Source organism: Lacerta agilis, chromosome 5 (assembly GCF_009819535.1).
Source record: "Lacerta agilis isolate rLacAgi1 chromosome 5, rLacAgi1.pri, whole genome shotgun sequence".
Taxonomy (NCBI): Eukaryota; Metazoa; Chordata; class Lepidosauria; order Squamata; family Lacertidae; genus Lacerta; species Lacerta agilis.
In genome coordinates this window covers 9,410,124-9,532,019 of record NC_046316.1, presented here as the reverse complement: position 1 = coordinate 9,532,019, position 121,896 = coordinate 9,410,124, and the positions used below count along the sequence as shown (strand labels likewise).

At 45.4% G+C, this 121,896-nt stretch overlaps 4 protein-coding genes across 13 annotated transcripts; 3 read left to right on the top strand and 1 right to left on the bottom strand.

The window, feature by feature from the left end:
• The first annotated feature begins 934 nt into the window (after nt 1-934).
• ARHGAP22 (Rho GTPase activating protein 22) lies at nt 935-40,193 on the top strand. 2 transcript variants are annotated; one of them, XM_033148449.1, is made up of 10 exons: nt 935-968; nt 7,485-7,684; nt 10,326-10,413; nt 19,389-19,517; nt 29,227-29,434; nt 32,475-32,607; nt 33,490-33,563; nt 36,401-36,522; nt 36,785-37,640; nt 39,468-40,193. In XM_033148449.1, the coding sequence occupies exons 1-10, from the start codon at nt 935-937 to the stop codon at nt 39,694-39,696; spliced, it is 2,073 nt and encodes a 690-aa protein (XP_033004340.1). In that variant the 3' UTR covers nt 39,697-40,193. The 2 variants fall into 2 exon arrangements, with proteins under 2 accessions (XP_033004340.1, XP_033004341.1); XM_033148450.1 differs by lacking the exons at nt 935-968; nt 7,485-7,684; nt 10,326-10,413; nt 19,389-19,517 and adding an exon at nt 21,867-22,185.
• A 2,758-nt stretch (nt 40,194-42,951) lies between these two features.
• Nucleotides 42,952-69,448, bottom strand: MAPK8 (mitogen-activated protein kinase 8). 5 transcript variants are annotated; one of them, XM_033148448.1, is made up of 13 exons: nt 69,380-69,448; nt 63,198-63,297; nt 60,852-61,013; nt 59,382-59,511; nt 58,634-58,692; nt 58,380-58,518; nt 57,732-57,897; nt 53,216-53,329; nt 50,216-50,398; nt 49,411-49,535; nt 48,807-48,870; nt 46,944-47,021; nt 42,952-44,405 (listed from the first exon to the last, which is right to left on the bottom strand). In XM_033148448.1, exons 3-13 carry the CDS (start codon nt 61,007-61,009, stop codon nt 44,389-44,391), a joined length of 1,233 nt encoding a protein of 410 aa, XP_033004339.1. In that variant the 5' UTR covers nt 61,010-61,013; nt 63,198-63,297; nt 69,380-69,448; the 3' UTR covers nt 42,952-44,388. The 5 variants fall into 5 exon arrangements, with proteins under 5 accessions (XP_033004339.1, XP_033004335.1, XP_033004338.1 ...); XM_033148444.1 differs by having other exon boundaries at nt 42,952-44,400; XM_033148447.1 differs by having other exon boundaries at nt 42,952-44,400; nt 53,216-53,287.
• A 6,401-nt stretch (nt 69,449-75,849) lies between these two features.
• PTPN20 (protein tyrosine phosphatase non-receptor type 20) lies at nt 75,850-94,862 on the top strand. Of its 5 annotated transcripts, XM_033148438.1 has the most exons (10): nt 75,850-75,915; nt 81,407-81,558; nt 83,357-83,466; nt 85,497-85,603; nt 86,687-86,835; nt 87,848-87,938; nt 89,081-89,418; nt 90,405-90,620; nt 91,675-91,737; nt 94,557-94,862. In XM_033148438.1, exons 2-10 carry the CDS (start codon nt 81,505-81,507, stop codon nt 94,635-94,637), a joined length of 1,209 nt encoding a protein of 402 aa, XP_033004329.1. In that variant the 5' UTR covers nt 75,850-75,915; nt 81,407-81,504; the 3' UTR covers nt 94,638-94,862. The 5 variants fall into 5 exon arrangements, with proteins under 5 accessions (XP_033004329.1, XP_033004331.1, XP_033004330.1 ...); XM_033148439.1 differs by lacking the exon at nt 75,850-75,915 and having other exon boundaries at nt 81,432-81,558; nt 83,357-83,427; nt 85,494-85,603; XM_033148440.1 differs by lacking the exons at nt 81,407-81,558; nt 83,357-83,466 and having other exon boundaries at nt 75,896-75,915.
• An 18,183-nt stretch (nt 94,863-113,045) lies between these two features.
• On the top strand, nt 113,046-117,963 carry GDF2 (growth differentiation factor 2). The gene is made up of 2 exons (XM_033148437.1): nt 113,046-113,404; nt 116,891-117,963. The coding sequence occupies exons 1-2, from the start codon at nt 113,065-113,067 to the stop codon at nt 117,793-117,795; spliced, it is 1,245 nt and encodes a 414-aa protein (XP_033004328.1). The 5' UTR covers nt 113,046-113,064; the 3' UTR covers nt 117,796-117,963.
• The last annotated feature ends 3,933 nt before the right edge of the window (nt 117,964-121,896 follow it).

Below are 121,896 nucleotides of genomic sequence, written 5' to 3'. Positions count from 1 at the left end.
TTATTAAACTTTAAAAATCCTGAAAATTAACCTTCGTTTTTGCATCTTCTATCTTTATTACCATAATTTTCCAATTTTACTATTTTCATTTTAAACATAAGCCACAACTTACTTCCAAAATCTTTCCAATTTTCAAATATTACAATATTTTTTAAAATATACTTTAAATTTACTCCAATCTTCCTCCACTGTCTCCTCCTTCTGTTCACAGACCCGTCCAGTCATCTCGGCCAGTTCCATATAGTCCAACATCTTCATTTGCCATTCATCTATCACCGGAATGTCCTGTGTTTTCCAATTTTCGGGAAGCAGTATTCTCGCAGTTGTCATAGCATACAAAAAGAATCTTCTATCTTTTGGGGGCAATTCTTCATCAAGAAGATGATGATGATAAAGTTTTCGATTGTTAAAGTCTAGAGATTGGTTTAATTTCCAAAGAAGGGTGTCTGTTTATTGCTTATTTCTGCCTCCATGCACAGCTAACCTAGGTCTACACTGCCTCGCTGCACATTATTTTTCCAGGCTTGGAGAAATTTGTTTCTGATGCTTGCCAGATTATAAACTGTGTGTTTGGTAGAAGCAAGGAAGAAGGTGGGGCCGGAGCTTTCAAGTCATTGCCCAGCCAATTAGACGAAGGACAGAGCCAGAGGAGGCCGGGCCTTTTGTATCTGTGCTCTGCGTGATTTATTGGCACTAATTACCAAGGCACTTAATGGCTGATTCTGGATGGGAATTAATTCTGGCCTGGTGGATAAATAATGCATGATGGTTTATTTAGCTAAATGCAAGGCAGCAGAGAAGAGGCTGGTGCTGCAGACAAACAGGACAAGAGATGCTGCAGATGAGGGGATTCAACTGAGTACCAGTAAGATGGGGAAGAGGAGGGCAGGATGATGAAGACGAGGAGTCAATTGTACTTGCAATCAGGAGGGTTATGTTGAGTCCCAAGATAAAGCAAGCCAGGAGAGGTGAGTAAGGTTCGGATCATCTCCGAAGGTAGACCATAACAATCTTGCTTTCAAGTGTCATGAGATCAAAACAGGAAAGTTTTATGGCTCCTCGTATTGTGATATTGAACGCTATCAAGGCGGCTGCGGTGTACTCTGCTACCCTAATTATCTTGCCGCTCCAAAATTGTTTCTTGAGTTCCGAGAGGCAGGTAGGGATGTATTCATCCGAGGTAGAGATGTATCTTGTTTTTCCTGATGCTTTAGAGAAGGAAACTCTCTCTCTCTCTCTCTCTCTCTCTCTCTCTCTCTCTCTCTCTCTGTGTGTGTGTGTGTGTGTGTGTTGCACAGCAGAAGAGGATCTTGTCCATGTTCAAGCGCAAGGCTTGCATTCTGCAACTGGGGGGAAGTGAGCTTTGCCTTGCTGGCTGCATTGTAACTTTTATCTACTCTGTTGGGCCTCTAAAGTTCCCTAGTAATATGTGCTGTGTTCTCTTTTCAACATAATAGCATTTAAAGTATGGGCAGCCATGTTGCAAAAAAAATGTTTGTAGAAATGTATGGATTGTGTCCCTTGTAAGGGGCATTCTGAAAAATTGGCGGTGAACAAGCGCCACAATTCTGCACATAGTGGTCTGGGCTCCCAATGTCTTTTGATTTTTCTCAAAGAGCTGTGAGAGGAGGGGAAACTTAGCTCAGGACCAAGGCGTGGACCCTCGCATCTCAATATCCCAGCATGGCCAATGGCCCCGGGATGATGGGAATTGTAGTTCGTCAACATTTGGACACCCACCCACCCCTGCCGCATCACTTATGAAACATTTGTCGTGATCTGGTTTAAACTAAACAAAACACAGGAAATAAAGTCAGCCTGCTCTGGAAGAAGCCCTTGACAGAACAGAAACAGAGATTTGCCAGCTACGTGAGTACAGGAATTCGGTCGGCTTGTTACCACAGAGCTCTTAGCTCTCCGCATCTTGATGAAACAGGCAGATTTAGAGGCTCCATTAGCGAAAGGTATTGCCAGGGGGATACATTCTGCAGCCTTGGACTGTTGCTGATTCAGTTCTGCACTCGGCATTGATTCTGCAGTTCATGCCTGAGTTATCTGTGCCATTTGCAGGCCAGCATTAATCCCCGCTGTGCCTCTTTTCACCTGTCAAAATAAGGTATCACAGGCAGTTTTCCATAGCCTGAGCAATGGAAAGTCAATCTATGTAGGGAAAAAAATTCAGGGTTACCTCTCCCCATACCTTCATATCTTGGCTTGGGCTGTTTAGTCATTCTATAAACTTACAGTCTACCCCTCAACATAAACTTCAGTTCACTTTTAATTTAGGAACGTGCTGCTGACAATGTGTTTTGACATGAACGGCTTAGGGATCTGGGTATGTTTAGCCTGGAGAAGAGAAGGTTAAGGGGTGATATGACAGCCATGTTCAAATATATAAAAGGATGTCATATAGAGGAGGGAGAAAGGTTGTTTTCTGTTGCTCCAGAGAAGCAGACACGGAGCAATGGATTCAAACTACAAGAAAGGAGATTCCACCTAAACATTAGGAAGAACTTCCTGACAGTGAGAGCTGTTCGGCAGTGGAATTTTCTACCAAGGAGTGTGGTGGAGTCTCCTTCTTTGGAGGTCTTTAAGCAGAGGCTTGACAGCCATCTGTCAGGAATGCTTTGATGGTGTTTCCTGCTTGGCAGGGGGTTGGACTGGATGGCCCTTGTGGTCTCTTCCAACTCTATGATTCTATGAGTAAAATGTTCCTTTTATTTAAAATGCATCTCTGGGTTATTTGTGGGGCATAGGAATTCGTTCATATTTTTTTTTCTCCAAAATATACTCCAGCCCCCCACAAGGTCTGAGGGACAGTGGACCGGCCCCCTGCTGGAAAAGTTTGCTGATCCCTGCGAGTCAAGGCCAATTGGCCCAATACTGAGTTCTTCTCAGAAGAGCAACCCACTTGGTTGGCTGGGCTATTTATTCTCTGGGATATTTATGGGTGCGTCATTGCTAGCCCCAAATATTGCAGAGTGTGTACACATTTAATATCTCAGCCAGGCCTGAACTAGATGTGGCATGAAGCCATGTGCATATTCAACCCCTGACTTCTTTTAAAAAAAACAAAACCAAAAGCTGCAGCAGGAGACTTGGAAGCTATGAATGGTATCTGTTCCATTTCCCTCTACTCTGCACAGAAGCCCAGGAAGAAAAACTGTCTGTTCTTGTATCTCTTTCCTGCTTCTTACACCCTCGTAACACCACACTAAACAGCCCCTGCTAGCCAGAGAACTTTAATGCCTTGCGCGTAAACTTTGTGGGGAAAGCTGATACACTAACATCCAGCTTCCCCAATGCATGTGGTAAGAATTATTTATGCTTCTGTAAGACGGCTGCTGTTGAACATTTCTTCCCTGAATGAGAACGGCCTTGGACCTGAATGGTCTGGCCACAGGAAGCATTTGCGCGTCGAGGTCCTCAAGCCACCCCCCAAGAATTAAACACAGAGACATAATTTTTGTTTGGGTTTTTGGCAAATAATTTAGGGCCACAACTTTATTAAAATACAAATTTGGTGAGTGGTTGCGTAGGCATTGGTTCAGACTATCTGTCCAAACGGGACAGCTGCTGACTTCAGTCAGCGTCGGGAGAATGCAGCTGGGGAGAGTTAAGGAGGCTGGGGACGAAACCTCCCCCTCACCAGCGGTCCCGGGGGCTCTGCCTATGGCCCTAGCCCCAGACCTGGGGTTCGGACAAAGCAAAAGAGCCGCCGGATTCCTTTAACGGAATTCCCTGTACCAACATAAACATGATTGTGGAGGTGGGGCCTCACCATCCGAGCAATCCAAAACATAACCAATGCCTAACCGCCAACCTTACAAGTTGTGACAAGTTGCTACTGCAGTAGGCAAAAACCATAAGGCAACCACTAATCAGCCAGATGGAAAAATTCCTACTGGGCCCCTGCTACAAAGCAGACGACCCCATGACAGGCAGTTGCAAGGTCAAAGCAGAGGCCTAAGAAAACAATGGGGGGGCGGGTGGGTGATCCGAAGCTCGAAGCCAAGAGAGGGATCACCCTGCGTGCAGAGGATTATAAAGGACGCTGACCTGTCCATCACAAATTGCTACATCTCACTTTGCCCAGTAACTCTGCCTGACCAATCCTGACTAAGGCCAGCGTCCAGCCACTCCCTACAGGTCAATTTAGTGTCTTGCCAGGCCCCGACCGCAACACGTGCTCTTACTCAGGGTAGAACCCGATTTGTAGCCTGAAATCACTAGGGCCTTCAAGGCTTCAGCAACCCCCGACTTCAAACAACATCCTTTTGTGGCCAGGAAAAGGCCCAAGTGGTCATGCAGGGCTGTCAAAAACAGCCTGGGGTTGTGGAAGCACGAGACCTTCCATGATCTCTGGCTGCCTTCAAATGCTGTGAAAACCAGTGTGGTGTAGTGGTTAAGAGCGGTAGACCTGTAATCTGGTGAACCGGGTTCGCGTCCCCGCTCCTCCACATGCAGCTGCTGGGTGACCTTGGGCTAGCCACACTTCTCTGAAGTCTCTCAGCCCCACTCACCTCACAGAGTGTTTGTTGTAGGGGAGGAAGGGAAAGGAGAATGTTAGCCGTTTTGAGGCTCCTTTGGGTAGTGATAAAGCGGGATATCAAATCCAAACTCTCCTCCCCTTCTTCTTCTTCTTCTTCTTCTTCTTCTTCTGCTGCTGCTGCTGTTACTGTGCTGGGACAAGGGGCAAATCTCTCCCCTACCTGGGAGTGCTGCCAACCCCACCACCACCAGTCGGGGCACTGCCTTGGGGATTTCTGATGCCCAGGGCAGCTGCTTCACCTCACCTCATGGGCTGGGCCTGTCTGGGACCCTCTTGCCCCAAGGTATCCCTGCAATATGGGGTTCCCTCTCCCCAACAGCAGGCTTCCCTAGATGCCTACTTTCAAAGTCACTATGCAAACCTTTGGGAATTATGTTCACATGTGGTAGGGGTGTAAATATGTACATATTTTTTCTGGCGAAGGGTGTTAACAGAAATCACCGGGTTACAGCTGACCCAAAGTCCAGAAGTAGCATTATTTTTTTTTATAAGATTTTTATTATTTTCCAGTAAAACAAGAGAAAAACATAACATAACATAAACACCAACATTAACACAATAAAAAACACATTACATAAACACAATCAACAAAGAGAACAATTAAAACAAAACCAAAACCAATACATACCTAAACTGGAACACCAATCTATCTCTTACTACTTAACGAAATCTAGTTTCTGATCTTCTAAAGGGACCTCCCCCGCTTTCCCTCCTCTGCCTTCAATACTAATATACTTTGGTAACATCCATTTTTAACATTACAATTCATTATCCAACCTTTTATACTATCATAAAAACTTAACATCTTATAGTATCATGAAATAATTCTTAAATCAATCTTATACTTCTTTTCACTTAAACTGCTGCTATTAGTCAGTTACATATCTCTTCACTAATTCAAAATTCCCAAAATCGTAACATCAAAGTCTTAAAACTTAACATCAAAATCCTAAAGTCTTAACACGCTATCTTCAGGGTACCATAAATCCGTCCTAATTCAATTTTTATCATTTTCACCCTATTCCCCTTCTTACCATTTTTCTGCTCTCTCCCATGCCCCCCCACCATTCATCTTTACATTCCCCTCTGTTGTCCTTGTTCAGTGTCATCTTATAGTTTATAAGTCTCCTCCTTGGGAGCCTCAAGAGGCACCAACTCTCCTCTCCCAGCAACTCCATTTCGCAATTTTGATTTTCTTCCACTTGTGTCTTCAGAAATCTTCTCACCTTCATCTCTGGACTCCCACTCCAGAGACAGGATCTTGTAGCTCCAGTCAAAACCTCAGCCCTGTGTCTCTCACTACGCCAGGGCCGTCCATTTACCTGGGGTTGCTGAATCAATTCGTCCCATTTCTCCAGCACCTCCCCCAGCTCCCTGGAGAAGTCTGCTTCCAAGTTATCAAAATTCTCCCAAATCTGGCTGGTTTCTCTTGCTCCATAACAAATTTCTTTGAAATTACGCCCTATCCAGGCCATTTTCCGATTCACAAGCTCCAATTGCAGAAGGATTGTTCTTTGTTCCTGGGTAATACCCGGATCTAGAATCAGTTTAAAAGCGAAAGCAAGCATGGTTGGAGAAGACAAAGGGTGTCAAATGTCAGTAATTTTCCATCTTGCGTACTAGTTTTCCAGCGCCATTTTCCCTGAGACAGGGTGCCAAAAACAATTCCAAAAGCCACAGAAGAGATATTTCCAAGATCTTCAATCCCCTCACAGGGATTTAATCCATCTTCTCTGTCAAAGTGCTTCGTAACAACATTGTATCTAGTGATGCAGCTGCAGCCACTTGAAACTTAATTACCTCCTCTGCACAACAAAGGAGAGGGACGGGCTTCCTTTTAACATCCCTCCCGGTTGCCAATTATTCAAATGTAAATCCAATTAGTCCCGTACTTACAGCAGCCGGGGTTCTTCTTTTTTCTTTGAAGTTAGCAGGAAAAGCTTGGTGCTCAGGTCTGGCAGAATCGCTGCTTTGATCTCCTGGGGGGGTGCATCCGCCTCTTCAGTCCCGTGTCGGAGCTCCGCTCGCTTGATTTCCCCCCCTTACGAGGGTCAATCAAGAGCAGAGACGGCACGTCTGGGACCCACGAGGCCGCGGTCCACGGGACGCTCTTCCCGTGGCTTTAAGGGGCCCTTGGCGCAGACAAGGAGACCCCTAAAACCCCCCGGGAGCCGGAGCTCTTCAGCTCCGCTCCGCCATTATCCGGCACCGAACCGGAAGCCAGAAGTAGCATTATTATCAATTTACGATAGGGCGGAAGGTTCGCAGGCTATGAAATTTATTGACGGCTGCACGAATTATGATAGCTAGGAAGTGGAAGGGGCAGGCAGAATATAAAATGGAAGAATGGTATAAAGAGGTGTGGGGTATAGCTATCAATGATAAGTTAATATGTGCCATTAAGGGAATACAGAGAAGAAATGATTTTGAGGAGATATGGATGGTGTTAGTAGAATTTGTACTGGAAAGGGGTCCAGCCATCGCAAGAAGTGTTGACATGTTGGGAGGTTGGACAGTTACAATGGAATGGTCTCGGTGGTGGGGCACACATTTTTATTCTTATTTATTTGTGATTATTACTTTGTCAAAATATAATAATAATAATAATAATAATAATAATAATAATAATAATGAAAATTAATCCGAATTTTTAAAAATTGTCTGTCAAAAAAAGGAGGGGTTATATAGCCATGAGGAATCCAGGAGGCTTGGGGGGGGACCCTGTGTCAGATAAGGGGGGGGGTGCCCTATCATTATTTATTTATTTATTTATTTATTTATGTATTTATTATTTAGAGAGATTGCTGACGTTGAAGTGTTTAGAGCACGCTCTTGTAGATACAGATCAATATTCTGCCTTTGTCCTCCCTTTGTGAATGATTTAAAAAGAAAAAAGGGAAAAAAGTGGACCCCCCCTCTCTCTTTTACTTAGACCGCTCCAAGAGCCTGGTGATGGGAGACCCCCCCGGGCTGCCCTGCCGGCCTTGCTCCCCTTGCCGACAAGAGCCGGCGCTGAAACGTGGCTGGCTGAAGAAGCAGAGAAGCATCATGAAGAACTGGCAGCAGCGCTGGTTCGTCCTTCGTGACGACCAGCTCCTCTACTATAAGAACGAGGATGAGGTCAAGCCACAGGTAAGGCGCCTCTGGGCTGGAACTGAGGAAAAAAGTAGCCAGCGATCTGTGCAGACGCCTGGTGGGACTCCTGTCTGTGGTTGTGTGTCTGTGTGCTGCTTTCACTGTCTACGTAAAGAAAGAAAAAAACAAAATAAAATAAAATACATTCCTTCCAGTAGCACCTTAGAGACCAACTAAGTTAGTTTTTGGTATGAGCTTTCGTGTGCATGCACACTTCTTCAGATGCACTGAAGCGGAAGTCACCAGACCCTTAAATATAGTGAGGGAGTGGGGAGGGGTATTACTCAGAAGGGTGGTGGGAATGGGTGATCAGCTGATAGGTGTGGAAAACATGTAGACGGCTGTTAACGACTGCAATTATTACAGGGTCTTACAGGGGAGAAGGGGATGACAGAGGATGAGATGGTTGGACAGTGTTCTCGAAGCTACTAACATGAGTTTGGCCAAACTGCGGGAGGCAGTGAAGGATAGGCATGCCTGGCGTGCTCTGGTCCATGGGGTCACGAAGAGTCGGACACGACTGAACGACTGAACAACAACAACTTACAGGGAAAAGCAAGGGATGAGATGGCTAAAGATAGCTTTGTCATGTATAATGAGATAAGAATCCAATGTCTTGGTTCAAGACCAGGTTTCTCCATGGTTTTAAGTTTGGTGATTAGTTGCAATTCAGCCACTTCTGTTTTCCACACCTATCAGCTGATCACCCATTCCCACCACCCTTCTGAGTAATACCCCTCCCCACTCCCTCACTATATTTAAGGGTCTGGTGGCTTCCGTTTCAGTGTATCTGAAGAAGTGTGCATGCACATGAAAGCTCATACCAAGAACTAACTTAGTTGGTCTCTAAGGTGCTACTGGGAGGAATTTTTTATTTTATTTTGTTTTGACTATGGCAGACCAACACGGCTACCTACCTGTAACTGTCTACATAAAGGATATTCTCTTGCATACCTGGCTGTGTCTGTTCTGTCCAAAGGCTTCTTTCGCGATCACTTGTAGCCAAGTAAGATTGTCCTTCAAAACAGGATTTTAGCAGTGTGTCCATAAGTGGAGGCCGATTCTGGATCCACACGTCCATCCACAGTGGGGAGATAGTTCAAGCATCTTCAAAGCCCATGACACCTTTGGTGAAGGCTGCTCACCAACTGGAGTGCTTGCAGGCCAGTGTTTCCCAGTTGTCGGCGTTTATACTACATTTTTTTTATAGATTTGCCTTCAGAGAGTCTTTAAACTTCTTTTGTTGACCACCAGCATTACGCTTTCCATTTCCATGTTTGGAATGGAGTAGTTGCTTTGGAAGGCGATAATCGGGCATCCGCACAACATGACCAGCCCAACGAAGTTGATGTTGAAGAATCATTGCTTCGACAGAGGCGTAACGTTGGCAGCACACATGTTGTGGACAAAGGGGCACCATTGGGCACCAGGGCTGGGCAATATATTGATGTATCGTGCAAAACCAGTTTGAAGTCCAAGTCATGGTATCGGTTTCATAATTTTTGACCTGGCAATATACTGTATTGTGAAGCATGACGTATGTGTGTGCCATGCAAAAATCACGATGCAGGGAAAATCGTGAAGCTAGCCGATGCCTCTACATATCTCCATCCTTATTTCAGACACCGTGATATATGGGTACATTGCGATGTTTAGCTGGCGATATATCACAATGCTGAAAAACCAGATATCGCCCAGCCCCAATGCACAAACCATGACCTCTTTACACTTTAACAGCCTGGTTGTCACCAGTTTCAGCGCTCAGGGATGAAAGATAGTTACCTAACTATGCAGGGTGAAATCTCAACCTGTATGGCCAGCTCACTGTGAAAGAGGTGAAAATGCTGGTTAGGTGTGAGGGAAGGATTGTGGTTTAAGGAGTGAGCTGGAAGCTAGATTTAGAGACCCGGTGGCTCTTGACACTTGGCATCAGCTCACCAAATAAGTGTTATTATCTTCAAGCAGATACATCCTATATTGGGAGCAGGAGGGGAGAGAGAGGGCCGGCCCATCCATGAGGCAAGATAGGGCAGTTGCCTCAGGGTGACAGGCCTTGGGTAGCTGGGAGACGCAGTAGATCTGCCATCAGGGCTTGTCGGCCACCACCTTCTCCTCTGCTGTATGCATACCCTCCTACATTTAGCCAATGAAAATAGGGATGTCAATAATAATAATAATAATAATAATAATAATAATAATAATAATGTTTATATCCCACCCATCTGACTGGGTTGCCCCAGCCACTCTGGGTGGCTTCCAACATATATAAAAACATAATAAAACATTAAACATTTTCTAAAAAAACCTTTCCTGCGCTTTGCTGCCTTCATTTAGTTAGTTATCTCCTTGGCTCGGGGATTTCACAACTCCATGCCCTCCAACATTTCTCTGATGGAAATGGGGACACCCTAAGGAAAAGCGGGACATTCCGGGATCAAATCAGAAACCGGGGTGGCTTCTGTAAATCCAGGACCGACCCTGGAAAATAGGGACACTTGGAGGGGTGCACTTGGAGGGCAGCTTTTGGATAGATGGGGAGCTGAACGACCCTCTTTCTTTATGCTGTTTACATTTCAAATGTCTACTTCCCTTCTGTTCCCTGACTTTGTGTGTGTGTGTGTGTGTGTGTCAATTTCAGGGGTTCGTCCCTTTGCAAGGCAACCAGGTGAATGAAGTGGCCGCCAATCCTGAGGAGCCAGGGAAGTACCTCTTTGAAATTTCTGCAGGTAGGCCTGCCTTTCGGTCTCCTTTGTCTTGTTTGTATGGTTCCGATTTGATTAGTGGAGCAGGGAACTGGTGTAACTCCATGGCGGGGCATTTAAATTTTTAATTCTGATAGGAAATGCTCTGCTAGGATCGAGGGGACAAAAAAGAAAGAAAGAGGGAGGGCTGAGGAAGGTCAGTTGCGAGGGAGTGAGAAATGCCCCTCTTCTCATCTGAGAAATGTTAAGAGGGTATGAGATGCTTTAGAGGGACGCGGGTGGCGCTGTGGTCTAAACCACAGAGCCTCTTGGGCTTGCCGATCAGAAGGTTGGCAGTTCGAATCCCCGCGACGGGGTGAGCTCCCATTTCTCTGTCCCAGCTCCTGCCAACCTAGCAGTTCGAAAGCACGCCAGTGCAAGTAGATAAATAGGTACCGCTCCAGCGGGAAGGTAAACTGTGTTTCCGTGCGCTCTGGTTTCTGTCACAGTGTCCCGTTGCACCAGAAGCGGTTTAGTCATGCTGGCCACATGACCCGGAAAAGCTGCCTGTGGACAAACGCCGGCTCCCTCAGCCTGAAAGCGACATGAGCACTGCAACCCAATAGTCGCCTTTGACTGGACTTAACTGTCCAGGGGTCCTTTACCTTTACCTTTAGCTATGAGATGTTTTAGACTACAACTTCCATCAGCCTGAGCCTGTTGTAATTGAAAACACGCAGGAGACACCAAATTGACAATGGCTGTCTTAAACATTGTTCCTTTTTTTTGGCTTGGATTCCTCTTGCCGTGATTGTCTTAGGCCTACACTCTGGAGGAACTTGCTGTTTTGCAACTACTCTTTAGCTGTCAGCAGGTTTTGAACAGCAAACTGTTGTGTTTGTTTTGATGCTGAACACCAGCATGCTCTCTGCAAGAAGAGTCCGAGGACTCAGCCACCTTAGTCAAAATGCAGCGTTATACAGAACCAGACGACTGAACTCGCAACTCAATGATATTTTCAATTGGGAGCTTTACAACGTTTTTTTTTTTTTTTTGCAGAGCGTTTTTTAATAGCTGTGTAGATCTAGCCACACATGCACATCCATACAGGTTAGTGCGAGAGTCAGTATGACTATGCTTAAGCTAAGTACAGGATGCAGGTGACGCTGTGGGTTAATTAGAAAATTGGAGTCCTTGGAGAATACAGGAAATAAAGTAGAAAGGTTGCAAGGGCTCAGGCCAGGATGGCAATAAACATTGTTTTTCTCTATTTTTGTTGTTGAAAGTATAAAACAAATTCCAGTTACAACGATTGTTAACTCCAGGACAAGACCCTGTTTCGTTTATTCTTCATCAGCTATCGTTTCTTAGTTTTATGGTCAAAGTGTACCAAGTGTGTTAAGCCTAGGGCTTGCCGATCAGAAGGTCAGCCATTCGAATCCCCATGACGGGGTGAGCTTCCGTTGCTCGGTCCCTGCTCCTGCCAACCTAGCAGTTCGAAAGCACGAAGTGCAAGTAGATAAATAGGTACCACTCTGGCGGGAAGGTGAACGGTGTTTCCATGCAGTACTCTGGTTCGGCAAAAGCAGCTTAGTCAAGCTGTATGCCAGTTCCCTCGGCCAGTAAAGCGAGATGAGGACCGCAACCCCACAGTCGTCCGCAATTGGACCTAACGGTCAGGGGTCCCTTTACCTTTACATAAGAGCTAAGCACCAATATATAAAAGCAAGGACCAGAAACCAAAATTGTGACAGCGGGGACAACAAGCAAGCTAACAAACCATGCAGGCACAAGCCAGAGCTTAGGGAGACCGTGGGGCTCAATCAAGGATCAGCTGGAAGTCAAATCCCTTTGTACTCCTGTCTGCCCCAAAGGCTCCAGTAACCAGTCAGTTCATGCAGTTACCGGTACTTCACTGAGAAAGCCACTGCCTGAAAATTGGTGGTTCACCACAAGGGGAAACTGAGCACATACCTATAGTCCAAGACAGAGCTTTGATACCGGAATGTCCTCCATTTTGAAAATGTTACATGCTCCTATATAGTGGTACCTTGCTTCTCAAACTTAATCCATTCCGGAAGTCCGTTCCAAAACCAAAGCGTTCCAAAACCGAGGTGCGCTTTCCCATAGAAAGTAATACAAAATGGATTAATCCGTTCCAGACTTTTAAAAACAACCCCTAAAACAGCAATTTAACATGGATTTTACTCTCTAACGAGACCACTGATCCATAAAATGAAAGCAATAAACAATGTACTGCAGTCACACAATCAATCAATCAATCAGCAGCTGAACTGGGTTCAACACAGTCACAAAAAAACAAAACAAAAAGAGCCGCAAAAACGAAAACGCAAGACAAATAGCAAAAACAGACAGACCTCAGCGTAACACACAAAATAGAAGTGTGGCACTCAAAACGGAGCACATTTGGTTTCCAAAAAAAGTTCACAACCGGAACACTTACTTCTGGGTTTGCAGTTTTTGGGTTCCAAGTTGTTTGAGTATTGAGGCGTTTGAGAACCAAGGTGCCACTGTAGTTCTCTCATAGCTGACCACAGAACTGCAGGGTTTTCTATTCTTATTACAAAAAGGAACTCGTGTTTAGAGGCTTGCCTCCACACCTGGGTGCCCCCAAATGTAATTTTTTATCACCCTGGTAGGTAGGTTTTTTTTTTTTTTTAGTGTTTCTTTTTCAGGAATATAGTGAGTCGCCTAGCATTTTGCAGCTGTGGCCCTCCTCAAGGTTAAAGGTGTTGCAGCGCTCATCTCGCTCTATAGGCCGTGGGAGCCAGCATTTGTCCACAGACAGCTTCCAGGTCATGTGGCCAGCACGATTAAGCCGCTTCTAGCGAACCAGAGCACTGCACGGAAAAGCTGTTTACCTTCCCGCCAGAGCGGTACCTATTTATCTACTTGCACTTTGACGTGCTTTCGAACTGCTAGGTGGGCAGGAGCTGGAACTGAATCTCACTGGGGCAAATGGATTTACTTGGAAGCAAACTTTGAGCTGAGTTCAACCTTAATAAGTACAGTAAGATAACCACCACCAATTAGCCCTTACTACTTTTCTGGGACCCAGGTGGCGCTGTGGGTTAAACCACAGAGTCTAGGGCTTGCTGATCAGAAGGTCGGCGGTTCGAATCCCTGCCACGGGGTGAGCTCCCGTTGCTTGGTCCCAGCTCCTGCCCACCTAGCAGTTCGAAAGCACGTCAAAGTGCAGGTAGATAAATAGGGACCGCTCCAGCGGGAAGCTAAACGGCGTTTCCATGTGCTGCTCTGGTTTGCCAGAAGTGGCTTTGTCATGCTGGCCACATGACCCAGAAGCTGTCTGCGGACAAACGCCGGCTCCCTCGGCCTATAGAGTGAGATGAGCACTGCAACCCCAGAGTCGGACACGACTGGACCTGATGGTCAGGGGTCCCTTTACCTTTACCTTTACTTTTCTGGGTGGCGAAGGGACGCAGGTGATTGCCGATTGGAAGGTTGCCGATTGGAAGGTCGGCGGTTCGAATCCCCGCTCCCTCGGCCAATAAAGCGAGGTGAGCACCGCAACCCCAGAGTCATCCGCGACTGGACCTAATGGTCAGGTGTCCCTTTACCTTTACTTTTCCGTGAGCATAAAGTTGGACCACCCACCACCCCCCCTTGTCCCATTCGTCCCAGGCCTGTTTGCAGAGTGTGCAAGAGAACCAGACCATAATTTCAAGGGATTTTTTTTTTTTAAAGAGATGTGCTGAGCTCTGTTAGAGCATTCTCATGCCGCTCCCATTACTGAACAGGCTCCGTGATCACATTTGCATTGCACAGTAATTTGCTTCCATCATTCTTCTGCTTGAGCTCCCGAGAGTTTAATTGACTCAAGTGAGCTGTGGCTTACTTGACAGCCCGGGGGCATCATCGGGGATAATTGGGGGGGGTGTAACTTCCGGGGTACTTACTTGTGCACATGATAAAGTGTTCCACTCACGGTGGCAGCAACCAAATGATTATCGTGGAGCTGCCATTAAATGCTTCAATTAGTAGCTAACATTTGCACCTAGGTTTAATTAACTGCACTGGCGAATAAGCTTGACTCGGCTTCCTGAATTAGGTTACAACCACCAATGTTTGCTGCAGTCCAAGTATTAATATAGAGTGCTTCTGAATGGGTGCGGGTTTTTGATTTTATGGCATCAGTGCTCAGCATACATCCAAGTTTTTTTGGCAGTGCCCGTGCAACCTCATCGTTGGCATCAAAACGCCAGCTCATTCCCCCACACAAACACCCTTTAATCCAGATTTTTCTTCTTTGGCGAAATTTTTAAAAAACCAACCTATTGCCAGAAACCTTTTGACAGCATTACGCTTCCCACCAAAAGCACCTCAACTCTACTCCCATTTGCCACTGCTGTCATTTAAATGCGATAAGGAGGGCTTGGGGGCGTAAGAGGAGAAGGCAGTTGGCGTCATAGAATCGTAGAGCTGGAAGGGACACCAAGGGTCATCTAGTCCAACCCTCCGCATTGCAGGAATCTTTTGCCCAATGTGGGGCTCGAACCATAGCTGTCAACTTTTCCCTTTACTTGTGAGGAATCCTATTCAGAATAAAGGGAATTTCCCTTTAAAAAAAAAGAGAAAAGGTGATAGCTGTGGCTCGAACCCATGACCCTGAGATCCAGAGTCCCGTGCTCTACCGACTGAGCTACCTCAAACTCCTTTGCAGTTTCTCTTGATACTATGTCAAGACAAGGGATGGGCTTGGCCCCATGTCTGCAAATTCTGAGGCTTAGTGCTAATCCCAGATTTCGGATGAGGTGAAGCCAGAGGTTGACTCAGTCACTGTTGAATGGAAGTCTTTCTGCACATGCCCAGATACACACATACCATCATACATGCAAAGCAAGATGGATTGCAATGAATGGATGGTTAAATACCTGGTGGAGCACTCATTGTTCTCCTCCTGAATTTCACCTTCCATGGATCAGTCTACTCTAGATACAAGTTCCCCGCTAGAAGAAGAGAGGGCAATTCCAAAATAGGATAGATTGAGCTCAGCTTTTCTGCCAACTGCTCTCAATTGCCGCTACTGGCCTTACAGGTGAGTAAGCAAGAAAACAAAAGGAAAGGCAGAGAAAGTTTATGGAGCAGGGCATATGAGAATGAGCCCAATCAGTAAGGGGTTAACAGGAGAAGTGGTTTTTCTGTTTCCCTATCTCTTTAGGAGGGACGCGGGTGGCGCTGTGGGTTAAACCACAGAGCCTAGGGCTTGCCGATCAGAAGGTTGGCAGTTCGAATCCCCACGGCAGGGTGAGCTCTCGTTGCTCGGTCCCTGCTCCTGCCAACCTAGCAGTTTGAAAGCACGTCAAAGTGCAAGTAGATAAATAGGTACCACTCCGGCGGGAAGGTAAACGGCGTTTCCGTGCGCTGCTCTGGTTCGCTTAGTCATGCTGGCCACATGACTTGGAAGCTGTACGCCGGCTCCCTCGGCCAGTAAAGCGAGATGAGCGCCACAACCCCAAAGTTGTCCACGACTGAACCTAATGGTGAGGGGTCCCTTTACCCTTTATCTCTTTAGGGGCAATGAGAAAGCATTGTTCTGCTTGCACTTCCCCCCTCACCTCCCTGAAAGGAAAAGAGCTCCACATTTTATCTTTTTTTTTAAAAGCGAGAACTGGAATTTCCAGAAGAGCTCCCATGGGAGTCAGGTCCCCTGTAGCTACAAGCCTGATGAAAATTGGCAGGCACGCAAAATGTCCCTGCCTCCTGCAGAACCGAAACGCATCTGTCCTCAAGCTTGGAATATACAAAACTAGTGACATCCCAGGGTGAACACAGTCAACAGCAGATTGCAGGCGAAATGTGTGGGAACAAATTTACATCTTCACACCTTCCTATCAAATTCTTGTCTGGCTAAGGAGAGAAAGCCTTTTTTTTTTTTTTACAATGTCTTATAAAGGTATCTGAAGAAGTGTGCATGCACACAAAAGCTCGTACCAAGAACAAACTTAGTTGGTCTCTAAGGTGCTACTGGAAGGAATTTTTTATTTTTTTATTTTGTTATAAAGGTGTGTCTGTCTGCAAGCACGCCATATAAGTGCCCTACATTTATCTTCAAAGAGATTTGCATGTTGTTTTTGTTATAAATTTAGTGGGTTGCCAGGATCCGCCTGGTTAAAATGCTATTTCAGCATCGGTTAAAACAGGCAGCCCTAAGCGGTAAGTGCAATCAGGTGTTGCTCATAGACATTCTATCTTTTTAATCCTGGCTAATCAATCCATTTCAGCATGGGAAGACTAGGAAGGACTTTGTCAGCTGTGCAGAGTAGAATAACAATACAAGTTTGGGGTTTGTTTTGTTGCCTTGTTCAAAGCTGGCTCAACATTTCGCACAGGGGGGCAACTGTCTCTCTGGCAGCAGATGCTGAGGAACAGAAGTGGCAGGTCCCTGCCCCCCCCCCATTTTCCCCAAGTGCCCCGACCATTCCCCTCTGTTGGAGATCAGAGCTATGAGTGCATGCATAGGTCATTTACCCCCTAAACTAGCCTGCCCTCGGAGGCACGGGAAGAAGCCATCCTATTGCCAGTGTTCAGTAAAATTCGACATTCCCCCCTCCCAACTGTCCCAAACCCCTGGCTTACCTGTCAGCAAATGAGTGTGCCAAGTTCAAAATCCGAGGGTCGATCCATGGAAGCAAAGTCCAAAGGCCAGGAAACGATGTTCGGGGTCAATCCAAGTAGCCAAGTCTGAAGTCCAGCAGTCAGGATACAGTCCAGAGCCAACTCCAAAGCACAATCCCGTGGAGGTCGAGGAGCGTCCAAGACAAGGTCTGTCTACATGGGCAGTTGAGGAGGCATACTGAGCATGCTCATTGCAGCATCTTGGCTTGATGAGGCAGGCGACCCTCACCTGTTCTGAGCCTACTCCAGCTGAGGAATCACAAACCCTCCTCCCAGAGCTAGCGAGCCCCACCTGGCCGGCTTTCTCTCTGGCAACACAATAAATGGAACCAGCCCTGGCCTTTCTAAAGCTTACTTCCTGAAGTATATTGGGGCAGCGGGGGTTTGGGGGGGGGGAATGCAGAGATCATGTGACCACCAGCCCTTAGAACACAAATGTCTCCTGTCAGGAATTAGCTGGAGCCTGTTTTCCACTGTGAATTCAGATGGATATTTCCAAACATAGACGTGTGCATGCACACGAAAGCTCATACCAAGAACAAACTTAGTTGGTCTCTAAGGTGCTACTGGAATGATTTATTTTTTTATTTTTTTATTTTGTCCAAACATATGACGAGCAGCCATGCTTTTTTTTTTTATTAAAGTTTTTATTGATCATTTATACAGTATTTTACAAATATATACGGTAAGTATTCCAAATACAAATAAAAATTTTAAACATGAAACTATTATCCCATTTTGTTGTCATTCTGCTCAATTATTTGTTCAAATTCTCCTTACACTTTGACTTTATCTCTAAACACAGATCCGTATTATCCATGCTTCTGGGATTAAGGGAGGATATTAGGGCAGTCTATTATTCATTTATTTATTTTGATATCTTCACTGAAAGTTCAAAAAATACATAATTATATGTGCACTAAACGTGGTGAGGCATCAATAAAAGAGAAAAAAAGCAGGGGGGGAGAAACAGCCCCCGTTTATAAGGGAAAATAAAGGGGGGGGACATAACCAAAACTGTATACTTTACGAAGCTGTTTTTGTACTTCGCCAGATCTTAACCTATCACAGTATTCATAATAATTTACAGTATTGCAGTGTTTGTAAAAATGGATTCCAGATATCATTCATAGCTGTCAACCTTTCCCATTTTTTTGCGGGAAATTCCCTTATTATAGCATTGGGAAACCGCAGGAAGGGTTGACAGCTATGCATTTATATGCAAGTTGTTCATACGTTGCGAGTTTGTATAAATCTTCAATCCAATCGTAGAAGGGAGCCGCGTTTTTATGTTTCCAATTCATCAGTATCACTCTTTTTGCTATGGTAAGGGCGCAGAGAGTCCATTCATACTTTCCTTTTGTAAGGTTCCATGTGCTGGGTATATAATTCAAGAGTTTTGAGCTTGACACTATATGTCAAATGAAGCACTATGTATTTATACCAGGGAAGAGTAGAGGTTGCGTGGCCAGGCGAAGTCCCCCCGCACCCCGGGGCAGCCCCTGAGGGAAATAACGACTCATGACAACGTTCCATGGGATTAAATTGGCCACAACTTTATTAATATTCAGATGTAGGAAGACCTTTGCTCAGGCATTGGGCGTTTATCCTTCCCAGCCCCCCAGCCGGGGATCTGGGTACCTTCAGGGTTATCCAGCATGAGTGGGGAGTGGGCTAGTCTGGAGAACATATGTTCAAGCAGATAGCCCACCCCCCTATGTTCGCTGCCTCTGGAAGGGGAGGGCAGTGACGACCCTGGGCGTATGGTCAATGCCTCCCCCTGAGACCCCTTTAACGGGAACCCTGTTATCGCCACCACAATGGGGGCGGGGGTCACCACCCCAGGCCCCCCCAATCCTGTAAATGACTAAAGGATTCTGCCCAAGGCCTGCAATCGCCAAAGTTGTGACGAATTGCTACGGGAAAGGCGAAACCTGCCAATGCAGGGAAATTCCTTTCCGGCCCTTCAACAGTGACCTTGTCATAGCAGCGCCTGCGTGCCTGTGTGGCTGCGGTAAGCAAAGTAAGCGTCAATTGAGGGAGTGGAGGGTGGGGAAGCTCTGAATCCAATGGCCGCTTCCCAGGAATGACTCAAGCTCTATTGTGTGTACTGTATAATCCCTCCTTCTACCTGGCCAATCCCCCTGGCAACACCTCCCCAGCCAGGATTGGGCGGCTGCTAGAGTAGGTGGAGTCCACAGGTATCCCAACCTGGGAAGGCGAAGCCAGACCAACTGCCAGGAGCTGCCACCGTGATCCAATGGGTCTACTCGCGACCTCGCAACATGCGCACCCCATTTGATGTGGGGAACGCTCATTACGTTCTGTATGCAGATGGTAACGGAAGTGTGCCTTCTTTCCAGGTGGCACAGCAGGTCGGGATAAGGTGCCCATCCACCACGAAGCCTTCTTGTTCATGGCTAGCTCCCAGAATGATATGGAAGATTGGGTGAAAGCTATACGGCGGGTAATATGGACACCTTTCACTGGAGGTATGATTCACAGCTGTCATTCACATAACCTAATTCCCTTTCCTCTCAAGGTAATGTAGCAAATAGGTCTGAAGCTCAACATCAAAAAAAAAAAACTAAGATTATGGCCACTGGTCCCATCACCTCCTGGCAAACAGAAGGGGAAGGAATGGAGGCAGTGAGAGTTTTTAATTTCTTGGGCTCCATGACCACTGCAGATGGTGACAGCAGTCATGAAATTAAAAGACGCCTGCATCTTGGGAAAAAGCAATGACAAAGCTAGAAAGCATCTTAAAAAGCAGAGACATCACCTTGCCGACAAAGGTCTGTATAGTTAAAGCTAGGGTTTTCTCAGTAGTAATGTATGGAAGTGAGAGCCATAAAGAAGGCTGATCGCCGAAGAATTGATGCTTTTGAATTATGGTGCTGGAGGAGACTCTTGAGAATCCTATGGACTGCAAGAAGATCAAACCTATCCATTCTTAAAGAAATCAGCCCTGAGTGCTCACTGGAAGGACAGATCCTGAAGTTGAGGCTCCAATACTTTGGCCATCTCATGAGAAGAGAAGACTCCCTAGAAAAGACCCTGATGTTGGGAAAGATTGAGGGCAGAAGGAGAAGGGGACGGCAAAGGATGAGATGGTTGGACAGTGTTCTTGAAGCTACTAACATGAGTCTGACCAAACTGTGGGAGGCAGTGGAAGACAGGAGTGCCTGGCATACTCTGGTCCATGGGGTCATGAAGAGTCGGACACAACTAAACGACTAAACAGCAACAAAATGTAGCAAGTGGTTATGCAGGGAACACCTCCAACCAAAACATGGCCTCCAAACAAGTCCAAAGGTTCTGTGTTTTGTTGTTTTCATTCTTGGGAAAGTTCATGAAAAGAGCAGGTCTATCGTGGAGGCCTGTGCTCTTAGTTTGGCTTTCAGAGCTCTCCTAAAGCTCATTTCTCTAAGCAGTTGATACACTTGGTGTTGGCAGCTTTGAGGTGGCAAAAACCTTGTCACCCGCTTTATTCCGACCACACCTGGAGTCCTGCGTCCATTTCCGGCCGCCACAATTTAAGAAGGATATTGACAAGCTGGAAGGTGTGCCCAGGGGTGACCAAGATGATAAATGGTCAGGAAACCAAGCCTTATGAGGAATAGTTGAGGGAGTTGGGTATGTTTAGCCTTAAAAAGGAGGACACGGAAGGGAGATATGATTGTTGTTGTTCAGTCTTTCAGTCATGTCCAACTCTTCGTGACCCCATGGACCAGAGCACATCAGGCACGCCTATCTTTCACTGCCTCCTGCAGTTTGGCCAAACTCATGCCAGTCGCTTCAAGAACACTGTCCCACCATTTCATCCTCTGCCGTCCCCTTCTCCTTGTGCCCTCCATCTTTCCCAACACCAGGGGTTTTTCTAGGGAGTCTTCTCTTCTCATGAGGTGGCCAAAGGAGATACGATAGCCATCTTCAAATATCTAAAGGGTTGTCACATGGAGGATGGAGAAAACTTGTGATCTCCTGGGAGGGTAGAACCTGGACCAGTGGCTTCAAGTTACAAGAAAGGAGATTTCAACTAAACACCAGGAAGAACTTTCTGATAGTAAGATTTGTCTGACAGTGGAATGAACTTGGAAGGTGGTGGACTCTCCTTCCTTGGGGGATTTTAAGCAGAGGTTGGATGGCCATCTGTCAGGGATGCTTCAGATTATATTCCTGCGTTGCAGGGGATTGGATGTGATGACCCTCAGGGTCCCTTTGAATCCTGGGTGCTCTCCAAATGTTTTGAACTACAGATCCCCTTATCCCTGCCCACTGGCCAGGTTAGTTGGAGCTGATGGTAGTTGCGGTCCAAAATATCTGGAGGGCACCAGTTCGGGAAAGGCCGGATTCGGAAATCTAGGTGCTTACAGTAACTTGCGTGGTGAACAAACTAGCCTTTTCAATCCAGTGGAGTTCTACCCGGCCAAACCTTTGATACTTTCAGCAACCAGGTCATTTGTGCCTACTTATGCTTGGTATTTCTGAGCCTCTGAACCCGTGAAGAAACTTTGGGTCAATTTGCGCTTCTCTTCATGCCCGAGAAGCACCTTCTGTTGACGGAAGGCATTAAGCTGATGCCTGGCAGGCGGCAGTGCTCAAGCAGCCCAGGAATGTTTCACTGGACGGGACAGACAGCATGGCATGATGCCGACTGACTGCACGCTTCTGGAAGCCATCAAGGAGATCTCTGATAAGACCCTGAATTTCATACTCAGCCCACGGGGGAGACGTTTGTTAAAACCTGTGACCCAGACTGAGTTGCTGTTTACCTTGGCTGCAACCGGGAGGAGTGCGGAGAGTGGGCAAGACCCTACCTGCCTTGCCGCTGCATTGGAAGCTAGCGAGCTCCCCGTTTTCATGGGATATTTCAAATGCTTTAGCAACAAGTCATAATTAATGCCGAGCGAGTCGTGGCGCGGAGGCCAGATGTGCTGCCGTGATTTAATCCTCTGCAGCCGGAGGGGAGCCGCGAGGCTGCTCTCCGTGTCGCAGCAGAGGCCTTGTGGGCAACAGGGGCTGCACTGGGACTCAGAATGTGTCTGATGCCTGGAGTCAAGGCCTTCCTCCTCTGCCGCTCCTGTTCCATCACATTGCCAGACTTCTGCTGGATGCTGGGAGGCTGCCATGCGCCCCAGTGCTGCGCCACAACCAGAGGTAAGGTGCAGGGGGGGGGAAGCCGCAGTCGTTTCTCGGGTGACTAGAGCTTGCAAGGTCAGGCGGGGGCTCGGAGCTTCTGCTGAAGGCTTGCCTTCACTTTTCAGGCTCCCTTAAACGGAGAATTGAGGGCCAGCATTTTGTACGTGCAGCTCAAACTCACGAGTTAAAGATGGCTGCGGGTCAGAGGCGATGTAGGAATCTCCAGCTCTGCCACGGCCTCGGCCATCAAACCATGGGTCTTTCTGGGCCTTATTTATCAAACTATATTTACTCCTGCACTGCAAGGAGGTTGGGCTAGATGATCCTAAGGGTCCCTTCCAACTCCGCAATTTTATGATTCTAAGGCATTGATCATCAGGCCACCAATATAGGGTTTTTTGTTGTATTTCCCACCGGACTGTAAGGTTTGGAGGCTGAAAGTGCTGGTTCTGCCTGTATGCACATGTTGCGCTGGCTGGTTTTGCGGTCAGGATGCCGATACGATTGTGTTGACGTGTGACCTGTATTCAGCAGCGCAGCTTAGCCTTAAAGCTGACCATTCATCCTGCCACACACACACACACACACACACACAAGAAAGTGTCCCAGTGTTACCAACACACACCAAGCAATATAGAAAGCGAAGAAGTGAGAGCTTGCTGAAATTGTCCGTTTGATAAGATATTGAGCAGCTTTACACACACACGAGCCAACACAGGATTAACTATTTACATTTGTATCAATTGAAAACGTGCTTTCTTTCATGAAAGTGCAAATGTGTTGCTTTTTGCTCTTTTGAGGGCTTGCCTATGTGCAACTGGCAAACCAGAAAGTGCGTGGTGACTTTTGTCTCCCTGAACATGTGTGAACCAGAAGCTCTCGCAAGGAATGCAACCCTACCATCTGGGCAGACGGATGAAACCAACCAACGAATGCATTTTTACGTTTTCAGAATTTCAACTCTTGTCTTTGAAGCTGGTGTTGAATTAGGGATTTGTGACGCACTCCAAATATCCCCCCACCCCCACCCCCGTCCTCAACATGTCCAGACTTTGTTCTGCTAAGCATTTATTGAGTAACTTATCCCAGCTGGAGAGAGAACATTTCTCCCACTCCTACAGTTACAGAATAATTTTGTTTTCTCCACTCAGAGTTATGTCTGCAAGGGCTGTTTAAGAAACAGGCAGCTTGCTTATAGGTATCTCTTCCACCTGCGCCAGGTGTGCTGACTTGAGAGCCTGCTTGTCTGCTGGACCTTAGGATACAGGGATGGCAACCTAGCAAGCCATTTTTATTGCTCTTAAACCAAGCCAAACACCTGGCTTCGTAAGGAGGGAAGAAGCTCTAGAAAATAAGTTAACTGTTTCGTTCCCATCATCAACATTGCCTTTCCTCGAGCTTTTCTATGACTGACAAGCAAACTCTTGGATGTACGGTCTTGTCTTTTTTTCAACTGGTTTAGGTGTGGCAGCTATTCTGCGCTACGCCAAGCTCCCAACGGGTGCCCATTTGTGACTGGCATCCACCACCCCAGAAGTTTGGTGACCACTAGGCTACTCTACCCATTCTCTGCCGGCTAGTTCCCTGTTCAGAATCCTCTCCGCACAACTTTTCTCCCATGGGGTGTTAAGTGCATTCTGCATTTAAGCCACCATGAGGGGAATAGCTACGGGGAGGAAGATTTGGAGCACAGAAGCAGTGGGTGAAGCAAACTACCGTTTCCCTCGCTGCTTCTCCAATCCCAATGGCTTTTCCAGTTCCAGGTGTGGCGTCGAGAAGCTTGGACACGCCTCTGCAAATAGGACATTTAGTTTAGCCCTTACATTCAGTGCTGTGCCTGCATTAGCTGATTATCGAAGTGGAACGTCATGAGACCAGAAGAGGCCATTTCAAGCTAGCTAGTTCAGTTGGTTAGAGGCCGTGGTGCTGATAACACCAAGGTTGCAAGTTCAATCTCCTTATGGAACAGCTGCATATCATAGCTGTCAAGTTTCAGATTTGAAAATAAGGGATCAGCAGTCTCACCTATCCTGGGGACAGTCACATTTCAGTGGTGGGCGGAGCCAGAAGCAAAAGTGGGCGGAGCAGCAATGTAAACTCCAAGCGGGCTTGAGCTCGGAGCGGAGCAAAGAGGAGGGCAGCCAGCAAAGAGGAGGGCAGCCATGTGCTCCGCGCGATGGAGCCCCGTTGTCTTCTTGTCTGATCCCATCAATACAGGACAGGAAGCAGTAGCTGCTCAAAGGCAGCCAGGCTCCGCCCACCAGCTAACCATATTGGCCGGCTGAGGGGCTCGGCGGCAACGGATAGGGGCTGATGCAGGGGGAGGAATACACCCCCCTGTAAGCACGGGAAACGGCTCCTACTTGCTTTGAGGGCTGAGGCTTTTCTCTCCAAGTAGGCGAGGTCTTCCCACCCAGTGCCTGGCCAGCAGGGGAGGAGCTGCTTCCATTAAAAACGAGAAATTTAAGGGAAATAAAAAATAAGGGAGAGCAGTGGGAAACTGCTTGAAATAAGGGAGAATCCCAGGGGAAACGGGATACTTGACAGCACTGCTGCATATTCCTGCATTGCAGGGGGTTGGAGTAGACCAGGCTTCCTCAACCTCGACCCTCCAGATGTTTTTGGCCTACCTAGCTAGCAGGACCAGTGGTCAGGGACGATGGGAATTGTAGTCCCAAAGCATCTGGAAGGCGGAGGTTGAGGAAGCCTGGACAAGATGATCCCTGTGGTTCCAAGACCATTGATCCATCTAGCTTGTCCACACTGACTGACAACAGCTCTTCAGGTTTCGGACACCCCCAACCATACCTGGAGAGGCTTGGGATAGGACCTGTGGCTTTCCGCTAGCAGGACCAGTTAGCTGAATCTGGCCCCAAGTCTATGAGTGGTAGTTGAAGTCCTACTCAGAGTAGACCTATTGAAATGAATGGGCCTCACTCAGTCATCATGTTCATTCATTTCAGTGGGTAAAACTTGGTTGAATGCCATCCTTTGCGATTATTTCAGCATAGGTACTTCCAGTTCCTTTGCAGCTTACTTCTCTTTGCAGTGCTACAGTATGTGAGTCTATGGAACGGGGCCAGAAGCTTCTCGATCAAATGCTTGAGGAACTCTGGTGTGTCTGTTTCGGTGGAATCATTTTGCTCTAGAGCAGGGGTGGCCAACTCCCAAGAGACTGCGATCTACTCACAGATTTAAAAACTGGCAGTGATCTAACCCCTTTTGGGGGGTTCAGGTCAAAGTTGTTGAGTTTTTTCAGGGGGGAGGTAAAATGTTGAGCTTTTTTTTTTAGGGGAGCCACACTTGTTCAGCTTCTTTGGGGGGAGCCAATGATCTACCAGTGATCTACCGCAGACGTCCAGCGATCTACGGGTAGATCACGATCTACCTGTTGGACATGGCTGCTCTAGAGGGACGGATACTCTGAAATGAGAGTCCTAAAGTGCATCTGATTCTAGGGATGGAATTCAGTAGAGAGATCAGAGTACAAACGCTATTCCTACACTGTACATGAAGGTGCTTGGTGGTAGGAGAGGAACATTTGCTTGGAATTTTCTCCACATTTTGTGTCATCCTAATCTGGCAAAATAGCCTGCTCCATCAGGTGATGTGAAAGGGGGCAAGCTCATAAATTATGACAGCATAGATTATAACATTTACAGTGTTTACATGCATTATCTTAATTTAACCTTAACCACAACCTCCTAAAGTTAGGTCGCTATTAATATCTTAATGCTGTAAGGGGTGGGGTTGTGGGCTGAGATAGAATAGTTTGCCTGGAGGCACCTAGTGAGTTCAAAGCAGAGGCAACATGGGGCTACCTTTGAAGGTGACCCGGAAACTGCAATTAATCCAGAATGCGGCAGCTAGACTGGTGACTGGGAGTGGCCGCCGGGACCACATAACACCGGTCCTGAGAGATCTGCATTGGCTCCCAGTACGTTTCCGAGCACAATTCAAAGTGTTGGTGTTGACCTTTAAAGCCCTAAACGGCCTCGGTCCTGTATACCTGAAGGAGCGTCTCCACCCCCATCATTCAGCCTGGACATTGAGATCCAGCGCCGAGGGCCTTCTGGCGGTTCCCTCACTGCGAGAGGCAAAACTGCAGGGAACCAGGCAGAGGGCCTTCTCGGTGGTGGCGCCCGCCCTGTGGAACGCCCTCCCGTCAGAAGTCAAGGGAATAAACAACTACCTGACATTCAGAAAACACCTAAAGGCAGCCCTGTTTAGGGAAGTTTTTAATATGTGACTCTGTACTGTATTTTGGTATTTGTTGGAGGCCGCCCAGAGTGGCTGGGGAGACCCGGCCAGATGGGCGGGGTATAAATAATAAATTATTATTATTATTATTATAACATTCAGTCAGGACTTCCTGGTTCGTAGTTATCCTGTTATACCAGCTTTCTCTCTCATGCACTGAGGCTACAGCGCCAAAGAATTTCCTTACCTCGGTTAAGACCTGTTTGCTTCTGTTTCATTTGAAGACATATACTAGTCTTTGGAGAATTTTGCCGGGGTGGAGGATCACAAATGCCTTAGGTGCAATTGTTCCATGGAAGTAGCCAGTATGCTTCATTCCTTCCAAGTTATGGGAGATGTTGCAGAAACAAGGCTTTGTCATTCTCTCTGATGTGTGTAAAGCATGGGCAGGCAAACTAAGGCCCGGGGGCCAGATCCGGCCCAATTGCCTTCTAAATCCGTCCCGCGGACAGTCCAGGAATCAGCGTGTTTTTACATGAGTAGAATGTGTCCTTTTATTTAAAATGCATCTCTGGGTTATTTGTGGGGCATAGGAATTTGTTCATATATTATTTTTTTTCCAAAATATAGTCCGCTCCCCCCCCCCCACAAGGCCTGAGGGACAGTGGACCGGCCCCCCGCTGAAAACGTTTGCTGACCTCTGGTGTGAAGCTAGAATTCAGCTTTTGCACCAAAGGAATTTCTCTTCCACTAGCTGTATTTTATGGAATAGGTTTGATAACATGCCACAAACAGCTGTTGTGGCCTTTATAACAGTGTCCCTCAGCCTTGGGTCCCCAGATGTTTTTGGCCTACAACTCCCATCATCCATGACCACTGGTCCTGCTAGCTATGGATGATGGGAGTTGTAGGCCAAAAACATCTGGGGACCCGAGGCTGAGGAACACTGCTTTATAAGGTAGCCTACATGGTCCTCAACTGAATAGGGCAAATTAGTAATCTCTCTCTAGGCAATATTTCTTAATAATATCATTTATAGCAGTTAACACAAACAAGAAAACTGCTGTAACTGGTGAGGAATCACATATATGAATGAACCTAATCCTTTCAGGACTTGTCAATTATCTACAGTGGTGCCTCGCAAGACGAAATTAATTCGTTCCGCGAGTCGTTTCGTATTGCGAAAAATTCGTCTTGCGAAGCACGACCATAGGAATGCATAGGAATTTAATTCCCATAGGAATGCATTGAAATTTTCATCTTGCAAAGCACGACCATAGAAAAATTCGTCTTGCGAGTCACCTAAAAATCGCAAAACCCTTACGTCTAGCGAGTTTTTCATTGTGCGAGGCATTCGTCTTGCGAGGTACCACTGTACCTTTATTTAGAAAGTGATTCAGCAATTCCCCCCCCCCTTAGTTGGTCCTCTCTCCCTTTCTTCTCTCCTTTCAGTTCCTTCTCCCCATGGCTGTTAGCCAGCTGACTTGGTCTCCATTTGTCCTTTCTCTCACATTTTATGCCCCTCATAAAACGCCACACATCCCATAACCACGCAGTAGCGTCGCTCCCTGATTAGGGCTTCTCCTCGTTCCTCATTAAGGAGGAACTACAATTCTTGCAGCGGCCCTTTGCAATGTATGGTTGGTTACGTGTTCCGAGGCAGGGCGCTGCTGATGGGCTGCACTTTGACACCACACCTGTGTGTAGATTGCATTTGTGGGGGGGGACACTAACATCTGGGGAACGGTTCCTGCAACCTGCGACTTTGCAGCGATTCCTCTCAAGCCATAGGTACCCGAGCAAAGCGGTGCTGGTGCCTCAAACAGCATCTAAGAACAGTTACAGGTAGGTAGCCGTGTTGGTCTGCCATAGTCAAAACAAAATAAAAAATAAAATTCCTTCCAGTAGCACCTTAGAGACCAACTAAGTTTGTTCTTGGTATGAGATTTTGTGTGCATGCACACTTTTTCAGATACACTGAAACAGAAGTCACCAGACCCTTATATATAGTGAGAGAGTGGGGGGGGGTATTACTCAGAAGGGTGGTGGGAATGGGTGATTGGCTGATGGGTGTGGTAAACCTGTTGACGACTGTTAACGACTGCAATTGGTCTTACAGGAAAAAGCAATGGGTGAGAAGGGTTAAAAATAGCTTTGTCGTGTATAATGAGATAAGAATCCAATGTCTCTATCCAGACCAGGTCTCTCCGTGGTTTTAAGTTTGGTAATGAGTTCCAATTCAGCAACTTCTCTTTCCAGTCTATTTCTGAAATTCCTTTTTAATAAGACAGCTACTTTGAGATCTTGTATAGAATGTCAATAGAAGTGCAAGCATCTAAGAGTGTTTCAGGTCCCAAATGGATTTGCCCATCAACTTCTCCCTTCACTTCATGTAACCTGACAGACTCAGTCCACCTTGCTTGCCCTCACAACTGCTCCCACACCAAAATTGCATACCCTCCAACATTTCTCCAGTGAAAACAGAAACGTCCAATGCCATCATCATCATTATTATTATTAATTTTATACCCTGGGCTGCACCAGCTATTCTGCATGGCTTCCAACATAGAGAAAAACATAATGAAACATGAAACATTAAAAAACTTCCCTAGACAGGGCTGCCTTCAGGTGTCTTTTAAAGGTTGTATAGTTACTTATCTCCTTGGCTCGGGGGGTTTCGTAACTCCATACCTTCCAACATTCCTCCAATAAAAATAGGGGGACGCCCTAAGGAAAAGCGAGACATTCCAGGATCAATTCAGAAACCAGGGTGGCTTCTGTAAGTCCGGGACTGTCCCTGGAAAATAGGTTTTTGATTGTGGACCACCAGAGATAATGCTTGGCTTCTCCCATTGGCAGGGATCTTTGGTCAACGCTTGGAAGACACAGTGCAGTACGAAAAGAAATACGGGAAGCACCTGGCTCCGCTTCTGGTGGAGCAATGTGTGGATTTTATCCGGGAGCATGGCCTCGCTGAGGAAGGACTCTTTCGCATGCCTGGGCAAGCCAATTTGGTGAAAGAGCTGCAGGACTCCTTTGACTGTGGGGAGAAGCCTCTGTTTGACAGGTGAACTGGCACTTTTTAAAGGGAACACTAGGAGAGCTGCAAGCCCCCCACGTGTCTGCATTGGGAGATTTCCTGCCGTCGTTGTCCCCTCCTCCTGCGGAAGGGGGATCGCCGCCGTATTTAGCTTAGAAAATATCTGAGTTCAGCTGGACCTCCCAGGGCAGTGTACAATTACAAAAAATAAATAAAACCATACTATAAACACTTAACGCAACCCCAGAGTCGTCCGCGAATGCACCTAATGGTCAGGGGTCCCTTTACCTTTATAGGGAAGTGGGTGGCGCTGTGGGTTAAACAACAGAGTCTCAGGCTTGCCGATCAGAAGGTCAGCAGTTCGAATCCCCGCGACAGGGTAAGCTCCCGTTGTTTGTTTTGGAACGATGTTTTGGAACGACTTGTTTTGGAACAATGTTTTGTCATATATTCTTCCAAACGGACCTATTCCTTCTTGAATTTCTGATTCGATTGAAGTCCAATGGTTGCTGTCATTTTGGCCAGCTCTATAAATTCACATAGGGGATGCGGGTGGCGCTGTGGGTTAAACCACAGAGCCCAGGGCTTGCTGATCAGAAGGTCGGCGGTTCGATACCCCGCGACAGGGTGAGCTCCCATTGCTCGGTCCCTGCTCCTGCCAACCCAGCAGTTTGAAAGCACGTCAAGTGCAAGTAGATAAATACGTACCGCTCTGGCGGGAAAGTAAACGGCGTTTCTGTGCGCTGTTCTGCTTCGCGAGAAGCGGCTTAGTCATGCTAGCCACATGACCCACTGTACGCCGGCTCCCTCAGCCAGTAAAGCGAGATGAGCACCGCAACCCAAGTCGTCCGCGACTGGACCTAATGGTCAGGGGTCCCTTTACCTTATAAACACTTAACGATTAACCAATACAGAAGTAGCAGTGTCTGTTTCTTACCCTAGACCCCAGGTATGTATCACTGGTAACACAGACACCATCTCGGGGGGGGGCAGGGCAGGGCTGAGGCACCCTCAATTTTTTTTACTATGGGCCAGCCGACCTAACAGGTTGTGCGCTGCATTTGCCATTCAAATGAGGGGGGCATCTTGTGATTATGTGGGGTGGGGCTTACCTGGCTCCCTTGGGCATACCCAGGATTTATGTTGGGGGGCAAACTTTATGTTAGTGGTGGGCAGAACCTCAGTTATTTAACTATTTTTTATCTACTTGATTTAGGAGGGCAGATGCCCCCTCTTGGCTACAGCCACTCTGCCTCCTATATTTTATTCAAGTTGGCACCCCTGTTGGGGGGCCCAGATCCCCTCAAATATTTTATTGGGGTGGGGGCAAAAGGACCTTGGTCCCTACGAGTTGGCTCCTATGATAGGAGGGAAGAACAGTGGCCACTTTTCCTTCCACAGTGGTTAGGAGGATTAAACATTACCAGGTAAGTAGTGGTGATGCTTGTGCATGGCAAGCGGCCTACACATCACCTGCCATTGTACCCGATGTGTTTTGACTATACATGATTTTGGCTTTAGGCGCAATCCCTGGAACGTACCCCCCCCCCATAAGTAGAGGGTTTACTGTACCCCGCCCTGTGGAACGCCCTCCCACTAGACATCAAGGAAATAAACAACTATCGGATTTTTAGAAGACATCTGAAGGCAGCCCTGTTTAGGGAAGCTTTTAATGGTTGATGTTTTATCGTGTATTTAATATCCTGTTGGGAGCCGCCCAGAGTGGTAATAAGTAATAAATTATTTTGTTTGTTTGTTTGTTTGTTTGTTATCAAGCATCTGAAGTCCTCCTCCATGTGCCTCCTCGATCAGAGGTCAGAAGAGAGGCAACACAGGAACGGGCCTTTTCTGTGGTGGCTCCGTGTTTGTGAAACACTCTCCCCAGGGAGACTCGCCTGACGCCTTCATTTTACATATTTAGGTGCCAGACGAAAACTTTCCTCTCTGACCAAGACTTTGGCTTTCAACCATCTGTGGCCTTTAGGATAAGGTTACCAGATTTTTTCCCCAATGAATCCGGGGACACTTTTCAACTTCCTGTTAAATAGATGGATTTTGTGAGGGGACTGGTTTGTAAATCCGGGGACTGTCCCCGGGAAACGGGGACGTCTGGTAACCTTACTTTAGGAAGTGAATGGGATGTTTTTTAATGTATTTCTCTTCCCTCTTTGTTTTTGTGCATCTATATGGGGTTTATTGTCTGTTTGGTTTATAAGTCACTTTGCTCTCGACATGAAAAAGGAACTGACCACTTACCGTATTTTTTGGCTCCATAAGACACACTTTTTTCCTCCTAAAAAGTAAGGGGGAATATCTGTGCGTCTTATGGAGCAAATGGTGGTCCCTGGAGCTGAATTGCCCAGGGGCCAAAAGAGGATCATGCTTTTTATTTTACAAAGAGAAAAGGGGGTGTTGAAAGGACCCCGCTCAGCAGCTGATCAGCAAGTGATTGGGAGAGAGATAAGGCTCCCTTTCCAGCCCCGCCCCCTTGCCCAGGCCTCCGTTGTTGAATGTGCTGCAGAGGGAGGTTGTTTGTTTCCCCAGCGACATGTCTGGAAACTGTAGAAAAGGCTCCCTTTCCTTTAGAAGCTGCAGAAATGTGAGTTGAACCCCATAAAAATGGGGCTTTTCCTCTTTGCTTTTCCCCCTTTGCAAAAAAAGCTGCAAAACTTTTAGCTGATCCTCAAAAAAACAGTGCTTTTACCTTTGCAAAAAAAGCTGTAAAACTTTTAGCTGATCCTCAAAAAAAAACAGTGCTTTTCCCTTTGCAAAAAAAGCTGTAAAACCTTTAGCTGATCTTCAAAAAAACAGGGCTTTTAGAGGAAAACCAGAAAAAAAATTCTTGTTTCCTCCTCTAAAAACGAGGTGTGCCCTATGATCCGGTGCGCCCCATGGAGTGAAAAATACGGTAGATAGATAAATAAATGTGTGTTTCAAAGTATCTTCCCAAGTTTTCTTTTAGGTGATTTCCGAAGCCTGCCCATCTTTGCCAAGGGCAACTGCAGAGTTTCTGACTCGGCTGCTTTGCATCTTGCTAAAACATCCTTTTTACCTTCCTTTGTTGCAGCAACACTGATGTCCACACAGTAGCCTCTCTCCTGAAACTTTACCTCAGAGAGCTTCCAGAGCCTGTCATTCCGTTTGCCAGATATGAAGACTTCCTCTCCTGTGGGCAGCTGCTTTCCAAGGACAAAGGAGAGGTTGGTAAACGCATCGCAAACTCACAAAAAAAACCCCTTTGTGCAAAGATTGATCAAACGGGGTATTTTTAGAGGGTGATGAATTCTAAACAATATTATTATTATTATTATTATTATTATTATTATTATTAAACTTCTTTACCTGCCCTTCAACACGAGGTCCTAGACATGTGACAGCAATATAAAAACCACAGTATTGAAATCAGTTAAAACAAATTGCCATCACAGGAATAGGTACCATAGGTGGGGAGGGAATGCGACAGTTTAGGGACTGCCACAGAAAATGCCCCTCCTCCCAGCCCCATAACTTCTGAGGTGGAACTATCCAGAGGAACCCCTTCCGCTGATATTCATTCCCAAGAAGGGGTGTAGGAAAGGAAGGGCTCTTTCAAATATTTAGGGTTTTTGAACCCTAATGTGAGCACCTCGAATTGGGCCCAGAAATGAACTGGCAGCAAGGCGCAGCTGTTTTAAAATGAGGGCGGTGTGAGATTACCCCTGCTGGTAATCCGGCTGCTGAAGTTTCTGAGTTGACCTCTTGGAGTTTCTGAGTCGATAATCCCGTCTGGAAGTTGCTAGATCATGGAAGGCAGTGGCGAAGTCATCTCTGTCCAAATGGGGCCATAACTGGTGAACCAGCCATAGCTGAAAAGGCACTCTCCTAGCCACTGAGGTCAATCGAGCCTTCAAGTGGTAAGGCTGGATCCAGCAGTATCAGCAGGTTAGGAGCTGCCTCGTTCCAGGGGAGGACAACTCTGTCCAGAACTACAGACTAATCGATCTCCCCAGATCGCCACTGAATATGGGGGCTCATTGTGTGTTTGGCCCTAGTTATGGAGCTATGGAGCTTAGTGTTCCTTCTGCTTTTGTCCCATCCCTCAGGGTACTCAGGAACTGGCGAGGCATGTGAGGAGTCTTCCGCAGGCCAACTACAATCTCCTCAAATACATCTGCAAGTAAGTCATGCTTATGAGAGGAGGGTGGTAGTATTGGCCCAACCAATCTTTCCTTTGGTTTTGACAACAAAGACCAGACAGAAACCTTAGCACTGAAGCACTGGGAGCGCTATCACCAGAGGGGGTTAAGAAAGTCACTGCTGCCCAACCAGTATTGGCATGGAACCTTCTTTTTCTGGATGATGGAACTGACGGTCTAACAGAGAGATAATCATCAGCAAGAGCATAACTGCATGAATGTCCCGTGCACCAGCACCTTTGCACTTTTTCTGCTCTCCCATATGATGGACAGGTCCATAATTGTACTACTCAGTTCCATAATTGTACTCTGCCTATGCGATCTTGACAATTGCTTGTGTATATGTCTATTCAGGAGGACAAGCATGGAGGCATCCCAATTTTCTACTCACAATGGCTTTGATGCCTAGAGATAATGACTTGCTAAAGCTAAAGCAACTCACTCTCCTCTGCTGGAGGTTGAGGACCACAGCGCAAGTGATAATGAACACCAGGGCCTCATCTAGGTCAGGATGAGTATCCAAGGTGAAGCAAATTTGGACTATGGGTGTGGCCCTCAGTGGGTCCTGCTTGCTGAGTTTGGGAAGATGTTGTCTCAGCAAAGGCTCGGAGTCAACTGAAGCTTTGGAAAGGCCATCAGGGCTTGCCCTTCCAACAGCTCCACCTCACTGGAAGACTTGTTGGGAAATTTTAAAAGCTTTAGCCTATTGTGGAAGTCACACACAACTGGGTGGTGGTAGAATTTGAGAAGCTACAGGGGAATCATCCTCAGATTCTGGAGATGATGGAAAAGGCACATACTCAAGCTGGAGCAATGTAGAGAGATGAGCTAGAAAGAGTGTTGCTAACTCCTGTCTTGGGGTGACTTGCACTGTTCTCCTAAACGTTAATCGTAGCAGTGCCTTCATTCATTGGTTAACAGCACTGAAAGGTGGTAGTAGACTAGTTTCTAAAAAACAGCAACAGTTGGTCAGAATAGCATCTGCACTTTTTGCGTCACAACTCTAGTTCCATATGGGCTAGAGCTGGCTTCCTCAACCTCGGCCCTCCAGATATTTTTGGCTTACAACTCCCATGATCCCTAGCTAGCAGGACCAGTGGTCAGGGATGATGGGAATTGTAGTCTCAAAACATCCAGAGGGCCAAGGTTGAGGAAGCCTGGGCTAGAGACTTGCTTTATAAAAATTAATACAAGGTGTGACCGAAAAGTTTGGTGAGTGGTCACAGAAATCGGACAGTGAGAAATATTTGAACATACATACCTTACAGGCCTTCAAAGTAGGCCCCCTCTGATACAATGCACCATTGACAACATTCATAGAACTGTTGGAAACTTCTAGAGAAGTCCTCTTTTCATACTGCTTTCAGTTCCCTCGTCAGAGCAGCTTGGACGTGTGGAATGTTGGAAAATCTGTGCCCTTTCAATGAAGATTTCAGTTTTGGAAAAGGAAAGAAATCTGGTGGGGTCAGATGGGGAGAATATGGAGAGCCAGTGTGGTGTAGTGGTTAAGAGCGGTAGACTCGTAATCTGGGGAACCGGGTTCGTGTCTCCACTCCTCCACATGCAGCTGCTGGGTGACCTTGGGCTAGTCACACTTCTTTGAAGTCTCTCAGCCCCACTCACCTCACAGAGTGTTTGTTGTGGGGGAAGAAGGGAAAGGAGAATGTTAGCCGCTTTGAGACTCCTTCGGGTAGTGATAAAGCGGGATATCAAATCCAATATGGAGGGTGGGATGACTCAGTAACCTCAGTAATGATTTCACATGGAATATGCAATTCTTCCACCATCATTTGGACGGACAAACGCCGATCCCGCATCAATAACTCACGAACTCTGTTGACATGTGCTGCCGTTCTGTTCGTCGGCGAATTGCCAGACCAAGGGTTATCTTCAGTGGTTTGCCAACCTTCATGGAAATGCTTAAACCACTCATACACTCTCTTTCGAGTTACAGCTTCACCTCCATACACAATTGTGAGCATTTTGTGGGTTTCCGATGCCGATTGTATGTTCGAGTGTTTCTCGCTGTCTGATTTCTGTGACCATTCGCTGAACTTTCCGGTCACACCTTGTAGGTCAAAAGGGCGTGTGTGCCATGGCTAGAATCTGCAGCTAGGTGAGGAGGGGCAGTGCCACACACCTGGCCTCCTGGCAGCAGCGTTGGTGCCACTTATTGGGAGGGGGAGAAGTGAGGTAGTGAGGGGTTGGGCACTGTGTGCACCCATCAGCAAGAGTGCCAGATTCATTCTGTCAATGTGCCCTCCCTGTACCAACCTCCCTGCTGCCTCTCCCTTCCTGGCAAGTGGCAGAAAGCACAGCACCACCTCCCCTCACCAACAGCTCTCTGGGTCAAACATGGCAACCTTGTGCTGTGAGAAACACATGGTACTCCTTCACAGGTGTGGTGGTAGTGGTGGTTTCACTGGAAAGCAGCTGCAAGAGACTGGAAGCTTCCTCAGAGGAATGGCAGATGGAAGGGGGCTGCTTAATTTTTTTCTCTTCCCACTATCAAATCACCTGAAATTTTGCCGTTTGCAGGGCAAAGATCTCTTTTCCCTGATAGGTGTGTGGATTTTGAGTTAAATGGGTAATCTCTTGGTCTTTCACTGCCTACCATTGCCCCTGGTGTTGCTTTTCTGCAAAGTAAAAACGTCAGGAGACTCATCTTGTATCTCCCACATATTCTAACTTGACCCGTAGGAAAGAGAGCCATGGCAGTGACACTAGTGGTAATTCCTCGCTCTGTCTTCTTCCTCCACTGAGAAGAGTTGGTGGTGAATGTAACTATCACTTCTCTCTTGGGTGGGCTCTTTTCAAGATTTCTCGATGAAGTTCAGTCCCACTCGAGCCATAACAAGATGAGTGTCCAGAATCTTGCCACTGTATTTGGACCAAATATCCTCCGACCGCAAGTAGAAGACCCGTTAGCTATAATGGAAGGTATGTACTTTATATTCCTAAGGTTCTGATGCATATTTCAGGGGTGTGTGGACAATTTCAGGAGCTATAGAACCTGTGACTATTCAGTTGTTGAATGCATAAGAATTCTAGACAAAATACCAAGTCAAAGCAGACCCATTGAACTCAGTGGTCCAAGTGTATTGGTTTTAGTGAGTCTACTCTGAGTATGGATATCATTGCAAATGCTTGCAAAGGATTAAGCTGGCTGTCTCCACCTAACTTTCTTAACCTTACCGCACAGGTACTTCCCTCGTCCAGCACTTAATGACTGCTTTGATAAGCGAGCATGGTCAGCTCTTTGGTGCTTCTCTGACAGAGGGCCCTGGCCAGCACCCACATGGCACTATAGACCATCTCTCCAAGGATGGCAGGGTGGACCGCGAGTTAGAAAGCCCCACGGTCAATCCTGTGAGCCAACTCTTCAAGGCAGCATCTTCTGCAGCTAAGGGAGCTGTTCAGGAGCAGAACAGCAAAGCAGACTGCAGCCTTCCTGCAACGAGCCCCGGCAAGAGAAGGCAAACGTTGCCCACCTGGAAATACTCCTTTCGGCAGCAGGGGTCTGGGTCGCTCAGTCACAAACTGGGAAGCTCTTTGCTGGATAGCCCTGGTTTCCCTTCTGGTGGGAACTGGCTCATGAATGGACTGTATTCCCTTCAAGGACACTGCAGGCCATCCTCAGGAGGGCGGGCCACAGGTTCGCCTCAGAGACTCTCCACCTACGACAATGTCCCCACCTCCGGCCTCCCTCTCAGCACCCACAGCAGCACCAGTGCCACTTGGTCGAGCTCATCCTGCGAACTCTCTCTCGCGGTGGATTCCGTCAGCAGCTGCCCTGCCTGTCGGGCGAGCGACTCCTCGGCCTTGAGCTCTCTTCAGGTGGAGTGGGCCACGGCTAGTTCCTTCCCGCAAAGCGAAGCCTGCTTGGATAACAGCGCGGAGAGGTCAGGGGCGTCCTGCAGCGGAGACAGTGATCAAAACAATGGGGCGTCTGCTTCCAAAGACTCCGCCCACTGCTCTGGAGCCCTGCAGAGTCTTGTCGCTGAGCTGAAGGCAGAGCTGAGCAAACAAAGGATTGCGTATGACTCCAGTATCAAAAGGTAAGCGTTCCAGAAGGCAGGCAAATAAATGCCTGAGTCAAGACAAAAGGCTCTGAATGGCTCTTTCCAGGGTTGTTTTTCCCCCAGCTGGAACTCACCGGAACTGAGTTCCGGCACCACTCAGGTGGGCGCCATTGCCATTATACTGAGAACAAAGGTGGTGTTCGTGGTGAGTTCCGGCACCTCTTTTTCTAGAAAAACATCACTTTCTTTCCCTTCCATGTTGACTTCAGATTACTCACTCAGTTATCTGAGAGATCAGAGGTTTACCAGGGCTTTTTCAGCCAGAACTCACTGGAACTGAATTCCAGCACCTCTTAAGTGGGCTCCATTGCCATTGTAATAAGGAAGGTGTTCATGGTGAGTTTCAACACCTCTTTTTCTAGAAAAATAGCACTGGTTTGGGCCATTTAGAGATAGTGTTTTAGGAAGACTATTTAACATGCTCATGCCAGGGATAAAGACAAAGGACAAGAGGGCAGCGTCTGATTTTTGCCAAGATTTACTTGGATCTGGGGTTTCCCCTCCTGCCTTGGAGATGTTGCCTTTTTGGAAGGCTCTGATGTGCTGACAATTGCTCACATGCCCCCCCCCAAAAAAACCAGGGGAGCCAGGGAGCTTAAGCCGCAATGTCCATGCTGATGTGGGAATATGTTTGACGTCAGCTTGCAATCAGGGTGCTTCATAATGAAGTAATTTCACTTCCTCTATATCTTGTAGTGCATGGTTTCACAGAGAAATACAGAAAAAGTATTGGTGCCATGTAGATTTGATTTAACATTTTTGAGATAAAAGGTTGATGTTTCTGCACAGGAATGGGTGTGGGTACCCTGAGGATCTTCCCAAAGGTATTTTGTTTTCCCACCACTTCAGTAGGCAAATACTACATTTTTAGAGTTACAAAATAGGTAAGGTGAGCAGCCTGCATCTATAGATTTATGTGCAACTGAAAAGTTTGCATACACAAACTGAGGGCTGGTCCTGCTGTACATCAAGGGCTGGATCTATAGAGATATTTAAAAACGCTATAAAAATACAGCTCCCAATGGAAATTTTCATTGACTTGGGACTGCTGCTCTACAGCACCATCTGGTGTCACATTTTTATAATGTATTTATGTTGTTGTTTAGTCAGTCATGTCCAACTCTTCGTGACCCCATGGACCTGAGCACGCCAGGCACTCCTGTCTTCCACTGCCTCCCGCTGTTTGGTCACTCATGTTGGTAGCTTCGAGAACACTGTCCAACCATCTTGTCCTCTGCCTTCCCCTTCTCTTTGTGCCTTCCATCTTTCCCAACATCAGGGTCTTTCCCAGGGAGTCTTCTCTTCTCATGAGGTGGCCAAAGTATTGGAGCCTCAGCTTCAGGATCTGTCCTTCCAGTGAGCACTTAGGGCTGATTTCCTTCAGAATGGATAGGTTTGGTAGGTTTGATCTTCTTGCAGTCCATGGGACTCTCAAGAGTCTCCTCCAGCACCATATGTGACGTATTTATAATGTCACATAAATTGACCTGTGTAGCTGAGTCCATAGTGATATGACTTGCTTCCGATGGCACCATGTGAGGGAGATAGATGAAGGCTGGAATTGGTGTCTGAATGGTTCAGACTTTTTAAAACTGTTGTCCCTGTGTGCTGTATTTGGGCTCTACTTCAGGCAGAAAAATGTCCTGCGCTAGTACAGTACAGTACAAAACAAAGTTGGTTGGCTGTGTCGCTATGGGGACATGGCTTTCCCAGGCTTTCTATGGCAGATTGTCACATCACAGATAAACACGTGGCAGCATTTGCTGCAAGTTTAACTTGTTCATGCTCTCTCCTGGCTTTAAGGATTGAAGAAGCAAACACGGAACTGAGGAAGAGGGTGGCAAGATTAGAAGAAGAGCTCAATCAAGAAAAGAATAAATACACGATGCTGGCGATCAAGTTGCGGAACTCTGAGAGGGCTCGGAATGATGCAGACAAGAGAAACCACCTCCTGCAAGAAGAGATGGAAGTTTTCTTCAAAACTTTGGGGGATTTGACTGCAGAAAGCCAGATGGCCAGCACCCCAAAATAAAGAGAAGCCACCAGCCACATTCCTCCTGCCCTGCTCCCCACTTCAAAATGGCATCCATCCATTTTGCCCAAGTTTGCTTGCAGTGGTATGGAAAAACTTTTGCTAAATTACTGGCTTACAAACATTATAGTATTGAACCGCCAGAGAAGTTGTTAGCATCTGAAGACAAATGATAGGTTGGCGAGGAAGAAGTTGAACCTCTCATCTGGAAAGCAAAGCGGGGTTGTTATCATTTCTGGCTGTTTCTTTTTGATGGCCCAGGGCAAGTGTGATACTGTGCATGGTTGCAAAGTGCTTGAACTCTGCTGAAGAAATGCACTGTCTTCTCCTACTCGGGAGCACAAAGTTCAGTTTGCAACATTTAACTGATCTGCTAAATTAAAACGAACCTGCATAGTCAACATTTCTATCCTATGCATAACTGCTTGCTTGCATAATCAATACTGCCATCTTACGGTGTCAACAGCAACTGATTATTATGAATTAAATTTGCCTGCCGCCCTCCCTTTGAAGCTCTCGGGGCGGTTCACAGAATAAAAACACAAAATACCAACACAAAATGCACAATAAAAGCAAGATCAAACGCAAACCAAATCAATACACCCCCCCCCCCGAAAAAACCCCCACATTTTAAAAGCCATAGAAATGTTAAACCAGCTAATGGCCTGGTTGAAAAGGAACGTTTTTGCCTGGTACCTAAAGATGTACAATGAAGGCTCCAGGTGAGTCTCCTCGAGAGCATACCACAAGCAGGATGTGAGCAAGGAATCCCCTAGGACTCTGGCATCTCTCAGACTGCATTATTTTATAGAGCTCCATTCACCAGAAGGGACAACCCTACTACTGGTTCACTTTCTATCAATTCTCTTCAACCTCCAACACATGTCTAGGATGTGTTCTATGATGCCCTTTCCGAAACAAGCTACGTTTTAAGAGAACCTGTTGAAAGGTGTTTTGGAATTTGACCCACAATACCCAGCTGCCCAAAAGCCACACTAATCTGATGTGGTTTTGCACAACATGTGGCCTATGGTAATTTTTATAAGTAGCCCTACTTTCTGCCTCTACTACTAGTGGGGAAGGGCTGTGGTTGTGTTCTCAGATGAGATAGGGTAGGCAACAAGGAGAATGCTGGAGGCCCCGGACAAATGTAAAGTGCCTTCAACCAAACGATGGAATTTGAGGGACCCGGTAGGCAAAAGAGTTATTTAAACAGTTCAGGAACCTTCACAGGATTTGCACAAATGGCATTAAGTTCATTTCAGGGAAACCAGGCAGGTGAGACGCTGGATAATGTATGCGCACAATAAATGTATAAGGAGAAATTGCTTTTCTGGGATCGGGGGGGGGGGGAAAGAAAGATAAGAGTGATTGTAATCCACTCCCCAATTTCCAGACGTGGTTAAGCCTCTTGAGAATCTCACAAGCAAGACAGAGCCCATGCATAGTGTTTAGCATCTGAGTGTTGTTGTTTTTAACTCGTGGAACTAGTTTGCTGCACTCCAACTAAATCCATACATGTCCCATTGGAAATGGAAGGGGTTGAACAAGTGAGTTGGGGGGGGGGGTTTCCCCTCTACGTTGCAAAAGGAACTTTTCTGGCATGCTGGGGGGGGGGAGTGTAGCTTAGTGGCACCCTCTTTCCATTGTTTTGGCCTTTTGTCTGGGCACCTCTGGCTTCTTGTTCTTCCATCTACATGGGTGTTTCTTTCTAGGCAGCTGGGCTGATACCATAGGACAGTTTCGTAGGTACCTGTAATCCTCAATGAAGGTGTTATTTTTTCCAGCTATAGAAAAAGGAAATATTCATTCATGACACCACTCTGGCCCTCATTCTATGCTGTGGGCTTCAGGGTAAAAAACTGGCTTGGGAATTTTCAAGAGTTGTCAAGTGGGCTCCCAAAAATTAACTAAGAGCACCATTTGCATCATTTTTCAGACCAGCTCTAAGAACTATAACCAAACTAGATATGATGACTGCTGTAAACTTTGGTTTCAAGATTTGGGGGCACCAGAATCTCTAATCTGGGCCCATAACCCTATCACTGGTTCCAACATCAAAGCACACCCATTCCTCAAGGACCATAAACAAGATGGCACACTTTTACTCACTTCCAGGATGCCACGGTTCAAAATTAAAGTAAACAAACAAACAAAAATAAGAGCCTTGTAAATCCCACTACAACTAGAGGGAGAGGGTGCCAGTTCTGACCACTTCCCCCCAGCCCTTTAAAGTGTGGTAGCATTTCAGCTTAAGCTGGTAAATAATAATAATAATAATAATAATAATAATAATAATAATAATAATAATAATAATAATAATTTATACCTCGCCCATGTGGCTGGGTTTCCCCAGCCACTCTGGGCGGCTTCCAACAAAATATTAAAATACAATGGTTTGTTAAACATTAAAAGCATCCCTAAACAGGGCTGCCTTCAGATGTCTTCTAAAAGTCTGGTAGTTGTTTTTCTCTTTGACATCTGGTGGGAGGGCAGGTGCCACTACCGAGAAGGCCCTCTGCCTGGTTCCCTGTAACTTGGGTTTCTCGCAGCGAGGGAACTGCCAGAAGGCTCTCAGCGCTGGACCTCAGTGTCCAGCCAGAATGAAAAGCACTGCTATTGTTGCCTGTGGTTTATACTTTTATTGCTTTTTCCTGCTAGTCTCTCTAGATTTGCAGTTTCTGACCCCAGGAAGTGGGGAAGGTAAAACGAGAATGCCCTATATGAATCAATAGCTCTATTTGAATCTCTTGGAATTCACTGGCAGAGTCGGGGGGGGGGGGTAATATAGCTGGTTGAAAGAGTATTGAAAGAGAAGAAAGCCAGGGTCTACAAAGGCACCATTATATTCTGGGATGGAAAGAGGTATGGAATTGCCCTACCTAGGGTAGTAAGGGGCAGGGTTAGGGGAAAAAAACTGCAAGTACATCATCAAAATCTGGACCACATGGCAAAGTTTCCCCACCTCCCCCTACCCACCCACCAAATCTACTGCCTGCCGTTCTGCCACTTTCCAGAATGGCAAACAATGTGAAATCACCCAATCCTGTTTTCTCCCATGCTGCCTGAAAACATACGCTTTTCTTGCAGCCACTGAAAACAAACACAGACAAAACAAAAATTTGAAAAGAAGTAGCCTCTCTTTAAAAACAAGCAAGCAAGCAAGCAAGCAAAGAAACAGACTTTCACTTCCAAAGAACTGGATGGATAGAACCAAACAGTTTCAGGCAGATTCAATTCTCTCAGCCTTCATGGTTGTGTCCAACAAGATACTTGTGCTATCGTTTAATATTTGCTTCTGTAGGCAGCACTGATGTACAGTTTTGTTCACATTTAAATCCACTACACAAAATACTTCTATCTACGCAAGGCAGTCAGCACAGCCTAAATTCACAAACATTGCAATTCCTAAGGACAAATTCCCAATGATTGTTTTACTCACATAGAACTTAATCGGTTGCACAAAAAAATATCATTCAATAATGTACACTGTAAACAGTTAACATACTTCAGTGAAGAGCAGCACCATTTTACATTATATTTAACATTTCTACATAGTTCATTGTTGATGGTTGGGTTTGGTTTTTTTAAGGGAGCGCGTCCAAAGTTGGGATCTCTGTGCTGAAATGCTACCCGATTCTCATGGCTTCAGAATGACCCACTGTCAGTTTTGGGGGGTTTTCTATGCCACTCCAATGACACGGTGAGGCAAAAGAGGAACGCTGTCAGTGCAGCACAATGGACGTCCCTGCAGCATCATCTTATGCATTGCATTCACTGCAGATCCTGAAGCGACAGGATGCTGTGTAAGGGGAAAGTGCTAAATTTGGGGGAAAGAGCGCTTTATAAACTAAGAGATGCACTAGCCTGAATATGCAAGGAAGGTAGAGAAATGAGCACCACAGAACCATATTCAGTGTGGGAAACATGAATTTGCATTGTTAATCTATTTAACTATGGGGCAAGTTAAATTTGCATGGCAAAGGCGGCGTGCTCTATCACGCTTCTTCATCTTGTTTTGTGTGATTCCTTTGGGCACAAGAAAATGTGACATTGTCAGAGCTTATATAATGTTCCCTACATACCGCAGGAGATGTCTCTGTTCAGAACTGCTATCTCCATGGCTATACCTTAGCCTATAATTAGATAGTTTAACCACTCAAATGGCTAAAAATAAAACATTTAGCTTATGGACTGAGAAAAAGGGTGTGCAACACACAAAGATACCCTAATAAAATGATTCCGAAACTCAAGTAAACCTTAAATAAAGCTGTCATGTAACAAACGGGACAGCAATGTTACATTTAATAATGTAATTTTTAAAAACGAGGTCCACATCACAGTAGTAAAACATATGCAAATTTAAAAACTCATGATAAAAATTATTAATACTGTACAATTTATTACAGGAAAGTATTGTGGCTTACTTTTAAAACACAACTTAAATTAAAATTAGCACTCTGAAATGAATCCCACAATTACTTTTGAAAACACTCCCCAAATAATACCACCAATTTTTGTAACTAAGAGAACCCCTGTCCCCCAGTACGTCAAGTAGTCATCTACAGCAACCCAGGGGGCCTGCGGAGGCTTCTAGGCTGCTGTCTGTATCGGAGGCCAATGTTGGGTCAGTAGACATTGAAGAGACGTCATTGGCAGATGACGATGAAGAGGGATGCCGAGAACCATTGATCACTGCTGCACCTGTGCTATGAGAAACAGAACATCAATTCGGTTACAGAGAGACTGGCCTCCTTCACTGGCTTGTTTTCACTCTGACTGGCCATTAATGCACTTTGCTCATAACAGGCTGGTTAAACTTAAGTCTTGTAGGATTCAGTTTTAGGTTACACAGGACAGCACACCAGCTAAGGGTAAGCTCAGATCTTATTCCAGGTTAAACGTTTCAGCTTTCAGCTCCATTTAAAACCAGTTAAAAAATAGGATCAACTTTAAAACAACCTCTTGAGTGTCCGCTTTCAGTGCCGTTTTAAAAAACCAGACAGTCTAAGTTACAACTTAAAACTAGAGGGCAATTTACGTTCTAAAACAAAAACCAACCAACCACCCTCGGTTGAAGCTCAAGATTAAGCCTATCGCAAAGTTATTAAGTGCTGTATATGAGCTAAGTGGAAGGGTGAGACTCAATCCAAGTTAAAAGCTCAGCTTTTGGTTAAGTTTTAAAATAAGTTAAAAATCAGCTCAATTTTAAAAAGTCCCACAGGGAGTCAACTTCTTGCTTTCCCAGAGGTTCTTCACTGCCCATATCTTCACCTTAACCCACCTTTGTCAACCACCCTGACAAAAAAAAAAAATCAATGGGGGGGGGGGGAGGCGCTAAGATGACCCCCAAATCCCATTTCAGATTTCTACTCACTGGAACTGGGTGCAGCCCAATAATTGAGCCACTCCTCCTTGCATTTTTCTAACATGGCGCTCCTGACCTAACTGCCTGCAGCAACAGCTGGGGGAAGCTAGTCAGGGCTACAAATCAGGGCAACCAAGCAAGGGATTCCACTTTGTGAGCAAAGAAAAAGGGGGGGGGCAGTCGGAAAAGCATCTCAACCTGTGGCAAAGAGTCATGTTAGCTGGTGAGTTTGGCAGTAGGAGTGAGGCAGTCAGGAGGCCCAGAGCAGATTACTCCCCTACAAAGCTATTGATGTAAGAAATTCCAAGCGCCACAGTGAATCTACCCAACAAACAGGCACTATAGGTAGAAAGTCAGGAGGGGTCTAGGGGCTATCAATCATACTGTGCAGAATGTTACATGCCTGTCTGATGGACAGAGGTTGTGGGTGGGTGCTTGGTGCCATGAGCTCCTGGCCCTCAAGGATCAAGCTCGTCCCCGTGAGGCCAAGGCAGCTGACCTCAAGAAGCTGAGAGTCAGAAAGGTTGGGGGACAAGGCCTTCAGGGATATGGTAACAGCATCCCAATCCCAGGGTTGCAGGCCTTCCACAGTCACAGAGAATGAAGGCCCCGGGAGGTAGGAGTTGTTCTGAAGAGAAAAAAGGACCCTTTGGTAGGATGAACAAATATGCCCAAAGAGGATATGCCTCTGGAAGTTGGGGGATTACATCATTAGGGACGCAGGTGAGCTTATGACACGTGTGCAGAGCGGAGGGTGACTTGCCTGCCTGGTGCAAAGGTTGCAGTTGCCATGTGTTGTCTACGTCAGAAATGGGCTCCAGTAGATCTCTGAGTGGTCTGAAGCAGATCAGCAAGGGTGTCTAACTCTCAGTTATTTAAAATGGAAACAAAAAACAAAAAAACCTCCCCCAATTATAGGGCTCCAACAAAGAAAGACCAAGTAACCAACAGGGGTCTCCTTTCTGAATTACAAGGCAAACAAGGGTGATTCAGGTGAGGTTTGCATATGCCCAAGTCAGATTACACTGTTAGCTAGGCAATGCAAGTCCGATCAGGGATTGCCTGAAGTCCTCAGTCTCACTGCCCCCCCCCCAAAAGCTGCCTTTTCAAAGTGACAGACAGAAAGCGGACTAGCAAAACTCTCTGAGCACAAGTGGAAAAGCAGCCTTTAATTCAGTGAGTTATTTCTCCAGAGTACTGCAGTCACAAAGATTTGAGAAAGGACTGATGGAGTTAAGTACTGAAAACTTGATGGGATTCACCAAATGTATCCTGCCAGCAGAAGGCCAGCACAAGCAAGGGTTTCCACTCGCATAACAGGGATTCCCCCTCCCCAACTGGCTTTGTGGGGGTTGGATAATCCCATCTGCCAAGCTGATACGCTTGCACTGATGGGATGTTTTAAAGACAAAAATGTTGAATTCCCCCTCACATTCTTAAGGTAAGATCTAGCAACAGAGAATTGGGATTAGTGTTTGTATCCCTCAAATACTTTTTTGAGGTCGGATAGACCCAAACAGGCCCCGCAGACCTGAGACAACTGCACATGGCTATTCACAGTGAAGGAGGCAGGTGTTATTTACTGCATGCAGATATTAACAGGTCCATTAGTTGAAGTGGTACCTTAGGTTAAGAACGGACCTCCGGAACGAATTAAGTTCATAACCAGAGGTACCACTGTAATGGGTAACTGGGTATTTGCGTAAAATGCACATGAGTAGAGCAAGTTGCCTGGTACAGACAGCTCTTCTCCAAGTAGAGAAGGTGGATGGGAATGCAGAAGGGCGGTCCTCACTTCCTTCTCCATGCTCCAGCACAAACGCCCGAAGAGTGCCAAGTGGCAGAAACTAGAGCAACAGCACTTTTATTGTAAACCAACCTAAAGGAGGCGGTTGTCCACATATAACTCCATTCTTGGTTCTCTCCTCCAGGTCCATAACTTCCTTGTAAATCAACTCTGAAAATCACCAGGTGTAGTGTTATCCATACAGTATTTCAAACAAGCCAGAGAAACAAGACTCCTATATAACAAGTATCACATGTTCTATTGAACATAACTCTGTTGATCAAGCAGAAAAGCAGAGAATGTAGTACATTAGGCAAGTCAAACAATGCACCTGTGAAATACCGCCATTCTGCTCCACTTTGCAAAACTGAGCAACTCACTGAGCAAACAGCTTCAGGGTTTTCTTGAGGATGAGCACATAAAAAAGCATTTTGAAAAGGCCACACACCCACCCAGACTCCTCGATATCTGCAGGCAATGTTTGCTTCCTTAAATGCTTCTGGGTCAAATGATTCTTCAACCACAAAACTAGCAAAACTTCAGAACACTATCAGAAACAGAAAATCTACCCAAGCAAGAGGCTTCAAATACACAATGGGTGCCTCTTCCAAGAGTTGCGCTGCTAGTATTCTAGAAAGAAAAATATAGAGGCATGGATATTAGTCCTGAAGAGAGGTGGCCATTATAGTGCCTTTACAGATCCCATTTGGATATATCAAAAACTAGTTAATGGATACTGTAACACCCAATTCTTAAAATGTGCAAGGGATTTTAAAAGTGCAGTGGTACCTCAGGTTACATACACTTCAGGTTACATACGATTCAGGTTAAGAACTCCACTGACCCAGAAATAAGGCTTCAGGTTAAGAACTTTGCTTCAGGATAAGAACAGAAATCATGCTCTGTCGGCACAGCGGCAGCGGGAGGCCCCATTAGCTAAAGTGGTGCTTCAGGTTAAGAACAGTTTCAGGTTAAGAACAGACCTCCGGAATGAATTGAGTTCTTAACCCGAGGTACCACTGTAATGCCTTTATCAAAGTTCAAGGAGAAGCCCCTTTTATAACTCTTAATTCCCACACATATTGTTCCAAGTTTCTCTCTGACCTTTGTTCTCTCCCTTTCTGCATGACTCTGAGCCATACAACTAACTGCCTCCCTGACCATTCAGAGATGATGATACTTAATTAACTTATTCATGATACCCACACTTCATTGTTCTTTTCCAGTTACAAGCAGATTAGATTCTGTACTTCCTTCATAAGAAGGCACTGAAATAACGGATACCAATCTCCTACTTTACCTAGCTGTGAGCACAAAATGGTAACTGAGCATTAAGTACTCCTGCCATTCACTGCCCTATTTGTGGGCTTCCCACAGGCATCTGGTTGGCCAGTGGGAAACAGGATGTTGAACTAAATGGACCTTTGGTCTGATCCAGCAGATATCAATAAGCTATATATTAATAAGCTCACAAAACTTCTACCTTCTTGGTAGTGGTGCCCTCCCTGTGGAACACTCTCCCATCAGATGTCAAGGAAATAAACAACTATCTGACTTTTAGAAGACATCTGAAGGCATCCCTGTTTAGGGAAGTTTTTAATGTTTGAAGTTTTATTCTGTTTTTAGTCATCTGTTGGGAGCCACCAGAGTGTCTTGGGAAACACAGCCAGATGGGCGGGGTATAAATAATAAAATAATAATAATGAGTATTATTATTATTATTATTATTATTATTATTAGTATTATTATTATTATTATTACAGTAGAGGCTGAGAAAAAGAACCACCAACCAGCCCAAGTCTTCAGGAACCTGCTGATTTAGAAAATTGTTGGGGGCTGTTATTCACAACACAGTTTGTGGTGGCAAATGCAGTTCCCACCACACTTTAGCATCTTAAAACAGTGCAGCAAAAGCTTCATTGGTAATAATATTAATACGGAAATTATTAACCTCACCTTTCCATTCTTCTATTGTGTGCTCTCTTTCATCCAGCTGCTTGTCTGGTATCTTTGGAGGAGGCTGAAAACAAAAAATGTAGCAGAAAACTGAATAAAAGGTAGCAAATATAAATTTACACTCTCATTTTCAGAATAATCATGTATTGATCCCAGGATATTAATACCAGACAGGCCCTCAATTTATTAATTATTTTGCATTACCCACCAGCCATTTAATTCTCCAAGGACCTATCATTATGTAGAATTTTGACTTTTTATTTAAAAAAAGGGTTTAGCTATGTGCCAGGGCAAACAGAGCCTAGGGATCATCCCAGAATAAAGTAGTGTTAGGACCACTTTCCTTCAAAAGGGGGTTGATTTCTATTCTGGCAAAGCTATTTGCAATGCCTCCTATTTTGGCTCAGCATTTGAAAAAGCCTCCAAAAAACTCATACAATAGATTACGCTTATCCTGAACCTTCTGAAACTCCAATTCAATAATGCAGAGTAAGCTATTAGCAGACAATCAGCCTTTTTGGGCTACTTTCTGGCACGAGATACCATGATCAGTGGTGTCCCTGTCAGCAAAGAATCCAGATTCTAAATAATAAATAAAACTTACTGCTTCTGCTTCTGAAGGGTCATACCAGACATTGATGTATGGATGCTGTAGAGCTTCATCTACCGAGATTCTTTTTGATGCGTCGATCACCAGCATTTTGGATAACAAATCTCTTGCCTGACTGGCTGCAGGAGTAACATTTAACATAGGATGTAATATTTAAACATTTCGGGCAGCATGGAAAAGGGTGGGGTGAGAGTCCTAAGCAAAATAAGGAACGAACTTGTTATTATACAGCTTATTTGGCAATACAACCAAGCTAGCTGCTTCAATAGCAATGCAGACTAGTTTATGAGTAAGGCTCCACAGTCTTGCTCACTACTTTCATCATGGTGATGTGTCAGACAGCCCCTAGAGAGCAAGACAAATGAACGGCATCTTCCCAACCCTGGAGCCGAGGATGATGCCAACCCCCTTCTCAAAGATGGAAAGAAGGCTGGGCTTTGTTTTGGTTCTGCATTTGCTGGATGGAAGCACAGAACCAAACTAGCCTCTGACTCCTCAATCTGAGCTGAAAATTCTTTCTAGTAGCACCTTAGAGACCAACTGAGTTTGTTCCTGGTATGAGCTTTCGTGTGCATGCACACTTCTTTCGTGCACTGCATGCACACGAAAGCTCATACCAGGAACAAACTCAGTTGGTCTCTAAGGTGCTACTAGAAAGAATTTTCGATTTTGTTTTGACTATGGCAGACCAACACGGCTACCCACCTGTAACTCAATCTGAGCTGGAAAGGGAAGGAGACACGTGGGCTTGTGTCTGCCACAGTGGAAATCAAAGTGCAGCACTGCACAAAACTCTTACCTTTCAGTTTGTTATGTTCAGAATCAACTGGAAACAGGACATCTGGGAAGAGCTTTTCAAAACTATAACCAGCATATTTAGGCCTATTCTCCACGTATGTCCTCACTGTTGGCTGCAGCTTCTTCATGAATTCTGAGCATGGCGTTCCTAGTTGTTCAATAACTTTATTCCATTGATCAATATCTGAGGTGAAGCAGCTAAGGAAAATTGTTTATGTAGCATTCAGGACAAAGGCCATGTTAAAATTACACCAACAATCAATGGGAGAGCTATGGCCAACAATAATTTGTTAGAGAACCAATGATGACTAAATCAAGTAACTGCTCTTTTCGCTATGATCTCCACAAGGGCTAGTCTCACCTGGCACACAGGATCTCATGCATTTCAAAATGCTACTTAGAGGCTTTCAGAACAGTATAGAAAACAGAAAGAATTTGAATCCACTGAAAGTCTGAGTTTCCATTGTTAGGACTGCCACGTTCAAGACTGTTCTGGAGTGTTTAGAAAACTTAGCAGGAAAACTATACGGGAAAATACCTGAATATTACTTCTTTCTAATCAATTCGGCAACAGGTTTAACTGAAACTATTTTCTTTCACCATACTAACAATTTTTAAACCTTGAGAATAAAAATATGAAAGCTCACATATAATTGATCCAGTGGAACTAATCTGAGTTCTCCAATCAGTAGCCTAATCAACAGAATAAGACATCACAACCTAAGATTCAATATCAAATTTCAAAATCATCTACCACACCATACAAACCCAGAAGCAATCCATTTAACATATAGGGAACACCTATGTGAACATAGCTTTTTAACTTCACCCTCTGTGTAGGTATATGTATGTCTGCTGATCTTCTGGTCCTGAGCCAAGAAGTACTCTTAGGAAATCAGTATTTCACAGAATCATAGAATTGTAGAGTTGGAAGGGATTCTGAGGGTCATCTAGTCCAACCCCCTTCTATGCAGGAATCTCATTTAAAGCATCCATGACAGGTGGCCATCCAACTTTTACTTAGAAACCTCAAATGAAGGAGAGGCCACCACCGCCTAAGCGAGACTGTTCCACTATCAAACAGCTCTTACTGTCAGAAAGTTCTTCCTGTTTAGTCATAATCTCCTTTCTTGTAACTAAAATCCATTGGTTTGGGTCCTGCTCTCTAGAGCCGGAGAAATTCTTTCTTGTTGGAATCGTCTGCATTTGTGCCTTAAATATTTCACCTTTGAAAAACTCCCATCCATCTTGGACTCCCTTCTCTTTGACTATTTCTGACCATGGGATCTCACCCAGTAGTTCCTTAAGCTTTTCGAAATCAGCCTTCTTAAAGTCCAGAGTGCATGCTTGACCACCCTCAGCTTTACGTTGCCTCTGTATAATGAAACCCAAGAGGACGTGGTCACTTCCTCCCAAGGTTCCCAGTACTTCCACCACTTCATCCATCAGTTCACCTCCTCCCTATTGGTGAGGACCAGGACCAAGACAGATGATCCCCCTGTTGTGTCTTCAACCTTCTGGGAAATGAAATTGTCAGCGAGGCAACTGAGAAATTTGTTGGACCTTTACATTCCTGGCAGAGTTTGAGTTGCAACAGATATCAGGGTAGTTGAAGTCTCCCATGACTCTCTCCTTTTTGAATATCTGGTAATTTGGGGAAACCTGTGATCATCACTTGAGGAAGTGTCTTCCAAAACACCCTTTGCCCTATTAATCACACTGCAGGGAATATCAATAAGATTGAAAGTACAGGGTGTGGTGCTTTTGTCCCATCGAACCCAGTAAACCAATCAGTCTTCTCTCCATACCTCAATCTAAGCCAAGAACAGTTCTGCATCAGTCAGGGAATCACTTGTAGCAAAATACGTTATTAGAGTGATAAATGATTGCTAACAAGAATGTTAAAGGACCAAAGAGAGAGGAAAAACCAGGGAAGAAAACACTTATGCAAGGGGCAGTCATTGTGTATGTGGTGCCCATCTCATGCTACTCTCCAAGTGGTATCCAGAGCAGGTGCTCCTATTGCCCCAACCTGTTAACACTACTAAATAGCAGTACCACTAATGAAGGTGTCCACACACAAATGAAGATTAACAGAATGTTAAATAACTAGCTCTGTTAGGACATAAAGCTAAAGATAAACAATTAAGACAATACACTTGGGTACTCAATAGAAAGGAGAAAATGCAAAAAAATGAAGTTACAGAGGAAAAAAGCAGGAGGATATTAAATAGATTTCACTAATTTTGCACATGCTGTCCACTAGAAACACTTCGGTGCTCAAACCCAAATTACACAAAGACACAACCATACAAGGTGTTCCTACAGCTGGCTGAACTTTTAATCAACACAAAACTTTTTACTATTTTGGAGCATATAAAAACCACTTTGTTTACAAAGCGAGTAAGCCTATGCTCTTAATTGGGGGCAAACAGCAAACTATACATATTTGAAACAATAGAATTTTAAAGCCTCGGCAGCTGGAGACAGCATTATTTGATTTTGAAAAGGAAAATGCTAGAATACATTTGACTTTTGATAATTCAGTTCTAGGCCCAAAGTAAGGATACGGTCTGTACCAGGAAATAATACACCACCTTTGATCATTTCTCCCATGATGCACCCCACTGACCAAATGTCAACTGAAAACAAAATGCAATGACATTAACTGATTAAAAGAAAAGCAAAAAGGACTTTAAAATGAAAAAAACAACAATGATAATAAAGAGCAGTGCAGGATGAAAATAAATAAGAAAAGTGAAGATGTGCTTGCTATCATACCAGCAGAGACTATTTCCTACTGCTCAATGCAGCCTCAATAGAACCAAATTTATTCTAATAATTTTTATACTTATCCGGAGGAAATAATTATGAGCCTTTTAAGGGTGGGTGGGGGGAGTTATAAGCATTTTCCAAGGAATGGGGGGGCGCAAAGGGGGAAGAGAGAGTCACAAGGTATTAGTTACCAAAAAATTCACATGCTGCAGCAGTACAAGGATACAGTCCCTTCCTGGAAAGAGGATTTTGTGGCAAACCATTTCTCCCATAATGCACCCAACAGACCATAAATCCACTATGTTTGTAGCACAAAAAGAAGAAGCAAAGCAAATAGTCACTGAAAATTAAAGAAGCAGGAGGGCATGACTGCATTTTACTATCTGCAGAGAAAGCACCAAAAAGGAAGAAGCAATCATGGGATCAAGCTGTAAACGTATTTTTAGAACACACACACACACGGCTCCATATGTCCAAAACATATTCTGAGTGGGACCCAATGGAAGCAAGAATGGTCACAGGAGAATAGCGCCCTTACATAGCTCCCATTACATTTCAATGCAAGTCGCTTAGCAGAAGTCCCTGGTAGAGTAAACCCCCAATACTTGAAACCTTTTAAAAGAAAATAAATCTTGTTCATTAAGAAAAGATTAACAATAAGTTAATTCCTTAACAAACGGCTGAAATGACAGAGGAAAATACACACAGGTTCATAATTAGTAATGAGAATTAATCAATCTCAAAAAAGTAGAACATCAACAGGGTAGGTGGCTCATCTATTCAGACTGTGTTCAACTGGTTCTAGACGGGTTGCACTCACTCTAAAATATCAAGTCTGGCTCCTAGATACACCCTTGTCACCAAAGGCCCAGGTAGCCTCTGTGCCAAAGGAGTGCCTTTTATCAGCTTAGGATAGCATACTAGCTGGGATCTCTCCAGGATGGAGACAGCCTGGTCACAATTATCCATGCTGTGAGGAGTGCTCTAATGTACTATACATGTGCCTGTCTCTGAAGACTGCTTGGAAACTACCATTAGCTCATAATACAGCCACCAGGCTGTTGACTAGGACTGTCTGGAGGGTATCGAGAGAACTTCCAGGCCATTTCTGAGCACAATTCAAAGTGCTAGAGCCTGGGGCACAAGTTTCTAACTAAACACTTGTAGTTGTGCTTTTCACAGAGGTACCTGAACGGATACCTGCTCCCATTACAACCTGCCTATGTACTTAGTTCATCTCTGGAGTCTCTTCTTCGGAAGCACCATCATTCAAGGTAAGTTGAGTGGCATCCATATGGAGAGCCTTCTCTGGGAAGAATGTGCCACAAACAAGGCTGCACCACTTGAGCTCAGGCTGCTATGCAAAAGGTGTCCCCTTTGAATTCCAATTTTGACCTATAAAGCCTTAAAACAGCTCAAGACTGCAATACCTCAAGGACCACCTCTCCCCATATGAACCAATCCAGACCCTGCAATCACAATCTGTGGTCCTTCCTGTGCCTCCTCTGTGGTGGCTCCTTGTTTGTGGGATGCTCTCCCCAGGGAGGCTCACCTGGTGCTTTTGTTGCATATCTTTATGTGCCAGGCATAAACATTCCTCTTCTCCCAGGCCTTTGGCCAATTAAGCAATCCATGGCCTTTTAAACCATGTGAGAGAGAGAGAGAGAGAGAGAGAGAGAGAGAGAGAGAGAGTGGGGTATTGTTTTTGTTTCCTATTATGGTATGTATTTATGTGTTTTTATATTGTAAACTGCCTCGTGATTTCAGATCAAGTGTGGTATAGAAATTTAATAAACAAACAAACATCACATTGTTACAGACAATGTGGTCAACTTCAAGGCAAATTAGCTTTTCCTTTTCCAGTAGGGAATTCCCTGGTCCTGTTCATTAGAACATCTTAAAGTAGTAGAGTTCTGAGGTCCTGGATAGAAACCACATTCACGCAATACATTTCAATCACTCTGACACCACTTTAAAGAGTCATGGCTTCCCGTAAGTAATTCTCCGAGCTGCAGTTAGTTATAGGTGCTGAGAGCTGTTAGGAGACCCCTACTCTCTTCACAAAACTACTTCCTTTTGTTTTCATCTTAACTATTGTTGTTTCCGTTTTAACTACCGTATTGGCCCAAATATAAGCCACACTTTCCCCGCAAATTCTGACCGTGAAAAGTTAAAGTGCTGCCTATATATTTGTGACCTTATGGTATGCAGCCAGGAGCGTGGGGCAAACAGCGGCGAAGCAGTGCCCGCTCCGTGCATAGTTCCCCGTCCTCTCCCCCAAGGCCAGGAAGGGGAAGAGCGAGGAAGGGGAAAGGCCACTGGCATCACAGCACGGCTCCCCCCACACCCAGTATGCAGCCAGGAGCAGCGAGGAATGGAGTAGCTTATATTCGGGTATTTTTTCTTTTTTTCTCCCCCCCCCCTTCAATTCTAAAGCTGCGGCTTATATTTGGAGGCAGCTTATATTCGGGCCAATACGGTATGTATTTGTGCTTTTTACCTTGTATTTTTATCTTGTGAACCGCCCTGGTATCTTGTGATGAAGGACCGTATATAAATCAAATTAGTACTAAATAAATGGGACTGGTTGTTAAGCCACTCTGAGAATTGTGGCTCTGGGGAACTTGTTAGCGCAGGTGATGAAGCAGGCTTTGGCTCTACCATCCATCTGCTGATGAGTGGGAGAGTTGAAGCCTGCTTTCCCTTGCCAGTGCACAATCAGGAGTGCACTTTATAGCTCCTGGTGGTGCATTGGCACCTGTCCTACACCTGGGATCACGTAGGACATCAGATGTGAGAAAGGTGGCCTGGCTCAGGCAGCTTTCTATGTTCTATTGTCCTAATCCTCTCCCAAACACTTGCCCGGAGACAAACACTTGCTAATGGGAAAGGGAAAGGGACCCCTGACCATCAGGTCCAGTTGTGTCCGACTCTGGGGTTGCGGCGCTCATCTCGCTCTATAGGCCGAGGGAGCCAGCATTTGTCCGCAGACAGCTTCCGGGTCATGTGGCCAGCATGACAAAGCCGCTTCTGGCGAACCAGAGCAGCACATGGAAACACCGTTTACTTTCCCGCTGGAGCGGTACCTATTTATCTACTTGCACTTTTGACGTGCTTTTGAACTGCTAGGTGGGCAGGAGCTGGGACCGAGCAACGGGAGCTCACCCCGTGGCAGGGATTCGAACCGCCGACCTTCTGATCGGCAAGCCCTAGACTCTGTGGTTTAACCCAGTGTTTTTCAACCACTGTTCCGCGGCACACTAGTGTGCCGCGAGATGTTGCCTGGTGTGCCGTGGGAAAAAATTGAAAAATTCAAGAGAATTACTTTATATATAGTCAATATAGGCACAGAGTTAAATTTTTTAACATTTTCTAATGGTGGTGTGCCTCGTGATTTTTTTCATGAAACAAGTGTGCCTTTGCCCAAAAAAGGTTGAAAAACACTGGTTTAACCCACAGCGCCGCCAAGAAATGGTAGATACCTCCATATAAAGCAGCAAACATGGTTTCCTCTCTTCCTAGAAGGAGAGCGTAAAAAGGAGTGCGAATGAGCAGTACGGCTTCCCAGAGGAAGATGACAAGTGAGATCTTGGGAGCAGAGGCAGGTGCATCTTAAAGCCATTGCTTGACTAATTCTCCCTTCCGTGCTGCCCACAGGGATAGCAGGCAAGGAGCAGCTGTCATCTCCACAGTTACTCCTCTCTCAGAGCCACACAGCAGGAAGGATTGTGCAAGTACTAGCTGCAAGGAGCAATTGCTGCTTCTGATCATTCATCTGTCTTTATCTCTCTGGGAAAGCCTACCTATTCATTCACCTTCACTATCTGGAGATTGAGGGGTAAGTTTTTGGTAAATCTAAATCTGCAACAGATATCCACCTGCCTCTCCAATCCCCAGAGATGGTGGGAAGTAGGGCACCATTTCAGGCTACAAATAGCAGCCACCACACTGCAGCTTTTACAGGAGAAAAGCTGATAACTGAATGGTGGCTTGAATGAAGTTTTACATCCATTTCCATTATCAGTTCTAGGTAACTGAGCTTAAAATTTTAACCTCCATGTCAAACATTAGATCAAGGTGGACTTAGCATAGAGTGAAAAAGTGTTATTTGCGCAGATAGAATAAAACACTGTCCCAAGAGCATATTTTATCTAAACAACTGCATCCTACGTTTCCTCAATGTACAGGTGAAACTCGAAAAATTAGAATATCGCGGAAAGGTCCATTACTTTCAGTAATTCAACTTAAAAGGTAAAACTAATATATGAGATAGACTCGTGACATGCAAAGTGAGATATGTCAAGCCTTTATTTGTTATAATTGTGATGATCATGGCGTACAGCTGATGAGAACCCCAAATTAACAATTTCAACTTTGGGGTTTTCATCAGCTGCAAGTCATAATCATCACAATTATAACAAGCAAAGGCTTGACATATCTCACTTTGCATGTCATGAGTCTATCTCATATATTAAACTCCAGTAGCTAATGAAAACAATTGCTTACATAAATGGACTTTTCCACGATATTCTAATTTTTCGAGTTTCACCTGTATAAATAGTATTTCCTAACATGCTCTCAACACAACATAGTGGGATTAAACATTTAGCATACATAGGTCATGGTGTTGTTTTAAAAAATAAGTTCCAGCAGCTGAGAAAAATGTAAAATGTAACGTGCAGGGTGTAGGGACAGAAGATATATAGCACATTATGTTAAGGGACAAAATGAAAGTTGCTGACCATTTTCTTTGTATCCCATCCCTAGGATGACTTCTGGGGCTCTGTAGTAACGAGTCACAACATAAGGTGTCATCATAAAGCTGGTTCCTGCTGTTCTAGCTAATCCAAAGTCAAGAATCTTCAGCGTGCAGTCAGATTTTACTACTATATTGCTAGGTTTCAAATCCTTTCAAGAAAGAGAGACAAGAGAGTTTTTTTTTAAGCCAAGCACGAAAGTCTCCAGTAGAAGATAAAAAACAAACTGGAAATTATTATACAAGTGCGGGGAGGGTTTTTTTTTCAGCCAGAAGTCTCATGCTGCCTGGGGACAATGGGAGTTGGAATCCAACAACATCTAGAAGGCTACAGGTTCCCCACCCCTGCCCTAAAGGATTAAGTTTGTAATCTGGAGGTATGACCAGACAGGTGGCCTCTCTGCTAGTGAGTGTCTTTCATCTGCTTATCTTGTAGTAAGATATAGGGTTGACTACTGTAATGTGTTGTACATAGGTCTTCGTTTGAAGGCTGTTTTGAAACTGCAGTTGGTTTAAAACATAGCCACCATGGCACAGTTTTCTTTCAAGCGAACAGCAATCTTCTTTGGCTTAACAGCAAAGAAAAATACTCCCCAAACAGGAATGTTAAAACAACGGCAATAATCTCACTAACCCTATGTATAATTCCAGCTGAGTGAAGATGCTTAATGCCGCACAGCATTTGATAGAGGAGATAGGACATTCGTTCATGGTCGAGCTCCATTTGAATCACTTGGCAGAGATTTGCATCCATGAGCTCCATCACTATGTAACTTTTGAAGAACATCAAAACATAAAATCAGACGAGAGCAGCAACTTAGGTCATAAAATCAATTGTGCACTCATAACGTACTCACTGAACAGGCTTTACAAAAAAATTATACTTACACATCTTGAAATTCTTCCAGTGATTTCTGTGGGGTAAAGACATTCAATAGGCCAATTATCTATGGGAAAGAAAAAAGTCATAATGAAGGCCCGCAAACAGTCTGTGTTTGTCTCTAAGTGAGCTCTCTCACATTCTCACCTACAACCTCAAAGACAAGCCCAACTGGCTGTACTGTATACAGGTAACTCTCATCTTGCACCTAATTTACTTGTGCAATTGTAGCTATGCATGGGTAGGGTAGGATGGGTGGAAATAAATAAATAAATGGAGAATTTGGGGGGGAGTGTTGTTTTTCGTTGCAGCTTATCTTTGTTGTTTTATTATATAGTTTTAATTTGTGCTTGTTCTCATCTTTTTATGTAAAACGCTTTGTGAGGCTTAGCTGAAAAGAAGTACAGATACCAAATTGCTGGTGTCCAAAACCCATCAATACAGTATAGTATCATCAAGATAGCATAGTATAAATCAAGATAATAAAATATAATCCATTTCTAGCAAATTAAACCATCCTGTATCCTATTTGCTATTTTCTTGCTATGCCAAATTAGACGTGATGTCTGTCCTATTTAAGCATTAAAGAGGAGACTGGGATGCTAATTTTTACAACAAAAGGTTAATGATAGTGAAAGAAACAGAATCAGCTTGTCCATCTTTACACATGAATGTGGCAAATGCATGAGTAAGAATGACCTCACCTCTAGTCTGACCCTTACTGTTGATATTTAAACGATGAACAAATGTACTTACGTTTTTGTGGTTTACGCACTTCATGAGGACAAGCTCTCTGTAGGCTCGTTTGGCATGGGTTTGGTTCTGAAATGGCCGACTTAGCTTCTTGATTGCTACGTTTCTTTCAAGGATAGCATCGTAGGCTGCACTGTAAATAAAAGTGAACTGTCACAACCATATTTATATAAAAATTGACAAGATGACTGGGAGACCGGAGTAAAGACCTATCCGTGAAACACAATTAGTCAAGGATCTGAAAGAGGTTTGCAGGATTATAGATATTCTGATTTGAATAAGAATCAAGACAGCTAACACATTAAGATACTGTGAAATGTTTGTGAAAACAGTAATTGCTGTAGTGAAAGGCATACTCACAGATTGTACAGCACATAGTAAAGCTTCTATGAATAACATTTATCTCAAATATGTCATCTATGATTCTATGGTGATATCAGGTGATCGATCTGTCATGGGGGGTGAACCTCAGGCTCCAACCTGCTGGGCTGAAAAGGTTCTCCACCCCTGCTGTAGACAGTGGAGGTGGTGCTGCCACTGAGTGTTCAATACACTGGTTCGTCCAAGGGGCCCAGAACTGTCCACAACCACTGGTCAAGTGAAGAAAAGCAACCGTGGAAGGCTGCTAGTTTCATTGAGAGAACCATGGGTGGGCTGTTTAACTCTTTTCCCTCCTGACATTTTGTCTTCTCAAAATCATTCTCTCTTGTTTGCTTTCCAACCCATAAGGGACAAGATACGAAGTCTCTGTATTCCCCCCCCCCCTCATGCTGCAGAAATGTAAGACAGAGAGGGTGATTTACATGAGGCAAAATGGCAGGAAGGGAAAAGGCTAATCAATCCTTTCCCTCAAAAAGACAGCCCTCTGCGGTTATTTTCAATCAGGAGACTGATTCTCACATTTTATGAGGTGTGGTATTTCAATGGTTTGAGGCGGAGTTTTGCTGCTGTTCTCATGGACAGGAGTGTGCATACAACTGCTATTCTCCCAATTCTGTACCTGTCACACCTACTTCCTAGTTACACTTGACTTTTACATGACCTGATGTCATTATATCTGGTTCTAGTCCCTCTTTTCGCCTTGCACTACAATAAAAAGACTGGGGCACTATACAGTGGTACCTCGGGTTAAGAACTTAATTCGTTCTGGAGGTCCGTTCTTAACCTGAAACTATTCTTAACCTGAAGCACCAATTTAGCTAATGGGACCTCCCCGCTGCACCGCAAGAGCACAATTTCTGTTCTTATCCTGAAGCAAAGTTCTTAACCTGAAGTGTTATTTATGGGTTAGCAGAGTATGTAACCTGAAGCGTATGTAACCTGAGGTACCACTGTATATACAAAAGCAATGGTTCTCTAGCAACCAGTACTATCTAGCATTTAAGTAGCACGTCAATCAGTTTTGCTCATGTTCGCATTTTAAACAAAATGAGACTTCATCACTGAGGTATTTTTAAAAAGGAAAAGCCTTACCATACTATGCCTTGCGCACCCGAACCAATAGGTTTTAAATTCTGGTATCGTTTGAGTACAGTGAAAGTAGAATCCCCAATCTCTACACTATAGAAGTTGTTTTCCCGTTTGCTTCTGCTCATGACGCCGTTAGTCGAACACTTTAATCTAAAAGACATGAACCTGCAAACACAAGGAAAATGTTACATGCCTAGGCATATAAATGTGTGTGTGTGTGTGTGTGTGTGTGTGTGTGTGTAAGTTTGTTAACTTTTCTGCATTTTTTGCCACAGCCATCCCAACTGTCTTGACTCCTGCTCAACACAGACAATGCTCTTGCTTTTAAGAAAGAAAGAGGTCCAATTTAATGTCATGGGCTGGAAAGCAGACACAGACTCTCAAGAGTCAGGATACAGGAGTTCTGAAGCAGGGTAAGAATTTCAGAACCGGATGGAAACGGCAAAGATGTCCCAGCAATTTTCCCTGCCCCTCTTGCCGGTTTTTAAAGATAAGGCACACTCACTCACAAGACTCTCTCACCTTCTGGGAATGTTGAGATTGCAAGTGTGCGCTCCTTCGGGGTGGGTGGGATTTTTCCTATTTGTGAAGATGGCACCTGGTTCCAGGTGACAAAGCAGTGCCCTCTTGTCTAGCCTCTTGAATGAGTTCAGTTTCTGCCCTTGACTGATCAAAGCCTCTCCCAATCTCCACTGGGTCTCTCTGCTCCGCAGGAAAGTTGGAGGGGAGAGCTGGCATACTTTCTCCTTGTTCCAAGGTCAGAGTGGAAGGGGGAGATACTTCGTCCAACCCAGAGTGCCTACATTCTCCATCTTTCTTCCTCCTCCTGCTTCAGAGTCTGCCAACTCAATCCTGATTCCCAACAATGCTGTGGGGCTCATGACATCAACAACCTTACAGAAACAATTTTCTAGTAAGACTGTACTCCCTCAACATCAGCTCAGCTCAGCTCCTTGTTGGCAGAAAGAAGAGTAAAACTCCTCCTTTAGGGATCACAATGCTTTTCCTGCAAAAGGCCCAAGTACAACTCCATACATCTTTTATTACAGTAATACCACAATGTATGAGGCAAGGAAAGGCCTCTCTGTGTCCAAGACCCTGATGAGCTGCTGCTAACTGGGAACAGATAATAGGGGGTGAGATGCCTTTGTGTAAAGAAGCTTCACTCGCTTGTAAAAGATGGTTCCGAGGTACTGAGTCACGCAATTAAGAGATGTATAGTTCAAAGGCAGCACCCTAGGTTGTTCTTGGCAGGCAGATTAACATAGATGACCTTTCACAGCTGAAGATTAATTTTCAGTGAAACAAATTTTTGCAATGTCTTCTTAACAGCATTCCAAATGAAAAGCCCTAGGCCGCTTTCTTTTCTTTTTAGCATGAAACATTAATAAATAGCACAGAATGCCAGCGGAAAGTGGGATGGCATTTTGCTCTTTTTTTTTAAGGGAGGGGGCAGAGAGACTAATACTGTCCCACTCTCATTTTGCTTGCTTCCCTCCCTCCTGGCATTCTCTTACTTTTCCAGAATTTAAGAGACAGGAGGTCTATCAATAATACTTATAATTTAATTATTTATTTAAAAAAATTAAAACAGGGGCAGGAAGAGACTGGCAACAGCCCAGGAACAAACATGCGGGAAACCACAGTGTTTAGCTGTATCTCCATCCTGAGTCCTATATCACTACAGCATTTCCCATTCCGGACTTAGCAAGCCCCAAACAAGAGCAGTCACAGTATACAATCAGGAGATTATAATTTCTGCTTGTTGTCTGAGCAACCCAAAAGGGAAAACTTTCAGTGGCAAGATTTTTCTTCCCCAAACCTTTACTATAGGTTTGTGGAGTGTGTCCCTAAAAGTTCACAAACTTGAGCCTTGTTTCTGCCATTTCCTCCAATACTCTTTAAGCTACGGCCAGTATGCACCTTTTGTAGCTTAAAGGTTGCTTGGTAGAAGTTATTGATTAGGAATGGAGAAAGGATAAGAGGAAAGCAGAAATCGTCTCCATACTAGCCTTTAAACTGCAAATGGGGCAGAGACCGTAAGAGCCAAAAGCAGGGTAGGTAGCCTTTTTCAGCACTCTGTAATTGTTTCACTAGCTCTATCACCTTCCATCCTGGGGAGCGATGTCTGGGATTCCGATGCCTGATAAGTCAGGGATTCCTAACACCTGGCCTGAAGGATTCTTGGTTGGGGATTCATACTTGATATCATGCACCCTCACAATCCCAACTTCTCTGTTCTGTATGTTTCCATGACAGTACACACAACAATCTCATTCTTTCAGTGTTGGGGTTCCCCCACCTTGCCTTTAAATCCAGTTTTTTTTTCCTACATATTTGTGGAGTCACCTGGGTATGCAGAAACCCAACCCTTGCTCGTGGGTGGTCCCGTTTTGCTGCCTTACTGGTCATGGGAGTTAATCGTCTGGAACAGCAAGCAACAGATGCCCTGCAATGAAAGAAAACAGTGAAAATACTGCAGCATGTGCACTGGATAGTATGAATGCTTGGCCTTGATCCTCAACTTTTGCCGTTTTTTAAAGGCAAAAATGTATGTTTCTACCCTTAGGTTATACAAAAATGTGGGCAAGGAACCTCACAATGGCATTTGTGGGGGAAACAGGACTGACATTTTTTATTTATTTGTTACACGTAGGTAGCTGTGTTGGTCTGCCACTGTCAAAACAAAACAAAAAAAATTCCTTCCAGTAGCACCTTAGAGACCAACTAAGTTTGTTCTTGGTATGAGCTTTCGTGTGCATGCACATACCAAGAACAAACTTAGTTGGTTTCTAAGGTGCTACTGGAAGGAATTTTTTTTTAATTTTTAATTTATTTATTTATAATATTTGTGTCCCATTTTTCCACCCAGGAAGCTATCAGTCATTAATTTAGACATTAAAACAAAGTAACGATCGCTTTCATTGAAAGCTTCTCCAAGTATGACTACATGAGTCTCCTGGCATCCTCTGAAAACCAGCAGATGACAGTTACAAAGAACAAGGTCTCGTCCAGGGAACCACAGCTCTAGGTGTGCCACACTTGCTCCCCAGCTGCTGTCACTTCTCTGCATTTGGGCTGTAAGCAGAAAAGAGGGCAGGGGTAGGAAAACAGCAGGCTTCATCTGCTTCTGGAGTCCTTCTAAAGGATGACACAGGACTATATGAGACAACTCTTTCAAGGCTTCAGCCCAGACACACAAAAGGGGAATTGCACCCAGAAGCCAGTTACAGGATACAGAAATGGGAGGAGGGTGTTTAGAAAAAAGCTGAATGCAACTAACACCTATTTTCTGATCCTACCTGGTTGGAGACTAAACAAATTAAAAACAGAAATCAGCCAAATCTAGTTTTTCCTTCCAACTAGAAAGTCTTATTCAAGAGCCTTTCCCCCTGTCCTGGGGTGGACACACTGCAGACCTCTACAGATCATTTCCGATATCTGGCAAAAGTGATCTGTCTCTTCCACAGCAGCCTCTTCTTGCCTTTAATTCCTCTGTAAAGGCAACATATTTGCAGCAACAGCCCCCAGGAGGGTAGACTTCTCTGTAAGCAAGCTGCTGACCCAGGTAAGAACTAGAAGATGTGGTCCCCAAGTCCTTCTGCAGGGGACTAAGGAGGAGCAGAAATGTCTCACAGTAAATTCACTGGCCCTTTGCCAGGCAGAACTCCAGTTGCTGGAAATGATTATCCATTTGCATCTTTTCTTAATTCAAAATTTTAAAAAGCAACATATACAGCACCTACAGGGAACACAAGTGTCCCTGTGAAAAGGTCAAGATGGTGACTCATGCTCTTTTTTTACCAAGAACTGCATAAAATCTTTTTTTAACAAAAAAAAAACCCATAAGCCAGGACAATCAGATTATATTCATCATCATCATCATCATCATACCCTGCCCATCTGACAGGGTTGCCCCAGCCACTTGGGTTTGCTTCCAACAGGGTATACAAACACCACCACCACCACAACAACAACAACCAGAACATCACACATTAAAAGTGTCCCAATACAGTGCTGCCTTCAGATGTCTACAGAAGATCATAACATTATTTATCTCTTTAACATCTGACAAGAGGGCATTCCACAGGGCAGGTGTGACTACCGAGAAGGCCCTCTGCATGGTTCCCTGTAACTTAACTTCTCACAGTGAGGGAACCATCAAAGACCCTCGGACCTGGCCCTTAGTGTCCACATGCAGGCAAAGATGCTCCTTCAGGGTCGAAGCCATTAAGGGCTTTAAATTCAACACTTTGAATTGTGCTTAGGAATATATTGGGAGCCTATGCAGGTCTTTTAGGACCGGCGCTATATGGTCCCAGTGGCCGCTTCCAGTCACCAGACTGGCAGCTGCAGTTTCCAAGTCACCATCAAAAGTAGCCCCACGTAAAGCACATTGCAGTAGTCCAAGTGAGAGATAACCATAGCATGTACCACTCTGGTGAGACAGTGCGCAAGCAGGTAGTGTCTTGGTCGGCATACCAGATGGGGCTGGAAGACAGCTACTCTCTGGACATAGAATTGACCTGCACCACTATGGACAGCTATGAGTCCAATAAGATCCCCAGGTTGAGCACCTGGTCCTTTAGGGACACAGTTACCCCATTCAGGACCTGCTTGCCCCTGCCTCCCAGAAACAGTACTTCTGTCATCAGGATTCAACCTCAATCCATTAACTGCCATCCACCCTCCTCCTACTTCTCTCAGATCAAAATGAATCTATCACTCTCAGTGTGGCCAAGTACTGTGCTGCAACAAGCAATCACAGCCAGGAACTGACCTCAAGACGTTTTGTACTTTTCCTCTTTGGAGTACATGTTATGACTAAAACTTTCAATAATGTTCATTCCAATTTTACTTTTCTATATGCTATTTCTATTTACTTTCTTTATTCTTTTCACTCTATTGTACACATCTGGATAAGATGTTCTATGTGTTTCTTGCTTTGATTTCTTAATAATAAAGATTAATAAAGTGAACAGTCCCTCCCAGTCCTGGCTCTACTTTCATCAGAAGAGCAGGGTTAATAATTTGCCTTTGAGCTTATCTCAGGAGCACTAAGTGACCTAGTCTGCCTTTCTTCTTCCTTCTGTCTGGTCTATAGGGGACTAGGGAGGACAGGTGGGTTTGGGGTCCTGCAGAAGAAGACTGTTCCAAGTCCTCTAAGTGCTGCACTTTCTTTATATTTTTAAGTATCTTCCCTCCAGTACTGCTGAAGGAGGGGCACTTAGGCGCACCAGTGTGAAGTCTCTGCAATGCTTTTGGACCAAGAGTGCAGAAAGACAGTTAGCTGGTTTACTGAATTAAGAGTGCTCCGTCAATTAGTGTGTGGTTGGAGGTTGAACCTAGATGATGTTGGCGTTCAACATCTGCAAAACACTGCTTTGGAGCCACTCTAGCCCTCTCCTATTTCTGAGAGCTGACAGAGCCCAAGGAAAATCTGCATAGCTAGTGTTCAGGAGTTTTTTGAACAGCAAACTGAATGGTTTGTGGGGCTACTAAGCCAGTTGAATGTAAGGTTAGCTTCAGCCAAAAATTGAAAATGGCAAGCTAATCCCTGGCTTCAGCTTTCTAGAGGCTAGCCTCCAGACACAGGGTTGTGTTTGTCATGCCACAGGGTACCTGGAGAACAGCCCTCAGAAATTTGGATTGAACTGCTTTCATAGGTGTAAAAATGGAGTAACGGTTGAGCTGAGCCATACAAGTGACTGCATATTTATTTTCCATCATAGAGAACCTATGTTATTTAGGAAAGACAATCTTGGGAAAGTTTTAATGCTGATTAATGCATAAACATAATAAAATGTGGAGCACAGCTATTCAATACACCTGGTGATGGTTTGGGGCAAGTGGCTGAATCATAACAGTGAGAAGGTAAAGGTAAAGGGACCCCTGACCATTAGGTCCAGTCGTGGACGACTCTGGGGTTGCAGCGCTCATCTTGCTTTATTGGCCAAGGAAGCCAGTGGACAGCTTCCGGGTCATGTGGCCAGCATGACTAAGCTGCTTCTGGCAAACCAGAGCACTGCACGGAAACGCCATTTACCTTCCCACCGGAGCGGTACCTATTTATCTACTTGCACTTCGTGCTTTCAAACTGCTAGGTTGGCAGGAGCAGGGACCAAGCAACGGGAGCTCACCCCGTCGCGGGGATTTGAACCGCCGACCTTCTGATCGGCAAGCCCTAGGCTCTGTGGTTTAACCCAAAGCGCCACCCACGTCCCCATAACAGTGAGGAGAGCGGGTTGCAAAGATTAAGATTAGAAAGTACTTGGGAAGACCCATATTAATGCTTTGCATTGTGTGACACTGAACTTCAGAGATCAATCAATAACCTCAAATCTTTTTGCATATTCTATTTACAGCATGTCAACTCAGCATAATCCTGTAAACTTTCTCATGGATTGCAACCAGTTATGAAGAAGATCTGGCATGAAACAACCTAAAGCCTTGAATAGTCAATTCAGAAGTGCTTAGTAAGAAAAGTAACAAATTCTGACAAATGCAAGCATGCCAATCTTCAAATGCTGTAATGCTACAATCCTACCCACACTTATTTAGGAGTACAGTAATCTCCATTAAACACAGTGGGTTATATCTGTATAAACATGCATAGGATTGGTGTAAACGCAGGTCCTGCTATCCGAATAAAATGTGTTCTCGGGGAACCTTTTGTTAGGCAAGCGGTCACATAAATAGTCAACTATTTCCACTGATTCTTACAGGGAAATTTCTAATGTGTTCCCAACCAAGGAACTTTGATCCCAAAATGACAAAAACAACAACAACCCTGGGGAAACCCTCTGAAACCTTGCAAAAGGCAACAAGGAAGGAAAAAATGTTATCTTATTTGTCCAGTCTCTCATCCTTCCTCCCCTCTTCACCATGGTTTCTAATGAAAAAACTGCTGCAAAAAGTAAGCCTTGTTTAAAGAGGCTTATTTGTTTAACAGTACTACACACAGATCTGGCTGTTTAGATATCTGAATCTGCGATGTGCATAGCGAGGTTCCTCGTATTCGGATAAGTGATTTTGGGGGGGGGGGTATACTAAGCGTTTGGATAGTGGGCATTAAGCATAATTAGTGTAATTTACATCTGCCCATACAAGAAGCAGGGAGCTACTCACACTCATTATTAGCATCAGTTACAGTGTTGGTCTGCCATAGTCAAAACAAAATAAAATAAAAAAATTCCTTCCAGTAGCACCTAAGTTTTTTTTTTTTGGTATGAGCTTTCATAATGAGTTTTCATTATTAGCATGTTACTGAAGCCCACTAGATAGCAACCTTGTAGCATCTTAAAGAACGAAAAGTTTTCTTGTGGAGCATAACCTCACTTTCAAAAACATGAAGCGTAATTCTCATTTGGAAGACAAAGATAGATAAAACATAAACTGGAACTGCGAACAAAACCAAGAAGCCATGACACACAAGAAGCACAAATGGTTTGCAACACGTCTATGCCTTCTGAGCTCAGCACACATTCTTGCATCTCGTGGCCTCGCTCTCTATACCTTTTCCCACCCCTCTGAACATGCATGCTTTTGTAGTGATTAGATCGATAAATTGGTCCCTCTCAACTCTACGATTCTATGGCCGGTGTAGATTCAAACCCTGGTCTCCCAAGGTCCCAGTCCAACACTCTTAACCATTATGCCACACTGGCTCCCGCTTGGCCACTCAGCACCTCTCGGCCCAACCTACTTTGCAGGGGTGTTGTGAAAACAAGAAGCGGGGGGGGGGGGAGGAACAAGGTAATTTGAGATTATTTTCGGGGAGGCAGGTCAGATGCATAATAAAACAAGCATGCTGTACTGTAAATCTGCATTTCGTGCACACTGGGCCCAACAAAATGTGCAGCATCAGCACCAGCATTAATCCAGGGGTGCCAATCATCATCATTATTATTCTATGCCACCCAGGGGTGCCAACTTCCATTATTATCATTACTGTATTCTATATCACCCAGGGGGCGCCCAACTTGAATAAAATAAAATACTGGGGGCCCCAGGGAAGCCCCTGTGGTGTGCACCCACACCCACACACCCATTTGAATGGGAATTCCCCTCAAACTTCCCCCTCTCAAATATTTTTAGGGGGGGGGAGACACACACACCCCAAAGGATCCCCTTCATCTGAGGATCCCAGGGCCGCCTTGAAACACACACAAAAAGCACGCAACCACACAACCTCCCTTTGGGGGCCCCCAAGTTTCTTTCCCCCCCCCACACACACACCCTTGAGCAAAGGGGAGCAGGCCCAAAAAGGAGAGGCGGTGGGGTGCGGGGTGGGAAAGGGAAGCCCCCAGCCAACCCCCACCCTGCTCCAAGCCCAGCGAGGCCTTGTGAAGAAGAGGACCTGCGAGACCGGAGGCGACGGTGGCAGCCTGTGCCCGGTGGTGGGGAGGAGGAGGGTGCGAGGGCGCCTCTCTGTCTCTTTCCCCCCTCAGAAAGGCACCCATGGGCGCGAGGGACCGCCTTCCCCAGGCAGGTAGGCCCAGCCGCCAGCCCGCTCTCTCCCAGCCACTCACTCGCTCGCTCGCTCGCTCGCTCCGCTTCCTCGCCTCAGCCGGGCCTTTTCCGCCGCCTCTTCCTGCCTGGCCGCCGCCGACCACAGCGAGGCGGAGCGGGGCGGGGAAGGGGGCGGGCGCACGAACGCCTCGCGCCCGCCTACTGACGGCCGGAGAGGCCGCGGCGCGCCTTCCGCCTCCGCCGCCGGGCCAGGCCGGCATCTTCCCTTCCCGCCCCCCGTCCCCTCAGGGAAGCCCGTTGGTGGTGGCGCTGAGGCGGCGGGAGGGCCTCGCCCGCCTTCCTCCGTCGGACGGCAAAGGCTCCCTCAGCGCGCGCAGGAGCGGTATCCTATACTCTTGCCCGCTCGCGCAGGAGCTATCCTATACGCACTCTGCGTGCGTGTGTTCGAGGGCTCCAGTTCTTCTTTTTTTAGTTTATTATTTATACTTTTGAAATTTATACATTTCATTAGTTTTGCAATCAACATTTCCAAATTGTGACTTCCTCCCTCCCTCTTTTTTGCGGTTCCTTAATTTTTTCCTTTTTAAAAATATCATATGCATATCTCAAGTTTTAACTTGCTCATTTATTTATCTCCTGTAAATATATACTCTGGTGAAACTGCAGATTATTTTTGCATTAATCCTGACAATGTTTTCATCACTTTACAGGTTATCTGTATTCAATAAACCATTTCTATTCTTTTATTTTAAAAAAGGTTTGGTATCTTGATTTCTTATTCTTCCGGCAAGTTTCACCATTTCTGCGTATTCCATGAGTTTTTGTATCCATTCTTTTTCTGGGACTTCTGCTTTTTCCACTTGGGGCAAATAACATTCTTGCTGCTGTAGTAGCATGCATAAATTTCTCTACAGTTTAGGTAGTTCTGTCCCTATACTGTAATTCCCAAAAGAATTTAGCTCTTAAGTGCGGCACACCCCCCAAAAAAATGCTGAACAAGAGTGCCCCGTACTGCAACATTTTGTTGCTGCTGCCGTAAACTCCAGGTTGCAGATTTTCTCCCTTTGAGGAGAAAAATCTGGTTTCTTGCTACGGAGCTCAGTCTCTGGGCCACAAGGCCTGGTGGGTCAGGAATGAGCCCCTCACTCCTGTTCCGGATCCAGATTTGGAACCGACATGTGACCTGCAAGTTGCATGGACGCCTTGGGGTGGCACCCGGCAGGGCTGCAGTAGGTGCAGAATGCTGCAGCGCAATTGCTGACCAGAGCAAGGTCTGCGCTGGTTGCAGGGCTCGAGTTCAAGGTGTGGCTACTGGCGTAATAATAATAATAATAATAATAATAATAATAATTTTATTCATACCCCACCAATCTGGCTGGGTTTCCCCAGCCACTCTGGGCGGCTCCCAACAGAATATTAAAAATACAATCAAACATTAAAAACTTCCCTAAACAGTCAAACAAAAAATCCTTCCAGTAGCACCTTAGAGACCAACTAATTTTGTTCTTGGTACAGTATGAGCTTTCGTGTGCATGCACACTTCTTCAGATACACTGAAACAGAAGTCACCAGACCCTTATATATAGTGAGAGAGTGAGGAGGGGTATTACTCAGAAGGGGTGTGTGAATGGTGATTGGCTGATGGGTGTGGAAAACCTGTTGATGACTGTTAACAACTGCAATTAGTCTTAAAGGAAAAAGCAAGGGGTGAGAAGCTAAAGATAGCTTTGTCATGTATCATGAGATTAAACTTAGTTGGTCTCTAAAGTGCTACTGGAAGGATTTTTTTATTTTTTATTTTGTTTTGATTATGGCAGACCAACACGGCTAGCTACCTGTAACTTCCCTAAACAGGGCTCCCTTCAGATGTCTTCTAAAAGTCAGATAGTTGTTTATTTCCTTGACATCTGGTGGGAGGGCGTTCCACAGGGCAGGCGCCACTACCGAGAAGGCCCTCTGCCTGGTTCCCTGTAACCTCACTTCTCACAGGGAGGGAACTGCCAGAAGGACCTCAGAGCTGGACCTCAGTGTCTGGGATGGACGATGGAGGTGGAGACACACCTTCAGGTATACAGTACTGAGCCGAGGCCGTTTAGGGCTTTAGTGTGCCCCGCTTGTTGAGGTCAAGCAGGCACCCCCATGGCACTACACGGCGCCTGCTAAAAGCATTCCTGTTCAGACAATCCTACCCAGATGCTTGGAAAGCCATGGTAGATTAAATCTGTTTTAGTATTTTAAGTTCCGTTTGTTTTAAAGTAGGGTTTTGAATTTTCCTTAGTATTAACTATTCTATCTTTCGTAAAAGCCACGTTGAGGGTTTTTTACAATCAAGGAGTAAATGAATTTTATGAAAGAAGAAGAAGAAGAAGAAGAAGAAGTATTTGTGTGTGCGCACGCATAAAACATTGTGGTTTTCCTTCCTATGGCCTTTGGATATAATATTGGGGAGAACAGAGAGGTTTGCTGTGGTTCTTCATTGTCTCTTCCTATATGGCAGGTTTGTGGCACCTGTGGCCTTCCAGGTGTCCTCATCAAAATGCCATTCCATGTTGTCTTCCCATTTCCATTTCAGGCAAATATCTGCTAAGTAAACAAACAAACCCCACCCCATCCTACCCCCCACTGTGCAGAGATGGTCAGGGTTGCAAGGAGAAGACCTCCCAACATCACCAGGGGAGCCGCAAGTTCCTTTTTCCTGCTGTGTGGCTTGTAAGATCATGCAGAGCTGATGCAGTACCCTACAGCAATTTACTCTTTTGAGTCCTAAGTAACAGCTTGGTCCTATGCAAAGTTAGGCACACCTAAATCCCATTGAATTGAATGGGCTTGCCTGCACCTCACTGTGCAGCATCAGGTTCTAAGTGTGCGCAGGAGAAATGCAGCTAACAGTGTCAACAGGTACAAATCTAAACTCAGCCGGTGAGACGGGACCCAAATCTGAACAGTGAGTGAGTTTGCCTTCTTTGTGCCTTGCCTAACCCAATCTGTTTGTGAAAGAAATCTCTTCTCGCTCTTTGGCGATCACTCGTAGCCAAGTAAGATTGCCTTCCACAAACACGGTTTTAACAATGAGTCCGTAAGTGACTGTGGAGGCCAATTCTGGATCTACACATCCTTCCACAGTGGGGACATTGGTTTCCGGGCGGGAGTTGATCATGATGTGGATTTGCCAAGCGTGCCTTCCTCTTAGCACCTTTCTCCCTTGCATCCTGAGTTCGAGCGTCTTCAAATCCCATGACACCTTTGGTAAAGGCTGTTCTCCAATTGGAGCATTCGCAGGCAAGTGTTTCCCAATTGTCGGCGTTTATACTACATTTTTTTTAGATTTGCCCTGCGACAGTCTTTGAACCTCTTTTGTTGACCACCAGAATTACGCTTTCCATTTTTAAGTTCGGAATAGAGTAGTTGCTTCGGAAGACGATAATCAGGCATTTGCATGACACACTCAGAAACCTCAGAGACTTGTGGGAAAGAAGCCATGGTTGCTTCCCATGCATAACGGCCTGGGTTCAGTCTTTGTCATGCGTGCCATGGAAACAAGGAAGGGCATGTGCGCTCTTGCATTTTGCTGGTATGTGATTGAATCCCACGGCTGTAAACTCTACTGCAGTCAAATTAAATAAATAAATGCAACTACAGCAACAATTCCCCATGGAAAGGTCATAGGACCGGTGGAATTATTTTAATATCCTTGCCCTAATTTGGGGGCGTCTTTATTGAAACGACATAGAACAAACTGGCCTGTGAGAAGCAAGTAACTGCTTTGGGGAATTGCGAGGCGAAAATAAGCAATCATTAACCCAACGGAGAAGATACTCTGACCTTATAATGGAGGCAAGTCCCACTATAAGTGAAATACACTCCCAGCAGTATATTGCCGAGAGAGGCCATGAAGATGGCTTAGGTTAAGAAGATTTGTATGTCGTTTCTAATTAAGGGCAGGGTTTTAAGAAGCTTTCCTGACCTTGAAACGACCAAAGCTAAAATTGGAACTGTAATCCCCACTTCAAAAGTTCCAAGAAGTTGCTCCATTGTGCTATATGGGGAGCCTGCTAAAGACTCATTTTCAGGGCTGTAAGCTTGTGTGAGTAGCCAGGGCTTATGCAGTATAACCAGCTAACCAAACAGGGCATTGAGAGCATGAAGGGCAAAACTGCATCCTTGGGAAGCTGTCACAGGGCAATTTGGAGTCATAAAAAAAAACACCTGGCCACCTCGCTGTTTGCTCCTAGCTCCATAACTTATGAACAACTTAAAAAGAACCATCTTTGGGGGAACCCGATTCTTGCATCCTTCCCTTATAAGAATTTTCACACAATAGGGGACTTTGATTTTTTTTAATTAAATCTACTCGCATTCAAGGGAAGGTAGACCTCCCCACTCAACACTGGGCAAGTCAGGGACTGAGCATGTGGGGCAAAAATGCACAGGGATGTTGACCCTGCCTCCCATCCACAAATACACCAGAGCAGACCTTTAGAAAGTGGTAAATGCTGGTGAGCATTTAGCATAACGTTGACTCTCATAACACGAGCAATAATGCTAGCAATAATTATTAATACTATTACTAGTATCAAAGAAGGAACACATGAAAATTAAAATTCCCAGTTAAGCCAATCTTAAAAAATTCTTTATTTTTGCTATTAGGCAATCACATTTATCAAATATCACATATTAAATAATGAATAAAATGAAATTTACATAGATTTGCCTATCTAAATTCGTATTAACAATATCGAGAATAACTAGTAAGCTAGTTTATTTATTTTATTTCACAATAATTTATTTTATTTCACTGCTTGATTGTAAAACAACAACAACAACCTCAAAGTGCTTTACACAAAGATAAAGCAATGAAATCGAGGGGGGGGAATCATTACCCTACTTTAAAACATACCAAAGTTAAAACGCTAAAACAGATTAAAATCTCCTCAACTTTCTAGGCATCTGGGTCGGCTTGTCTAAATAATAATGTTTTTAGCAAGCGTCCAAAAGAGTGCAGTGAAGACTCCTGCTTGATCTCAATAGGCAGGGTGCTGCCATACTAATACTGGTTGACCAATGGGAAAAATAATAAGAAAAAAATGTTCAGCACAACGCTGTGTTGTTTCTGTAGTCTTTAATCAAGTCTCCTGGGAAATCTCTACTTTCCAGAGACAGTGCAGTGTAGAGAAGTGTTGTACCTGAATAGTTCAACAAGCTCAATTCAAGGTGCTCCCCCCCCCCCAAAAAATAATTTTTAATCCAATATCTTGGATTAACTCAGAGTGGGGAACTGTTGGACTGCAGTTCCTAACACTCCTAAACAGCATAGCCAATAGTCAGGGATGGTGGGAGTTGTAGTTCAGCAACATCTGGAAGTCTTGCCCTAGCCCTTTTCTTACTATATAAAATAACTCTTGAGTGTCATCACGTTGCAGTTCGCTTGGCCACAGACAGGTAGTGCTGCAAGCATGGCAACACAGAGTCACTCTATGATTCTATGGAAGAAGGTCTAAGGAGAGAGAAGAGGCTTAGTAATGAAGAAAACCACACTGAAAACAATTTAAGCATTTACGAGAAAGAATACGACAACAAAAGATAGGGTACTTTCCAAAAATATACACCTCAGGTGTCAAAGGCGTTAGATTTAGCAAGCAAAAGTGTCATGGAAGGCTTATCAGACGCACCAGTCAGGAAGTTAGACAATAATTTTATTTACAGGTAGCTAGCCGTGTTGGTCTGCCATAGTCAAAACAAAATAAAAAATATAAAAAATTCCTTCCAGTAGCACCTTAGAGACCAACTAAGTTTGTTCTTGGTATGAGCTTTCGTGTGCACGCACACAAAATAATTTTGAATAATTTTATTGTTTCTTCTAAACAAGAACAGAACAGTAATAGGAAAGTGAACTATTTTCCTTTGCAATGAAAAACACTGTTCATTTCCGTTTGTTTGTTTTAAAGGATGTTCCTGACACTTTTAATAACACATGTCATATGGCAACATTTCCTTGAGTGCTTTACTAATTGAGCAGCACACAGAATAAAATTATTAACAGAGAAACAAATCAGAAAAAACCAACCCTCTAAAACAACTGGCCCTATGTTCTTCAGTTGGACTATGGACCAGAATAGCTGGTCATTATCATCTGAAATGACAGCCTATGACCCTTTAAACATCTACAGTTATCTCAATATCCCCAATGCCACCGCTGCCCCCACCGCACCCCCAGTTATGCCTCTTGCGGCACTTCATAGAGGTCAGAAACTTGTAGATGTTCCTGGCAGGCAACAGATTAATTATTTGTTAGACAAACCACCTCCCTGGGAGTATCGGAGAACAATTTTATCCTTTATCCTGCTGGTGCCTCCAACCCAGTCACATGCCAGCTTTAAGGGTTGCTTTGGAAACTGCTCTCTGGGAGGTGAGGGACTCCTGGGTTCAGTTAGCGCCACAAACGGACGGAAACAAACAAACAGAGGTGAGGCACCTTTGGGGCAGGGGTGAAGCAGCTTCATAGCATAGTTTGGTGAAAATCGACCCATCTTTCCTGCTTTGGGGCGAAGAGAGTTTCCCACCTCAGCGCAGCACGCCTGATTCTGCGGCACATGAGGTATGGCAGAGTTTTTACCAATCCGTAAAGCGAGCCAGTGTGGCATATTGGATAAAGTGTCTGACTTTTGAACGCAGGGCATTCGGCCTAACCTTCCTCACTGGGCTGTGAGAATAAAAGGGGGGAGGCGGGTCACGAATGCTGCCCTGAGCTCCTTGGTGGAAGGGTGGAAGGGTGCGGCTGAAATTGGAGTGAATCAGGTTAGTCGTTTAGTCGTGTCCGACTGACTCTTCATGACCCCTGGACCAGAGCACGCCAGGCACTCCTGTCTTCCACTGCCTCCTGCAGTTTGGTCAGACTCATGTGGGTAGTTTCGAGAACACTGTCCAACCATCTCGTCCTCTGTCTCCTTGTGCCCTCCATCTTTCCCAACATCAGGGTCTTTTCCAGGGAGTCTTCTCTTCTCATGAGGTGGCCAAAGTATTGGAGCCTCAGCTTCAGGATCTGTCCTTCCAGTGAGCACTCAGGCCTGATTTCCTTAAGAATGGATAGGTTTGATCTTCTTGTAGTCCATGGGACAATCAGGTATAATTCTGCAACAGCATGCTCTCCAAAACTCGATTTCCCGCAACTGAATTCCGAGCCTTTGCTTATTCCTCTAGCGTCTTGTAAGAATGAATGACGTTTTCTAAAATGTAATACGGTAAAACGCATTATGAACAAAATAGAATCATGAGGCTCATCTATGAAAGGAAGAGAGGGGTGAAATTTTGTAACTTGAATTAGGTTGTTTGGGTGGGGCTGGGTGAGCTTTGTAATGTCTGGCTACAGACAACGGCGGTTGTTCACCAAAAATACACCTTAGCCTCTTCACTGGTTTATTTTCTCAGGGCACAATACATTCCCAATACTGAATGCACAGAAGCAGCATGCCACCGTACCTTAAACCAGGTGGTGGTCGTAGTGAGATTCCATAGCAGAGTAAATGCCACATTCTGTGCCCCTGCCTGCCCACTCAGTTCTACATTTTTGACCAACAGTGGCCTTGCAAAAGTCAAAAGGCTCAGTGGCACCTGCAGCGTGCATGAGCAGCAGGTTGCGTGTCTACGCAGATGGCACTCAGAGCTGCAGTAAGCCAACTGTTCTTTCACTGTGAGCTGGGCAAAAGTTGGAAGCGGGCTGCTTTTTCCTTTTATCACCCATTGACTGCAGTGGCAAGGAATTTCTCACACCATTATGTCATCTTTCCACCTCAAGTAGCCTATTGTCATTTCAGTGTTCTTCCTTAACCTGGCATCGGACCTTAACATACCTTAGATGGTACATACCGTTTACATTCCCGCCAGAGTGGTACCTATTTATCTACTTGCACTTTGACGTGCTTTCAAACTCCCAAGAGACTGCGATCTACTCCCACTATTAAAATAACTGGTAGTGATCTACCCATTGGGTTGACCAAAGTTGTTGAGCTTTTTTCCAGGGAGGAAGACCAAAAGTTGCTGAGCTTTTTTTTTTTTTTTTTTTTTTTAGCGTTCAACCAGAATAACGCGATCGACCAGGGACGCACCACAATCGACTGATAGATTGCGATCGACCAGTTGGCCATGCCTGCCTTAGATGTTTGCTGGCATTCACCTTTTATGTCTCTGAGGCCTTCCAGGAGATTATCATTTCATAATTATTTAGCATTTTTAACCTTCATGACAGCAGTTTACTCTCCTGTTATAATTGCAGAGGTGCTCCCATGCCTGTATAATTTGAAGACCTGCATGTCAAGAGAGCCTATATTTCACACCATCAATAAATATGTAATAGAAATATAGGAAGGTGCCTTAATTATGATCATCTGTTGGTTGGCTTGTGACTGCTTGTTTATTCCATATTTATCTACATATGTTCTCCATTGCAGAATAGTTAATCAATACTGAGCTGGAGAAAGCAGCCGGTGGCAGTCTGGGACTTGCTTTGGTGGAATGACCAGGCAATCATGAGAAAAGCTGCCAGCCAAGTCTCCAGGTGGGTAGCCATCTTACTGAAGGTAACATCTGGATCCCATTGAAATTAATGAGACGTACATCATCGCTAACGTGTCACATTTATTTCAATAGGGCTTCAGTTAATCTAATTTGGATCCAACCCATTCCGCTACTCCAAATGATAGTCAGAGATTTGTGTATCTCTTGTCAAGAGCAGTTCTACCAGCTGGATAACTCAACTGGTTAGAGTGTGGCACTGATAACACTAAGATTTCAGGTTCGGGAATAGCTGCATATTCCTGCATTGCAGGGGTTGGAGTGGATGGTCCTCAGGTCCCTTCCAACTCTATGATTCTGTGATCGGGGGTGGCTGAATGAAGCATACAAACTTATATAATCCACATTAAACATTGGAGTCATTATAGCTAGACTGTAAGGTAAAGGTAAAGGACACCTGACAGTTAAGTCCAGTCACGACCGACTCTGGGGTTGCGGCGCTCATCTCGCTTTATTGGCCGAGGGAGCTGACGTTTGTCCGCAGACAGTTTTTCCGGGTCATCTGGCCAGCATGACTAAGCCGCTTCTGGCGAAACCAGAGCAGCGCACAGAAACGCCGTTTACATTCCCGCCAGAGTGGTACCTATTTATCTACTTGCACTTTGACGTGCTTTCAAACTGCTAGGTTGGCAGGAGCAGGGACCGAGCAACGGGAGCTCACCACGTCACGGGGATTCGAACCGCCGACCTTCTGATCGGCAAGCCCAAGGCTCAGTGGTTTCTGGGTCCCCATTGATAAACAAACATATAGGACTTCATATCTGAGATACCTGATAAAGCCACAGCACTTAGGAAAATTAAGTATGATAGCACAGCATTTGTCCTTTTTAACGGAGCTGCCAGAACAGTGTCAGCTGAGAAGCGGTGGGTAACAGTGCACTGCCGCTAGGACTGTGAACGAAGCTGCAATTATAGGACATCTTGCCTCAGAATTTTTGTAGAGAACCGGGAGACTGAACAGACAACCCCGGGCCTACTAACTCAACGCTGTTGCATCCAGCATTTAGAAATCGCAGCTAGTTCTAGATATATTTTATCATGTCAATTGGAATTAAAGTGCCTGTGCTTCCTTCCTTTGGGCTTATTTTGCCCTTTATAATGTTAAGTAGTGTTCGAAACCCCCATTGTTCTAGGCGCATTTTGCAACAGGAGAGATTTCATCAGCGCAAGCAGTTTCTGAGCTCTGGGCGCGGTACTGCGCCTAAGATTTCAGATTAAAACTGCAGAGTGGAAGGAGGACTTTTTTCCTGCCTCCCCACTTCCAGCTACTCTCTGAAGACTGGAGAAGAGACCCTCTTAAAAAGATTAGGCGCGTGGGCAGGGGAAGAACTAGACCAGGGGTAGGCAACCTAAGGCCCAGGGGCCAGATGCAGCCCAATCACCTTCTCAATCTGGCCCACGGACAGTCCAGGAATCAGCGTGTTTTTACATGAGTAGAATGTGCACTTTCATTTAAAATGCACCTCTGGGTTATTTGTGGGGCATAGGAATCCGTTCATTATCTGGCCCCCCACAAGGTCTGAGGGACGGTGGACTGGCCCACGGCTGAAAAAGGTTGCTGACCCCGAAACTAGACTATGTGAAAAATGAACATAATATTTTAGCCGCAGTTCGTTCGTTTTCATCTTTGTTTTCTTGTTATATATAAAAAAGTGTGCCTGGGCATTCCGTTGTTGCACCCATAACCTAGGTTTTAAGGTGCCATTTAGCTCCTAGCTTTCCTATCTCAGTTTCTAACATTGATGTTAAGCCTATATTCCTCTGGTTAACGTGGTGTCTTCAGTGCTGTGAAGATTGCCCTGTTTGACAGGAACAGATTTCTCGTGGAGTATTGCTTATTATTATAATAATAATAACAGAACACGCCAGGCTGTGTTGTGAGCTTTCTCCCTGCTGAGTGTAGCTTGTGCTCGTCGTCCCCAGAGAGAAGAGATGTGAAATCTGAGTTTGTGTGACGTCACAGAGTGATGGGCAGAAGGTTCCACACCGGAACTGTGACAGTTGGGGAAGCAGTTGCGGAGGATGTTGTGAGGAGGTGGATCATCTGGGCCATCTGTGGGGTGCATACCAGACTACATCCACGGCTGATCATGAGGCTTTCCTAAGTTAACACCCCTCTGAACTTCTATATGAGGTTGTGCCCTTTTTTCTCTAAAGATCGCGTTGGGAAGGCTTGCTTTCGTAACTGGAAGTTAGAATACCCAGGAGCATAGCTGTCAAGTTTCGGATTTGAAAATAAGGGATCAGCCGTCTCACCTATCCCAGGGACAGTCATATGTCAGTGGTGGGCGGAGCCAGAAGCAAAAGTGGGCGGAGCAGCAATGTAAACTCCAAGCGGGCTCGGGCTCAGAGCGGAGCAAAGAGGAGGGCAGCCATGTGCTCCGCGTGATGGAGCCCCATCGTCTTCTTGTCTGATCCCATCAAAACAGGACAGGAAGCAGCAGCTGCTCAAAGGCAGCCAGGCTCCGCCCGCCAGTTAACCCTATTGGCCGGCTGAGGGGCTCGGCGGCAACGGATAGGGGCTGATGCAGGGGGAGGAATACACCCCCCTGTAAGCACGGGAAACGGCTCCCACTTGCTTTGAGGGCTGAGGCTTTTCTCTCCAAGTAGGCGAGGTCTTCCCACCCAGTCCCTGGCCAGCAGGGGAGGAGCTGCTTCCATTAAAAACGGGAAATTTAAGGGAAATAAAAAATAAGGGAGAGCAGCAGGAAACTGCTTGAAATAAGGGAGAATCCCGGGGAAAACGGGATACTTGACAGCACTGCCCAGGAGTGCATGTTGCCTGTTTTAAACCGTTGCTACACTAATGCCTTAGCAAGTGAGCTCTGCATGTTTCCCAAACTTGGGTCTCTCCAGCTGTGGGGGGTTTTTTGGACTACAATTCCCATCATCCCTGACCACTGGTCCTGCTAGATAGGGATGATGGGAATTGTAGTCCAAAAATAGCTAGAGACTCAAGTTTGGGAAAGCCTGTTCTAGAGGGACAAATTCTTCTTGCTGCTTCCCCCCCCCATTGTGGCTTCTAAGGTAAATCAAAGGTAAAGGACCCTTGGATGGTTAAGTCCAGTCAAAGGCAACTGTGGGGTTGCGGCGCTCAGCTCACTTTCAGGCCGAGGGAGCCGGCGTTTGTCCACAGACAGCTTTCCGGGTCACGTGGCCAGCATGAACTAAACCGCATCTGGCGCAACGGGACACCGTGACGGAAACCAGAGCGCACGGAAATGCCGTTTACCTTCCCGCCACAGTAATAATAATAATAATAATTTATTATTTGTACCCCGCCCATCTGGCTGGGTCTCCCCAGCCACTCTGGGCGGCTTCCAACAAATATTAAAACACATTAAAAGTATGGATTCTTATGCCTAGATGAACGCGGTTGCTTGGGAATCCTAGGAGCACAGCAAGGGATCATTTTCTAAGACCAGGAAGAATCCAGTTAAATGTGTAGCAAGGCGAGGAATGGCTGCAGCTTCTTTTCTTAGTGAGTTTCTAACTTGTCTGTTTTTTCTTCAATGCAGTTTGGTGAAATGAAACAAGCCCACAACTCTTGCTCTTTGCCTCGGTGGTGGTGGTGATAACATGCTGCATGTAGCCCAGAGATATAACATTTCCAGAAATGCTGCGGCCATGGAACCTTTTCCACAAAAAGAAAAACAAAAAGGGAAGCAGGGTGCGTGTGCTTTAAAATAAGTGCAATGTTTACTTTCTTAAATGTTTGTGTGTAACTTGAATTGTACTTCTTAGCCTGTTTGTAAAATGTAAAAAAATATAAATGTTTTTGTTGTAAACAGCAATTAGAAATGTACCCATTGTTAATTTGAAACTGCAATCTGCTGGTTCCTAGCAGCACAATCCTTTGCATGCCTGCTTATAAGTCCCCGTATGTTAAATAGAAATTACTCCCAAGTAAATGTGCATAGGATTGGAGCCAAAGGTAATTTAGGATTGCCTGCATGCTACAGTAATTTACTGCTGCTGAGCCACTGCTTTTCTGTAGCTAGCTGGAATTGGAATTAAAATGGAGATTCTATACAAGACTATATAGCACCATATTATCTAGCAGTCGCCTAAATTTGGGCTACAATATGTTATTCAGCTAATGTTCTTGCCTGTTTCGTTGCTTTCTATTTATCCCAGCTTAGGGGACTTTTAAAAATCAATTTTATATCCTTCCTTTCCTCTCAAAAGGGAGCCCAGGATGGTTCACAGCATAAAAAAAGTATAGGGGGGGAATGAATATTAAAACATTTTTCAGAGTTGGAGAATCACAATCACAGAGGCTCCAGCTGCCCCTATTTTTCAGGGACAGTCCCGGATTTACAGAAGCCGTCTCGGTTTCTGATTTGATCCTGGAATGCCCCGGTCTTCCTTAAGACATCCTTATTTTCATCAGAGAAATGTCGGAGGGTGTGGAGTTATGCGACCCCCGAGCCAAGGAGATAGGTAACCATGCAACCTTTAGACATAGTTGTCGACTTTTCCCTTTTCTTGCGATGAATCCTATTCGGAATAAGGGAATATTTCCCTTAAAAAGGGGGGAAAGTTGACAAGTATGCCTTTAGAAGACATCTGAAGTCAGCCCTGTATAGGGAAGTTTTTAAAATGTTTTATTGTGTTTTATATGTGTTGGAAGCCGCCCAGAATAGCTGGGGCAGTTCAGTCAGATGGGTGAGGGATTATTATTATTATTATTGAAACAAAATAGAAAATTCTTTCCAGTAGCACCTTAGAGACCAACTGAGTTTGTTCTTGGTATGAGCTTTCGTGTGCATGCATACTTCTTCAGATACACTGAAACAGAAGTCACCAGATCCTTAAATATAGTGAGGGAGTGGGGAGGGGTATTACTCAGAAGGGTGGTGGGAATGGGTGATCAGCTGATAGGTGTGGAAAACCTGTTGACGACTCTTAACGGCTGCAATTAGTCTTGCAGGGAAAGCAAGGGGTGAGATGGCTAAAGATAGCTTTGTTATGTATAATGAGATAAGAATCCAATGTCTTTGTTCAGACCAGGTTTCCCCATGGTTTTAAGTTTGGTGATTAGTTGCAATTCAGCCATTATTATTATTATTAAATAGGACTGCCCTATTTTCATCGGAGAAATGCTGGAGGGTATGCAATCAGCATGTAAAACAGAGACATATTATATAATAGTGGCTGGTTTATTTTACAATGGGTAAGGCAAGTCTCCATATGCTGAGAGACAGTTGAGCGATCATCTAGGTACAGAGTCCCTAGGACAGAGCAAATGTTGCTTAATGCTATTTGTCGGCACGGAGGAGCCAAAGTTGCATTCAAGAAGACAGCCACAAATCTTATCTTTCATCCTCAGCCTGGGTTAAACGGGGAGATATTTTGAGTAGCTCTCCAGAGCTCACCATGCTTCTGTGGTCTTCTATATGTCTCAACAGCGTTTCCAGTTTCCCTTGTTTCAGATCGCTCACTGAGTTTGTCGTTGTTCCTCTTAGGCTACAGATGCTAAGTGCAGCCCTCCTCTCAAAAGAAAGGATGAACCCGGGAAATCGGAGGTTATTTCAGGCACATCTGAATTCATCACCACACATAAAATACAGCACAGGTATATTCTCTGCCAGCTCCATCATATTATTTAAGCGATCGGCGGTTTTGTGGGGAAGATACAGGGGAGTTCCATATGCCCAGAGATCCTGTCCCTGTGCCCAGGGAGCGGTTGAGTCAACTGAACATATCCTTTTGACCTGCCCATTTTATGCAGATCTTAGACAAAAACTTATAGCTCCACTCCTAGGCAATTTAGCCTAGTAGACAGAGAAAGACAGGTTTTGCTTTTGTTGAACAATTTCACTGGTACCACAACTTTCTTGGTGGCCAAATTTCGTTTTGTTTTGGCCCTTAAACCCCGTAAGGTTAAAATCGACAGTATTGACATGGGTCTAAATGTATAATCTACTTCTCATTGTATGTTTTAGTGTTAAGCTCCTTGAGATGTTTAGACGTTTTAATTTTTGTATGGATAATGATTGTGTACTGATTGACGGTCGAATAAATTTTATTGATTGATTATTGAAGCGAGGAGCAGGTGGCGCCGTGGTCTAAACCACTGAGCCTCTTGGGCTTCCTGATCGGAAGGTCAGCGGTTTGAATCCATGCGACCGAGTGATCTCCCGTTGCTCTGTTCCAGGTCCTGCCAACCTAGTAGTTCGAAAGCACGCCAGTGCAAGTAGATAAATAGGTACCACTGCGGCGGGAAGGTAAACGGCATTTCCGTGCTCTCTGACTTCCGTCACAGTGTCCCGTTGCGCCAGAAGCAGTTTAGTCCTGCTGGTAACATGACCCGGAAAGCTGTCTGTGGACAAACGCCAGCTCCCTCGGCCTGAAAGCGAGATGAGCGCCGCAACCCCATAGTCACCTTTGACTGGACTTTACCGTCCAGGGGTCCTTTACCTTTTATTATTTAAGCAATTATTTAAGCCTTTTGACAGGACTCACAAACACCACCCCAAAAGCACCTCTGCAGCACTTTTCAGTTTGCATTGTTCTATTTTACAGAGTCACCTTTCTGGGTTCTCCCCCTGGAGATGTTTTAGACAGCGTCCTTCCTGTGAGAGTTAGCTTCCCCAGATGAAGGGGGACACAGCCTATCTCTCCTCTGTCTGGGAGAAGGCCAGAAGGTTATTTTCTGTAAGTTCTACTACACAGTAAATGTGGGCGGATGTTAAAAGAATCCCCCCTCTCTGCCAGAAGCCAAATGTTTGGAAAGAGGTTTAGGAAGTTCTCATGCAGTGCTTGAGATAAAGACTCATGGAGAATTCCCCATATTCTTAGCCTGCAGTACAACGGTATACATGGCTACTTCAAGCCATTGATTGCCTCGTGCAAACTCCACACTTGATTCGGCCCGTTGCCCTCGAACCCTGGTGCTCTCCTCTTTCACCTTCATTAAAAGGTTCTTTAATTCCTCAGATTGGATTACTGGGCCCAAACTAACAAAACGAATTCCAGTATGGACAAATGTAAAGTTAGGCAGGAAGAACCACGACTCTTCGTGACCCCATGGACCAGACCACGCCAGGCACGCCTATCCTTCACTGCCTCTCGCAGTTTGGTCAGACTCATGTCGGTAGCTTCGAGAACACTGTCCAACCATCTCATCCTCTGTCGTCCCCTTCTCCTTGTGCCCTCCATCTTTCCCAACATCAGGGTCTTTTCTAGGGAGTCTTCTCTTCTCACGAGGTGGCCAAAGTCTATGGAGTACCAAATAAATAATTTTAAGAGCCTGATCGTGTTGTGGTGGGTACTCTGTGAGTCCAACGAAACCTTCCACATCATTCCCACTCACAGATCTGAGCAGCAAAGAGGCTCAGGTTGTGCCGTGTTCTTTAAAAGAAACTTGCTTCGTAAACCACCAAGCAGGAGTTTGGTCTGACATGTAGCATCCCCCTGGTCCTAAAGAAGTTGGGTTAAAGGTGTGGTTTGCAACCAGGGTCTCCACATTTCTGTGCGGTAATCAGCAAAGAGAAAGGAAACAGAGACAGCTGCTTTAAGGTTGTTTCATTTTAGCACTGGCCAGTGGTAGCGGTTTCTGCCATTTCCAATATAGAAAGTTAAATGAATAACGTCGTTCCACAGCCTGCAGAAAGACAAGCTTGAAACACAGAAAATGGAAACAACAGAATCAGAGGGATATGCGAGTGAAGATGAAGGCGTAGCCAAGAGACTGTCTACCCTGCCCAGAGGTACCTACATAAATATCTGCATCAGCTGGTATAAATCTCATTTATCTTTTGGTTTCATTGAAGCATTATTATTATTATTATTATTATTATTATTATTATTATTTGTACACTACCCATCTGAGTGGGTTGCCCCAGCCACTCTGGGCAGCTTCTAACAAATATAGAAGCATAATAAAGCCAAACATTTAAACTTCCTTCTAAAGTCGTACCTTGGAAGCCGAACGCCTTGGCTCCCGAACGATCAAAACCCGGAAGTGAGTGTTCTGGTTTTCGAACGATTTTCGGAAGCCAAACGTCCAGCGCGGCTTCCACGGCTTCTCGTTGGCTGCAGGGTGCTCCTGCAGCCAGTCGGAAGCCATGTTCTGTTCGAAAACCAAGGTACCACTGTACAGGCTTTAGATGTATTATAAAAGTTGTATAGTTATGTATCTCCCTGACATTTGAACTTACTGTGTAGTAGCATCTACAGAAAATAAGTTGTAGTGAATACCTGATATCAGGTAATCCTCCCATGATGGAATAATTGCCCATCATGACTGGAGTATCTTCTTCCCCCTTATATCCGATGCAGAGGTCAGGATAGCAGCCTTTGAGGCCTTGTACCATAGGGCATGGGACGCAGGTGGCGCTGTGGGTTAAACCACAGAGCCTAGGGCTTTTCGATCGGAAGGTCGGCGGTTCGAATCCCCGCAACAGAGTGAGCTCCTGTTGCTCGGTCCCTGCTCCTGCCAACCTAGCAGTTTGAAAGCACATCAAAGTGCAAGTAGATGAATAGGTACCAATCCGGCGGGAAGGTAAACGGCGGTTCCATGCGCTGCTCTGATTCACGAGAAGCGGCTTAGTCATGCTGGCCACATGACCCGGAAGCTGTACACCGGCTCCCTCAGCCAGTAAAGCGAGATGAGCGCCACAACCCCAGAGTCGTCCGCAACTGGACCTAATGGTCAGGGGTCCCTTTACCTTTACCTTTTACCACAGGGCATTGGCTGAGTTGGGATTAGGCAGGTACATTTCTGTGGAGAGTCCCGTCCGCCAGACCTCCCCAACCAAAAGCAAACGATTCCTTTTATATCAATCCGATAGGGGCGTCACTTGTCAGTGATGAAGAGTTGGCTGAAATGTCACAGATCAAGATATTGCAACGGAGAAGCGGTTCAAACTGTAACACTGAAAATCTAATCCAGAAGCTTCAAAAGCAGATCGAAGAGGAAGAGATTCTGAAGGAATATGTGGTGAGTGCTCTACCTCTTCAGGTCTGAGTGTTGCTATTTCAGCAGCCATGAGCAGAATTATTTTCCTCCATTATGAGGCAATTGTGCTACTGTACCAGTATTGTTACGGTGCAGTCCATACACGTGTCTGCTCATGAATTTGGTGGGGGTTGCTCCCAGGTAAGCGTGTACTTATTTCAAAACAAAATAAAAAATAAAAAATTCCTTCCAGTAGCACCTTAGAGACCAACTAAGTTTGTTCTTGGTTTGTTCTTAGTTGGTCTCTAAGCTGCTACTGGAAGGAATTATTATTATTATTATTTTGTTTTGACTATGGCAGACCAACACGGCTACCTACCTGTTACTGATTTCAAGTATCTCTGAACTATTAAGAGAAAAATGCGTTCTGTTTCTGGAAGAAGGTACAGAAAACTCCAGTTTAGATGCTTAGAAATACCATGACAATTCTAAAAACATTTAAGGTTTAGCAGACATGAATGCTAGGGACGCGGGTGGCGCTGTAGGTTAAACCACTGTGCTGCTTGGGCTTGCCGATCGAAAGGTCGGCGGTTCGAATCCCCGCGGCGGGGTGAGCTCCCGTTGTTCGGTCCCAGCTCCTGCCAACCTAGCAGTTCGAAAGCATGTAGTGCAAGTAGATAAATAGGTACCACTCTGGCGGGAAGGTAAACGGCATTTTCGTGCGCTGCTGTGGTTTTGCCAAAAGCGGTTTAGTCGTGCTGGCCACATGACCCTGAAAAACTGTCTGTGGAAGCGGACAAACGCCAACTCCCTCGGCCTGTAAAGCGAGATGAGCGCCGCAACCCCAGAGTCGTTCGCGACTGGACTTCATTGTCAGGGGTCCCTTTACATAGCTAGACATGAATGCTAGCTATGAATCAGATGGATTATCTCTTGCAAAAAAAAAAAGAGAGGAAAAATGGATTCACTGAATGCACACACATAAAAACCCCACATATATACTCCTACTCATGTCTCTGCAAATGAAGGATGTTGAATTTTACCTTTCTTTTAGAGCTTAGAGCACATGAAGCCAACCGATGACTGCCAGATTGCTGCAGCAGCAGAAAACCGGGAAAAGAACAGATACCGAGATATCCTCCCATGTAAGGAATTGTCTCTGTGGCGGTCTAGGGAGAATGCGAGGAAAATGCATGAATGAGGACAGAACATGTAATTTGCTCAATGCCAGCTCAGTTGGTTAGACGTTAGAGAGTGTGGTTGGTTGGTTAGAACATTTACCTGTGATTTAAAATCTTGGACCTAGGCCTTAAGACTTTCCACTGGACAATTATAATAATTCAATTTCATTCTAATATGAGAACCCAGCTCTATAGCTCACACACAATTTGCAGGTCATGTGTATATTATATATTTACTTGCTTTGGGGTTTTTGTGTGTGTGGCTGTAACTCAGTAGCACTCAACAGGCTGGACTTCCAGAATGTTCCGAACCTGGTCCCTAAGGGATTTAATCTGTGTACATCCCCAGCCACACAACTGGAGAGCTACAGCCTACCAACTTGCTCCAGGCTCTCGTCCTGGATGCTGCTGATTTCCTGGACTCAATCCAGTCTGGCTCCAGCACGGTTTGAGGCTGAAATGCCTTCAGTCAATCTGTTGGGTGACCTGCACCAAGAAACTATAGGTAGAGGGTCTCCTTGTTGATTTCCCCAGACCTCCCAGCTGTGTTTTGTATTCGGCCATGATATACTCCGTCTTGGAGGGGAATTGGGACACTTATTTGCAGTGGTTCCTCTTTGTTTGTTTGTTTGTTTGTTTAGAAAAGGTGTACTCTGCCCCATCAGTATTGCTACTTCCAAGGCAACTATCGAGACCAATGAAACAGATAAAAACATCACCACACGGGCAAGCTGTAAACAAATAAAATACATACATGGGATATTTTGTTAGAAAGCACCCCATGTCAATATTTCATGGTGCAGTTTGCAGACTGTAGAGAAGGCTTAGAGGCCTGGAAGGGCTGAGCCAGTATGGTGTAGTGGTTAAGAGCGGTAGACTCGTAATCTGGGGAACCGGGTTCGTGTCTCCACTCCTCCACATGCAGCTGCTGGGTGACCTTGGGCTAGTCACACTTCTTTGAAGTCTCTCAGCCCCACTCACCCCACAGAGTGTTTGTTGTGGGGGAGGAAGGGAAAGGAGAATGTTAGCCGCTTTGAGACTCCTTCAGGTAGTGATAAAGCGGGATATCAAATCCAAACTCTTCTTGCTCTTCTTCTTCTTCCTAGACGACAAAACGCGGGTTCCCCTCGGAGAGGTCGAAGGCTACATCAATGCCAGCTACATCCGCGTGCCAGTGGGCAAGGAAGAGTTTTTCTACATCTCCACCCAGGGGCCTCTGCCTTCCACCGTGAACGACTTCTGGCAAATGGTCTGGGAAAACCAATCCAATGTCATTGCCATGATAACAAGAGAAACGGAGCGAGGAACATCCAAATGCCACCGCTACTGGCCTGAACCCCCGCAGGACACTCTACTGGATTTGAGTCAGTTCCAACTGCGAATGAGTAACTACCAGATCCTAGATTGCTTCATCATTAGAGTGATAGAAGTTACAAAGAAACAGGTATGGCACCCAGGTTTGCACAAGTAAGAGACTGGTCACAGATGCCAAGCTTCATTTATGTGCATAATGAGAATAGTGATTAAGTTATAGTTGTTTGCTGGATTTTTCTTCTGTTTGCACGAGGAAAGTGATGGTTGAGGATACAAAGCTTGAGCTATGTGCATCATTAGGGACAGGGGTGGCGTTGCGGTCTAAACCACTAAGCCTCTTGGGATTGCTGATCAGAAGGTCGGCAGTTTGAATCTCCACGACTCCCATTGCTCTGTCCCAGCTCCTGCCAACCTAGCAGTTCGAAAGCACACCAGTGCAAGTAGATAAATAGGTACTGCTGCGGTAGGAAGGTAAACGACATTACCATGCACTCTGGTTTCCGTCACGGTGTCCCGTTGTGTCAGAAGCGGTTTAGTCATGCTGGCCACATGACCCGGAAATTTGTCTGTGGACAAACGCCGGCTCCCTCAGCCTGAAAGCGAGATGAGCGCCGCAACCCCATAGTCGCCTTTGACTGGACTTAACCATCCAGGGGTCATTATTTAACGAATTGTATACACAGCTTAATTGTAATCAGTGTGCTTTTTTCTAAAAAAAAAAATGTTTAGGGGTACTCTCATTTTGACTCAAGAAAATCACCATTTTATAGCTCAAATCAGGGAAAATAAATACGGTAAATGGACAAAAGTACAAAGATTCACAAAATGTTTATAGAGGTATGCGTACCCCTGCATGTGCACCCCCCCGAAAAAGCACTGATTGTAATAAAACTTGTAAGCGGTTTACAGAAATTAAAAACAGAATATTAAAATTATCAATAAGAGACCGTTAAAAGCAGGGCTTGCATAGGGGGTTTGTGTTGTTAGTAGTGTCAGGGGATGCAGACTTCAGATTTCGACTGAATTGCTTGGTTTCCCGAATTCTGATTTGAGAAGAGGGGAATCTTCCCATGACTAATTGTGTCACGGCTAGTTCTTTGACTCCTTCTACTGCAGACCCTTGAGATGCGCTCCGTACATCACCTCCAGTTTACATCCTGGCCAGACCACGGCACTCCCACGTCATCAAAAGATCTTGTCAAATTTGTCCGATACATGAGAAAAATCCACCAGTCAGGCCCCATCATCGCTCACTGCAGTGCCGGGATTGGAAGGAGCGGAGTGCTGCTTTGTGTGGATATTCTGTTGAGCTACATCGAAAAAGATATGCCTGTAAGTTCACTAAAATCCTCATTCCATCCTTAGCAGGCATGCCGTGTTGGGATGCTCACTATGTGCACAGGCAGTGAAAACATAAAGGCGAGGGGAAAGGCTGAGTAGGCTGGTGGGAGTTGTGGTGATCTCGGAATCATGAGACCCAATTGTGGACTCACGGTTTTGTCCACAGAATTGTCAAGTTGGAAGGGACCCCGAGTGTAATGACCTCTGTCAGGCGAGCAGGCTGATAAGCAGCAAAAGACTCTCCGTCAGTTTTATACAAGTTTATTTAAAAGAAAAACACATTCAGAGCATGGCATTCTGCTTGCTCTCATAAATCTTAGTTGCTCAGTCTGACTCATCATTCCTCCCCCAACAGGAAGAACGCCGAAATCCCACCTTTCGTCTCCTTCCCTTCTGTTGCTCTCTGAGCTTTTCTAATCTCCTCGTTTTAGGACTAAGGGGCTGGGCTACCTCTTCTTCAGAAGATTCAGCCTCCAACAATGGCTTATCTGCTGGTTGCCTGGCAATGCCTTGGCTGACTTCCAACTCTTCCTCCCCTTTGGGAGCTAACTCCTTCTTCCCTGGAGAGAAGGGGCCGTGGGCTGCTCTCTCTAAAATCAGACAGACAGTTCTCATCTACAGAGTCAGCCTCTTCTTCACTCAGCTCAATTTCTGAGGCTGACTTTTCTGCTGCGCTCTTGGGGGGGAGGCAATGTTCCTGACACCGAGACTCCTCCAGTCCAACCCCCTGCAATGCAGAAATCTCAGCTGAAGGATCCATGACAGATAGCCATCTAACCTCTGCTTAAAAACCTCCAAGGAACCTCGCCATTTGCCATGAACTCTCCAGGTGGCATCAGAAAGCCAAACGCTTGTCTCAGCGCTAGCTTCTCCCTAGCTAAAATGCAGGGATAAGAATACTGACCCGCCTCAGAAGGGTTCTTGCGGGGGCTGCCCCATTCTGAAGCGCTGTGCATTATTGTCAGAAGTTTGACGTGGGCCCTGGCCACCCTCTCCTACTGGTCTCCAAGGGTGGCAAATAAGTCGGCCTTCTTTATTCCCGCAGTTTGACATCAAGCAGATAGTAACGAATTTGCGGCAACAGCGCTGTGGCATGATTCAAACCAAGGTAAGGAGATCGAGCTCAGTTGTCTCCTTGCACAAACTGCATGGAGTTAAGTGGTTTACTTGTGCAAGAACAACGAGCGACTCTCAAAGCCCGCGAGCTGGAGCTGCGTACTTCTGCTTCCCATTGTGAAGAGGCCTTAGCAATTAATTGTGTCAAGGATGTGGCTCAGAAACCAAGCTTCATTTGTGCTGGGAGTTATCCAGGCTGAGACAAGGAGTCTGTTTTAGTATCTTAAGTTGTTCTCTTTTGAAACCTGCAAAACAAGGGTGACTTGCTCTAGGGAAGGAGTAGCAGGAATTCTGCAGTTTTTAGACACTATTGAAACCGCAGGTAGTTTCCCCCTTTTGGGAGATTAACTGCGTCTTATTAGCAGGGAGATGCATTTCTATCATTTTAGAATCCACTACAGAAAACCCAGAGCACAAAATTTACCCTTTAAAAATTACATTTGATGGTTCATAGAATCTTTCCGTATTTGGGTCGTTTTATAAAGTTTGAAAAAGGTGTGTCTTCTGGCCCCTCAGCTGTGCATGCTCTCTTGCTTATGTGACCACTTGGATCCTGACCCAAACATTGCAAATCCTCTGAAAAGCCAAATAAATGATGTTGCAATTATGTGCGTGCTTGGATGTTTAATTTCCCAAGAGAGCAGGATTTCAGTTCCATTGGAACGGGACTTGTGATTGGATTTTGCAAAACCTGTAACTGGCCCTGTATAGTAATTTATAGAGAGCAAAAGCAAATGTTTGAAAGGGGAGGGTCTTCAGGACAACACCCTACCTAGCAAAGGAATAGGGGAGGTCCTGCGCGCATTATCTTAGCAGAGTTTCCCAAACATGGGCCTCCAGCTGTTTTTGGACTACAGTTCCCACCACCCCTGACCAGTGGTCCTGATAGCTAGGAATGATGGGAGTTGTAGTCCCAAAACATCTGGAGACCCATGTTTGGGAAACCCTGATTTAGAGCCTTGGATTAGCTCAGGAAATGAAGCCTGTTATTGCTGGGTTGTTGTTTCCAGGTAAGTCAGTGCAACGTCAAGTCTCTCTGAGGTGAGCAGGGGCAAGCTTGCCCATCTCTCTCTCTGTTTGCCACACTTCTTCAGGGGGAACCGAAATAGTACTGTAGCAGCAAGCATTAGCCAAGCGATTGTCCCCACTGAATAGTCTCTCTCTCATCTGCTTGCAATAGGAGAGGTAGCGGAGTGGCTTCTAATCCGTTGCTTTGCAAAGAGAACTATAAATACGCGAGTAATGCAGGTAGAAAAGAAAGTAGGCTTCGGCTCAAGGTTATGCCAAGTTTGTGCTGCAACACATTCCTTGAGTCTTTGCGTTGACAGGTGGAGTCCCCCAACCCCCAGGCGGCCCCCCCGAGCAGAATAACGACACAAGACAACATGCTATTGGATTAAAATTGGCCACAACTTTATTAAGATTCAGATGTAGGGAGACCTTGGCTCAGGCATTGGGTGTTTATTCTTCCCAGCCCCCAGCCGGGGATCTGGGAAACTTCAGGGTTATCCAGAATGTGTGGGGATTGGGCTGGCTCTGGAGAACATATGTTCAAGCAGAGAGCGTGCCCCCCGTTTTGCCGCCACTGGTGGGGGAGAGCAATGACAACCTCTCGGCGTATGGTCAATGCCTCCCCCCAAGACCCCTTTAACTGGGAACCCTGGTATCGCAGCCGCACTGGGTGCGTGGAGTCACCGCCCCACGCTCTCCCCCCCCCCAATTTAGGAAGATGACTAAAGGATTCCGCCCAAGGCCTGAAACCGCCAAAGTTGTGACGAATTGCTACGGGAAAGGCGAAACCTGCCAATGCAGGGAAATTCCTTTCCGGCCCTTTAACAGCGGCCTTGACATAGCAGCGCCTACGTACCTGTGGAGAAGAGATTAACCTGCAAAATAAGTGTTAATTGAGGGAGTGGAGGGTGGGAGAAGCTCTGGAGACCAACTGCTGCTTCCTGGTAAGCTACTGTCAGATCGTCAGTGGTTGCTCATGAGTAATCAGCCAGATGCCGAACTTCTAACAACTAAGTTCTTTATTGTGCAAATATTTACAGTGGAGCTCAAATAAAAACGTCCATCTCATCCCTCAGCAGAGTCCAGGAATGACCGTTTCCGGTTCTTGGTCCAGCGCAGAAGGCGCGGGATTCTAAACCCCCGCCTCCCCCTTCCACGTCCTTCCTCCCTTCGCGATCGGAGCGCGGGAAAAGGTCCCTGTTCCCCACTTCCTGCTTGGTGTTGAGGCTCTGTGACCCTGACACAGCCCCTGTCCCGACTCCCTGCTTCCATCTCCCCCTCCCCACTGGAGGAGTGGTCTCCTCCAGAGGAGGAGGAGGATGACGAACTGCAGAGAGGGGGAGGTGGGTCCCTGTACCGCAACGGATCTGGGAAATCTACCTGTCGGGGTGAGGGGGGTCTCCTGAGAGCTACCTTCTATTGTGTGGGCTAGGTAGTCCCTCCCCTTACCTGGCCAATCCCCTGGAAATGCCTCCCCCAGGCGGGATTGGGCGCTTAGCTGGGGTAGGCGGAGACCCCAGGTATCCCTCCTGGGGGAAGGCGCAGCCAGTCCAAACTACCAGGTGTCGCCTAGGAGCTTAAGGGGCTGCACACGACCACGCAAACGTCGCCCCCCATTTGATGTGAGGAGCGGTCATTGCAGGCTCAGTGATGAAATGATTCTGCTCTGGGGAGGGGGTGGGGGGGGAGAGACACAGATCGTCCCAGAGCCAGAACATCCCCGAGCCTTGCAGGTTTTCTCTGTCTTTCATCCTGTGATGAGGAATATATATAACTGGCTGTTTCCTTCTTCGTGCCCAGGAGCAGTATATGTTTTGCTACGAACTAGCTCTTGAAGTTTTGAAGAACATCCAGAGCACGAATTCCTATGCAGCGCAGTAAGCAAAGCCACGTTGCCAGCACCTGTCTCAGATCCGCCTTGTTGCTTGAAACTCTTTCCATCGAGATGGCCATGAGAGGTGCTGCTGTACAAGTGGGGGATTTTTTTTTTTCCTGTTTCAGTGCTTGACAAACATGGATTTCTAAAGCTTTATGCAGGCAAAGTTGACACAGTGGGTGTAGACAAATGTCTGGTAACTAGCCATAAAAAATCTGCTTGCAACTGAATTCAGTTCTGCTGGTATTTGTAATGGTTTGGGCTTAATGGCTGTGTGGCAATGTCCCTTGGATGAATGGCAGCTGAAAGGAAGCAGACTTTAAGCCACACAGGACCTGAAAGAGAGAGAGGTGGGCCTGTGTTTTCAATAGAGGTGGCTTGTTTCCTATGGCAATGCCCCCCATTCTCATTCAAGCTAGAGAAGTATGACTCTTGAAAACACAGGCATCCTTGGCTGCTCCGCTTTATCACTGGTGATAGGACATGGCCTTTAAGGAGAAGCTGGAACTCACAGCGAAAGAGTTTTGGCAGTGGCAGGAGACAATGTTTTTGTCACCAGGACTGTGAACTGACAGGCACCTCAGCTTTTTATCCAGTGTGTTTCAATTCAAGAAAAGTACCGTATTTTTCGCTCCATAGGACGCACTGGACCATAGGGCGCACCTCATTTTTAGAGGAGGAAACAAGGGGAAAAAATATTTTTCTGGTTTTCCTCCTCTAAAAGCCCTGTTGTTGTTTTTTGAGGATCAGCTAAAGGTTTTGCAGCTTTTTTGCAAAGGGAAAAGCCCTGTTTTTTGAGGATTAGCTAAAAGTTTTGCAGCTTTTTTGCAAAGGGTAAAGCCCTGGGGTTTTTTTGAGGATCAGCTAAAAGTTTTGCAGCTTTTTTGCAAAGGGTAAAGCCCTGGGTTTTTTTTAGGATCAGCTAAATGTTTTGCAGCTTTTTTTGCAAAGGGAAAAGCCCTGGGTTTCTTTGAGAATCAGCTAAAAGTTTTGCAGCTTTTTTTGCAAAGGGGAAAAGCAAAGCTCCTTTTGCAAAGGGGGGAAAGCAAAGAGGAAAAGCCCCATTTTTATGGGGTTCAACTCACATTTCTGAAAAATCTTAAGGAAAGGGAGCCATTTCTACTGTTTCCAGACAGATAATCTAATCAGCCAGTCACATGTCCTGGGGAAACAAACAACCTCCCTCTGCAGCACATTCAACAAAGGAGGGCGGGGCTGAAAGGGAGCCGGGACTCTTATCTCTCTCCCAATCTCTTGCTGATCAGCTGATCAGCGGGGTCCTTTCAACACCCCCTTTTCTCTTTGTAAAATAAAAAGCACAATCTGCTTTGGGCCCCTGGTCAATTTAGCTCCAGGGACCACCATTCGCTCCATAAGATGCACAGGTATTTCCCCTTACTTTTTAGGAGGAAAAAAGTGTGTCTTATGGAGCGAAAAATACGGTAAATGTTGTGGTTTGTTGGTTGGTTGGTTTTTAATAACAGAATGGCCGTGTATGTACTTCTATGTATATACACTAGACTTCTGAAATTTAGCTGCCCAACTAGTATGCCTTCTGCAGGGAATCTATGATGCAGCCTTTTGGATAAAATGAGAGGGTGCCAGGTTTGCATTGGAGCCAGTCATGTTCTTACTGTCCCTGCAAAAACCCATGCCCTGAAATTTCAACACAGTTTCCAAAGGGAGTACGAATTGTCGTGAAGGAACGAGCACAGCTTTGTACACAACGTCAGTAAGGTGTGCTAAGGAGAATGGTGTCATTTCTGACTGAGCCAGAGTTTCCAAACTTGCAGCCGGTATCTGTAACAGCTGACTGGTCCCTGAGCCAGCAGCAAAAAGCTACAGCTTTTGCCACTCTTCACACATCTCAAGTTACATGTTTTTTTTCCCCTACATGCCAAGTCAATCTCTGGGGTGGAAATTTTTAATAATCATGAAGCAACCCTCCGTACCTATCTAACTTCTCCATGTCTATAATCTCGTGATAGACAAGATGAACTCCCTTCATTGCTGTCTATTGGCCATATTGGTATGGAATGATGGGAATCCAAAACATCTGGAGGGCATCGGGTTGGCTATCCTAATGCAACCCATGACATCTTTGTGGTGTGCCTCACAATGAAATTACCCATCACAAGAGAAATCTGGATGATCAACCCTAGGTCTCCCTCCCAACACTGTGGGGCTGGGGGCATTTGCCTGGGAGAATTAGCAGGCTCACTCAGCCATTTAAGATCACCCCCCAGCTGTGCTCCAAACTCAGGGGGAAATGGCCTGGCAGGGGGTATCTGCTGGGGAGAATTGGCGGGTGCAGGAGACCCCTAGTCTGCTGATTCTCTTCTGCATGTGGGTTTGGTACCAGACTTTTGCCAGTGTGGTGTAGTGGTTAAGAGCGCTGGACTCATAATCTGGTGAACCGGGTTCGCGTCTCCCCTCCTCCACATGCAGCTGCTGGGTGACCTTGGGCTAGTCACACTTCTTTGAACTCTCTCAGCCCCACTCACCTCACAGAGTGTTTGTTGTGGGGGAGGAAGGGAAAGGAGAAGGTTAGCCGCTTTGAGACTCCTTCGGTTACTGATAAAGCGGGATATCAAATCCAAACTCTTCTTCTTTTGCCAAGGTGATGCCTTTCCGGGAGAGATGTTTTGGAAGCAGACTGCCTAGAGAAAGAAGGTCACCTCCTTTTAGAAACAGGCAGTATACAAAGTTAAGTGTGGGAATGTTCAGGGAGACAGGAGAGGATATATTGTTTATTAATATCCTTCTTAGCTTGCACTAGCAAGTTCCTTTACTTAGCAGAGTTTTACATGCCCCTTTTAAACACACAGCAGATAGCTGCTGGTTGCAGGCTTCTGTAAGCCTCTCACTATTAGATTCCTAGTAAGTTCCCTTATATCCCTCTTAAAAGAATAAAGACACCACAGTCTTGTTGTTGTTCAGTCGTTCAGTCGTGTCCGACTCTTCGTGACCCCATGGACCAGAGCACGCCAGGCACGCCTATCCTTCACTGCCTCTCGCAGTTTGGCCAAACTCATGTTAGTAGCTTCGAGAAGTCTTATTCATAAGTAAATAAAAGAAGTTTACATACATCAGGCAGAGCACAGTGTGATCCCTGAAGGCAGACTTAGTTACAAAGTATATACATGTGCAGCTATCCCATATAGAGATAGTCCCAGTGTCCTCTGTTGGCTGGAAGCCAACAGAGCATCTCTAGCTAAAAAGTTGCTCCAACGACGGAGGAAGTCAAAAAGAGAGAGAGAGAGTGCTATGTGCCTTGTCCTTTTTGTTACCTGGACAGGTAAGGTCACGCCCACCTCTAGTCACGTGCAAAGGAAGTATGTCCCAGCCAGGAGGAAACAGGAAGTTTTCGACTGGCTGGACCAAACATCCTCCCGCATGTCCACTCTAGGAAAACAAGGAATGTTGTACTTGACTGCTTCTTATGTATCGCATCCCACATTAAGAGTTTCAGCTTAGACTTTTGCCTGCCATACTGCACCTTACACTGCAAAGTGGTAATAAATAGCTTGTGTTTAAACCATGAGCTGGTACAAGAAGACCAAGACCATCAAACGCAGCCAGATGTTCCTCATGATCAAATTGTTCCGAGGGTAAGTTTGGAGTTTCTGTTCTCACCAGCCTGATTCTGAGTCCCACTATAATGATCAGAGCTGAAGAGGCCAGCACTCCCACTGGCCAGAAGTAGTTCAGGGTTTTGTCATACTGTATCACCTTAAATGATGCAGAACTTCATTTAAGGTGAAACATATAGCTAGGTACTGATGTACTTCCTGCCTGTGGATGGACCAAGAGAGTGTTTTAACCTCCAGATTATGAGTTGCTTTCCCTTCCTTTCCGTTCTTTTCTTCTGTGTTATCATTCGCCAAATTTAGCTGCAGAATTTATTACATTACAAGGTTGTACACATATTGAATGTCATATTTAAAACTGCATACATGGGACAAATTATTTGTACCAGTTTGATTCGAAACAGTTTGCGAATGAAAATGTTTACCGACTTTTGCTCAACTATGGTCTCCAACCACTGAATACGACCCCGTTGATCTTATGCAGACACGATAAACTAAAGATTCATGTTATTCCCCCTTTTTTTACTCGTATCCCATCTTTCCAGATGTTTGAATAATAAAAAAATTGAAATAAGCAACCTTTGAGTGCAAAAGAACGATTCCCATTTCAGTTTGAAAGACTCTGGCCCCAGCTATAGCCTACATTCAGCAACATAATTTGAGTCACAAGAAAATTAAGAACAGGGGCGTTAGTAAGATTCTAGACTGAAGAACAGAATTTTACCCATTGCAGTTATTTTTGTGGGCCACAGCTCATAAAGACACATCTCGCAGCCAACCTCTGCTGCCTGGCCTATGTATACAACGGATGAAAAACTACGCCAGTGTTTTGAGAATGAACTGTGCAACTTTTGACTCACCAATTTAAATGCTTTCTTGCCTTAAAACCTTAAAAAAACTCTGCACAAAGGAAATTAATAATAATAATAATAATAATAATAATAATAATAATAATAATAATAATAATTTTTTATTTATACCCCGCCCTTCCCCGCCAAACCGGGCTCAGGGCGGCTAACACCAATAAAAACCATAACAAAAACATAAAAAATTCATTAAAATACAGATTAAAATACAATTTAAAAACTAAATCTAAACTTCAGCCTCATTTTTAAGTAGCCCATCAATCACCCCAAAAGAACGAAACAACTAGTACAACTTGACACAGATTGTGGATCTTATTGGTATGCTAGAGTTTGCTCTTTTACTTTTAGAGGATGGTTTAAACATGTCAAGTGCATTTGAAACAGCTGTCCCTGGCTGCAGTCCACTCTACCCCCTCTGGGTTTTACCAGCGTTTTTCTGCATGTCTGGGTCAGGCTACAGTTATTATTATTATTATTATTATTATTATTATTATTATTATTATTATTATTATTATTATTAAAGATTTTCTTGATTTACAAAAGTGTGTGCAATGTCTCTCTCATATATTTTTTCCATGTAACATTTTTACAAATCAGTTTGGGTTGTTGAGACATTAGGAAGAGAGGGGAGGAAAGGAGGTGGGTGGGATGGGGAGTGGGTGAGGTGGGGTGACGATGTTTCTATTTTCCTTTATATATGTAGGGTTTGGTGTCAGCGTTGATTGTGTAGGTTCTCTGTTGTTCGCTTGTGCTTCTTTGGCGGTGAGAGAGGTCGGGGTTGGTGTAGGGTGTGATTGTTCATTTGTGGTTGGCTGTGGTGGTCTTTGGTTTCCTGTGTGAGTGGGGTGGGTGGGTTGAATGTCCCGGACACTGTAGAGCATATTCTCTTTTATTGTCCACTACACAGTACGCTGTGTGAACGCGTGTTGTCCCCTCTTTTGGACGGTTTGAAACAGCAGCATGGTGGAAGTGTTGGATTCTGTCTCTCTGACATTGACCAAGGGGTGACTGCGGGGGTAGCCAAATTTTTGGCAGCAGTGCTTCAAGGAGTACTTTAACAGGAGGAAATTCTAGATTTTACATATACACACATACAATCAGCCTATGAGTTTAATTGTTGTTTCTTTGTGTATATATATTTAAAAGTTCCTATATGTGATTCTTTCTCTCGCGATTTTACATGTAAATGCCTAATAAAGGTTTGATAAGTGGGGTGGGTGGGTGTTTTGGGTCAGGTTAACCATATCGATTTGTATGCTGTCAGTAGATTTTTGTCATTGTCTTGTTGGGCTGTGTGTGTGATGCAGGGGAACCATACCGGGGTGAAGGTGTCTTCTTCTGTTTGTCCCCATGTCAGTTTCAGGTTACTGGTTAGTTTTTCTAGTAGGGCTGTTTCCCATACTACTTGGTACCATTGGTCCATGTTTACCCCTGACAGGTCTTTCCAGTGTCTGGTTATGATGTTTCTGGCTGCTGAGAGTAGATGGATTATGAGTTCATGCTACAGTTCTTTGGGGAAGAAAAGATCCCAACCTCGCCCTGCAAGATCAGGTTGAGCTTTTTATGTATTTACATAGCACGATTTCAGGGCAAGTATGTAATACTTCCTTTTACATCTGGAGCTGGGAGAGAAGATAGTAGCTGTATGCCATTCAAATAAATGCAGCTGTTTTTCAACCCTAGCACCAGGCTTTTCTGAGTCCCCTCTGGTTCCAGCCTTCAGCTGCTTCTATAAGAACTGTACAAGACACTCCAAAAAGAGCACTTCTTCTTGGGCGCTAACAACTAGGCCAACTTAATGCATTTCTTTCCTTGGTCACCATCTGATCAAGATCCTAAAGACAGTCAAGGACAGCCTAAGGTCAGTTCCTAAGTCTTAGAATGGGTGTGTGGAAAAAAGCCCTGCAATTCTTCCCAAGGGTCTCCTTATGGTGTGATGTGAGCCCCAGGAGTAGGGAACACCCTGCTGAAATTATAAGCATCAGCTTGACTCTTCTCCAAAGAATGTGAGTTTCAAGCCAAGACATTTAACAAATGACAAAAAGAAAGAAAGCAAAAGGAACACGTTCTGATAATTTTTGCTAACTTGATGCCTTATGTCGCTAGAGATTGCAGGGGGTGGAACCAGATGACCCCCCCCCCCGAGTCCCAACTCTACAATTCAGCTGGTTCTTCCTGCCTAACTTTACATTTGTCCATACTGGAATTCGTTTTGTTAGTTTGGGCCCAGTAATCCAATCTGAGGAATTAAAGAACCTTTTAATTGAGGATGAAAGAGGAGACCTCAAAATATGGTCTGAAGCTCAACATAAAAAAAACTAAGATCATGGCCACTGGTCCCATCACCTCCTGGCAAATAGAAAGGGAAGAAATGGAGGCAGTGAGAGATTTTACCTTCTTGGGCTCCATGCTCACTGCAGATGGTGACAGCAGTCACGAAATTAAAAGACGCCTGCTTCTTGGGAGGAAAGCAATGACAAAACTAGACAGCATCTTAAAAAGCAGAGACATCACCTTGGCGACAAAGGTCCGTATAGTTAAAGCTATGGTTTTCCCAGCTATGGTATGGAAGTGAGAGATGGACCATAAAGAAGACTGATTGCCGAAGAACTGATGCTTTTGAATTATGGTGCTGGAGGAGACTCTTGAGAGTCCCATGGACTGCAAAAAGATCAAACTTATCCATCCTTAAAGAAATCAGCTCTGAGTGCTCACTGGAAGGGCAGATCCTGAAGTTGAGGCTCCAGTACTTTGGCCACCTCATGAGAAGAGAAGACTCCCTGGAAAAGACCCTGATGTTGGGAAAGACGGAGGGCACAAGAAGAAGGGGACGACAGAGGATGAGATGGTTGGACAGTGTTCTCGAAGCTACTAACATGAGTTTGGCCAAACTGCGGGAGGCAGTGGAGGATAGGGGTGCCTGGTGTGCTCTGGTCCATGGGGTCACGAAGAGTCGGACACGGCTGAACGACTGAACAACAACAATCCAATCTGAAGTTCATCTTGAATCCCAGTCCTGTCTTCTGCAGCGTTAGCTACCCCTCCGAGTTTGGTGCCACCTGCAGATTTGATGAGCACCCCCTCAATTCCTTCAAGTTGTTTATAAAGACGTTAAACAACAACGGACCCAGGACAGCACCCCACTTGTCACCCTTTTCCAGTATGATGAGGTTTGGTCAGTCAACCAGCTACAAACCCACCTAATGGTTACCTCGTTCAACCCACATTTTACCAGTTTCTTCTCAAGAGTATCAGGGGGGGGGCTTTGTCAAAAGCCTTACTGAAATCAAGGTAATGGGGGAGCACAATTTATCATGGGGGAGCACATTAGCATCCATATATGGCCCAAATAAGGGACAGTTGAGTTTTCTAGCTAACTGCTTACAGAAGTGTTTGGGAAAGGTGAACCCATTTGGTGAAAGTGACAAGACACATCATGGTGGACCAAAGCGGTGATATTTGCCATCAATACAAGAAACAGAGGCTGTCCAAAATGCAGAAAGATGGTGTAGGTGGGAGTTAACATTTTAGCCCAGAGCATCCAGATTTTCATAGAAATTGTTCCAAAAATATTTGGGGACTGTTGATAATACAGTCTGGAAAAGAGAGACGAAAGTGAAAGCCTGCAGATAGGTCTATTCTTTCATGCTCTATAGAGATCAAAGTTATATACTAGTATTGTCTAGTATATTTGATCAGTTAGCTAGTTTGGGGTGTATCATTGTACAGATGTACACCTGGGAGATGAAAACCACCTTGCTCCATATTCTTATAAAGGTTATTATGATTCCAGGTAATAACAAGACTTAACATTATTTATAATAAATCTGATTGCCATTTTTATGTTCTTTATGAGGACAAAGACAAAGAAGTATCAATTACATCAATCAACCACTGTTTACATTACATCCATCAATCAACTAATCATTTTCTTTGTAAATTGCCTTTCCAAGGTGTTATGTACTGAGTTGAATAGGATCCAAAATGCAGCAGTCTGATTGGTCCTAGAACAATAGGATTGAGATTGCAGCAGTCTGACTGGTCCCAGAACAATAGGATTGAGATTGCAGCAGTCTGATTGGTCCCAGAACAATAGGATTGAGATTGCAGCAGTCTGATTGGTCCGCAGGAGCCACCCAATCCAGCTCCAGGTGGAAGTGAATTCGCAACCCGATTGGCATACAGGAGTATGCCGGAATTAGCCAATCACGTGGGGCCCATTGTGTAAATAGTGTATATAAAGCAAACGTTTTGGGGGAACTGCATTCCTCACTACTATGAGCTGAATAAAGAGCATGAAATTCACAGTATATTTCACAAAGTTAAAACCCTATTCGAGGCAGCTTGAAAGGTTGCCAGGGTAACTGGGTGTGAGGTGACAGGAAAAGAGAGTTTGTAGCCCAGTGTTCTGGGAAGAAGAAGGACGAAGAAGAAGAAGAGAAGAGTTTGGATTTGATATCCCGCTTTTCACTACCCGAAGGAGTCTCAAAGCGGCTAACATTCTCCTTTCCCCTCCTCCCCCTTGAGGTGAGTGGGGCTGAGAGACTTCAGAGAAGTGTGACTAGCCCAAGGTCACCCAGCAGCTGCATGTGGAGGAGTGGAGACGCGAACCTGGTTCACCAGATAACGAGTCTACCGCTCTTAACCACTACTCCACACTGACGAAGAAAGGCTGGCGTCCATCTTGGGCAGGCTGGCTGAAAGCTGGCTGCACAGTTGTGAGGGACAAGCACCTCTTGAAATGACCAATGCTATAAGATCTGGACTCCATGCAGACTGGAGGTGTAAATAGGTGAATAAATCATATCTCTTCAAGCTACAACAGTCCCCGCCATGTCTCAGTTTTCCAAAGGACCACAAAGCCTGGGATCCCATGAGTTCTTCCAGAGAGAGGGCGAGACACCCAACTTTTGTAACAATACATGGTATAAACTTTAAAGTCCCCAGTTTCTTCATGGACCGCCAGATGTCACTGTTCCCTTACATAAGGTATGTTTTTCTTATAGTGTGGTCTTGCAATGCCCGGCCAGCTGAGCTGCTTTTCCCCGATCACCACCAGCTAAAGCACGCATAGGCAAACTCCAGCCCTCCAGATATTTGGGGGACTACAATTCCCAACATCCCTAGCTAACAGGAGCAGTGGTCGGGGATGATGGGAATTGTAGTCCCAAACATGTGGAGAGCCGGAGTTTGCCTATGCCTGAGCTAAAGAGAAAGGGTTGTATGGTGGCTAACAGATTGAGGTTGAATCCTGACAAGACAGAAGTACTGTTTTTTTGGGGATGGGGCGGGTGGGTGTGGGGGACTGCCTGGTCCTGAATGGGATAACTGTGCCCCTGAAGGACCTGGTGCGCAGCCTGGGGGTCATTTTGGACTCACAGCTGTCCATGGAGGTGCAGGTTAATTCTGTGTCCAGGGCAGCCGTCTACCAGCTCCATCTGGTACACAGGCTGAGACCCTCCCTGCCCGCAGACTGTCTCACCAGAGTGGTGCATGCTCTAGTTATCTCCCGCTTGGACTACTGCAATGTGCTCTACGTGGGGCTACCTTTGAGGGTGACCCGGAAACTCCAATTAATCCAGAATGCGGCAGCTAGACTGGTGACTGGGAGTGGCCGCCGGGACCACATAACACCGGTCCCAAACATTGGCTCCCAGTACGTTTCCGAGCACAATTCAAAGTGTTGGTGCTGACCTTTAAAGCCCTAAACAGCCTTGGTCTTGTATAGCCTACCTGAAGGAGCGTCTCCACCCCCATCGTTCTGCCCAGACACTGAGGTCCAGCGCCAAAGGCCTTCTGCTGGTTCCCTCACTGCGAGAAGCAAAGCTACAGGGAACCAGGCAGAGGGCCTTCTCGGTAGTGGCGCCCGCCCTGTGGAACGCCCTCCCATCTCGTGTCAAAGAGATAAACAACTACCTGACATTCAGAAGTCATCTGAATGCAGCCCTGTTCAGGGAAGTTTTTAATCTGTGACATTTTAATTTATCCTAATATCTGTTGGAAGCCGCCCAGAGTGGCTGGGGAAACCCAGCCAGATGGGTGGGGGTACAAATAATAAATATTATTATTATTATTATTATTAGTCGGTGGGAGGAATATTATTGCTCCTGCTCAGCTGCCACCGAATGGGAACCACTCCATCAAGCAGCAGAGTGGTGAGAGAGAAGCTGGGCTATTCCATCACTTCTGCGAAAAGACCTGCAGTCATACCTCGAGTTGCGTTTGCTTCACGTTGCGTTTTTTTTCAAGTTACAAAGGCGGCAAACCCGGAAGTGTTTACTTCCGGCTTTGCACATGCTCAGGAGTGATCTATCGCATCACGTGCAGAAGCAGCGCTCTACTTGCGTACTTTTCGGGGTGCGAGCGGCACCCCGGAACGGACCGCGTCAGTAAGTAGAGGTACTACTGTACTGCCTTTAGCTCTTCGTCAGCTGTCACATGGGGCTTATATTAAATAGCGGTGGGACACTGAGTGCAGCAGCCCCCGCTCCTGTAAGTGCCAACGGTCGGAGGGGTCTGCAAAAACTGAGGACACAGCAAAAAGTGGCAGGGCAGGCCCTCCACCATAAATCAGACCTGAAATTCTTCAATCGTGGGACAACAGGCTTTCCGGGTTGCTATTTTAGATTATTAACGTGTGCTTCAAAAGTAATTCCTATTAGGTACACGTGGCAGTTTAACGTGGATTCCCAAGCATGCATGTTTTTTTTTTGCATCACTCGTGTGATGTCCTTATCCAGGAGGTAGTCTGCACCTCTACCATTTAATTCAGATCCCCACCCCACTGGCACCACTCGGTGAGTCCCCACGCCGTGCTGCACTGGTTTAGGGCAGCGCGCAGGGGAATTGCCGAGCGGGCGGCTCGTGGGCCAGTTAAACAGCCTCCGTGGGTCGCATCCGGCCCAGGGGCCAGAGGTTGGCGACCCCTGGTGTACATCTACAAGTTGGGCTCCCCAACTTATTTGAAAGCCATCAAGAAGTAAGTTTATAATAGTTGCTACATTTTTCTATATTGCACTGGTCTTGGGCAAGCGATGGTGGAAACCTAAACTGAGGGGTTTCTAGAAAGGCTACCGTTAGCTGTTCTCAAAGTCTCATGAAGGAGGCAAAGTTCCTGTGTGTGTGTGTGTGTGTGTGTGTGTGTTTTGACACGCTTGGCTGCTTGTTGTCCCCAGCACCTGTCTCCAATTACTGAGAATGACAAGCCAGAGCTCTGATTGAACCGCGTACATCTAAACGAGATCATTTGTCTTCATCATCTCTGCCCATCCTTCAATGCCTTGACAGCAGTCTCTCATTGGAAGATAATAAGAGCCATTATTGCTTAGAGGAGGAATAATGTATCGCAGGCCCCGCACGGAGCCTTTGGGAGCAATTTGTATTCATTAACGTTCTCGCAAATTAACTTTCGCTGATTAATATGTAAGTGTGACAGGCACGGTGGTTGGGTTGCTCGTGCTGGCGAGAGGAGGTTCTGCTTGCATCCATCCCGTTTGCTCGGAAAACAAAAAAAGAAAGGAATTAGCATAGCTATCTAGAGGGGCCTCTTCAGCTATTAGGAAGCCCAGCAGAAGTTGGTCTTTCAAAGCAGATGAGTTTTAAACGGAGCCATTTGTCCCACAGGCCACTTGCGGAGGTGCAACCACCCAACTCGCTTTCCTAAATACTGTCTCCATAACGCACCTTCACCTTTCGACATTTGAAGTACAGAACATCTCGCAGCTTGCGTTTTCCAGGAGGGAGCAACAAAGAGACATTCTCTGCAACTACCCCATCCAAAGTTTGCACCACGTAAGGGCTTTCCCAGTTATTGAACATTCACCCTCATTTGGTCACACAGAGGTTAAGATTATATCCAGTCTCTCTACTGAGCCCTCATCCTCATTTGCTTGCATGGCATTTACACATTTCCCTGTGAATATTTTGTTTGCCCTACGTTTTTCTTTTTTCTTTTTATAATAATATTTATTGGCATTTTCTAAAAACACAACAAAAACATACAAAAAAGAAAAAATACAAGACTACAGAAAAACATAACATTTTACAAAACTAAGAAAGACAACAATATTCTATTGTTAAAAATCTAAACTTTCTTGACATCTTTAACTGGACTTCCCCCTGTTTCCCCATATTGCGTCCATTACAGAATATTTTACGTAACTTCCCAATTCAAATCAATCACATCTTTTAAAAACTAATCCTCAACTAAGAAGAAAAACTTTTTCAAAATCTAATTCTAGATTCTATATTCTCCTAACATTAAAATCATTTAATTCAAATTATATAAATGACAGCCTATCCTTTTTTTTCAAAACATCTAATTTTAAATCTTACAATATTCTTTTAAATACAATTTAAATTTTCCCCATTCTTTCTCCACCGCTTCGTCTCTCTGGTCACGGATTCTCCCGGTCATTTCTGCAGGTTCCATATACTCCAACATCTTCATCTGCCATTGTTCAATGGTAGGTAGTTCTTCCAATTTCCAGTTCTTGGCTTGCCCTACGTTTTTCAGTGCCGTTCCCCCTTCACTTTCCTCACTTCAAAAGAGCCCAATTCTTTTGAAAGTGCATTTGCTGAGCCATTTTAGCTGCAGAAACCTGGCGTTCTGGTGTGAGCTCAAATCCCTCGTACAAAACACTGTCAGTCTCTGAGTTACCTAAGCCTTTGTAACGGAATGTCCAAAAAAAGAGAGGAATATTTAACTCTCCTGGGTCTTGGGAAGTCCTCTTTAAGAGTGTCAAGGCAGCTGGTACCTCACTCTCCTCCAACGAAGCATTGATCTCTCCTCGAACCAACCCAGTCCACCTCCTTCCAATGCAGGGGCGTAGCAAGGGGGGGCGAGGGGGGCGGTCTGCCCCGGGTTCCATAATGGAGGGGGTGACAAATTATCAAGGAACAATTTTTTTTCCCCTGAAATGCCTGCTCCGAAGGTCTTATCTTACTATACTAGGGATTATATAGCTATATGTGAAATTTCATGCATATCGGTTGACATCTTGACCCTCCTCCACCAAAATAGCTGTTCACTTGGCTGTTTTCCTATGTCGTGAAGGCTGAAATTTCAGTTCAGAGAACACTTACTGTTCCCAACCCTAAGCCTGTGGAAAGCCATCTAATTAGACTTTAATTTGATCTTGAGATGTTTTTAGGAGGTAATTTAATTATTGTTTGATTTTAAACCAATGTTATGTATCTGATGCTAGCCACCCTGAGCCCGACTTTTATTTATTATTACTTGTTATTATTCCTTTGTAAGAAAATATGAAACCATTTTTGCAGGGGGGGAATCAATGGGGGGGTTGAGAATAAATTTTCCACACCGGGTACCACCTGACCTTCCCATGCCTCGGGGGGGGGGGTGTCAATTATTATTTTTTGCCCCCGGGTACCAATTTACCTTGCTACGCCCCTGTTCCAATGGACAAGAGTTAAGAGGGCAGGTGGTTGAAACAAACGGGTGGCTGCAGCTGAGCCACTCCACAGACACCGTGTGCTGGAAGTTGTTACGGGCGGTGTGGTTATCACCACAAAAGCATGTATCACCTGAAGGGGGGCTCGCTTTCACTCCTTTGCTGATAAAGGCCCATCTCTTTGTCACCCGTCATTCACAACTTCCCTTCCCTCGGTGCCAGACTCTCCAACCATGCTGGGAAAGCCACTTCCTTGCCAAGAAGCAGTAATGATTTCCTCCTCTCTTCCAGATCTTGCGGCCATCGAACTGTGCCACGATCCAGAGCATTGTGAAAGCTCTCAGAGTCATTCCAGGCGTTCCGGAGCCCTGCTGTGTCCCCTATAAAATGAACTCTCTGGCTGTTCTGGTCCTTGATTCGAGCAAATGATGTTGTTTAGCATATTCTTCTATATTTAGTGTCACCCCCACCCCAAAGCTCAACCTCCTAAGAATTTTTAAATGAAAACTTTGTTTCCGGGATAAGAAATGGACACTTCACTTCACACAAATGCAATATCTCCATGCAGAATCTGGCACATTCATGCAGAATTTATACTAAGAAGTTGAACTCACAGAGATACATGTGCCTAGATAGGTAGAATGTTAGTATAGCAAAAGGAAATGTGGATAAGCGCTACGCGGGGTGAATCGTTATTTCCCAATTAATACCACACACCTGCTTGAGGAACCCCCTTCTTAAAGAATGGGAACAGAAGGAGACATTCCTCCTTCCGTCCAGTCATGTGTTGAGAAACCTGGATTTCAGGATCACAGAAGCAGCAGGTGGTAGGGCTCTCTGCCGGAGCTCTCCACTCAGGTCAGGAGGTGGCAAAGGTGACAGGATTCAATCATCCGAATGAGGTCTCCTCCAGATTTTGAAAGGGTTCCTATCTTAGCTCTATTGCACGGAGGAAAGCAGAGGCTTAGAAGTTTCCGAAAGGCTGAGTAGGCCTTATTTGGTCTGGGGGGAGGAGGAGGAGGAGGAGGAGGAAGAAGAAGAAGAAGAAGAAGAAGAAGAAGAAGAAGAAGAAGAAGAAGAAGAAGGAGAGTTTGGATTTGATACCCCGCTTTATCACTACCCGAAGGAGTCTCAAAGCGGCCAACAATCTCCTTTCCCTTCCTCCCCCACAACAAACACTCTGTGAGGTGAGTGGGGATGAGAGACTTCAGAGAAGTGTGACTAGCCCAAGGTCACCCAGCAGCTGCATGGGGAGGAGCGGGGACGCGAACCCGGTTCACCAGATTACGAGTCTACCGCTCTTAACCACTACACCACACTGGCTCTCAGATGAAGCACAGGGCTCTCGTGTGATGACAGCCAAGTGCACACACACACAAACCGCACGAGCAAAGGGTCCTTAATAGGTTTTATCATCTTTCCTGTAGCCCCTTCACCAAGTATTTTTTAATTTGTTTTGTAGGTACTTCTAGTTTCCCTTAGCGTTAACTTGTTCCTCAGTTGACAGGCGAACTGTTTCTGTTGTGTTTTGTTGCGGGAGGTCCTAGGTACACGCTCAGGAAAACTTGACCTTTTATAAAAGCAATGCTTCGGTGGTGCAAAGGAAACAGGGAGTGTGGGCATCTCTTTCTTCTACCTGGCCGATGAGACAGATGATGAGTTGAGAAACCTGAACAGCAGGATCACAGAAGTGATCATTTCCTAGAAGCCTAGGAAATGTGAGGCACACCTTCTTCTAAGTCCCTTTGTGAAAGATGATAGCAAGAATGACTCTCAGATGTGCTCACAAGGTTGAAGGGTGCTTCGTTCCTGATTATATATAACTCTTTGGAAGTCACCAAAACCTGGAGTAAAGGTGAAGGTAAAGGGACCCCTGACCATTAGGTCCAGTTGCGGACAGCTCTGGGGTTGCAGCGCTCATCTCGCTTTACTGGCCGAGGGAGCCGGCGTACAGCTTCCGGATCATATGGCCAGCATGACTAAGCCGTTTCTGGCGAACCAGAGCAGCGCACGGAAATGCTGTTTACCTTCCCGCCGGAGCGGCACCTATTAATCTACTTGCACTTTGACGTGCTTTCGAACTGCTAGGTTGGCAGGAGCAGGGACCGAGCAACGGGAGCTCACCCCGTCGCAGGGATTCGAACCGTTGACCTTTTGATCGGCAAGCCCTAGGCTCTGTGGTTTAACCCACAGCGCCACCCGCGTCCCTAAAACCTGGAGTAGGACTACTTAATTTCTACCTGCTATGACTTCAATGCTCATTCTAGCTGTTAGCTGTGCAGACCGTGGGAGCTTATTGTACCAGGATTCTATCATATTGTTATAGATTTGGGAGGGGGGTCCCCTTAAACCCTAGGACTGCATAAATGCTAGGCTTTTGATTAATTGGGATATGGATTAAAGTACAAGCTGCCGAGCTTTGCCGACAGGGAATCCCTGGGCTGGCTGGTTTAGTGAAGAGCAAACCCTGGGGACGACAGAGGATGAGATGGTTGGACAGTGTTCTCGAAGCAACTGGCATGAGTTTGGCCAAACTGCGGGAGGCAGTGGAGGAGAGGGGTGCCTGGCGTGCTCTGGTCCATGGGGTCACGAAGAGTCGGACACGACTGAACGACTGAACAACAACAACAACAACAACAACAACAACAACAACAAACCTGTTAACATGGGGAAAGGGGTTGATGGGCCATTGAGGAGGAATGGCTTGGGGAGTAAGATGTTACCAAGGTGATGGGGTGTGTGGGAGCAAGGGATGGTGGGAGGAAGAAGCAGGAAGAAGAGCTGAGATCCATCTTGGGCAGGCTGGCTGAAGGCAGGCTGGGAGAGATGCCTTGGACTCCAGCTCTGCACAGCTGTGGGGGGCAAGCCCCTCTTGAAATGGCCGTGCCGTAAGATCTGGACTCCCTTCCATGCAGACTGAAAGTGTAAATAGGTGAAGAAGCCACATTTCTTAAAGCCGTGACAGTCTCGACCGTGCCTCCCGTTCCCCCAAAAAACAGAGGCAGAGAGAGGGTCAGGCACCCGACTTTTGTACCAATATGCACAGACTGTTTCCTTCTCGTCACAAATCAATGTCCAGTGACGGCCCCATAGAACTTGCTTCCCTCGGAGACTTGCCTGAGCCCCATATAGAGCTTCATGTTGAGACACATTATATCTAACGAAGGAAGGATGCTTTATGGGGAAAAGGTGATATAACAATTTGTTGTTGTTCAGTCGTTCAGTCGTGTCCGACTCTTCGTGACCCCATGGACCAGAGCACGCCAGGCACGCCTATCCTTCACTGCCTCTCGCAGTTTGGCCAAACTCATGTTAGTAGCTTCGAGAACACTGTCCAACCATCTCATCCTCTGTCGTCCCCTTCTCCTTGTGCCCTCCATCTTTCCCAACATCAGAGTCTTTTCTAGGGAGTCTTCTCTTCTCATGAGGTGGCCAAAGTACTGGAGCCTCAACTTCAGGATCTGTCCTTCTAGTGAGCACTCAGGGCTGATTTCTTTGAGAATGGATAAGTTTGATCTTCTTGCAGTCCATGGGACTCTCAAGAGCCTCCTCCAGCACCATAATTCAAAAGCATCAATTCTTCGGCGATCAGCCTTCTTTATAATAACAATTTCTTATTTCTTATTGACGCCCACCTGGGTGGGTTGCCCCAGGCACTCTGGGCAGCTCCCAAAATAATAATAATAATAATAATAATAATAATAATAATAATAATAATAATATAAAATAAATTCCTTCCAGTAGCACCTTAGAGACCAACTAAGTTTGTTCTTGGTATGAGCTTTCGTGTGCATGCACACTTCTTCAGATTAATAATAATGTTTGTTACTTACCAGAAAACCAAGGAATTGCTATCATATCCACCCAAGTGACAACTGACAATCCTGGGACAGGACAGGGGGTGCGGTGGAGATGACAGAAAGCAGATCATCTTCTGTGTACAAACAATAGCGCTTAGCTGATAAATGAGTCCCCTTTACGGGTATTTCCATCGTCACGGGATTGTGTCTTACATCAGAACACAACGGTGCCGTTTGGAAAGTATGTTACGGAACTTTGGAGCTGTTTTGGGGGGGTGTTAATATTTTGCTGAGGGAATCTAGGAAAACACTTTACAAACCTCCCTAACCCGCCCCCCCCTCCAAGCCCCCTCTCAGGCATCCTAAAATACATATTGTCGCTGGCAAGGAAGTGACAACGGGACATCATTAAGCAATGTTGACCCACCAAAGGAGAACATAGATTCCATCGTGGATGCCATGGGCTTTCATGAGCCATATGTGCTCGTCCGCGTGTTTATAGAATCTTCATTAGTGAAGAGCCGCAATAGATAAGGGACCGAAATGTTAGCATCAATCGCAGAGATAAGGGCAAGTGTATGACCAATCTGCTTGACAATTCTCAAGGGGCTGGGGCTGGGGAAAAGAACGGCCGCAACCCGGCTCCAGGAAGTGTCTAGCTTTTGGTTTTGCTCCCCTACTCACTCCTCAGACTCTAATCAGACAAGACGTTCCTGGATCTGCGTTGGCTTTCCCCCCCACCGGAGAACGAAGCACATGCAAAATGTACTGTTTTGGTGTCTTGGCTCTTTTGAATGTCGTCTTCGTCCATCTGACAAACAGCAAACCTGTGGATGTTAGGAGCAGATTACTCACCGCGGGAAACTCTCCCGAACACTCTGGCGACCTTGGGAATATGGATGAAGAGGCCCCTTTAGACTTTCAGGCTTTCCTGGAGAATCTGAAAGCGGATTTCCTGAGGAACTTGAACTTATCAGAGATACCTTCACAGGAGAAGATGAAAGAGGAGCCGCCCCAATTCATGATTGATTTGTATAATCGATATACCAAGGACAAGTCTTCCAGCCCCATATCCAACATTGTCCGTAGCTTCAGTCCTGAAGGTATGAGGGTTTTCTTCCACAATGTGTGGGCTTGGTTTTCCCAGTGGGTAGGAATCCTACAATGCAATCCTTTGTGTGCCTACTCCAAAGTAAGTCCTATTAAGTTCAATGGATCTTACACTAAGTGTTTGTGAAATTGCAGTTGTAGTTACTTGCTCTGTCAGCAAGCCTGATCGTTCTTCACGTTTCCTTATATAATATAAAAGATGTTGTTTTCTTTTTAAATCAAGAAGAAATCAGATACCAGCAATAAACTGATAATGTAATTTAGGGCCTGCTTGTCAAAATATCTCTGGCACTCTGCCCCTGCCCCCATTCCCAAAGGGAGCTGAGACCCAGAGGCCACCATCTGAACAGCCAACCAACCCTTCTGAGTTTATTCCTGATGTCAATTATCTCCCCAGCGAAGGTTTCTGTTTCTGGCAGTGGCCAAAATCACGATACTTCAATAGGGTTTTACAATTAGCGCTAGTTTTCAAGAAATTGGGGTTGCCACACGTCCAGAATTTCAGCCGGGCTGTAATGTCCAGGAAAATTCCATGTCGAAGCGTAGATCTTTTGAGATTTTGAAAAGCAAACAAACAAACTTTGGGCAAAACTCAAAAACTCAACAGTGTTGGTCCGCCCCCCCCCCCGAAAGCTCAGCAACTTTGCCAAAAACAACAATTTTGCTCAATAACTTTTGTGTCCAGGTTTTCAGTTATTGAAATATGACAACCCTATTTTTTTAAAAAAACAACAACAACACCCCGATCTGAGCGTTGAGCCCATCTTTATTTTCTATGCTTCAAGTGAACCAAAAATGCTTTCCTCTTTGCACCTACGTGAAGATACTTTAGGGTGCATTTTTTAAATAATAATAAAATAAAACTAATTAAAACAGTAGCTACTAGGACCACATTTCAGGAACAATCGTAGGCGCCAGCTCCGGGGGGGGGGCGAAGGCACTTAGCCCCCCCCCTCCAGTTTTTTTGTTTTTGAGGGCCTCTTCAATGTTCAGAGGGTGTTCAGCTCCACCCCCTGACTCCTTGCATGCCAAGTCATCGTGCCAGGCCCCCTCAACTGTCTTGAGAAGGTGAGCCACCTGGGAACGCTGCTAGGAAGAGAATTCAGATAGCAAAACATAATTACGATTGTTAAGGTTATTGGTTTGTTTTGGTTCTGGTTATGTGTTTTTTTGTTTGTTCACGTTTTGCATTATTATGTTGTGAACCGCCCTGGGATCTTCAGATGAAGGGCAGTATATAAATTTAATTAATTAATTTAATTTAATTAATTATTAATCATTAATCATTAATTAATTAATTAATAATGAGATAAAAATGTGTTCAGCAATTCTATTCGCTGATGACCCTTACAAAGAGGAGCTCCAAAGGGGGCAGAAAGTTAAGTGGGGACTCTCTCCGCCCCCGCCCCTCCCCCCAAAGCGCATGCCTGAATTACTCCCCTCATCCCTTGCCATGTCATGGCTCAGGACTCGTAGGAGGCCATTAGGCAAAGGTAAAGGACCCCTGGACGGTTAAGTCCAGTCAAAGGCGATTGTGGGGTTGCGGCGCTCATCTCGCTTTCAGGCCAAGGGAGCCGGCGTTTGTCCACAGAGAGCTTTTCCGGGTCATGTGGCCAGCAGGACTAAACCGCTTCTGGCGCAACGGGACACCGTGACAGAAACCAGAGCGCACGGAAACACCGTTTACCTTCCTGCCGCAGCGGTGCCTATTTATCTACTTGCACTGGCGTGCTTTTGAACTGCTAGGTTGGCAGGAGCTGGGACAGAGCAACGGGAGCTCACCCTGTCGTGGGGATTCAAACCGCTGACCTTCCGATCGGCAAGCCCAAGATGCTCAGTGGTTTAGACCACAGCGCCACCCGCATCCCACAAGGAGGCCATTGCTGGGTAAATGGAAGGAGGAGGAGAGAAATCAACCTGTGATTTCTTGGGGTTTATCCATTTTGGCTGCTGAGTGCATATGTGTTTGGTTTGCGCCACAGTGAAGTCCTTCGCTGCTTGTTTATTGGCAGATAGCTGGCCAGTAAGCTACCAAATACCTAATTTGTTCTGTGGTATAGCCTGAAACTGATCCATAATTTAAATTGGCATGAGACCTTTATGCCCTATCATGCACCAGATGGAAGCGTGTCAAGGACCGAAGACCGCAGATTTTGCCCACCCTTCTCAGTATAAATGGGATCGGGGCTGGCCTTACCATTAGACAGAGTGGGACATTGGTCTCAGGTGGCAGATGTTGGAGAGCAGTGACAGTAACCCTCGGCTGTTCCTCTTGAACCCCCAAGGTGTTCCCCACTGTTGCAGAACACCACTTAGTATGTTGCATGGCTTCTCCTGGTTCTCTCCCCACCCGCCCCCCAAATTACCCTGCTGCCTCAAGCACATGGGGGGGGGGTGTGCCTCCAACATTTCTCTGATGAAAATAGGGACGTTCTATTCAATTATGAAGATGATGGTGATATTTATACCCCACCCATCTGACTGAGTTGTCCCAGCCACTCTAGGCAGCTTCCAACTTATATTAAAACATAATAAGACATTAAACAGTTAAAAAAAAAAAACTTCCCTATTCAGGGCTGCCTTCAGATGTCTTCTAAATGTTGTATAATTACTTATTTCCTTGGCTCGGAGGCCAGATAACTCCATACCTTCCGACATTTCTCCAATGAAAATAGGGACGTCCGAAGGAAAAGTGGGACGTTCCGGCATCAAATCAGAAACCAGGGCGGCTTCTGTAAATCCGGGACTATCCCAGGAATACAGGGACACTTGGAGGGTCTAGAACTCTCTTTCTCTGCAAGGCTGTTATCTTTTAATGCACTGAAATCGTTTTACGACAAAAAGAGATGGTGGCCTTAGATATTGAACCTTGTTGTCATAGTAGGGCTATTGGAAATATTAAAAGAATCCCTAATTTCACTCATAAAATGTTATCTACTGGCTGAAAGCAGAATATTTGCTACTATTTTGATTTAAATGAGAACTTGCAACACCACCAGCACCAAGCCATCAGTTAAGATGCAGGTCTAAGACTTATTCCAGGCATCCCCAATCTTCGGTCCTCCAGCTGTTTTTGGACTACAATTCTCATCATCCCTGACCACTGGTCCTGTTAGCTAGGGATCATGGGAGTTGTAGGCCAAAACATCTGGAGGGCCGCAGGTTGGGGATGCCTGACCTATTCCTAATAATAATAATAATAATAATAATAATAATAATAAGTGCTTTTTTCTTTAAAAAAAGTTCAGGGGTACTTTCATTTTCCTACTCATATTGAAATACTGCCCCTCAATGAGGCTAAACTTAGATTCACAAAATGTTTAGGGGTATGTGTACCCCTGCATACCCCCAGAAAAAAGCAATGATGATGATCATAATCATTGTACCCCGCCAACTGACTGGGTTGCCTACATTTCATATCTCCCACCCCGCAATAACAGGGAGCTATGGTAACAATGTTTATCCATTTCCCCCCACAGATATTGCCTCAGGGGAAATGGATCCCTTTCAGAAATACATCTTGCTTTTCAATGTCTCCATCCCGTGGCATGAAGAAGTCACCAGAGCTGAGCTTCGGATCCACACTGCTTGTCAGGAGGAGCCAGAGTGTTTCTCTCGCCTTCAAGGAAACGTGGTCATCTATGGCAGTCTAGGAGGAGATCCCTGGGAGAAACCAAAAGATGCCCAATCCTTCCTAGTCTCCAAAGAAATCCATGAATGCGGCTGGGCGATGTTTGATATGTCCGGCACTGTGAAAAGATGGGTCAAGGAAGAGAAAGCAAGAACTACCAGTCAGCTACAGATCACCGTGGAAAGTCATGTTCAAAGGGAGCCCACCTGTGGGAAGCCGCACATCAGCGTAACACCCGAGTCCAACCGTTTGCCCTTGCTGATAGTGTTTTCCAATGATCATGGCAACAGAATCAAGGAGAACCACAGGGAACTTCAGGAAATGATGGCGCACGAACAGGGGAGCGTGCTTAGGAACGGCACTGTTCACAAGCAGGATGCGATGCCTGCCAGCGGAATCCACCGTTCTTCATCTAGAAGCAAACGCAGCGTGGAAAGCAACCACTGCCGGAGAACGTCTCTTCACGTCAACTTCAAAGAAATTGGCTGGAATTGGATCATCGCGCCCTCGGATTATGAGGCGTTTGAGTGCAAAGGGGGCTGCTTCTTTCCTTTGACGGATAACGTCACCCCGACCAAACACGCTATCATCCAGACCTTGGTTCACTACAAGAACCCCAAGAAAGCAGCCAAGGCTTGTTGCGTTCCCACCAAGCTGGAAGCCATTTCCATGCTTTACAATGACGATGCCGGGACGCCCACTCTGAAATACCAATACGAAGGGATGAAAGTAGCAGAATGTGGCTGCAGGTAGGAGAGCAGAGGACCTCTCCTTCATAACTGAACCAAGCAGTGGAAACTTTCTCTGCGGATATTTCATAGAATGGCACTTGTTGGAAATAAATGGCTGAGTATGCGAACGGTTGTCTTCCAAGCTGACACCTACCTTTCTCTCTCTCTCAAGAGACAGACAGACACGCACACAGAGAGAGAATCTGAGACCAAAACTGAAAAATTGGGACATCTACAGCTTCTCTTGGACATTAGCAGCTCCCCTCCATGCCCACCCATGGTATTGCAAATGTGTCTAGTAGTATTTGAGTTTGATGCATCTCACGGTCCATGCTAGATCTGCTTAGGACACTGGCCACCTGATCCACATGCCTTCATGAACTTCTAATTGTGCCTTTTTTGCGGTGTCTCTTCATTCTTCCTGAGGTTGAGCATGGAAGTATTGGCAATTTGAGGCGAAACATTTCGTTTTGTCATCACGTCCGTTGTGTTGTAACCATGTTCCTTCCCATTTTCCTTTCTCCGTGACAATGTCGAGGTCTACATACTGTTTCTAGGCCCATATAGTACCACCTCCCCCCCCAAAAAAAATATTGACGTTTTCTCATTTCAAATTATTATCTCCCCCTTTGCCAGATAGCAGTTAAAGATACACTTAGCAGTTTGAAATTCTGCAGCACTTTAACCCAAAGGGGAGGGTATCTAGAGCTGTTGGGACGGCAAGTAGAACGTCTTTAAAATTTTGTCAATAAGCTATTTGGCAGAGAAGAGGAGCAAAGGTGAGGGAAATTAATTTAATTTATTACCCACATTTTGCCCTAAGGTCCTAAGCTGTGGCTGCAGAGACTGGTAACTCGTAACTGCTGCCTCTTGTGTTGTTTTAGCAGCACTAAAGTGACCTCTCTGGGGCACAAGCCTGGGCAGTGTGTCTGGGGGTCTTGAGCTGCATCAGACAACAGGACCCACCACTCTCGGCCTCGCTGATGTGGTCCAATGGAAAGCAGAGCAGTATGCTTGACATCAGCTAGATGGGATGCCTTCCCAGTGTGGGAATGTTTAGGAGTGTGGATGAGTATATATTATTTATATATCTCAATCCCAGCTTGTGTGAGCAAGCTCCAAACCTAGCAGAGTTACATTCCCTTTTAAAACACAGCAGAAAACGGTTGCATAGGCTTGCTAAAGCCTCTATAAGAAATATATATTCCTGGTATATTCCCCTTCTTCCCTCTTAAAAGCAAAGACACAATACAATACTGATTATTAGATATAAAAGAGTTTACTTACAGACATGCAAGAGTCACAGTACAGGCTCAAAGAGGCAGATAAACTTAGATAAACATATTTACATGTGGTGAAGCTGATTCCATAAGGAAAGAAGCTTCACTTCTGCTTCTCTCAGCTGCAGGCTGAGAGAGAGCATCCTGCTTGTTCAAAGGACGAGGCAAAATGGGGAGTCTTCTTTGGGATCTGGTTCCCAGGTAAGACCACACCTACTTCTGGTTCCTGTAACTCAGTCCAGGTAAACAGGAAGTTAAGCCTGGAGGACTGAGTTACCTTCATGTCCTCTCTAGCAGTGTTGGGTTTGGCTGCTCTGTGTTTACATCCCACACCCAGATGTATGAGCTCCATCTGCCCCTCACTTCCGTATAAAACAGGCACCCCCAACCTTCGGCCTTCCAGATGTTTTGGACTACAGTTCCCATCATCCCTGACCACTGGCCCTGTTAGCTAGGGATCATGGGAGTTGTAGGCCAAATCATCTGGAGGCCCGCAGGTTGGGGATGCCTGGTCTAAAAGCATGTGCAGAAAAGGCCTTCTTGACCATTGGACCCACTCTTGGTCTCGTCCACTCATTCCACCAGAGCCTGTCTTTGCATGCAGGGACAGTCCCCAACTCATTGTCTACTCTCAGCTGGTTTCGGTGGCCAGTGGAAGCCGTTCCCCAGGATGTGACCACTGTCGCATGCGGACAGCTTCTAGGTGCCACAGGTGAGAGCCGAGTGCAGGGTGGGGGGACCAAAGGTGCACAAACAATCCCCGAAGAAGCACGATGCGTCCCCACCAGAACAATTTAAAACGCGGCATTCAAGGCAACTTATGATCACAAAAATAGGGTGGGTCCTAAAAAGAGGTGTCAAAAGAGGTGCATCTCCAGCCTTTGCCTTTTGAACTTCTGAGGGTGGTGTCCTCTGCCCCACGGCTGAGCTTAACACCTGAGAGGGTCTGTAGGGAAGGAGGTGCTCTTTCAGGTATTGGGGGCTTGAGTTGTTTTGGGCTTTAAACATTAACCCCCTCGAACTGGGTCCAGGAACAAACCGGCAACCGGCACAGCTGCTTTTAAACAGGAGTGATGTGAGATCTAAACATAGCCCCTTCCAAACAGCCCTGCTCCCCTTCCTAAGGAGCCAACCACCACGATTTTTAGGTTTTAAGGACACATTCTGCACAAGAAGCCCCGGCCTGGCGGCTGGACCAGGGAGGGAAACAGCATGCAAAACCACACCATCAAAATATTCACTCAGCCCTTCAACCCAGCCATGTGTGCAGAAACCTTCTTACACCCGTGTTGTAGTGTCCTCTAGGTGCATCGGGGCATGAGTACATTTGTAATTGTACTTTGAATAAAAATGAATGAATGTACACTTCTCTGTATTCTTTAGAGTCTGCCACTGAACTGGGAGGCAGGGCAGCCATGGCTTCTTCATTCTCCATCCCTCTCTCCTTTTGACAGCTTTCTCTCCCACCTGCAGTAGTATGGAGGAGGACTGTGTCATGTAGTGGTTAGAGCGGCCTTTCTCAACCTTAGATCCCTAGAGGTTGTTGGACTATAACTCCCATCATTCCTAGCCAGTATGACCAGCGGTCAGGAATTGGTGGTAAATGTAGTTCAAGAACACCTGGAAACCCAAAGTTGAGAAAAGCTGGGTTAGAGTGTCAGGCTAGCTCCTGGGAAACAGAGATTCATAATCCCCATTCAGCCATGAAGCTCACTGGGTGACTTTGGGCCAGCCACTCACCTTCAGCCTAACCTACCTCGCAGGATTGTCGTGGGGATTAAATGTGGAGAGGAAGAACCATAAATGCCACTTTGAAGTCCTTGAAGAAAAAGGGTAGAATATGAATGCAATCAATGAATCAATCAATCAATCAATCAATCAATCAATACACAGCTGCTTTTCTGCTGGAGCAACAGTTAACTCGACCACAAAGACTGGGGAGAAATTCAGTTCGATGTGCATTTTAACGTCCTTTGAAATTTGCGCCTCTCCGAATTTTGCAACCAACCCAAACACCTGCGCAAAAAAGGCATTTGTGGGGGGGGGGGAGTGTGCAGAGTTGCATATATTTCTGAAAATAAAGTACGACAGGCATTATGCTAGGAGGCATCACTTGCCCAAATGTGTATACTCAGATAAAACGTGCCCTAAAATGCTGAAAAATTATTGTGAGGATTTGTTGTTGTTTTTTAAATGCAAACTGATGTGGAAACCTAGAAAACTAAAATTAAGATGGGGGGAAAAGAGAAACTGAAAGCTAACAGATTTTCCCATCCCTACTTAGGAATCCTAATTTCTATTGTTCTTTCTGAGTTTTCAGGTATGTCCTGCACAGGGATAAAAAAGTGATTAAAAACTAAGGACAACCAGGCTCGGTGAGGCTGAACAAAGCTAGAAAACCATGCCAGAGACTCACATTCCCTAAAATTACATACTAAGACCAAATGTCTGTCAAAGCAAATGGACAGAGGGGCATGTTGGGTAAAACTGCAGTTTTCTAATGCGTTAATAAAATATTTTTCTCCCTCTTCTCTCTCATAAAGTACTTGAAAGGTGAACTGTCACCAATACCACCAGAGCAATTCTCTAGATGTTTACTCAAAAGTGTCCCATAGAGCTCTGTGGAATTTACTCCCCAGTAAACTGGGGAGTAAATTCCCAGGGAGCTGGGTATGTTTAGCCTGGAGAAGAGAAGGTTAAGGGGTGATATGATAGCCATGTTCAAATATATAAAAGGATGTCATATAGAGGAGGGTGAAAGGTTGTTTTCTGCTGCTCCAGAGAAGCGGACAGAGGGCAATGGATTCAAACTACAAGAAAGAAGATTCCACCTAAACATTAGG

Excerpts from the sequence above, each read along its gene's own strand:
- ARHGAP22 (XM_033148449.1), top strand. The coding sequence starts at position 935 with ATGTTGAGTCCCAAGATAAAGCAAGCCAGGAGAG. Across the intron at positions 10,414-19,388 it reads CCTCTTTGAAATTTCTGCAG|GTGGCACAGCAGGTCGGGAT; the intron begins GTAGGCCTGCCT and ends CCTTCTTTCCAG. Across the intron at positions 36,523-36,784 it reads CCCGTTAGCTATAATGGAAG|GTACTTCCCTCGTCCAGCAC; the intron begins GTATGTACTTTA and ends CTTACCGCACAG.
- MAPK8 (XM_033148444.1), bottom strand. The coding sequence starts at position 61,009 with ATGTCTTTTAGATTAAAGTGTTCGACTAACGGCGTCATGAGCAGAAGC. Across the intron at positions 49,536-50,215 it reads TGAACATAACAAACTGAAAG|CCAGTCAGGCAAGAGATTTG; the intron begins GTAAGAGTTTTG and ends TTACTCCTGCAG. Across the intron at positions 44,401-46,943 it reads TGGACAACCGCCTCCTTTAG|GTGCAGCAGTGATCAATGGT; the intron begins GTTGGTTTACAA and ends CTCATAGCACAG.
- PTPN20 (XM_033148438.1), top strand. The coding sequence starts at position 81,505 with ATGCTGCGGCCATGGAACCTTTTCCACAAAAAGAAAAACAAAAAGGGA. Across the intron at positions 87,939-89,080 it reads ATACCGAGATATCCTCCCAT|ACGACAAAACGCGGGTTCCC; the intron begins GTAAGGAATTGT and ends TCTTCTTCCTAG. Across the intron at positions 90,621-91,674 it reads ACATCGAAAAAGATATGCCT|TTTGACATCAAGCAGATAGT; the intron begins GTAAGTTCACTA and ends TTATTCCCGCAG.
- GDF2 (XM_033148437.1), top strand. The coding sequence starts at position 113,065 with ATGTACTGTTTTGGTGTCTTGGCTCTTTTGAATGTCGTCTTCGTCCAT. Across the intron at positions 113,405-116,890 it reads CCGTAGCTTCAGTCCTGAAG|ATATTGCCTCAGGGGAAATG; the intron begins GTATGAGGGTTT and ends TTCCCCCCACAG.